General features: G+C 40.6%; 2 protein-coding genes across 6 annotated transcripts; one reads left to right on the forward strand and one right to left on the reverse strand.

The window, feature by feature from the left end:
- Positions 1–10,574: 10,574 nt before the first annotated feature.
- Positions 10,575–75,448, forward strand: TMEM266 (transmembrane protein 266). Of its 3 annotated transcripts, none has more exons than XM_086620208.1 (10): positions 10,575–10,591; positions 13,968–14,156; positions 26,696–26,850; positions 32,366–32,439; positions 42,214–42,270; positions 44,058–44,196; positions 45,738–45,853; positions 55,658–55,844; positions 67,692–67,742; positions 74,840–75,448. In XM_086620208.1, exons 1-10 carry the CDS (start codon positions 10,575–10,577, stop codon positions 75,430–75,432), a joined length of 1,578 nt encoding a protein of 525 aa, XP_086476334.1. In that variant the 3' UTR covers positions 75,433–75,448. The 3 variants fall into 3 exon arrangements, with proteins under 3 accessions (XP_086476334.1, XP_086476333.1, XP_086476332.1); XM_086620207.1 differs by lacking the exon at positions 10,575–10,591 and adding an exon at positions 11,683–11,713 and having other exon boundaries at positions 55,658–55,861; positions 67,694–67,742; XM_086620206.1 differs by lacking the exon at positions 10,575–10,591 and adding an exon at positions 11,683–11,713.
- A 492-nt stretch (positions 75,449–75,940) lies between these two features.
- ETFA (electron transfer flavoprotein subunit alpha) lies at positions 75,941–109,588 on the reverse strand. 3 transcript variants are annotated; one of them, XM_086620210.1, is made up of 12 exons: positions 109,550–109,588; positions 102,205–102,354; positions 100,247–100,328; positions 100,064–100,146; positions 98,448–98,547; positions 97,126–97,236; positions 95,800–95,901; positions 94,946–95,014; positions 93,803–93,885; positions 80,502–80,567; positions 76,934–77,014; positions 75,941–76,060 (listed from the first exon to the last, which is right to left on the reverse strand). In XM_086620210.1, the coding sequence occupies exons 1-12, from the start codon at positions 109,586–109,588 to the stop codon at positions 76,022–76,024; spliced, it is 1,005 nt and encodes a 334-aa protein (XP_086476336.1). In that variant the 3' UTR covers positions 75,941–76,021. The 3 variants fall into 3 exon arrangements, with proteins under 3 accessions (XP_086476336.1, XP_086476337.1, XP_086476335.1); XM_086620211.1 differs by lacking the exon at positions 102,205–102,354; XM_086620209.1 differs by lacking the exon at positions 75,941–76,060 and having other exon boundaries at positions 76,174–77,014.
- Positions 109,589–113,977: the final 4,389 nt, after the last annotated feature.

The raw sequence follows: 113,977 nt of genomic DNA on the forward strand, positions 1-113,977 counted from the left end.
AGAGTATCAGTCCTCTCTGTTCTTGTAGAGTTTGAGATGAGGGCTGGACAGAGATGGTGATGTTAATTATATTCATACAAAGTAACTAATGAATCATTGCCTCTAGTAAAAAAAAGTTCTGAAAACCTAATACTTAAAAAGTTCCACCTCCAAAAAAAAAGAAAAAAAAATCAATATAATGTCTTTTTTGGTGATTTTTTTTTTTTTAATAAGTAGAAAAACTAGAACTTCAAAGTTCCAAAGCATGTATTTAGGTACAGATAGTGCCTGAAATTATTATTTCAAAATTAACACACGGGTTTTTTAAGATCAAAAATACCTACTTTAAATGCACAATGTAAGGTGGAAGTACAAGTATAGTTGTTCATGAAGTTTGTAATTTGTAGTCATGTATTGAACCAGACCTTGAGGACGTTGGCTTTTTGCTGTATGAATTCTTCACAGGCCACATCCTGCGATTAGGCTGCAACAAGTATCAAACCAGATCCTGTCCCTTCTCTCTCCATGTGTTTTGTTGCTGTGATGCTTTTCATAGAATGATTTGGGTTGGAAGGGACCTTTAAAAGTCATATAGTCCAACCCTCCTGCAATGAGCAGGGTCATCTTCAGCTTGATGAACTTTTGCAGAGACCGTTAAAAGTTTCTGCTTTTCCTTTCCCCTTTATACTTCTGAAAAAAAATATACTACCCTTGGCACTGTAGTTACTTTTTGCTGCAGGACAAAGAGCAAGTACTTCCCATCCATTTTCCAGATCCAGTGAGAAGAATTGTTCTCTTACCTGTGCAGTCTAGGCAGACTCCAAACTGGCCCTGTGTGTCTCCTCTGTGATGTTGTCTTCCAGACCTCAGTTAGAAATGAGGGGAGAAGGTGCAGGCTTGGCTACTAAGAGTGGAAGTTACTGGCCAGCTGGCATGGCTGTATTGGGTGGGCTGCTTCCTCCAGATTGTAGGACTGTCAGGACTGGGCCTGCTTACTCACAGCTTGGACTGAGCCCCTCACCATCAGTATTTTGTGGCAGAAACCTGGCCTGTAATATGTGATAAGTGCATTCCATCACCTGCTGAGGGAGCCAGGGCTATACAGTTAAATGTACTTGCTGTATATTAAAATAATGACTGTCAGGATGCTGCATGCTATGATAAGGCAGTTAAATCTGGCATTTTAGGCTCCCAGTGGTCAGGAAAGATTTTCCCGGCTACGAACAGTGCAACTGTTGTGTTCAAATGCACTGTGTGAAATAACTTTCCTCTGAAGTACCAGACAGGACATAAATTCAAGAATTTTATTAGCTGTCCGCTCATGCAGTGAGGTTTACCCTGTATGCACCACCAGGATGAAATACTGCAACTATTTGTAAATTTGCAATCAAAACAGCTGGGCTGTTTGTTTCCAAAAGCTAAACTACAAAGCATAGCACTGTTTGGGAGAATAGCAATGCGTTTCACAGCAATGGGCTAATTATTATATACTTGCTTTTAAGATACACAATAAAGCCATAAATTCATATAAAGTTATTGCATTTTGTCTGGAAGGTTGCCCATAATACTTACCAGGAACGACACAACATAGATATTTCTCAAAACTGTATTTGTAGTATAGTTAGTTCTTAGAATGAAATCTTTACTTCCAGGTGCTGGTTTTGGCTTGTCTAATAGCTTGACTGGGTTTAGTACCAGTCTACATGGGTTCATTTTGATTCTGTACTGCTGATTGTGTGAGGCACAGAATTGGTCTAAAAGATCTAAGTCTAAGGAACCTTCTTCTCGGTCTCCTTCTTATATAGGAATATAATATTTATGAGCTTCACAGAGCCATGATTGGTGAGATGCAGAGAAATCCTCGGCTCCAAGAGATTAAAGAAATGCCAAGAATCTCTCATGAGGTTTCGTCTGTGCTTTCCCCCGTTCTTATTGTAGTGTTGTGAATATTTTGTATTTTGGTTGAGATTTGCTCCTTTAGAAAATTAGAGAATAATTTTAAATTTTCTAAAGGCGTTTCAATCCAGAATCTGTTTGGCCCAGGATTCTAAAGAACATAAAAATTAATAGCTTGAGGAAGAGTCTTAAGGCTGAAGCCTAAGGGCTGAAAGGCAATCTACAAGTTACGTTAAGGGTATGGGCAGATACTTAAGCTTCTGTTTATTAGAAAGTTAACCTCCAAGTACGATGAGCAGCAGATACTGTGAAAGGAAATTATTAAAATGTAGTGAGTTTTAACCATTTTCGTGGCAGACAGGGGATGCCCATAGTACTTTCACATGGCTAAGACAGCGTTCCCTAAGACGGATAGACAGTGTCACCCCCCTGAATTGAGACACGCGTTGTACTGAGAGGCATCTCAAAGCAGCTTGAGGCAAGTATTAGTGTTACTCTGTGGCTAGTGTTAAAAGCCTGAGTAAAATTCCAGCTCTGTTCAAATTAATTTTGCTGTTAGATTCAAATGGAATTGTATTTTTACCTCAAAAACCATTCACAGACTGCAAAAACTAAGTGTGTATGTGTGATCAACTCAAATCTAATCAGAGAAAACCTGCCAGGTATCTATATAGAACTAGAAATATTAATTCTAGCACATTGAAAAGTGTATGTCTTTTTTCTTTATTGTTCTGAAGGGTGGCTGGACCTATCTTGCTTGACTTGAGAACAAGAGACAACGCTGCAGGTCTCTAGTTAGTGGTTTTTCCAGGGAGTAAGACAAAGAACTGGAAGCAAAATCCAAGAATTGACTCTTGACATACACAAGCAAACCAAACTTCTTTGAAACTAAATTGGTACTTGATTTGCTTCCAATAGCAATAATTTGGCTTAATATGACTCAACTAGGTTAGTGTCATCCCCAAACATTTAAAATTTAGAAATGGAATTGTTGTTAGCCAAGCAAATATAAATCAAATTTTGCTGGGTTTCAAATTCCATATTTTACTATTTAATCCAAGGGAGTTTGGAGTTCTATTTTTTCCTTTTGAGAACCAGGATTTGTGGCACAAAAAGATCTCAGTTGGGTTAGGGGTGAGTGCCTGTGTTATGGAATTTGTCCAAAATATCTTCTAACCATGTGCTGGCTGAGCTGAAATTCGTTTAGTTTCCCAGACTGGAAAAAAACAGGTGGAGCTTGTTGATGCCAGACTTGTTTCTATCAACATGTGCAGTGGCACATTGCAAAAGCTAATACTGAGCTTTCCAACTGTGAGCCCAGGAGCAGTATCAACACAGCATCACGCCGGAGCTTTTTGTCCAAGCCCATGGTCCCTGCTGGTATCCTTGTGCTGGGCTGTAAAGAGAGATCATCTCACTAGGAGCCACATCTGGTCTAAGTGGTGCTGCTGCTTTGTATGTGTGGATATGACCTCGCTTTTTCCCGACTAAAAGTACCATCTCCAGCAGTTGGGGCCGTAAGCAGAGCAGGAGATGTCAAGACATGCAGTAAAACAGCGTGAGCTGGCAGCCTTGTTCCTAATGCTCATGTGAAACACCACGTGTGCTTTTGTGCTGTGCTTTCTTAAGCAGGCCCAGGCTTCAAAGACTAGACAAATCTGTAAAGGGAGCTTTTAAATATGTGATGGCTCTCCTTTGTTCATTCTCTGGACTGGAGAGCCTTATAGCATGGGTCTTTTTCTTTTGCTTTAACCACATGGGGAAGCTATAGATAACTGTTGGATCACCAATTCATTACAGCTAGATGGGGGCAGTTTGTAAAATGTTGAGGTAAATGGCGAGCTTGGAGAGTTAGTCTCAAGTAAGAGACTGAACAAGTAATCTTGCTGAATGAATGCGTGTTCTTTATTAAGGAGCTAAGAGCAAACTTTATGTTTGGGTAGCCTTGATAGTTACTCAGTTCTTCCAGATTCGAGGTGTCGTATTACTTCTGTTATTTGCTGTAGAGTATTAAAATTTGGCAAGCAGAAGGCCCTCAGTCCAGAGAAATACCTTTTCTTTACACTATGACATCTTCAGAATTAGTTACATTATGGATTACTGCAGTACTCTCTGGACATGTGTTTCTTCTGGAAAATGTCGGTGGTCTATCAGAACAACTGAATTTTAACAGTGCCAGTATGCACTGTGTAGCATGAACTGGAACGGGGGCCCAAAGGAGCTGTCAGGGCAGCACTGGTATGTGTTGAAAGCATATTCGTGCTGGAGGGTTTGTATGTCATAGAACCCTGTCTGTAGACCAGGTACATAGCCCCAGCCCTCTCTCCCCAGTTCTTAGGTGAAGAGATAGCAGAGGGAAGGGGTATGAGTGGAGTCTTTTCATAACGATCCCAAACAGAGGAACTCCTCCTGTTTCTTTCTGTGTGGAAGTACCATGTGCTGCATGTCTGCAAGCTCCTTGGAAGAGGGTGGGCTTGACTGGGCTCTCCTGGGAATTTGTATTGGTCTAGTCCTCCTCTAAAGGCTTCCTTCCAGCTGGAGTTTTGTCCTGTCATCCAAATTTGCAGTACTGAAAAGTTTGAGATTTGACCAAGGATTATGATGTGTTTACGAAGAGATTATTATGAAGATCATTTTTCTCTTTTTTGGCCCATCTAAACTTCTCTCTAAAAAGTATGCACTGTACTTATGAATCCGAGACAGTCTTCAGTTACATGGTAACATGCTCTTTTTTTCCTCAAACAGCATCCTGCTTAATTTCAGCATACAGGATGATCCCACAAGGGGATAGAATTTTGGCTGCATGAGCAAGTTCAAATCTGCCGTTTCCTAATTTCTGAATGCCTGATTTTTTCCAATCTAAATACCTCTCCTGTGATGGAGGGTTTTTCCCTTTTTTTTGATGTAATGTATTTAAAAACTTTACTGTAGATCCCTCTGCAAAAAAAAGATGCAAAATGCAATGCCCCTTCTTTTTGGAAATAAAAAGCTCTATCTCTTGCACCTCTTTGTTTTTCTGGATACTGCATGGGAATGTTAAAGCTGTGAATGGAATTGGGAATCTGCAGTGTTAAAATAATATGTGTCAAATGTACTCGACTTGTTAAGGAAGTTAATTTGCTGTTCGTTTTCTGTGTGGCATCTCAGCATTTATAATCTTGACAAATCTAATTCTTTTTTTTTTTTTAAACAAATAAAGTTAAGTATTCCTTATTCACCTATATAGAGCCCTATAAGCAAGTACTTTATCAAACTCCTGGCTTAAATAAAAATGGCATTAGGAAGGGTCAGTTTAATCAAAAGAAATGGTAATTTTCTTATCACAACGAACATGTTCACCCATTGTGGGGAAAAAAGAAAAACCAATATTGTTCAACCTGAAGTGAAACAAGGAAGTGCTGGGACCTCTCTTGCAGGAGATTTTCAGAGTTTCCCCTTCAGAATTGCAGGTTGCTGGATTTCTGAAGAAAACGGTTTTGACATACACGAATAAAATTTTCTAAATGCAGATGTGTGAAGCTGGTTAAAATTCTTACAGAGAGATTAAAGCAAAAACAGTTGTCAGAATTGTCAGACTGGGATCCCAGAGAGCCTAGTTTCAGTTCTTGAAGAACTGTGGCTTGCACAGTAGAGATGAATGATCACATCATGTTCATGCTGATCCTCAAGGTGATATCAATGGTGTTAATCACAAAAGAAATTTGGCTAGTCTAATTCACAAGAGCTAAATGTAGCTACCCCAAAACCACACTTCTCCTTTCTCTTTGAAAGCTTCTGAGGTAGTGTCTGGTTAGGTCTTTCCCCTACTCTTGTTTCAAATTTGTCCCTTTTTCCTTTTCTCTGTTTTTCTGAATTGCTCCATGGCCTTCTTAGAATTGCCCAATAGGAAACTTAATAGCCATTGTTTGTGTTTCATATTTAGACTGTATAAGAATTTAAATTTATAGACTGAAATAAGAACCTAACTTTTGCACAAAGAAAACAAAATTCTGTTTCCTGGTGTGTACTAGACTCAGAATAAAAAGCTTCAGTGTGACACAGAAAAAACCCAAACCATCCAGAAGCCCTTTGCATTTCTACTCCTTCCTCAATCTGTTAAGCATTTTCAGGTTGGGTGCAGAGTGGAATCAAACTTTAACGTCTGCAGCACGATGACCTTAATGAGAACTCTGAAGACATGAGAATTACAGGATCCACACGTACACGCATACACTCTAGATAATGACAAAAATTCCACAAGGCAAACACGCTTTTCCTAACCTGACCTACACGCTTTTTCAGTGACTACGGTGCCGAAACTTCGGCAAAACCAGGGAAGAGCAAGAGATCTTACTTGCTTATTTAAAGAAAAAACCTGGTAGGATTTTCTAGGCAAATGGGTTGCAACAGCGAACAGTGTTACTAGGTCTTAATTTATTAAACCCTCATGCCTCAAAGGTTTCCTTCAACACTTCAGTTATAAATGATTACAAAAATGCAAAACTATATCTTGGGGAAAAGTTGAGGACTAGTTTAAACATGCATTTATCCATGCACTAAAACAAACACAGAACCATCTCAAAGCTGACAAAAATCTAAGCTTGACTACTAGATCGTCATACCCCTTGCACAGGAGATACACACACTAGCTATGGACATACCCATGCCTTCATCCCTCTTGTAATTTGGGTGTTACATTAACAACTAGCAACCTGAATGCCATTAACACAGGCAAGAAGGGGAGCAGCTAGGTCCAGCGTGTAGATTCAGTAGCTGCTGCTGCATGTGTCTCTCCTTGCTCAAATCACAAGAATCCTTATAGTTTGGTCCTTTGGGGGTGAAAGAAAGAGAATACTTAGCGCCTGATATTATGCCAGTTGAGTGTTGCCAAGGGCGAGGGCTCAGCACATCGTCTTTGTTTTGAGTATTTCTGAGCTTAAGTATTTCTCCACGGTGCTGTTTGTGTCTGTGGCTGTCCCCACAGAGCACTGCCCTACCCTCTCAGTTTTGCTGACAAAACTGGTTTTGCAGCTGTACTGTGACCTGTATCAAGGAAGCCATTGTACTTTTTAAAAAAAAAAGAAAAGAAAAAAACCCACAGGAATAGAAAAAGAATGTGAAATCAGTTTCCTGGTCCAGCTCCCAGCAATGGCCTGTGTGCAGGTGCATGGCTATGGCACGGGCAGAGGAAGGAGCAGAAGCTGGGCAAGAACACCTAAAACCTGCATTGCACCCAACAACAGTGTTTCCTCTAAGTGTGACCAGTTGCATTTACTTTGAATGCAAACTGTGAGCCTGTCCACGTGTCTAAGCTGCTTTTTGGGGGCTCTGTGGAAGAACCTTTAGTTAGAAGAACATGTCAGAATTTGTTTTTGTAACTACCTGTAAGTATATAAAATCAGATGTTTCATTTAGTGTCTGTATTTTGTACAGGAGCTTACTGCTTCATGATAACACTCCTCAGAACATGAGCGAATACAACAGCTCTGAAGTGTGTGGTCTTGACTTCAGCTCAGCTACACAGGGTGCAAGTTTGTAGAGTCTTTGGTGCAAAAAGCTTAAATTAAATCATCTTCCTACTCCCAAGTGGGTTCTTGACATTGTGCATGTATTTTGTAAGGCTGCTTAAACCAATGCTAAAAGTCATGGTTTTCATGCACGAGTGGAGTATGGATTTGGTTTGTTTTTTTTTAAAGTTGCTCTTGGGATTTTGTTTTGTGTGTGTTTTTTTTTTTTTCTTTTGGCTTAGAGTGTGTGTACAAGCTACAAACACCATCTCACACATGCTACACTTCAACGTATGCTTTCCAAACTGTTCTATGCTTTGTGTTGTTTAAGCTGGATTTATCTCCGTATTCGCAAGCTACAGCCAAGGTGTGGCGACTGACAATAGATGGTTGATCTAAACATTAACAAATTGAACTCAGACAGGATGTGTGCTGGGCAAGGGAAGCATGAACCTTTGCTCAACTATAGCACATGACCCCACTTCTCAACCTGGGTGATTCTGAGTGTAACGCATGAGCTGTGAAGCAGTTGCTTGCCAGTGTCTCCACAGAGGAGGGGGTGAAAGAAATCACAGTCAGGCAAAGGGTGCCTTACAAAAGCTTTCAGGTGCACTGGCACGTGTAATACCTGTGCGAAGAATGGAGGAAAGATGAAGGGCTTGGAAAGCAAGTGCAGCACTACTTAAGCTGGGATCCCACACATTTTAAGATGGGCTACTAGTCTACAAACTTGACTCTATACAGAAAACCCGATGCAGAAATAAGCTTCCCATCACATTGCCCTGTCCTCTTGGTACATACAAGACAGTATGTCAGTCATTTAGCCGGTGAATTTTTGTTTGCTACATCACTTCAAAGCTTCCATTAGAAACTTGTAGGGACAATTCTTTCCTTTCTGTCGTATCTCCTTTTTAAACTAATTCTGTTTAACTTGGGAAACCGTGCTCCGTCTACAGCTGTCTCACCTTGAAAACACAACAGAACAAATAGGATTTCTGAACTCTCACAAAATGGGCATTGGTCATACTTACATGGCAACTCAGTGTGCACCGTGTGCTGTCTGGTCTCAGTTCCAAGAAGTGAAAAAAAAACAATCCTGGCATTGTTAACTAATTCCCTTGGATGAGACCATGAGAGATGAAGCTGTTTTGTCTACTGAGCACTGGGTGAGATAGGTGTGGAAAGGGCTGCATGGAAAAATTTCCTCTGGGGTGGTGGGTGGAATACCCAAAGGTTGCCCTCTGCCTGTCTGTTGGTAGGGAGGAAAGCCACATTGTTGCTCTTTGCCTGCTATATCCTATAGGAATGCAAGTGAGAGGTAAGCCAGAAGAATGAAATCTACCTGCTATTCTTGTTACCATTAAACACTGCTTAGTTGCATAGAAGTTTCCTGTGGAAGTTGGAAGTGTTGCATGCTGTTATAAAAGGTGTTTGATTTTTTTAAGGAAGTTTTGGATGTAACAGATAGATGAGATGGAGTGGATGGAAAGAATAAGTTTTCTGGAAAGTATCAGTATATGTTAGACATTTCTGTTGCTTGCATAAAGCCTAGAGAGAAGGATAAATCATCATAATCCCTTTAGGATATAGATATACACAACTATACACGTCCGTTTTGAAGGTTTCAGTTGTGTTGCCCTCTTACTGCACGTATTAACTACTCGTCTTTTTAATTCATTAAATCAGCTAGTACATTAGTCATCTGCATCAGAAATTACTCACTTTTTGTCACTTTTTCTCTCAGGAGGGATCCACAGAGTCCTTTGGAGACTTGACTCGCTCTATCTCCTTTCAGGTCTCTCTCCACATTACTTGGTCTGGTCTCACCTTTGTGAGCGCCTTATGTCATGGTAACGATCCCTTCGGCTAAGGCAGTTGGACTCTGCTCCCTGTGGAGCCATCGGAGCTATCAGAAGAGCTTGCTGCCCGTCTGCGAGCTGCTCCTTCGGTCCTCGTGGTGAGCAAACTTTGTAGAGCTGCCAGCTCCAGTAGGAGGGAGCAGATCTGGCTTATTGGTGTTGCCACTGGTCGGATCTGGTTGAGTTGTAAAACAGCATGATGTATGAATGTGAACGTGTTTGTGGCTTTTGAAAAACAAGAGACTGGGTCTATATTCTGGAGGAGCAAATATTTCATGTCGATGTCCTATATGAAAGAACTGCAGTGTTGCTGGCCCCACTGTTATGACTTAAGTTCCCTCAAAATCTTGAGATTAATCTAAAGAAATAAGAATTTTTTTAATTTATCTGTACGTTTTTTGTCGCTATTTTGTTTTTTAAACCCTCTTTGGGAGGGAGGTTATGAGTATTAGCACTGTGCTGTCTCCCAAATAAATGGTGAATTTTTTACTATGTTAAGAAATTCCTCTATCTACATCTGTCTGCCTATCCTCTGAGGCCAGTTTCCATCAGTTTTATTTGTGTATCCTAAATCAGCTACATCCCCATTTACCTTTTGTTCTCCAGGCCTGCAAATACAGGTGCAGCAGGATCCTGTTTCCTCAGTCTCACAAGACAGGTGCAGAGTGCCTCGTGCCTTCACTGTTTTCTCAGGCTGAGCACTCAGAGCAATTGGTTGAGGTAAAATTTTTTATTAGAAATTGTTTTTTTTTGAAAATGTTCTACAATGCCAACCCAAAACATGATGTTAGGGAGCTAACATTGCAAAACAAGGCTGATAGTTATGTTTTACTTTTGTTGTGCTGGTAGATGTAAGAATTGCTATTGTAAAGCTGTCATAGGTACAGATTCACCAAATCTCTTTACCGTTTGGTTTAAACGTGTAATTTTGGGCAAATGTTTTAGTGTTTTGCTGCCTTAGGGCTATAATAAATAAAATAATTCAAGGACTAGGAAGCCCAGGGAAGAGACTCCCATTGATATCAAATGGATGTTGAATTGAGTCTCTGCTCTGTCAGGGAAGGTTTACCTGAAAAAAGTTGGACTCTAACTTTAGAAGTATTGCAAGATTATAGATAAATGTGTGTGTTTTTCTAATATGTACATTTTTCTGTTTTAAAGTCAGTCATGTTTTTTTTTTCTTCTTCATATGAATAATTAAATTACTTTTGGCTGACTGACCTACCTGAGGAGGGTGATCACAGTGTAGGCCCTTTCTTTTTGCATACCCAGGCACATTAGCTGGAAAATCTGAGAATGCATTGACCGTTTTACGTTATTATGAGGTTACAAGACATGAAATAAAGCCTTGGAAATGGCTCTACAAAAGATGTAAGTTCAATTTTGTTATTTGGTATGAAGTGATTGTTAAGAGTCATGCTGTTGCTACCTTTATGTCTGTGGTATACTCGGCTGATACTAACAATTCAGCCTGTAAGTGACTCTAGTATAAAGTCATGATTTTTTTTTCGGTGTTATTGTCAGTACTACTCTAATTTGCCAATGACTGTTTAATTAAAATAAGAGTGTGTTTTTATTTTACTTTTTAAAATTATTTAGCATGAATCTTGACAGTAGCTTTACGAAGTCTCTCATGATACTTTTTTCTAAGAATTTTTGCTTCTTATATGGTATTCTCTAGTTTATATTTTTCCAGCTACCAAAACCTGTGTGTCAGTAGGTTTCATTCTCACAAGCTTGTCCTCTTGCATTCTGGTTGTCATACATTGCTCCAAGTCCAACACAAATGGAGCAAACGTCGTGCCTTTTCCAAATGTGTTAGTGGGTTTTGTTGATCAAAATACCGTCTTGATAACAGCCCATCTAGAATGTTTGACAACATGAATTAATTCTTGGAAGAGACTTTCTAAAGTAGTAAAGGGAGTCAGGAACACAGTTCAAATTAGAAAATGCAGAACAAACCCCCAAACTTTGTTGAAAAAGCTAATACTCATCTCTATAAAGTATATTAAATTGTTAAAAAAAATAATAATAAATCAGTTGGCTTCCAACAGAATTTGTGCTCCTGGAGCCAAGAGCTTTCTTTGGAAATCTGCTCCCCCCTCTGATCTTGGTTATCTTTGTCAACAATCTAGTGTTTTAAAACAAGACCTGTGTTCTTATGGAAGTTTATGTCTGCAGGTGTCCATGTGTATAAGTAAATGCACTGTACCTTTACAACTTCCATAATATGGAGGAATTAACCTTGAATAAAAGCACTTTGAAAAGGAATCATGGGGGAAATAAAATTGTTAGACAAAATCGTGACATGACAAGAAATGTCAAAGCAGCTCTTTGGAGTTCTTTCAACTATATTTTAGATAACTTTGTTTTGCTTCTCGCAGAGATCTGATCTTGGAAGGCTGGAACTTCTGTGCAGAGCAGCTGGAATTAGTTAAATACTAATTGAACCACTGCTGATTTGGTTGCATCCTCCAACATGACCAATCCTCAGTAAGTACCATGTGAGGGTAGTTATAACTTATTTTAAATAGAAGGGAACAGGTTGCTACCCGTAGAAGAATAATGCTGTGACATCAAGAGAGTTCTATCAGTGTTACTGGAAGGAAAAGTTTTTATTTTGAGAAGGAGTAGTGTGATTTGGTCAGTTGTCTGAAGAGTGGGAATTGACAGACAATACATGAATGCCATAAGTGTGTCTGATGTGTTACTAACAGCCAGTGGCTAAAAACTAGTATGTCCTATTATTTTCAGATCTGTTTGCCTTTTTTCTTTCCTGCCACCAAACCTGTCCTAAAGCTGTTTGCCAACAGTGGCCTGTTGGTTTGTTCGTTTTTCTTTTCAGTCAAATCAGACAATGTCTGTCATTTAGTCTATTGAAGAATACAGAAGGTAAATACTGTTGGGAGAGGGAAGGCTGCACCAACCCATTTCCTTTTTCCTTTATAATACTGGAAATTGGATCATTGTATGCTCTTTCATGCAAAACTGAACCAACTTGGACTTGTAAAGGTAAACGTCCACAGGATGGCACTAAAGGTGAAAATCAAAGACAGACATTTCTTGCTAAAATTAGCTTCTCCCTCTGGGCTTCTGATTTCAGATTGTGTACAGAGGAGAATACAGTTCTGTTGAAAATGAAAGAATCTCATTACTTTCTGTTATTAGTTAGACAATGAATAAAATAAAATAAGCCTTTAGGTTGTTCAGATAGTAGTGTCTTTCACCTCTACTTTCTGCCATAGTATGACACAGTAGCAGCCTTTCCCTGCCAAATATTTAAGATATAACAGCACTTTCTGATTTTAGAAATTACTTTCTTGTGTAATGCTGGCAGCCATTAGCTCATTTTAATTTAGGAATAATGTTTTCCATCCGAAAGGGTTAGTCTAATGGCAAGGCTCTGGCCAATACAATCTCTCTCCATCTCCTTCATGTAGAATTTTAGTTCCCTCACCCACATCCTTAGACTTACAAGATATATGACTTAAGAACTTTTTTAAATTATTCATTTTTTTTTCCTGGAAAAAAAATGAACTGTTATTCAGGTTGCTTGAATAGCTGGAAGATTCTAATGAGCTTCTTTAAAACAAAATCACCAATGCAACTTTTGCAGTCAAGTAACAGAGGGAAGTTGGGTCCTAAGCACTTTTTAACTATATCCCTAAGGAAAAAGAGTATCTTCACACCTGCTGTTGGAAACCTTTGACAAGTAATCTGAGATTTCTTCAGAAGTTAACAGGCTCTCCTGGATGAAAGCGAGAGAAGTTTATGCTTGCACCTACTCTGAAGCAAATGGAGCAAGCAGCTTCCACTGGGTACTGCAAGGGATCAATCCCTGCTGGGGCTTGACGTGCAAGCTCTCTCCTACAATGAAGTCATCCTTTACATGCGCTAGATAATATGCTAACTGACAAATTTTGAGTTTCTAGATAAGTGGTACTTTGTTATAAATGTGGAAGACATACATGTAGTCAGCCTCTGGTTTTACCAGCATGGAGTTCCCATTAATGTTAGTGGGGTGGTAGAAGAACACATATTCAGATTTAGAAGCTGTATATAAGGACAGTTGAGATAGTCTTTATAGAAGAGTCCATAATTCTTCTGAATCATTGTTCTCCTTTCAGAATTATTTTGAAATAACTTGTGACAGAATGACCCTTTCTAGTTGAATGAAACAAAGTCGCCACCCATCAAAACTATTTGAATATTGACCCACAGTGGAAGAGGGGTCAAACTGCATCCGTTAATTAACAGTTGACTTGTATATAATGATTAATGAGCTTAGCTATTCATTGCTCACTCATCTAACTTACAAAGCAGTGAGTTTTTAGTTGGCATAGGTAGACACCTCCTTTCTGTTTTGCACAAATATTTTGCTTTTGGGTTCATGCACTGTTTCCGTATTTATATGTTTGTTTGTAACATGTCCATTTGTATTTAGTGCTTTTGAAGCAGATTCAGCAGAGTGAAATGCTATTCTCCTTTGTCTCTGAGCTTTCTGTTGATTGTAGTGAGATCTACGAAAGACAAGTTTGGAGAGATTTGGTCTGTCCCCTCAATGAGGACATCTCCCTCAATGACCTTGCAAAGGCCTTTTAAGTTGCTGTCTTTTTAGGATTCTGTGAAGTTCTTGTCTCTAACTTATTGTTACTTGCTTGCTTGCTTATTTATTTATTTATTTATATTTGTTTATATGTGTGTGTAAGAGAGAGAGGGTTTCTTATTTTGCTTATTATATTTTCAGGCCTACAATAGAAGGCAGTGTTTCAGAAGTTGAGATAATTTCACAACAAGTGGAAGAAGAGACCAAAAGCATTGCTCCTGTACAGCTTGTTAATTTTGCTTATCGAGATCTACCTTTAGCTGCACTTGATCTGTCTGTGGCTGGGTCCCAGCTTTTGTCAAATTTGGATGAGGAGTACCAAAGAGAAGGGTAAGTACAAAGGGCAGAAATTTGTTTCTTAGTTTTAGGTTAAAAGAATTTCATGGCCTGTAAAAAAGAAAACCTTGAGCTGCAGAAGTTCAGCCAGTTGTCCTCAAACTCTTTTTAAAACCATTCTCACAGGATGGAAGTGACCTTCTCTAATATAACCAATCTGTGCTCGGTTGGGGCTCTTCATAGCTGCTATTTGACCACAGTCTGGAAGCCTTTTGTCAGGAAAAACTAGACCAAGCATCTAGCCTGTCAGACAAGCAGAATGACCTGGTGAAAGCTCTTTGTGAAAGCTGTCTCAGGAGGGTTTCAAGATAAGAGAGGTTTGGCTACTGTGATTCTTGTACACAGTTGTACATCTCCTGATACAGATAATGATGTAGTACTGCTGTTTCCTGGACAGACTGTGTACTTTTCACAGAATAATTTGGATTGTGTAGTTTGCTTATGTGGAAACGTTGTCTTTGATAATGTATAAGTGTATTGCTCCTGTTTTCATAGAACATCTATTCCGGTTTTATTGGAATGGAAGATCTTAATCAGTTCATGACGTTTTCCCAAATGTAAGCCAGTGTCAGATTATTTAGTATTGTCGTCCTACAGGACATTAGAAGGTGTCCTTATGCCTGGTTCAGTCTTGAGGTGGCTGTAGGTGGACTGCTATACTAAATTTTTTATGAAAGATTTGGGTGAACTGGAAAGAATCCAAAGAGAACGCAGTGAGAATGATTAGAAGCTCAGAAAACCTGCCATGGAGTACTGATTGAAATAACTGTTCGTGTTTCATGTGAAGAAGAAACTTTCAGGGGAGCTTATAAGAGACTTCACTGAGGAAGGGAGCAGGCTGTTATTGACCTCCATGATGTTTAGGACAAGAAGTAAAAAGCTTGAATTGCAGCAAAGAGGAGAATAATGAGGGTAGCAAAGTGCTGGGGCAAACTACTGGTGTGTATGGGGAGGAGGGGGAATAGAATTGCAATCACTCAATCTTTAAGAAGACGCATTTCTGAGGAATGGTACCACTATAGTTCAACATCCCTTGAGACAGGGATTAGGTGAGCGCTTGTGCCTAGCCCCTCTGATTCTGAGATTACTGTTCCACTGTGTGTTGCACTGAGCATATATACCTGGTGGTGTCAATAAGATCCATCTAAAAGCATTTCACAGTAAGTCGTATAGAGCTCTCATTGATGAAGATATCAGAAGGCTTCATATAAGCCTCCATTTATTAACAGCTGAATGTGTTTTAAACTGTGCTTAGGAATCAGCAGAGAGACCTGCTTGATCTCTGCTCAGCAGGTATTCTGTGTGGTAGTCAGGAAGCAATGCATGGGGAAGGCTCTTGCCTTTAATTTCTTTCCAAATTGGACTTTATGAGACATCTCCAGAAAGTTGTTACTCAAAACAAGGGGAAATACGTTTCAAGTAGGTTATGTAAGTATGGTACAACTGTGACATAAAATACCCTGCATAGCACAAGAGGCACTTGAAAATTAATTTGAGTATGCAGGTGTAACCCTCAGGCTATTTTGGTGCTGAGTAAATACCAGTTAAGTTCAAATAAGAATTTTCGTAGATTTTTATGATCTGAAACTCAATTCTTCACTGTGCCAAAGTGCACAGATCTCTCATTGTAACCATTTGAGCAGCTTTGCAGTCTTAAGCATGGAAATAGACTTGTCATTCTTTTCCTCAGCAGAGACCTCTTCCTTCACACAGACTTCTTTTGTGGCTTTATCAGTCTGAATGGAAATAAGCAGGTGCCATCCAGACCTCCCAGCTGTAGAGTGGATTCTCTGAAGAAAATTCAGAGCTTCAGTTTATTTGTCTCAATGCATTTTGTGTGAATGTGTTCAGCTGAGTCCCAGGACTGCATCTGCCTTGTGGGAATGGCAGCTTCTTCCTTTCAGAAGCACTGATCACAACTGATGCCCTGTGAAATTTAGGAGCAGAGCTGAGCTCAAGAAGCCCAGCAGAAAAAGTAAATACTGTCCCCATACTCCCTGATGGTCTGTTCTTATGATGTGGTGTAATTTCTTTCTCATGGCCTTGTTAGATGTGACTGGCTTCCACCTGAATAAGAAGGAGATAGGGTGGGTCTGATCAGTTTGGTACAGGAACTGATAAGCTGCGTCTCCCTTGTGTATGAAGAGGGTGATGTGGGAAGGGCAGCACAGGAGGTGGCAGAAAATGTCTAAGTCCCTGTAGTTTCTGCCAGCATCTATATTCGTAACTGTGAAGCTCTGTTACTCCAGTGCTTTCGTACAGGTTACAGGTGGAGATACCAGGCAAGTTGTAGTCCTAACTTCAAGGCTCTGCAGCAGGAAGGTCTGGCACATCTCTGTGCTTGGAAAATGCTGGGTTGTTGTTACAAGCTGCATCTGTCTGTGACCTTGTGGTTTTCAACATAATTGTCCACAATCCCTAGCTTCTGATGTGAGTTGTCACATTTTATCACTAATAAGTCTCTATCTCCTTGCACCAAGAGAGACATCAGACTACGGATGAATGAGTGAGCAATAAAGGAGTCTTCCTTTGGCTTGGTTGTGTGCACCCTGATGCTTTCTTGTAACTTTCCCATTTTAAGGCCAGAAGGTGCTCAGGTTCCAAGCACAAGAGCGAATTTAACCTTGTTGCTAACTAGGGGAGCTTGTTGTGACTAGGGGAGTTGAGAGAATGATTCTCTCAATCAACCTGATGTTAATAGGCATCCAGGAATAGGTGGGTCATAGCTCAGCATGGAAACTCTGAGATGTCATCAGACTAGCTACCCCTCCCACAAGAAATGAAAAAAAGAAAAGGAAAAGCAAAAAGAAAGGAAAATTATGATCTGTCTTTTGTTAGACAGACCTTATGTAAACTGGCATTCCCGTGGCTTTAAAGATATTGGAATAAAAAAATCTTACTGTGTTCAGTTTGGTGAGTCTTTGCTCTATCATATCAAATGCTCAGGGCAGTCAGTTCCCATCTGTCAGTCTTGTTGAAGGAATTTTGTGGACAGTTTGAGCTGGTTTTGTCAGAAATTTAGTTTATAGTGCTGATCCCTGCGCTAAGTAGCGAAGAAAGGACTGCAGATTAGATGTCGTGTTAAGCCTGTCCCTGAAGTACACCTGTAAGTGGTGGAAGGGTAATCAGGCAAGAAAAACCTTTCCCTTCTGCAAGAAACCCTCAAACAAAACACAGAATGCGTTGTTTTCTAATGCGGGTTGAGCAATACTTCTTTCCGCTCTGTAGACTTCTCAAATAGGGAAAGTACAAAGATTTACATGACGGAAGCTGGTTAAGTTGGATGGAATCTGTATTGCAAATATTCTCAGTCATTATAAATCATGTGGGTGGGCTGGCGTCACCTTCTTTGCCCTGAAGAAGAGTAACGTGCCTGTGGCCTCTGTGTGTGGGATAGGAAGGGATTCTTGCATCTGGCTTGCTTCCTAGCTGCAGTGAGTTTGACGTGCCTGGTGTTAATAGAGCTGTAGGTCTCACTCTTCAGAAAAGGGAAATTTTCTGATAAGCCAATCATATGTAACTGAAACATTTTGAGTTATGTGACTATAGTAATTCCTGTTTATAAAGGTATATCTCTTCCACCCTTTGTAGCACTGTGAAGAAATAGTATCTTGGCTCTCCGAACTAGTGTGTGATGTGCATTACTTACTAGTCCCACTGATCTGCCCTGCAGTTAACTTGTTAGTATCATCCTCAGATATCGCTGCTGTGCACTGAGCTCCATGTTTAAACATTGCAGAAATGATCAAGGCATAGTATAGAGACATGTATATGAGAAATAAAAAATGTACATTGAATGCTGAGGAAAACGTGGTTTACACTTCTAACATTTCTGTGACAGGTGATACTCGCGTGAAAAAGCAGCAGCAGCAAAGTTGCCCATTTTTGTGTCTGTGAATTTATTGGAGAGGCTGTGTCTGCACTGAACTCCATTTTCACGAAAAGAACATGTAAACATGTCCAAGGAGACTAATCACCTAGAAAGCTAAGGAGATTTTTAAATCATAGAATCATAGAATGGTTAGGGCTGGAAGGGACCTTCAAAGGTCATCTAGTCCAACCCCCCTGCAAGGAACAGGGACATCTCCAACTAGATCAGGTTGCTCAGGGCCTCGTCCAACCTGGCCTTGAACGTTTCCAGGGATGGAGCATCCACCACCTCTCTGGGCAACCTGTTCCAGTGTTCTACAACTCTCATGGTAAAAAAATTTTTCCTAATATCCAACCTGAATCTACCTCCCTCTATTTTAAAACCATTACCCCTTGTCCTATCACAACTGGCCCTCCTGAACAGCCTCTCCCCATCTTTCTTGTAGGCCCCCTTGAGGTACTGGAAGACCGCTATAAGGTCACCCTGGAGCCTCCTCTTCTCCAGGCTGAACAGCCCCAACTCTTTCAGCCTGTCCTCATAGGAAAGGTGCTCCAGCCCTCTTATCATCTTCGTGGCCCTCCTCTGGACCCTCTCCAACTGGTCCATGTCCTTCTTATGCTGGGGACTCCAGAACTGGACGCAATACTCCAAGTGAGGTCTCACGAGGGCAGAGTAGAGGGGGAGAATCACCTCCCTCGACCTGCTGGCCACGCTCCTCTTGATGCAGCCCAGGATGCGGTTGGCCTTCTGGGCCGCAAGAGCACATTGCCGGCTCATATTGAGCTTCTCGTCCACCAGTACTCCCAAGTCCTTCTCCTCAGGGCCGCTCTCAATCCATTCACCACCCAGTCTGTATTTGTGCCTGGGATTGCCACGACCCAGATGTAGGACCTTGCACTTGGCCTGGTTAAACTTCATAAGGTTGACACGGGCCCACCTCTCCAGCCTGTCGAGGTCCCTCTGGATGGCATCTCTCCCTTCCAGCGTGTTGACGGCACTACACAGCTTGGTGTTATTGGCGAACTTGCTGAGGGTGCACTCCATGCCACTGTCCACGTCACCGACAAAGATGATGAAGAGGGCCGGGCCCAACACGGACCCCTGAGGGACGCCACTCGTGACCGGTCTCCACTTGGACATCGAGCCATTGACCACTACTCTCTGAGTGCGGCCATTGAGCCAATTCCTTATCCACTGAGTGGTCCATCCATCAAACCCATGCCTCTCTAGTTTAGAGAGAAGAATGTCGTGCGGGACAGTGTCAAAAGCTTTGCACAAGTCCAGGTAGATGATATCCGTTGGTTGACCCTTGTCCACCGATGCTGTCACCCCATCATAAAAGGCCACCAAGTTGGTCAGGCACGATCTGCCTTTGGTGAAGCCATGTTGGCTGGCACCCACCACCTCCTTGCTCTCCATGTGCCTTAGCATGGTTCCCTGGAGAATCTGCTCCATGACCCTGCCAGGCACAGAGGTGAGGCTGACTGGCCTGTAGTTGCCCGGGTCCTCCTTGCTCCCCTTTTTAAAAATGGGGGTTATGTTCCCTCTCTTCCAGTCATCGGGGACCTCGCCAGACCACCACGACTTCTCAAATACAATGGCCAGTGGCTTGGCAACTTCATCCGCCAGTTCCTTCAGGACCCGCGGATGGATCTCATCAGGTTAACATTAGCTTTAAGTGCTACTCTTAATGTCTTTTCTTCCAATCAAGTATTCTGCTTTCCAGAAATTACTTTTTCTTTTCTATTTTTGCATCAATGACCAAGAAAAATGATGGGGAATAGTTGGAAAATTGACAACATGCAGAAAGGGATACATGTTTGCTAAAGACAAGCAGGGATAGGAAAAAGCTCTCCTTTCTGTATTTTCCTTAAGTTCCAATTAGGAGGTATCATTCCTAATAAATTATAAAAGAGTTGCACAACAGGCTGTATTTTGGTTTTGTGAGTATGCAGTTAGGCAGTGAGCCTGTCTTTCAAGAAAAGATTTGTGTTTAATGAGGATGGGAAGCAAGGGGAGAGAGATGCACCAGCTTCAAATTATTTGTGGTATTTGTTTTAGATTGCAGCTCTTAAATTTTTGTATGTTAAACAAATTTGAAACATGAAGGTGCTTTCATATACTGTGTTTTACATCAATAGCTGTAAAGTTTGGGAGTTTGTACAGTTAACGTGACTGACTTGACATTAGCTGTAAATAGTCATGCCATTGAAATTTAATAATTTATGATCATCTCTTCATAGCCTTAGGTTTGTTTGGTCTCAGCTAGAAAGTGCATGAAACTGTAGGAATATCTGAAAAAAAGAAAGCTGTAGGAAGGGATAGAGAGAGAGAAAAAAAAGGAAGGAAAACCAAAACTGAACAGGGAAGAGAGATGTACAGAGATTCAGAAGTTAAGACAGGAAAGAGTCTTGTGAGCTTTTAATTTTAAATTGATTGCAGACCTTCTCTCATGAGTGTATTCACCCACCCTGGGAGAAAAGGATGTCTGTTCCTTCAGTCTATCTTTTGTAATTGCACCAAGTGGATGCGGTTATTTCTGATTTTCATATTCATCTTTCATATTTTAATGTCTTTGAGGTATTTTACCTGTGTTTTCTACAAAGCTTAAAGGTGCTTTAACTAAAAGAACTCAAATGGACCAAGTTCTCATATTTCTCTTGTTTTCTGCTTTTCTTGTCTTTATCTGGCAGCATAATTAAAAACCACTTTCTTTTCTGAAGAGTTCTGGGCACCTCATGCAGATCCTGGAGCACATCGTATTGATACATGGTGAATAATGAGGTCCAAGCTTGAGATAAAGTGCAAAGGTTTTGGAGGACAGAACTATTTCATGTAGTGAGCAAGCTCCTTGTATTTACAAAAGTGACTTTATTTTTAGGTGCCAGCCACAGCCTGAATCCAGAAAGATGGTGCAAAATCTTAACAGCAAAATTCAGTGAATGAGACTGTAGTGCTGATTTGTTCTTTGTGCAGTACTATATCACTGCTACTCTCTGTGCTCTGGTCCAAAGCTAAGACCTGCACTGCAGCAGAAAATGAGCATTCAGCACAACAGAACTGGTGAGGTGACCAGCTCTTCAATAGAGAATACATGAAATTTTGGGCTACATCACAGGGATGTTCAGTGATTTAGAAACTTATTTTTCTGTACAGATCCTTTTAAGTGTTTATGTTTGTAAATGTTGTTTTCCGGAATAGCTCGTAACTGTTTATCATAGTACCTAAATCCTGTGTCCCTGTAATGTCTTTTATCAGTAGCACCAATTGGTAGAGGGAGTGCTACTATAAGTAAAAAAAGAATTCATTTTCTAGCTCAGTGATTTTCAGACTTCTTTGATTTGTAGATCTTTCTGTATTTTTCCAACAGAACTTGCTTTTCCTAGGTGCTTTTTGTGAGTACAAGTGTAGTAGATGTAGCCCACAGATCATTGTTTGCAAAGCTTGTTATTGGAGAGTGGAAGTGACATCAGTCTAATTTACCTGGCTTAACACTGGAACTAATTGTCTGTCCTGGAGACAATTGGAGAAGGTATGTCTTGGTGGAAAAATTGAAAATAGATCAGCAGTAGGACAAAGGAGAAACGTGGAAAAGAAGAATGTTGATCAGGAAGGAGAGCCCATGAAAAGGTCAGCTAAATGCTGAACAGCAGTCTAAAATCAAATCAGATGTTAGGATTCATTAGGAAAGAAGTAGAGAATAAAAGAGAGGCCATTGTTTTGCCTCTCTGCCTATGCAAGCTTTGCCCACGTCTTGAACACGGGTAGTTCTGGTCCCTGTCAACGATACGGTAGATACAAAAGAACTGGAAAAGATTCAAAGGAAAACAGTGGTTAAAGATGTGATGCGACTTCCATTGGGGATTATTGCGTAAACTGGGACTCTTCCAATCTGGAAAAGAGAAGGCTGATGGGAGCTTTGATTGAGATTACAAGATCCGTGCCAATACAGGCGCTGGGGTGTGTTAATAGATTAATGCCCAGTTCAAAACAAACAGGAAAAGGTTTCTCTCTGCATGGAGGGCAGTAGAGATGTGGAACTTCTTTCTAAAGAATGTGTGGCCACCAATAGCTTATCTAGCCTTAACGGGAGGTTGGGCAAGTTTGTAGAAGAGAAATACGTTGAAGGTTGCTAAGTAGAATCCGAGAAACCACATCTGTCTCAGGAAGTCACCAAGTTGAAAATCGTTAGATACTGTGAGAGTTTTAACGGGAAGTAGTAAATGTTTGCCATGCTCTTACTCATCTTGAGGCATCTGCTCATGGCCACAGTTGGAGACAGGACACCAAGCCTCTGTTCTGACCTAGTGTGGCTGTTCTCATGTTTTGTAAAGGCTGGTTTTGAGCATGATGTTAATATTTCGCTAAAGACCTTAGCATAGAAGGGAAAAGTCTAATAAGCAATTTTCTAATGAGAGGACTAATATACCAGGTAATCACAGGATGTCTGTGAGCGAACAGGGTGATATACACCTATAAAGAAGGCACAAATGATCCTAGAAAGCATAAAGTACTTCAGATAGAGCTGGGAAGCATTAATGTAATTAAACCTATTCCAAAATATTATGTACTGCTCTGGTTGTCTGTGTTCACATGCAGAAGAGACTACTAGGACAGTTATAGAAACGTGAGTGTCTGTTTTCCAAAAGGCATGGGCCTTAATTAAATTAAATGAGGGGATGCTGTTGCTGTGTATAAATGCATCATGGAAAAAAATGCCAGCACGGGAAAAGACCTAATCAAGCTAGAGAACAATACTGGCACAAGAGCAAATATGTATAAACTGGCCGTGTGTGAGTTTAGGCAGAAATCTGGGATTTTTCTTGCCATTTGAGCAACAGTTTTGCAGCCATCCTCCAAGAAATGTAATGGCGTTACAAACAGTGAAACTTTTAGGGAAAAAAGGAGTGAGGGTACTCTTAATAGTTAAACTTCTGTAGTTAAACTAAGCTTGTAGAAGCAGTCCTGCAAATGGGTGCAGAGCTCTGTGTGTTCTTCGGAGTTGCTCAAGGCCTCCAGCTGCTACCTGTAGCCTGCTGTGAGGCTCTGCTGTCTGTTTCATCTCAGCCAGATTTTTTGTTGTCACTTAGCCTTTTTGTGTTCCTGTCACTTCCTGACCATGGCCTTTCTGTTCCTTCAGATAGTGATTTGGATCTCATCCATCCTTCTGTTTTCTGATCATAGCCATCTTGTGAAATGCAAACACCTGCTGTTTAGTCAAACAAAACAAAAAAAAAAAAAGGCAAGGTAAGGTTTAATGCAGATTTTGGGGTATTTGTTTACAAGACCAGAAAATAGAAACAGTGACAGCTGTTAACAGCTTGAACAAATTGTTAGTAGTGGTTCCTGACCAAATAAATATGTTAAACCTTTCCCAGTTTTGCCTTATGTTCTTTTTTCCAGGCTGTTTATTAATAAAACTAGCAGTGATGATGACAGATTGGTTTTCCACAAAGCCATGTGTGGAAAATATCTTTTAAAAGGAGTATGCCTGGTAAAATTCCACTAAATATATTTAAGGAACCTGTTTGAAGTCACGCAGTAAAGTTGTATTCTAAGTCGTATTTTACTAGTAAACTATATAGTGCATGGCATCCACAGACAACACGGTCAGGACACCAAATGAAGTTATACTTCTTCTCTGAACAAAATAGGACACCTTTTTTTTTCCTCTTTTTTTTTTTTTGTCTGGAGTGAGGGATAAAGGTGTTTTACTCGCATGTGGTTAGTATGTAATCTCTTCCTAAATTTATGAGCTGTATAAGTTAACTTTTTTTTTTTGAAAGGTCTGTGTAGCTGAGTTTCTAATCTGAGCTTTAAACTTAGTGTAGCTTTGCAGTATTGCATGGGAATCTGGCCAGGATTTGGAAGGTAAGTTAAAACCCACGCTAATTCCGGTAGGGATTTGCTTTTCTCAAATACCAGATTTATCATCTGTTAAATGGACATCGCTGTCAGCAGGAAGAGAATACTACTCTACTAAGGCAGGTTACAGGGTTGAAGAAGATGAGATTTGTGTACTAGGAGCCAGTGTGGTTAGCATGTCAATAGTTTTATCTAAAATATATTTCTAGTTGGATTATAATTGCTTTTAGTATTTATGTCCATCCTTACAAGAGGTAATAAGTTAAAAAAACCAAACCTCAAAATCAAAAAACGACAACCCAAGGCAACATCAGGACTCTACTGTACAGGAGTGTGGAAGTAGCAGGGAAACAGCTGGCTAAGCAGCACCCAGGAAGGAAACCATCCAGTGCTCCTTTTAGAGCACCATGTGATTGTTAATGTCAGTGGATTCAGTGGACTTGGAAGAGGTCTGCTAGGCAGTGATGTGAAAACACCAATCACTGTTCATTCACAGAGCAAGTGTTGAACAAATGCACCTTGATGTAATAAGATATGAAGCTGGAGGTGTTTTTTCAGTGCTTAAATTTTAAACACTGTTATGTCTTTGAAATCAGTTTATATATTGTATGAGTGATGTATAGGTGTAAACATGCAGATGATCTGCACTTGACCTCTAAAGTCGATTGCTTTTCCAGTTGTAAACTGATAGTTTTGTTCAGAAGCTTTTTGGAATTAGTACTGCACAGACAGAGTAACTCCATGTTCTTTAGCATTCTGTAAGTAATGATTAGCTTGATTGATGGTTATCATGGCTATATGTAATGTGTGCTGAGTATCACGGTTAATTTATTCTTACTGGTACATTGGGTATAATTGAAATCTCAACTGCACAGAGGTTTTAAAGGAATGTACTTAGGCCCTCTACTGACTCTTCTGAGAATAGGAAAGAGGAAAAATTACCCTGCAGTATTAAAATGCTGGGAAAACGGGTCTTTTTGGGAAAAGGAAGATAAATGTGGGAAGAGAATAGAACTAACAACTGTTCTATTTAAACAGGGGCATTCCCTAGCATTATCTTTAGAAAGATCTAAAAAAATCCACTAAACCTCAAAATAACGGTTGCAGTAAAGACAAGTTATCCTGTTTTGAGATTGTATAAAATAAAATCTATTAAAAGATTAAGTTTGCAAAAGAGCTCTATTCCAATGCCTTTTTTTTTCCCTTACCTATTTAAAATCTAGTTCCTTCTGTATTCAGACTAGAACCATAACAACTTTAAACTAAGGGCACGTTCCTGATAGTAACACTTGTCAGATCTTTGAAGTTTTAAGAGTCAGGTGAGGAGGTATTTTTCAGTCAGGTAATCAGGCAATCTTGAGTACAAGTATTTAGTTGATACGCTGAATTCTGAGAAGCTGCTTCAAAGTGTCGTGTCTCTGAGCACTGCTTAGCATCACTTTCTCAAGTGTGGGTTTGTCAGGGAATGTTTTGCCATGTTTTTCCAAGTGTTTGATTATAACACAAGTTACTGAATTTAGAGCTATTTATTTGGAATTGATCAGTATCGTCATATCTTCTCGTATACCATTGATGTCTGTGTAGTGATATTTTGGTTCAGACAGTGTAGTTACTGCACCACACTTCTGTATGCTTGCAGCTTCTTAAACCCAAGTTAATAAATCATGTCAGCTCTTTATTAGCTAATGTGTATTTACAGTGGTTTGGATATGAAGTGTCAGGCAAACATTAGAACTTTCAGAGGTGGGCCAGTACAAGAACACTACAAAACACTGAGGAGAAATGAGGCAACAATGTCAAAGTGAAACTATGGGAAGGGGAGGTTAGGAGAAAAAAAAAATCAGGATGGGCTTTCTGCTTCTGAAGTCTGTGCTGCTGTTATTCCAAATATTTTCAAAAGAAAAAACAATATTTTTTTTTAAAACAACTCATTTGAAAACGTGTATCTGCATTAGCACAATACTAGTGCAACATTTACTGATTCATCAACTTCCTTCCAGAGTTCTGGTTCTTACAGCCTCCTCACAGCTTCCTTCATCATCTTGCCTAAACCTTCTTTTTCCTCCAAAACAAGATGAGCTTATCTAAACTAGATTTGGGAGCAGTTCCTGGTGTATGCTGTCTTCAAAACTGTGCTACCCCAAACTCTGGGAAAGTCCTTTTTGACCTGGTCCACAAACAGGTTGGTGATAGTTAGACAAAAAGAGTCAAGCTAGACAGCCTTGGCTAGCTGCTTGACACTTTGCCAGGCTGTGTGTACTTGCTAGTATAGGTGTAGCAGTGGAGTCACTGAGCTTATTCCTCAGTGTTTTCCAGATTCCTGTTGCTCTTTTGTCTCATACTAGAACAGAGATAAAGGTACATGAACATAAAATTCAACAGCAGAGAAAGTCTTAAAAAATGTCTTTAGCTTCTCACCTACTAGCAGAGTTCTGCTATTTGTACTCACAGATAAGTGAATGCAGCATCTATGTCAAAAAAAAATATTAAGACAGGAAGAAAGTAGAAAAGTATGTGGGATAATTCAGGTTCGCTACTCAGTGCATGGGAAGGCATGTGAACACCGGGACTCTCCAGAGGGTTAGAGACACACACGAGATGCCCAGGGTGAAGTTTTTTGTGAAGTGTTTTTCTTGCTAAAGAAACCAAAAGTTTTGTAAAGTCTTTGTACGTTATTGCTGAGTGTATCCGTAACAGCAGAACTTGTCATTTTGAGTTCACTACTCTTTAGCTCTCTTCGGTTTTCACTACTACTTCTTTTCTTTTCTTGTTTTTCCTCTTAATTTTATTTCCTTAGATCTAACTGGCTAAAACCATGCTGTGGGAGACGAGCAGCTGTGTGGCAGGTATTTTTGCTCAGTGCAAGTCTCAACAGTTTCCTGGTAGCCTGTGTAGTATTGGTGGTGATTCTTCTGACTCTGGAACTCCTAATAGATATAAAGCTTCTCCAGTGTGAGTAGGAGGATTATTATTTTTTTTTTTTCATTTTGATGAAATAAAGGCTTAACTTGCTGGGAGGTTTTTGAAGGGGGGAGGATGGTGGGGATTTTTTTTTTCCTACCATTTAAATGATTACTAGGCTAGGTAAGAAATGTGTTTTTGTGGAATCCTGGTATAGTGAAGTCAGTCTCTTCCTTTTTTTCCAACCAAATTCAGTATAGGATAAATTTTCGAAGGATACAAGCGGAGTGTACATGCAGAGATCCCCATGTATTGTCATTAGTGCTTGAAAAGGTCCGTCCTTTACAGACGCACTCTGTATATGCAGAAGAAAGATCATTTGTTCATCATTAATCTCTGATACTTTTCATATGTATATGGATAGACAGAAGTGATGAACTTGCGAGGGTATTTGGTTCAAACTTTATCATTGATTTACTTCTACTGAGGTGGATAGGAATTGAAATTATGGATTTCTATCTTGTAACGCACTGAAATGATAGAGATTTTCATTCTACTCTGCTACATCACTGGTAGTCAAACAATAGCTTAAACAGAATTTTGCTTGATCTGAATTCACTCTACGCAGGTTCCACAATGGAAATTTTAATGCTGCTGTTTTGCTTCCCAATTAATTTTTTTTTCTATTGCTCTTTTTCTCCATTTCCTTTTTGTTTTTGTTTTTTGCTTATATGATGCAAACCTGACATGAACACGTTTTTCCCTATGCTAAATGTTGAAGAACAGCCTCTAGCATCTCCATAGATTCTCAGATATGTTGAAATGTCAGTGATGGGTTCAGACAATCCCATAAATGCAAGAATGTATAGCATGAAAGAGTCATGGTCTGGAGTCTTCTATGGCAACTTAAAACTGAGCAAACAAACTTCTGTTCTGTTAAAGTCCTTTTACTTTAGTGATTTATCAATTGATACTAGTGGAGTTAGATTTCACTGTAAAGATTTAGGTATTGCAATTGTATTAAGATTACTTTAGGGGACTTTATTGATAATTGCAGCCATTTTATAAACCCTATAAGATGAATAAATGACTAATCTGTCTTTCCACACCGTTGCTTACCATTTATACCCCTCTTTGTCCATACTGCACACTCTGTTCTGAACACGGCCACTCTCTAGTCTCTGGTGATTTACCATTTTGGAAGAGGAAGCCCAGAATTTGGGCAAGTCTGCTGCCTTCAAAAAAAGTCAGGAATGCTAATTATGGGTGTAAGTCCTTTAAAATTGAATGAGGAAGAAGCTTTCAACAATATTTATTGAGGTGCCACATCTTTCTGTGTATGTAGAGAAATGTCACTTCCTGTAGAGCCAGAGAGTTTTAAAAACCATTTCCGTTTATTTCTCTTAGATTTTTAACAGTTTTGGAGGCTCTCCTCTTGAAGCACCTGCTTTCTTACCATTTATTTTCTGAAGAATCTTCTAAAAAAGACTTTGTTTTATCATTAGGTATCATTCTTTCTCTATGTGTCTAGTGCATGTGATACTCTTAAAAGCTCTGCAGCTTACACCTCGTGCGTGACCTATAGGTGCTTGATCAAGCCAGGTGATTTCACTGTTCAGAGGCTGCCCCTGCCTGTATGGATTGATTTTTCTCAGCACCTGAGAAAGGACCCGTTCTGCTCTGTGTTGCTACTTTGCATTTTAACTAATGCATCAACCCATCAGGCTTCCTGCCTTTATGTTGAATGCCTTCTATTTTGTTTTAAATCAGATAAAGGCTGTCTTGGTGAGGCTGATAGAAGTATTGCAGCTGTGTCAAATGAGGAACGTGTGTCACTTACCTTAAGGTTTTAAAAAGCCATTAGGCCATAATTATGTTTTTCAAAAATGTAATTACAGTTTTAAATTATTCCTTATTCTATATGAAATCAAGCAATGCGTTAGGAAGGATATGTTACGACACATCACTGCCAATTTTGTTCATAATAACAACTGTTAATCCACATTATAGATGGTAATTACTTAGGAAGCCTTCTTTTAAAAAAAAAAAACACCAACAACAAACTGATGTTTTCTTTGGCTCTGACATTTTGAGAGCATCGTTTTCCACTGATGCTTTTAGTGCAGTCTTTGGTTGCACTGTGCACTTCTCCCATATACAAAACTGTCAGTGCCAGTGATGGAGACCATGTTTGCAAATGTGTAGGTCACACACATGAAAAGGACAGAGACCTTTTAGGTTATTTTAGCACAAAGCGTATTCATGCCAGAATTAGAAACCCCAGAAAGCAGGGGGCATGTAATAGGTCTTTTATTATACGTCTCTGTCCTATAATCAGCTTTTTTTAGTCCTGTCATCAAAGCTCTTCACACATGCATTAACAAAATAACATCTCAATACCTTGTGATGTTTTGCAAATGCAGAAATAGATGTATATTAAATCACTTGCACCTCATTTCAAAAGAAGAGTCATGACAGGTTCCAGCCCCTGCTCCTCAGAAATATAGACCATGCTGTCCCTTCCTTATCTTCAATGGTTTTGAGGGAAAGCAACTCAGGAAATTGTATTGCCCTCCTTCTGCAATCAACTACAGCAGGTGTGTCTGCAAAAGGCATCAGACCTTCCTGAAAACTCTGAAGCTGAAAAGCTCCACTCCTGTCCATTTGGTAGCTGGATCAGGGCCCTGTCTGAGTACGTGCATAGCTGTGCAAAGAAAACGCACGTTGCGTGCAGCAATGCCTCAGTAAGGACGAGTTCAGGGCTTGCCCAAACCATGCAGTGAGCATCTGCTGTCTGCTCCTTGCGGAAGCAGTCATAGGTTGTGTCTGCCAGGACATCTTCATCAAGAACAACAGCCACTGAAAGGAAGCACTGGTAGTACAAGCTTCTATAATGGCCACTCAGGGTTTGTCAGGGTGTATTTATTCATCCCTCCCCTCCTGGATACACATTTTGAGGAGATGTGAAGGAGAGGGAAAGGGAGGAGGAGCTAGACTGAGGTTGGCTGTACTCCACGCTTCATACTGAACCATCTTCTTCATGACTAAAAAGCATCTGGATTCGTGTTCACTTCTTCCCCATAGCACCAGACAAACAAAACGTGCAATAAAGCAGAACGTTTTGACTTTTAGCTGTAATTTTGGGAAAAAAAAGCTTGTGCGCCCAACAGATGTGAAATTCTGTTCCGGATAAAAGTAGAAGCTGAACAGCTTAGGTGCTTTGCCTCAAACTGAATCCCAGTGATGTATCCGAACCACCACAGAGCAGGGATGTAGCTTTTCACTGCATTTTTGAAAGGGAGTGTTTTGGAAGAGGCAAATATCTAGATTCAGTGTATGGGCTAGGGATTCAGCTCTTGTGCAAAAGCTTCTTCCTTAGAAGGCTTTTTCAAATTTACTGTTTTACTGGCAGTTTAATTGCCTGCTGTCTGGCAGTGTGTCCAGCATTCTGCTACAGTTAATGCAGCATCAGAAATGTCTTTTCTTTCCAAATTCGTAGTTGCTATATCTTTTTTGTCCACTAAGGGGCAGCTGGAGACTTGTATGTCAATGGACAGCTCTTGGAAATATTTCTTGTTCTTTATGCCACCCTATAAAGACAATATCTTGGAAAAGTTATATAAGAAATTTTGCCCTTTTTTTTTTGTCTTTAAGTAGTTCCTTTGCTGCACTACAGCAAACCCTCTCTCATCAAGCCCCAGATGAGCCTCAGCTATGAGAGTTCCAGTGGCAGCTCATACTAACAGTTTTCTTTGTATTCTGATTTCTTCCTACATTCCTTCCCTCTCCTTCCCATTTTAATAAGTTTTAATTTTAAATTAAGATGCTTTATGTAGTGCATGCCCTATGTGTTCTTGGGACATAGTTGATTCTGCCACAGTTTTGCATCTCTATGCACACAGTCATTGATTGCCTTAAATTTTGCCGTTACACAGTAATTCTTTGAAACTGCAAGGCTGCACAGACTATTTTAATCCGTCTGCTATAGGGATGGTAGGCTCACAAATACCCTGAAGTACAGAGAGAATTTTTTCTCTTCATTCCCTTATTGCAAACTTGAGAGCATGTGACCAGAGTAGGAGTTGCCAGCAGTTCAGATACTGGACCCTTTCAGCTTTCTGCTTTGTTTTGTGAGCAGTGAAGGGAACTTTGATCACAAAATTTCAATTGAACTTACTTATTGAGGAATCCTCCATATTTCAAGAGACTCATTTAAGCCCATAGAGACAACCCATATCATAGAGGTGCTTATGTAGTCTTGCAGCAAACTCTTTTGCCCGAGTTTATTTCATTTTACTTACAAGCAAAACAAGTTGAATAAAATGAAAGCCTGATTTAGTGCCAGGGAGTGTCCATGCAAGGCTTTAGTACTCTCTAAAACCATACTTTTAATGAATTCCGGTAAGTGTTCCTGATAGTCATTTCCTGAAAGGACTTTTGTGCAAAGTCATTCCACTTTGAAAGTGGAGTAACTACCTCAACAATCTGCCTGCATAAAGAGTACCTATATGGGAAGTGAGTGTGTAGAATCTAGAGTTTCATAAATTACCATTTTAACTTACCCTTTACAGACTTCTTTTCATGGAGGAGTTTGAAATGAAGTGAACATGAGTGATTTTAATGATCACTGTCTTTCTGAAAAAGAGTGCTTACAAAGGAAATTGTGTGTCTTAACCAATTACTTAAACTGTAATTTTATTTCATTTACTGTAACTTTCTGGAGTGTTCGCATAGAAGCTTGCTTGAAGGCAAAGCTGTCCATATGGCAGCCACGTTTCCTGAAACAGACTGTACAAAAATAGTCACATTGTTTGCTGTACAAATTAGAATTGCTTGTATTTCACAGACTCCTTAAAATGAATGTATTAAGATTTGATCTTATTAACAATGGCGTTGGTTCTTCTGTTGCTTCTGTCACTATGGTTTCTCTAGAGTCAAACTTTACTGTGAGAGGAATAGGATCCTGAGCTGTCAAGGCTGTTCATGCCACATCCAGAGAGCTGTACAAAAGTCTACCTGCCTTGGTTATTTATTTAGATGTTAGAAATGTGTTTTGGAGCCCAGTTTGAGCATTAGTTTTTAAGCACTCATTCCAGACAATTACTGATCTTCTGAGCTGAATTGTCAAAGGCTGAATACAAGGAATAACGTGGGAATAGTAGAGCATTCTGTTTCCTTACAGAATTCTGACTCTGGATTTTTAGGTATACAGGATTTAGTCACAAATCTTGTACTAAAGCAGCGTGTGGAGTGAGAGCATGGAGCAATGACAGAGCATCAGAGACCTAAAATATGTATGTCATTGCTTACCAGCATTATTATCATCTATGAAAGCTGCAATGAACAGCTGCTGCAGCTGCTAACATGCTGGCCTGAATTAGGGCAAGCAACAGACAGGGCTGGAGTTCCATGTCCCATTACATCCCATCCTCTTTCTGGTACTTCCATTGCAAAATTTAAGAAAGCGAGCTTCACCCATATGTAAGTTGTAGCAGTACTAATTATATTAAATTTAAGTTTCATTCTGCTACTATAATGATGCTTCATTGTATTGTGTTAATTACAGTTTCAAGTGCTTCACAGTTTGCAGGAGTAATTCACTGGATCAGCCTAGTCATCCTGTCTGTTTTCTTTTCAGAGGTATGTATAATCAAAGTCTTTCACCACATCTAGAACTGCAAAGTATTTTTATGCTGTCACTGGAATTAGCAAGATTTTAACAGTAATTTGACTTGTGAATAAATGTAGCACAGTGTACTTTAAGAAAAAAAAAGAAAAAAAAATTTAGCAATTGCCACTTCTACTCTGCAAGCTAAAAAATTTTGTTTAGATTAGCGCTGTTTGTCAGTTGCCTAGAATTGGAAAGGAAACATGGAAGATTCTGTCTTACAAATTATGATTGGAAATAAGAATCTCTGAATCACTACAGGCACACGATAGGACTAGTTTCGTCCGTTTATTCTCATAGAAATCTTATCGGTATCACTGGGTATAAGATATAGGAATAAGATATTTCTTCAGGAATAAAGTCCCACGGGGTATTTTTACGAAAAGATCTGTTTGAATGGAATTATTTCCTCTCACAATTTATGTAGGTAGTTTAGATGTTCTAGGTTGCTGCATATAGACACAGGAAGAGAATGAAACAAATGGTGAATTTCTTTGCAAAACTTTGTATGAATATATGCATTGGAAAAGGCTGTAGTCGTGATATAACAAATGACCAAACTGAAATAATCTGTTGTAGTTTTCAACTTTATACCAAAAAGAAGTCATCGGTACTGAGACATTTAGACTGCTCCTGAAACATCCCCAAAAATTTTTAAGACTGTTTTTCCAGGTCATAATGTGTTACTTGTCACAAAAAAATGTTTTATATTTATGAAGCTGAAAGATAGCTTGGGCTTAAATATTTAAAAATATTTTTTCTAATTTCATAGGAGAAAACATTATCATCCAAGCAGATGTTAAAGTCTTTACTCTGCAGTAAATTTAGGTGAAGGTTACAAAAAAAAAAAAAATAATCAAAAAACGGGGAGCTTTGATATCTGAAAATGATTTGATTGGTCACTTGTGTTGAATTCATACTCACCATATTATGCCACTGCTATTTCCATGGTTCTATTAATGAAATACACTTATTTACACATACCACTTTGTATTTCTGCTTTGTATGTCTACTCATAACAAGAATGTCGTAACTGGTGTTGCCAGACTGTCAGCGAGTACTTTCTGAACGGATTCCTAGATAACAGGCAGGGGTCTCAAGACTGCTTTGCATCCTAGCCTTCTGGTGCTGCAGTTATGCAAACAGATACGATTACCTTCTCCCTCCTTTGACGGTGATTATGGGTTGTAGGACACATCTAAACTGACTGAAAAAAAAAATCTCTAAACAAAAAATTTTGCAGCGTCTTTCCTTTGTGAATTGCACGTCTTAATTCTCAGTGGCTCAGGTTTGCTAGATGGAGTCCATTCCCTGTAAAGAAATATTTTCCCCTCTCCCCTAGAATCTTTCTTCAGTGAGGATTAGCACCCTGGAGCTTCCCAACAGGATCAGCTTGTAACTCTGCTGCTAGCAGCATGGCTGCACATGCGCGCTCACCTGATCTTCATCGCTTTCTGGAGCTTGTTCCACAAAAAACTTCTGTGATCCTCAATGTCCTTCTTCTGGGGTGTAGTCTCAAGTTCTGTTTTTGTTCACTCATGCTGCCAGCCACTCTGCTCAAACCCAGATGCAGTGGCTTGCTCTTGTAGCCCTTCCATAGTTCAGTTCATACGCTGACAGGCTTTGGTTGGTTGGTTGGTTGTGTGCAGATAGATCCTCAAGGTCAGTACTCATCTTAAGAAAGAAAGAAATTAGTTGTGTCGATTCTGCTGAGACAGAGTGCCCTCAGAAGTGGATGAACTGGTTCGGAAGTGGTTTGCAGGAAAACAGTAAAGAAATACTTCACAGAGCCAAAACTGGTTGCCTGACTCACCATCCTCATTTTGGATCTGTGTTGGCTTTTTTCCTTCTCTCCGTATTAGATATGTGGAATTACTTTTCTTTGTCTACTTACAGTTCTCATTTTTTATAAACCTCTTGCTGCTCACTTTATTATCTGCCTTCAAAGCATCTTCCTTTACCTATTTGATTAGGGTTTGAATTTACACCAAAGGAAAATGAGACCACAAGGCAGCCATGTGAAGTGCACAGAGGAGGGTAGATTTTTGCGTATTGATTCATTTGGTAGCTCAGAGTGCTTGACTGGGTTAAAGCAACAGGCGCAGCTCCACAGAGCAACTGGATGTTCTTCAAGGACTAAGGTCTGGAAGAGAATGAAGGTGTACCTTTCCTACTGGATTTGCTGGGGATGGCCTTACACCAGGTTGATTTAATGAGCAACAGCACATCTGTTTATGTTGAAATGCATTTCATCAGAGGAAAAACAAAGACTTTAATTTTTTTCTCATCCAAATCAAACCCTTGATTTTTCAAGAGGTTACGAAATATTGCAAAAATTGCAGATCTCAGAAATTTTTTTTTTCTTCCATCTTAATTTTATTTACTCTTTTGGTGCCTTCAGAGGATTTTTTGCCCCCTGATTCCCAATACTATGAGTCAGCTGTCTGTCTTTGAAATTACTTCTTGAGAAGATTGTGTGTTATAGTGAGATTTTGCAGTCTGTGACTATTCATGCCAGGATGATTTTCCAGAGATGAGCAGATTTAATTAGTTTGCTTGGATATAACAGGCAACTGCTGAGCACTGATGAGTCCTTCAGCCAGTGCCTTTTTCCTCAAAGCAAGGATTCAGGGTTTCTGGTGTTCAGAAGGGGTTGTTTCCATAACAAGTACTATGTCCATAAGTTTAGGATGTTTATTGTTTATTCTGTAGTTTGGTTGCCATTAGTTCTGAGTGTGGATGGATAATTCTTCAGAAAGGTCTCAACTCAGAGAACAAATAATACAAAGTTGTAAAAGATTTGCTAAAACCCAGAAAACTTTCAGCATGAAATCTGAATGTTTTGGAAAAAAAAATATGACTAATTAAAAGCTGATGCTATAAAGGCATTACAAGTAATTACAATCCTATCATGTTGGAGTTAAACAGACACTGGCTTTCTGCTTGGTTAAAATGAAGGGGACAAACATGCCAGCAGCTGGCAAATGCCAGGAGAACAGCTGCCAACAAAATTAAGTAGCTACTCTCACAGCATATTCCTGCTCTCTCTATACTTGTGTTATAGCCACAAGCCTTAGAGGAATTTATTGCACTCTGTTAATGTTATAATCTCTGTCACTGTCTGTGACTTTCCAACATTAAAATACCCTTATTCAAGTGAAGTGCACATCAGCTCTTCTTGCTTTTTTCCAAGTGTTTGAACAGAATTTACTAGTGGTGATGATTGTGTATGTTTGTCTCTGTTTACATACATCACTGTGATTTGTCTGTGCACCAAATGTTACCCAGATGTTAAGACAGAAGAGAAGAGAGAAACACTGGGGGGGAAAAACCAGTACCAACAGCAAGGCAAGGCCGGGGTTACACCCTGTCAAGCAGGCAAATTGAGCCTTGGTAGTAGTTGGCTGAGAAAAGGAAGATGGGGGATGACACAGTGTTTTGGTAAGTGGATTGGAGTCTGCTTGTGTTTTAATAGTCTTATCCCATTGCTACGTATATTTGATTCTGTAGCTGTTGTTCAGTTCTGCTTTTCCACTGAGATTGATGAGACTGCGTGCAAGAATTGAGTTCTTTGATACTAGTTGTTTGCGTTGCTCTGTATGTGCTTCAGTCAGCCAAGCACTCAGGCATTCTGCTAGCTTTCAGCACTTGGGTGTTTCCCTGGGAGTAACCAAGTCTTCTGATGTGCTTGAAGTTAGGCAGTCACGGAATCGCAACTTTTTTTCCCGCATCTGTGTCCAAGAAACAAGTTCTCAAATTAAATAGAGTACATCTAGAGTCCTAGCTCATAAAGAATTTGTTTCATTAGCTGTGGCTCACAAGTGCATTTCAGATTTTCACTTTTAAGAGGAAAAGACTTTCCTCATCCTATACGTTAAAAGGTAGTGTTTGTAGTAGTCTGACACTTTACTCCTTGTTAATAGAAATCCTTGGAAGAAATAAAACCTCCTAGGGAAGACCTTACTATTAGGATTCTGTTAAAAACCAAAAACATCCCAAATGACAGAACTAAGAGAAGATAATGTCCTTCCCATATAGGTTTTTCGTAACAAATCCATAACTTTATGTTAGATAAATCAGTTATACTTTCGTTACGTTTTTTGTGAGCTTCAAACAGCTGAGCAGAAAGATAATAATCTTCTGTTAATTCTGTAATTTTTGCGTAAGCTGAGGGTTCTTTTCTGGATGTTTGCTTTCATTCCATGTAAACGCAACTTTTCTCGTGGTGCATGAATGCACTGCATTGCTGGCTGTGTATGTTTTGATTTTTAAGGGGGTTGATTAGGAGGGATCTAGGAACGAAGGTACCGATTTTATTTGCTAGTATCATTTATAAAGGTACACTTAAGCTTCCTTCTATGCTAGTATGTAAAAGATTAAGTATTTAACATACTGTGAAATTTCTTTTCTAACCACTTTTCTTGCTTCACAAAAAGTAGTTAACAAGGAAAACAGTTTTGTAGAGTCTAGGAATTTAGCTAGAAACCTTTCTGAAATGCCAGTCTACCCATTTCATTTCCAAGAATATACCTGGCTTATACGGTGTGCTCTATCAGTGCTTCACCTGTGCTTTCATCTCTCGATAATGACAGTCCAGCACCTTCTACACGATGCATTTCAAAGATGAGAATTAGCACTAGTGTGATCATGCCCAGAGGGAACTTCTGATACAGGGTTGCTTAAGACTGGTTTTCTATCCAATCTGCGTTTAACTTGTGGTAGTGTGCTGTGTCTGTAGTAAGCCATTTCTGTTCCTGAAAAGCTCTTTCAAATCTCTCCGGAGTTGTCAGTTTGAAATTCTTTATTTTTCTCCATATTCTAAGAAGAAATGTTATGGGAGAACACAAACGCAAATATAATAGCAGTGTTTATGCAAAGGTGCGTATGGATACTATATGATATCATAATAGTAGTAGTCAGTGAAAAAGAACATCTATATTTATGTCTGTTAGTGTCACCAAGCTTTTCCAGTTAGTTGTTTCTATGTGACCACATGTGCTAGTAGAGCCACAGCGGTTAAGGCGTGCAGTACACAGAGACTGTTTTGTACTGGGAAATGTGAGGTGAGGTCAGTAGTTACACGTTTCCTTGCAGAGCCTTGATTGAAGAGAAGCCATGTGAGGAGGATGCCTACACACTGGAAACAGAAGGACGTCTCAGTTTAGAGATGCCAACATGTTCCTCCACGCTCTGGTGGCCTGGGGATAGCGTACCCTAGAACAGCTAATGCTGTACGTATCTCAGGACAGGCAAACCAGAAGATGGCAAAAGAAGATTCTTTTCCGTAGTGAATGAGCTAAGGCCTCTGTGGAGTGGCCCAAACCAGAGAGGTTATAAATGACACAATGAGTGCGAGGTGTTCTTTCTGGGAAGGACTTCGATAAATATTTGGTCTTATGAGATATATCCAGAAGCCAGAAGCTTAATTAATCTTCAGACTTTCTGTGCAAGCCAGAGGCAAGATCCTCTGTAACAGACAGATCAGTTTTGTGACAGTGGAAAGAAGGAAGGACTCTTCTTAAAGACACTCTTTCCACCCCACTCCATCCTGTCTATCTGTTGTATAATCACTACCTCATCTCGAAATGCAGAGTTGCTCTCCTTTGCTGTTAGGTAAACCTGATGGGCCAGCTTCCTCTCCTGCGCTGCCTTCTTTTGATTTCTTTACACTATGGATGAATTTGGCTTAGTGAGTCACTGAGTAGTAAATTGTATATTAACTGTGCAAGCAAAAAAGTATTTAAAATTATCTAATATACGTTGCAGTCAACTGACAAATGTAGCTAGCTCATGCAGATTGTGGGAATTGACACGGCTGGCTCAGCAAAGGACTTGGCCAGATTTCCCTGCAAAATTAAAGAGAAAACCTACAGCATCACACAGTTCTTCATAAACTTCACTGCAGACAGTTAGTGCTATGCAAACAACTGTGTGTCACCAAGGGACACTATCAACTTCGAAATTACATTTCTGTCTGAAAAATGATTTAAAATTTTACTTTTATTTGAGTTTACTCCAACTTAAAGAAGTTAACAGGAGTGTTCAGTCATTTACCATTTGTTAGTGTACTGGACAGACCTTTATGTAATAATTTAGCTTTTCTCAGAAAACAAAAAAATTTATTTTGGATACAGCTAAAAAAATATATATGTTAAAGACTTTCTAATTAAAAGATTTCCAGTCAAGAAATGTTAAAGCATTTTTTTTTCAAGTACAAAAAAACAAGCTGGCAGTGGCCTTTAACAGAAGGGTACTCACACTGATATTTAATGTTTGCTATCAAATCTATGTGTCCAAAAATGCAGAATGCCTGTAGTGTAATGCAAAACTACATGTGTGCATTTGCTACAGTGCTGAAAAATGCCTGCACATCAGTAGGAAACAGCAGTGCTGCTTCATTTTTTCTCTATTTCTTGTAGTTTCTTGTGTCTACAAATAGTGGAGTCATGACTAACAGTTACGTTTTGTCTGTGATGAATGTGACAGTTGCAGTTATCTTTTAATTCATACGCATTTTTCAGTTTGGTCTGTGTACAGTGCATAGGAAGTTCCCTGGATTATTAATTTCTGTCTCTGTTTTTTTTCAAAATCTGCTACAGGTTCTCATTTTTTAAGAGAAAGTACACAATCGAATGCCGTATGTATTTGTTTGAAAGACATTTTTGATCATTTAGGAAAAATACTAAAGTGTTGTTTCTAAGTAACACCAATGCTTTCATTTCAGTCCAGGTATTTATTCTGTTGAACAGTCAGGGAGATTTGCCCCGTGAGGTCGAAATTTGCTTGGTTCAGACTCCTCTGAGTAAGAGTTAAGGCAGCAGAAGTGGTTGTGATCTTGTGCCTTGTACAAACAGAGGGAGAGTAGAGAAAGCTAAAGCTAAACCTAGTTTGGAGTTGCCACTAGTGAAGCCTTGCCAGCAGGCAGTAAGCATACTGTGTCTGCAGGTGCACGCTGTCTGTGACTCACTCACGGTACGTTCTTGGGGCGCCCAGTTCCCCCAGGGAAAAGCTGCCTTACGTGGCTTTTGTCACTTGAGTGGTGAAGGGGAGGGTTATTAAGAGTGACAATGCCCATACATAGCTTTATGACCTTCCGTACGGAATGAATATTTTAAAGCTTAACCCTCAGTGGTGCCCAGTCTGTTCTGGCGAGCCCGTCTCAGGTGGGGAGCTGGGTTCATTCCACCCTCATGCTCTCCCTTCCTATAGTGTATCTGTCAGCTCTAGCTGAGAGCAAAGGTGCTAATCACCACGGCACTTTTTGTGAGGAAACCTGTCTTCTAGAGGTAGCACCAACAACCATTACTGCATTCAATGTCTGCCGAGTAGACTTCCAGTCATTGCTGACTTGTGCTGATTCACAGGGCAGACTGAAAATGAAAACATTTGTGCTAGCTTCCAGCCCTTGGAACTGCTCAGATCCAGTAATATGACAGTAGCACAGTCTGATTTAAACACTGCAGTGAGGAATTGAAAAGGCAAAAGGAAAATCCTTTTTATGTTCCCTCAGCAGCCCTGTGTTAAATAATATTTACAGTTGTGAGATAGTGTTTCTATTTTCTTCTATGTTCAATGTTTCTATTTTTCTTCGTTTCTTTGCCTTATTATTTTGCTGAAAATACCTTTGTACACGCCTGTCCAAAGGAAGATAGATTTTCCCTGGCAGTTACTGTAAACGTGTTGAGTGTTCAGCCATCCTTTAGTTAGTTGCTCATTGAACTAGCGCTTCGTAAATGCTGCCTAAGGATAGAAGAAAATGAGCCAGATTTCTCTAGGCTCTCAATAGGGTTGCTGAAGGAAGGGTAGCATCCCAAGTTTTAAAGGCGGCACTGCTTTTCCTCATGCATTTCCTGATGGCTTCCTGCTGTGGAACTTGCTGTGGTGGACCTCGGTTAACATATATATATATAGCTGAACCTATGGGCTCATGAGTAACTTAAGTGTTTTGTGGAGCTTCTCAGTAAGGAGTGAGGGAGGTGCTTACAGAGGAGCTGGGATGCTTTTGTCTGAAAGTATTCTGCTCGGGGCCTGAGTTGAGGCTGCAGGAGTGCTTTGGTTGTACCAAAAAGATGCACACTGACACCTCGTGCCTACATCACATCACATCATGCTGGCAAATTCAGAGTCATTAAGGGATTTGAGGAGCTGCTGTTGTGCATCTCTTCCTCCACATATAAACCTCGAGCATACAGGTTCATGGGGAAATTGCTGTGAATAGCCTTATTTCTACGCTGCATTTGTAAAATGTTTTGGAAGTAAAATGTTCTTTTTAGGAGTACAGACAAGCAGCATTTAGCAGTGCTTAGTGTCTACGTGGAGCCTCATCATTTTTTGTAAAGGAAAGAGAGCACTGCATTCTCTCTTCTGGCTAGCAACTCTCTCAGCCAGACTTGGCCAGTGCTTCACATACCATTTCTGAGTAAGCGTTGGCAGCTTCACTTTCCCGTTCATTGACGGTATGAGGCTGGGCTCTGAAAGCACTGTATCTCCCACGGCAATGTCCCCCTCTACAAAACAGGATTAAGTGCTGTTATCCAGGTTTGAAGTGCCAAGATAGAGCTCAGCACAGTCATTCCAGGCCAAGTGAGGCAATCGGGCTCATGGGGTTTGGCAAAACCGTGCATAGGAACAGTGTCGTTCTGCAATTAGTTAGTGCTGCTATGGTTGGCATAAATTCAGAGTTGGTTGGGATTTAATATGTTTGTATTTGTAATGAAGAGGAGATACACGTATTCATCGCAGTCACTTACCTTTTTCTGCACAGATCTTGTCACGGTCACCCCTCACGCGTAGGCCTGCCCAGCTCTCTGTCGTTAGTACTGTTCTTTAATGAAGAAATTAGTGTTTTGATCTTCGCAAGGCACGCAGCTGCAGTTAGACTCTTCATGTCTGTAGCGTCTGTCAAAATCTGACCTTGATGTTGCTATTGGCAGAAAACATCCATACCAGTTATGCTTTTATGGGAATTTAATTTCAGTCATGAGTTGGTTGATTTACTTTTTTTTTTTTTTTAATTGCATCTTCTGAAAGCCGGCTAAAAAATTAGGAAAGATGCCATTGGATTTTTTAATGGGAATTCACCATTGGTTCATTCTGTGTTCTTTCTTTATTCCTCTTTCCTAGCTATTGATGCTATTTATAGCTGTTGTGCATAATAGAGGAGGATCACAGTGATATTTTTCTCCCGTATCCTATGACTTTCTGGGATTTTATAATAAGACAACTGCCCTGTACTCTAGAGGAGAAGAATAAGAGCCTCTGCTCTTCAGATTTGTGAAACGTCAGTATCTTTAGGCATCAAGAAGGGGCAGTGCTTCTTTTCTTTTCTTAGAAAATAGTAAGTACTGACATATCAAAGAAGGCAAGAAAAGAGAATCTTACCCCGTTCCAACTGAGGAGGCCGCACAGTGGATCTTATATAGACTTGGGGTGGGGTGGGGAGGGTTGGTAATCTAAATCTCAAAAGTCTAAAAGAGAAATTTTAGGAGAATGGAAAGTCTAGTGAACATTTGAACTTGGAACTTGTTTATGGAAGTTTCACTGAGTCAATATAGTGGTTGCAAAGCAATACCTGCTTTTATAATACAGAAGTGTAGCTATTTCTAGATCTTCATTATTATTCAGCAGAAATGTGTAATGCTTAAATAAGACAAAAAATGATCCCCCAAACAGATAAAGGACTAAATGTTAATCTACAATTATAATAACATTCATCATCATCTTTTCCCCCTAATCTATTTTACTAGACTATTTTGAGGATTGTGGTCCTTGGCATATGGGATTACATTGAAAACAAAATAGAGGTAAGCACTCTTACTCTTCATTCTGTTTTCCAGGCAGACACAGTAAGAATATTAAGAACTGCTTTGAGTGGCCATGTAATAGGCCTGATACAATACAATATCTTAACTCAGATAAACATGCACATTCTTCTCATTATATACGTGTGTACAAAGCTGTATGATACAGTCCCTTTTTCTGTGAGAGGCTCGGAAGAGTGCAGTGTTTGGAAATACTTTATAAAAGGGATTGTGGGGTTTTTGCTCTATGTGTCTATTTAGTTGTCAGTGCTAGTCTTAACTGATCATACTGCTACTCGGAAATAATGAGCAATATGAGTAAAAGTTGTCATGTGATTTATGTAACCCCATTCCTGTAATCAAGTTGAAATTAGAACTGATTGAAAAATTGTGTGCAGTTTTCTGATAGAAAATACTAGTTTGGCAAAGCCCAATTTTATTGCAAAATTATTTTTTCATTACATTGAATTGTGATAAACACTGTAATTTGTACCTCGAAATAAAAATGGGGTGGAATGCGTATACTGTTGCAGAGGCAGATAAGGAAATGCATGTTTTATAAGTAACACATAATCCCAATCTGAGCAGAAATCTGGACATCAGGGAAATTAAAAGCTCTTTCTTGATACTGTCTCATAAACTAATTCTGCATGGGATGCACCAGAAGAAAATCGGGGTTTTCTCAGTGCTTAAGTGAGTCTAGAGGCTTGCACATTTTTGTAATAAAATATGTAAACCTTTCAACTTGTTTTGCTAAAAAAATGAAGTGAAACAAATTTTTGATCCAGAGATTTTTATTATTCAGGTTAAATGCAGCAGTTTCTGATAATTTATTCTGGTAATTTGTAATGGAGTGATAGTGTTCACTGCCCATCAAACCATGGCAGTAACAAGTGTTTCTTTTCAATACACTGAATTGTTAGGCACAATTCTGAATGTGTCGTCCTTATAAAATCTATGTCCTGCCTCCTTATGCAAACCAGCCTCCTTATGCAAAGCATTAATCAGTGGTCTTTGGTAGCTGGGAAGGGTCTCAGTAGGAATTAGAATGTGGTATTCTGTTGTACCCTGCTAGGTGAGTGTAGGACAGGCGCCATGCTATTGGCAGTTTGCTCTGAAATGTATTTACTCATGCATTTCTGTCTAATACTTTGCACAATTGCCTTTTCTGATCTAATCTGCGATACAACCAATGTCACACAAACCATTCTGAATAGTCCCAGTTGTCAAAATCCTTGAAATCCTAGCTGCCCAATAAAGGTGAGAGCAGGGAGTTTTTCTGTCTTGCTGCACGGCTGTTCCCACACTTGTCGTGTAGTCAGGACGTGGCCAAGAGCCATCAAGCCTCTTTGCTCCATCTTTTTCTACTTCTCTTCTTGATCTCTTCATTTAGACAGTAAGATCTATGGGCAGGGACCTTTTTTGAGATGGCATTATGCCAAGTAACAGGTAATAAATACCCATGATAACAAAACTCTTTGGCTGTAATAGCATTTAGGATATCACTTCTGCTTGGGGATTTTGGCCTGCATTTCCAAATACCTTTCTCTTTCCCTGCCCTCCCACCGCAATTTATCTCTCCTCACCTCATAAAATGCAGTAAGGAATGCTGTTGTGCTACCTAAAAAGGATGCAGCCTTTCTGGGGCTTGGCCACCTCTCATATCCCTTTCAAAATATGCACCATAATTGCATTTCTTTTGGCCAAAGCAGGAGCCCTTCAAGACCCCAAGCAGGAATGGCAGGGTTACGATCTTTAGGAAGGGTTTGAAAAAACTGATTTCTCTCTAGGTGTTTGATGGTGCTGTCATAATCTTGTCCTTGGCACCAATGGTGGCCTCAACAGTGGCTAACGGCCCCAGCAGCCCATGGGATGCTATCAGCCTTATTATCACACTACGAATATGGAGAGTGAAGAGGATCATTGATGGTGAGTGGAGATTCAGTTTGTGACTCCAAGAATTACCTGGCAGGCTGGGAAAAAAAGAGATTTTAAAAATATTGAAAGATTGCTTACTACCACTGTTTCTGTTGTTCTCCTTCCTCTTAGTTTGTAAAAGCACTGAACAGGAGAGAGTTATGACTCCCATGGAGGAGAGTAGGTCTCAAGTTCATGGCTGTATCTCCTGTTCCCTATGAGCCTTTATAATTGGTTGGTTTGTTTTTCTGTTAGGCACCTTCACATCCCCTATTCTGTAAAGTAAATGCCCCGGCCTGCTTCCTGTCTCTTGCCACCAGATGTCATTCCTGATTCTGCAAAATAATTGCTTCCAATCTGCTTTTCTGATACTTACTGCACCCTCCCCATTTCCACACAGCTAGCTCTGTCTTGGGGCTTGCTTTTCCAGGTTCTTTTCCGTAACACTATTTTTATGTCAGATTCCAGGAGCATTTTCTTACCATGGGAGTTCCATGTTGAAGGTGCTCTCTGCAGTGCTGGTGTGCTGTACAGCATAACAGTGAAGCATGTATCAATACTGTTTTTCACAGACCTCTGTGGGAAAGCACCAGAGGAGATGAGAAACCCTCTGCAAGTCAAAGTTGCAGAGAGTGGAATCGGTGGCTGTGCCTGGAAGCAAGGATTTTAGCATAGGCTACTTTGTGTTCAGTGGTTTCAGGCATTTCAGGTTACAGGGAAAAAAGGTGGAAAAAGAATAAATGAAGATAATTTTGCTCATGTGTGTAAGGTCAGAGTCGAGTTATTATTTTGGCTTTAGATGCCCAGGAAACTCTGAATACAGAGTTGAGGAAAGGTCGTAGCCCTCTGACTGAAGCATACAAGAGAAGTTCAGGATCTTGTGTAGCTTCAGAAAACGTCAAGAATTGCAATATGCATTGACCAGCTTTGCTGGTCAGTCTGAGTTTGCTGTAGTGTTATGACAGGAGCAACATTTCCAGAGGCGTTCAGAAGACCTATTGAAAACTAGGCTGTAGCTGGAAAAGCAGTAGAAGATAAATTCCTTTTTGATTTTAAAAATATCCTACTTAGTCTGCTGTTTCCATTAAGGACTTATTTCTTACCACAAAGTCTACGAATTAAGTGCTTAGGCCCTAGCATAGTTCTTTTCCTAAGGGAGCCATGCTGGTCAGGTTTAGAGAGGATGGGCCTAACTCTAAGCAGAAAATCCTCCTACCCAGCAATTCAGGAAATCTGTGGTAAACACTGGAAAAGATCTGTATTAGTGGAGCAGAAGCTAGGAAGAGCATGCAAGATGCGTTTCAGCTCAGACAGTCAAATGGAGGTGTGACCAGACAAGATTTAGACCCTGCCGATGACCTGCATTTCACGTGTTAGAAATCCTTCCCCAGAAGAAATACTCTAGTGCTATTTCTGTAAGAAATGCTCTAGTTCTCTAGATGTAAGTGAAAGGGGTGACATGCTTTGGCCTGTAAAGGTCTGCAAAGGTTTTCCCTCTGATAAGAAAACAAATCACAGCTGGGTTACTTTAAGTGCTTGTTTGTGTTTTCCAGCCTATGTCCTTCCAGTGAAAGTGGAGATGGAGATGATGATTCAGCAATATGAGAAGGCAAAGGTTATTCAAGATGAGCAGCTGGAAAGACTAACCCAGATCTGCCAAGAACAAGGGGTAAAGTTCAGTTATGTCTTTATTTACGCATAGCTTGTCATGGCAAATCAAACAGATTGTACTTTGCTGCAAGCTAAGGTTTGAGAAGTATCACTAGGACTTCTGTTGTAAGGTGACAGGTCTCCTTGTTAAGGAAGTGTTAGCTGCAGCCAGGATATTATCAGCATGCTATTTGTCAAACAGCAGTTGTCTCTCTTTGCTGCTGTGCTTCTGGTTTTTAAGGTGAGGAAAACAAATGTAAAGAACAGAAAAAGAAAGCTTCCCATATGTAATTTATTGAACGAGTACAGATAGCTTGACATAATACTAAGAACATGGAAGAGTCGTTGCCGGTGTTGGAGACTGCAGCTATATTAAGGCTGTATTCCTAGGAAAAGCATATGCAGTTGAAAGCTAATGAATCTCCCTGCTTTAAATGCAGAAGGCAGCTTCCCTGTAGGTCAGTCAGAGACTCTTGGCAGACTCAAAATGTTGCAATAGAAGCTTCTAGTTGCTGGAAACAAGTCAAGATTTAAGAGTCTTCCCAGGCCGCTAAATGTTCAGTGTCTCAGTGAACTTCACTTCATCAAGTGAAGATGAAGCTTAAAATATCTCAAATCAATATATTTACACTAAAAATGTGTAAAACCGCTGTTTGGGCAATGAGCCAGGAATTTTCGCAGTTTGTCTTATGCAAATGAGTTCCTGAATAACCTGCTTTGAGGTAGAAACCAGGCATGTGTGTTGAGGCTCAGGCTAAGCGGGGCATTCAGGTGACCATCAAACCACAGCAGAATGATCCCTCAAGTGACTTCTCGTTTCAGTTGTAAGAGTAGCTAAGAGGTGCCCAAATAAACCTGGAGATTTCTAGCTTCCACTCCCACTGACCACTTGTGGGTAGGTGCTTTTCACATATAAAATGAGGAGACCTGTGAGTCTGAATGACTCAATCAGTCAAAAAGTTGAGGGACCTGAGCAGATAGGAGGAGAAGCAACTTGTCTCGGAACAGGCCAACTGCCCAAAAGGTGCATAATCTGAAGTAAAGATTTAGGTGCCCATCTTTTACTGAGAAACTGAAAATACTTGTGAAACCATCAGTATTTAGATCCCCAAATGACTTTTTAGATTTACTTCCAGGTGTCCTGGATCTCAGCCTAGGATTCTGCAATGAACTCTTGGTGGTGTTAGGTTGCCTTGTCTGTGTGATGAATTTAGAAGACCTGTCAACAGTGTGTGTCACTTCCTAACGGTTTCTGGCAGTCTCTCATGTTAATCATAACAAATTTCTAAACTTTAGGCTTGACTTTTGCCAAAAATTAGTTACTTTCAACTATGTAAGTATCTTCAGTGGCAAAACCGCGGTTCTCTTCATCTCAACTTTGCACAGTGATATTAAGTGGTGGATATTAAATGATTAATGCTTCTGTCATAGTTGTGAAATGAGCAGGGAAATGGTATATACCCCGTTTTACAGGGGGAAGATTATCCTTTGACCAAGTGCATTGGGCAAATCAGCGATTTTTGAGTCCCATTGCAGTATTTTGCCTGTCAGACCATGCTACTAGGCTAAAGTTCTTGACAGTCATAAATTTGAAAACATTCATTTTTAGGAAGTGTATTGCAGAGCCAGATAACACTCTCAATCTCTAAACAGTTTTTGATGGTACTATTTCGTGGGCTTGTTGTCCCAAGTGGGTTTCAGGAGCATCTTTTACTGCTCTCCATTCTGATCCACATACTCCTTACCGGAATGCCTGGCGTGCAGAATGTCTGAGCATAGTAGCCCTAAGCTGAGCTCTGACGGTTACAGTGTAGCCGTGCATCAAGAACAAAGAAATACTGCGTTGGAGATGAGTAAATCTGGGAAAACAGAGCAGGTTCTCTCCTAGCTTTCAAGTGTCATCAGCTCTGGAAAAATATGGACTATAGAAAAATGACAGCGTACTAATCCCTCTTATTTTACCATCCTGACTTCCTGCCAAACAAATGTCTAAGCTGTATAATATGAGGTAAATGTACTAATTTGCTACAGTTAGCAACATAAGACATTGATACAAGTACTGCATCCTTCCTTCGTAAATTAACAGCTTCATAATTCAGTCAAGAGCAAGTTGTCAGCATTATAATATTCACATTAACATTGTGTACAGTATCTGGTGGGAAAAATCTCTTCTAATGGTATTTAATATCTAAAATTCTGCCAGGTTTTTTACTTTTTCATTTGATCATCCTTCCTGACCTTTTTAAAAGATTGCTCATCGTGGAGTTTAAGCGTGCATGTCTGTGTTTTTGAGTGAAGAGTTGCCTCTAGTAGTCTAGCTGTTCTCAAATCTGGAGTGCCGGCAGGGAGGGATTCCAGTTTGCCTTCTCTGTGTGGTCCAGCCTCTGGCATGGGCAGGTGGGATAGCTGGGAGATGCCCATAGAGGTTAACCTGTTGCCTCAGATACATGCTGAGGCACACTATTGCCAGCCCAAGGAGAAAGAATGGGCAAGCCATCACGGTTGCCTGCATCCCAGCAGTGGATGTAGATACTGATTCATCCTGAGGCTGCATCTTTGTGACCACATTGATGATTTGCATTTATTTAATACTTATAGACAGGGCTGAAAACATCCTGTTAAAAAGATTTCCCAGCACTTCATTTTCTGAGATCCTGTGTTCAGTTTCTTACTGCTTTGTCACTTGTCAGGCAATTGAGATTGGAATTATCAATGTCTGGCATCTTCTGCTGATGAAATCGCTTTGAAAGTTTCATTATTTCTGAAGAGGAATTGGGAAAAAAAAGTGATTAGCCTGTTTTGTTCAGGATTTAAAACAAGAATAATTGGTGGCCAGTTCTCTGAGAAGTCCCATGTCCTCCTGTTTTGAAGCTGGTATTTAACACTTGACAGGCAAAAATGGAGTTCCTGCTTTAAAAAAAATAAAAGCAGGAAAGATGCAACCTCCCTTCATCTCACTTTTTGAATTCTGTTTCTTTTGTCAGTTGTATATTTTTTTGACCAGTGATAGTGTGTCACAACTATAAAGTACATTTCCATTCCTGAATGACATTGGAGACATACTTTTGCAAACATGAAAACTCTTTCCAGATGTTGATTTTTGGCTAGCCATACATCTGAAAACCAGAATATATTTTATAAATTATAGTTGCACCGACCACCACTTTGTTCTCTGTAGTACCCCACTGAAACTGTTTGAATAGTTTGCTCTTTTATTTATTCTCCATTGGCCAAGAAAGAAGTCATTAAAAAGGAGTGGAGCAGGAGGGCAATCAAGGCATCAAATACTGAAAGGGCTAAGATGGCTCTTCAGGACTTCACAAAACATGAAAAACACTAGCAATCACTGTAAGAGGGATTTCTAAAAATGGGTAAAGGTAAAAGGTAAAAAAGTCTTACTGCAATTGCTATCAAAAATATGAACAGAGTATATTGCCGACAGTGGTGTTGCGTCAGAATAACTTAAATTCCAGAACAAAGTTCCAAAGTTTCATTAACAATGCAAATTCCAGTCAGGGAAGATTCCTTTTTTCCCCTGGAATCACCTGTGAAGGAATTTCTGTTTCTGATAACACTAGATGATCTTTTCTGCTTAGCTTTCATAAGAGTCATTCATCTGAGTACAGTGCAGTCAAGACTATACATTCAGCCTTATCACGAGAGCTCCTTTTCTGTCAGCTCCTATAGAATTGAGGTTTTCATCATTCTCGAAGCTGCAACAACTATGGAAGCTATAATTTCTTTTTTATCTTGGAATGTAATTTGTACAACAGCTGCTAGTTTAATGACAGGGTTATTTAGCTGGTAAAATTACCTATCGGAGAAATAACTTATGTTATCCTTTTGCAATAATTTTAATTTATTTCTAACTACCAGTCATTTTCTTGGTGAATGGAAGGCAGCCAAGGTCATCCCGTGTTTCATTCTGCCCATAAATCATTAGTTTGCAACTGTCTTCTGATTTTTATTGTTACCAACAATGGCTAAACTAATGGAAATAAACATTGGATTGTATCCCAGTGGCAGATGAGTTTTAGGGCAGGGCATTCTGTACAAGACAGCACTAATAGAATTGAGCAAAGTTATTGCTCCTGCATTAGACGCGGGTAAGCTTCTGGCTAAAATGTTCATTGATCTCTCTGAAACTATGTCAATCATATCCTGTTGCCAGACCATTAAAGAGAAGTACTAGATGATTCACTGCTAAGCCCTTTTTTGAGTCTTACATGCATGTTGTAAAATACCAGATAGGATTGGTGGCTCGTTTTATAAAACCAGGCATGTCAACTGAGGTGTTATCTAGAGCTCTGGCTAGGTCTCTATGATTTTACCTGCTTATAAATAATCACCTAGTGCATTCTTTGAGTGAGGAAGTACACAGGTGTGCCCCATAGTTCTTTCTGGTTTGTTTCCTGCCAAAATATTGCTAAGTTTGTGCTGCAAGAGGCCATGTAACAAATTTTGAAAACATTAAATAAGTTTAAATTTACCGTCAATGAACTTTCTCTTCATGCCTGACAGTCTAGTTACTCCTTCTTATGTGAAACAGTCTATATCTCCCTTTTTCCTGATAGTAAGTGTATTTTCACATTTGCCATGTGTATTACGTCTTTATGGCTGTCTTCAGCTCCCTCATGGGAGGGTGTAGCCAGGCTCTTCTCAGAGGTGCACAGTGAGAGTAACACAAGCTCGGAACAGGAAAAAATCCTATTAAATACAAGAACAAACATTTTTGCTAGGAAACAGGCACTGGAGCAGATTGCCAGGGAGGCTGTGGTATATACAACCTTGGAGATACTAAAAACTTGACAGGACAGGCTTTTAGCAACCTGAGCTGAAAGGACTTGCTTTAAGCGGGGTGTTGGACTAGATGACCCTCACAGGTCCATTTCAGCCTAGATTATGCTGTGATTCCATGAAGTTTTCAAATATATTTTTTCCATTGCAAAGTATGTTAGGATCTTATTGATAAAGGAACCCACCGGAAGCTACCAAAGCATATGTAATTAGAGATAACGAGTGTCATAGGTGTCCTGGTAAATCATGTCAGTAGCAGTCTCAAGTGGACCAGTGCTTAGTTTGTAATCATCTAGAGTCAGGAGACGGTTTACCTTAGTCTCCTTGATTGCAATAAGTTATCTTCCACACACCAGTATTATTTGCCCACTGGCTTTCTGTGGGATTTACAAGGTTCTTAACACAGAGCTGATACCTATGAGTAAGTCTTAATTTAAACCAATCAAAGCATGTGTATAAGTTTGTATGCTTTTTTCCCTCATGATATCCATAATACGCATCCTTCCTTACAGGCTGAAGGAAGGATGGTGTACCTGGAAATAGGAGACCCGGTTTGCTCAGTGCGGCTCTCCTGCAGTGCTCTGTATTAGAGAGGCCCAGGCCTACATTCAGGCAGCTACATCAGCTCCTCATGCAAATAGAAATTTCATGTCTTTAACTTGGCCCAGAATTTTTACTTAAAAAGACTGTTATATTTTATATGTTTTAATGATTTATTTAACCTGCCCTGGACTGCGTGACATGCAGTCAGAGCAATCTCATTAGCTCTTTTACACATTAGAACTGCCTGAGGTCAGTGTTCAATATAATGTTCAATAGGTGTAAGCACATACAACATAATTTGCTCATGCAGTCTCTCATTGAATTATGCCTGTAAGGAACACTCACTTCTCTTAGGCTTAACCTTTGTTTTTAGTGGCCACAGTTGTATTCCAGCTTCTGCAGTATCTTGGGATAATTTTTAAGTAATAGTTGGAAAAAAATAATATTGACCAGATCTCCTGAGTAGATGCATGCCTTTTGTGAGCAAAAATCTGTTTTTCACTTTCCTAGATATTTTATTGAATGTCCTTTCATTTTCTTAAATCAATCCTTTCGATAAATGGTGATTTTCCATTCCACCCAGTCCCTTTTTGAACATGCTAGAGACTTAGAGAGTTTGAGTTTGCGTTGTATTGGGTTGAGTTTTGGCTCTGTCTTATGCTCTGTGTCTGTAAGAGTTAGGTTCTGCATCTCTGAGGAACATGTTGTATGGCTCACTTTGCATCAGTAACAGTGAATGTGGGAGTGAGACGAACACCGTTATTACAGTGAATGCCCTCTTCTCTGTCAACAGAAAAAGACTGTTACACATACAATAGTATTTAATTCCAGCTTTCCGCTGTTTTAATGACTACATAGACTTCATGGCAAACATGGCTGGAACCTGGAAGCTGACCATCTGAGGTAGTGGAAAAGCTGCAGCTGCATGGCTTTCTAGGCAGCATCAGTTTCTGCTGTTATCTTTCTGAACATCTCTTTGTGCTGTTATTCACCTTGCACATGATGTTGAAGTCCAGAACACTGCGCTGCTATACTGTGCCTAGGAATTCATCCTCATGTCTGCTCTTGAGAGTCTCGTATTGGTTTTTAGATTTTGGATCCCTAAACGTCCAGTGATTTCTCCCAAATCAAAGGTGCCAGGAGGGAAAATCTTGGCTTGTTCTCACTAGCCCTTTGCCCTCTAGTGAATGGACCAAGAGAACTGGGGCTCTGGCCCCTGCACTTTCCTTAGTCAGCTAAAGCACACTTCCCTTTCTCATTCCCGCAAAAACCCAGCTCCGAATTTCAGCTCAGTGTTAAGAGCTGAAAATTAGACAAACGTGGATTGTGTTCACAGCTAGCAATTAACGAAGGTTCACGTATCACTTAAAAAGTTGTGAGTCCTGCATACACTTCTCATCCTCAGACAGTGGATGAGAGAAGTCTTGCATGAGCCAAAACATCAGGTCTAGGTTTCAGTTTCTGCTAGAACGTGACATTTGTGCGCTCCTCACGGGCAGGTAGGTGCTCCCTCTGCTGCTGCAGGCACAAGCGTGTGTTTCTGCCTTTCAGACATACGATGGCAGCAAAGCCTCTTCTGTTCCCGATGTTGCCGGAGGTAGGAACTGACACCTGAATCACTGCGGTAGTCGTTTTCTCTGTGGATTCCAGTTTCTCATGCTGTCTGTGTGGTTGGGATGCAACCAAGGCAGTAATTTTTCCTATATAAATAGGTGATAAAGAACTTTTTGGACAGAATGTAGTTGTCCAGAATGGTGATCCTAGCAATGGTTGCAGACTGCTACTTGGTCCAGCATGCCAGGCTGAGTAGTTCATAGGTTGCTGGCAGAGCCATATTAAACACTGAAATTTATGAACTCATCTGTTAAAAACTGGATGGTAACTGGGCATGGAAATGTTAAAGATGGACAATAATCTGTGTATATTTGGAAACGTTTGCTTTATTGATTTGAACATGTAAGTGGATGTCAGAAGGTCTGGTCTCTTCCCCCATTTTTGCCATGGGTTTACTGTAGCAGGAAAGATCAGCTAATGTGCTTCTTTTTTCACATCTGTAAGGTGCAGTGATTCCCTTCAAGTTTTTGATTGTTACCAGATTCAGCCAATCTTTGTAAATGCTGAAGGTGGTTAAGTTGGGTATGATGCAGAAATATGATTGTTGAGCTGACTTTCAGGTAGTTTTATCTATTTATGTTATAAAATACCTACCATTTATTTTCTCTTCCATGAAAAAAAGAAATCATATCCTGCCTTTAGGCCAGAATTAAGCATTTTAGTGGCAATATTTCTTTTTCTGACATAGAAATGTTTTTGAAGGATGAAACGTGAAATGTAGAAAAACAGTAATGATGCCTAATTCTTATTGCCTTCTAGTTCAAGCTAGGCAAGTAGATAGGATTAGGCAATAATTTATTTTTAAAAACATCAGGTATATTTTTTGCCTATCATGTTTGAGTACATTTCTTCTTTTAAACCAAATGAGTGTCTGAAAGGCTATCTTTCTTCCTTTAAAGGGAGAAATATAAAGTGTTTTGGTATTTCTTTCGACTCAAGGATAAAACCTGAAATTCTCTGTGTTCAAAGTTGAACTCTAGACAGTCCTTTCATAGCTGAATGACACATTCATACTGACACTTCTGGTATGGCATGGGTGCCTTAAGCCTCGGGAAGCTTAGGGCTGGCTAGGGAAAGTTAGCACTCCCAGTTTGCTAATTCTTCCTAGCTGACAGATTAACACAAAAAAAACCCCAAACACCTGGGACTAGCCATGGAGGTTTCATTGCAGGAATCAAGGAGCAGGGCTGTATTTTGAGATTTGCTGGTACTACCTGATCTGTCTGACTGCCACTGCCAGAGGACCTTCGGTTAAGAGCAGCGAGAGTTTCATGCAGCCAGCTGTCTGCACCTGCCAGACCTCTGTCCACTGATTTCAAAAGAGAGGAGAAGCTGTGTGCTTTGTTAGATCTCTGTATTAGGTGGTTTAAATGTGATCTGGAAAGCTTAAACTGCCCTATTGCTCTCTAGATTTGAGTCTCACAGTGGGCCTTCCACTTACTCTAGTTCTCTCCCTTATAACTCTGGAAAGCAGATAGTCTCCAGATGCGGCAAACCGGAATCCCTTTTTCTTTCCTCTTTCTTTCTTTCTAAAATCTGCAGAAACGCTGTCGTGTTTCCCCTCCAGTCACGCATCTTGAATAAACTCCTGGCGGTCTGCAGCATGCCGGGGGTTTGCGCCATCTCCAGTGTGGACTGCAGTGGAACCAACTAGGTGTGCTGATGGATTCCAAAATCTGACAGCAAAATAGTTTTGAGTCAGCACCTGAGAAGCAAAAGCCAGAACCAGATTCATTTAGCCTACATGCTGTTACACTCCAGTTTTCAAGTATTGAGGTGCTAATTCCATCTCTCTTGTAAATGCGGAGTGACAGGTGCGGTGTGGCTCACCGTGGCGTCATTATTTCTGCTGGCTTTTCAGGCCTTGAACTATGGGAGGCCCAGCAATGCTAAATTTTAAATGCCTTAGCCTGTTACTCACCTCATTTGCTTTTCCCTCTCAGTCTCTGTAATGAGACATGACTTGGTCACTGCTGTACTACTGATCTTAAAAAGAGTTTAAAAAAGCGAAACTCTGCCACGCAGCCCCATAGCTGTGCTGGATGGCAGAGGAGAAGGACAGTGGAATCTTGTAATGCCTGTTTAAGGGTTTAAAGGGTCTCTGCAGCCTCTCCAGAATAATTATTTTCCTTCTTGCGTTGTGGGAGACCTGCGGCTGTCAAACACAAGAGATATATGCTGTGTCTGTCAATCAGATGGTACGTGGTAGTTTCTGTCTTTTGTCAGTGTCTGCTTTATAACACCAGTCACAAGGCACATACCCTCCCGACTGCAGAAGGTCATTAACTCCTGTGGCTCCTATATTTGAGGGGAGTGGCCAGAATAGTGGCACTGTTCCCCAGGGTTTTCTGCGCACTGTTGAGTACATAAGATTTCAAGATGGAAGAGGACTGTGGTGTCTCTCCCCCTTGCCCAGTTAGTGGAGGAGGACCATTCTGAATACTGCTTAAAGAACCTTCCTCCTCAGAAATCCTCGTTACAAATTCTAGCAGATTAGGGACATTCTTCATGAACCTAAATCCCTAGATGCCTGTTAAGAGTAGTCTTCTACAAACATTTTATTTGATTTGGCAGTTAGATCTGTTAAAAATTGTCCAAATCATATCTTCAGGATGCAGACATGCACAAAATAGAAGACCAGCATGAGGCAGTCATTATTCTTCAGTTACATGAACAATGGTCCAGCTCACATGGGTTCTGGGAGAGCATCAACAACTCGGACTTGCATCTTGGCTCAACCACATTGTATTTACTGTCACCAGTTAGTAGTGGTTTAGCGATGAAATGAGTAATAGGTCCCCAACTGTAGAATACAGACTTCTGGCCATGCTTATACGACATCAGAATGTGATGTTGTTTTTTCCTCTAGTTTGAAATCAGGCAGCTGAGGGCCCACCTTGCTCAGCAGGATTTGGATCTGGCTGCAGAGAGAGAGGCTGCGCTCCGGGTCCCACATGTACTAAACAAACAGAGCAGCAACAGGTACAAGGTGGTAGCAACGGAAGATTCAGACGATGAAGCCACCGAGAACATCACTGAGCTGCGACGTCCACGAGGTGAGTGCTACCTGTGTGTTGCTATCTGCTGGCACAGCTGGTCCCTTACATGGAGTTACTGAACTCACTACATACTTTCACTCTGCCATGGAATTGATTACTCTCCCTGGAGACTGCGTTTTCTCATTTTTGCAAAGAGGCTGCATCTGCTTCGAAGTGGCAGGAGCTGTGGTATTTGCGAACAGATTCCAAACAGGGCCGATAAAATGACTCGGGAAGAAAATGACTATGATGTACTTTCCCAGTGTCCTCAAACACTAAAGAAGCAGCAGCCAAATCAGAATTGGCAAAAGGATAATCACTTGGAGGTAAAAGCTGGGAAGTTGACAACAACACTGAAAAAGTGTTTCAGTCTTTGGCCACTTGCATTTCTGTGCTTAGGACAGGACGCATGCATCAGCTGTGAAGCTGGCCTTGCCTAAAGGCTATGCTCTCACCAGGTTGCTTAAAACTGCCAATGATGGACAGCCCAGCTGTGTTCGGACAGGACAGCTCTGGTGCCAGGAAAGGAGTGATGCCCTGTGTAGGCAGCTCCTGCTTGGATGTCTTAAGTGACACACGACTGTGGTGAAGAGCAATCCTGTGACTGGTCTGTGAGTTGTCTGTTGGGCAGGTGTGTGGTTCAGGGGAATATCAACAGTTGTGTTTACCTGGACCCATTTTTATCATACAAGTGCTAGACCAGTAAGTATTTTTGGAAAAGACATAGGTTTTTCACCTGTGATCCCCTCAACCCTTACAATGAAGTGCAGAACGTGTCCTGATCTCAGTAATGTTTAATGTAATGTTCCAGAGGAGACAACACTTTCTATCTTAGTGATATACTAGTCTTCCTTGGTTATTGTGATAGATAAGCAGTATGTGAATATATCTGAATTAGAGGTGGTATCTTTACTGTGGTCAGACTCCTTAGAATTCAAGGCACAGAAGTACTTCAGTCAAAAGATTTAAGAGAAAAAGCTCACCAGACGTTTTCAAATGATAATCATTTCCATTCTCTACATAGTAATGAAAGCATGTAGAAATAGGTTTTGTTTTTTCCTCTTTAATAATATCTAAGCAGTAACCACAATTCAGCCATTAATTATTCCTGATTTGAAATTGTATTTAAAAGCAGGCAGTTGAGCAGACTGCCCCCTAAAATGCATTTCCCCCTTTTTTGTAGTATTTCAGAGGTTTCCCCAGTGGATATATTATAATTTATGCATGTGTTCCTTGAGGGTTACATTTGAAACCGGAGAGCATTGTGCACATTATAAGGAGGCTTGCTGAAATTTTAGTACTGTGGAGATTCATCTAAAAATTCTTCCGTCCGAGGTATTCATTCCAACATTCAGGTTAACACAATTATTTGTGTGTCCCTGTAAAATGCTGGCCACACATGCAACAAAGTAGACACACAGTCTTCAGGATTGATTTCTACATTCAGTTAGGTTATGTGGTTGGAGAGTTTCATGCTTTTCACTGAAAAAAGACGTTCAGCAAATAAGAAAACATACATTACTTTATGTATCGGGTAAGGTGCAGTTATGTTATATTTAAACATTCATACTGAGTATACAGAATTAACTTCTGATTCTCAGAAGTCATCTAAAAGCACAGGAGGAAATATTTTTTGTGCATTGTGTCCTGTATTACATACAAAGCCTTTTTAGATGCGTTGAGTGCTTGTCTTCAGAAGCTAAATTCAGGTGACTCTATTTTAACAATTGTCCTTTATTTGAATGAGGCACGAGCTGGCCAGAAAAAAAAACACTTCCTGTGGTCTTATAGCAAGGGACACCGATCTGTGGTAGTCTGCCATCATGGTGGACTGCCTACAGGGGCCCAATTGAGACTCCTGAGAAACCACAAGCCCAGCAATAACGTTCAGTGCTTTAGGTTACAATCCAGGTAACAGTCATTCAGGCAGAGGACTTTTGCATGTAATTTCCTGAATTATTTTCCAAAGGGAAGAAGTAGTAAGCTACCAAGGCTTTGAATCCTGCACTAGCAATGCTGGCTTAGATGCTGCCTCTGTGTAAGCTACAGGACTTCAAAACCTCAACTAGCAGCTTGAGAAGATAGTTACCCCTGGGGAAGAAAGATCATGAGCCAGCCCTGCCTGGTTCTTCTCCTTCCCCACCTCAACTGCGTCTTTCTTCTCCAGCTGTCCCACCACCAACTTGCACTCTCAGCAATATGCTGGCTGTTGCTGCAGCAGCTTTCACCATTATCACTTTGGCATGCTGTCAGCATTTTCTTCATCTTCACGATGGCCCTTCTGACCAAAACATAAATCGGCAAAACCTGAATGTGGTGTGTCAAATGGAAGAAGAGCATGTCTTCAGCTGAAGGTGCCTCCATTTGCACAGCGTGGAGGGGGTATATCTCCCATCTCCCCACCTGCTCAGGCATGTGAAGTACTCCTGAGACATGGCTCTGCAGAGCACAGACGTTTGAAACATTTCCTGTAGGTCATTTCTGATCCTCCCACTTCTCACGTACTGCGGTTACCCTGACTGTGCTATCTTCAGGGCTTTCCACACCACAGGCTCTGCCTGGAACTGTAAGCCACCAGTGTTTTAACTCCTGACTTTTTGGTCAAGGGTTATTTATGTTTTGCAAGTTATCCTGTGTCAGACAACATTAGGAATTGCTTTGCATCTGTTTTCTCTAAGCTGTGTTTGTCTGTCTTAAAGATTCCAGAGTGATTACTGTACTTAATCATTTTGTTTGCCACATGGCATTTATTAGCTTTGAAAAATATCTGCAGTTGCCTATTACACTGACTAATTGGAGGAGAAATAACGGACCAGGTTGCTAATGCTGCTAAAAGAAAAGCTACAGTTCAAAGCCACAATTCAGCTGTTAGGCAAGACAGGCTCTCATGTGCTGTTCTCTTATGCTCTGGCAGAACGTTAGCCCTGCATGTAACACCTGAAGGTGGAGTATGGCATGGAATGCATGTGTTTGTGCCAAGCTTTGTCAGCCTTCAAAAAATTGCCATCTTCAGAGAGCCCTGAATTCTGCCAAACCAGCAAGCTTGAGTTGGCTAGAGAACATACTGCATGAGAAAATGGGATATTCCACGTTAAGCTAATCTTATTTCCTCTGTCTGTGTTGAACAATGGAAACATTCAGTGCGGAATGCCTTACCATGAAGGGGCTACGGAGTAAGAAAGCGTTCAGACTTTTTATTCATTTCCCTACCTGGGAGTTTTATGGGATAGTGCATAAGTTAAAGCTCCTCAGGGGCAGCTGTAGCTTGTACTCTGGTATTTACCTTGGATTTGGTGCAGCCATTTCCTACAGCGTTCAGTAAAGTAAGTCAGGTAACCCCAGCATCACATGGTACACGCAGCACCTCCGGGAGTTTGTGTAGAGACACACACTGTGGCCTGCACCAGGACAGTACTCTATGTGCTGGCTGAGGTGGTAGCTTTCAGCACGTGTTTTCACCCAGCTTTTCCCTCTGCAGATCTTTCTCTTTGTGTCTGAAGTGCCTTAATTGCTGGTACGAGACTGGGAGAGGCAAGAGCTCTAGTCAGATGGTCAGCAGATTCTGAAAGTGTCCCATAATTCCTCAGCTAATATTTATGCCTCCTCTTGAAGGACCACTTCTTGAGGCAGTAGAGCTGCAAGCTGGTCAGTCCTGTGCTAATTCTCTGACTAATGAGATAGTTTCTGCCTCACGTGCTTCTCCCCAGAGTAGTTCACCAAGAGACCTCCTGACACAGTAGGAATAACTCTGTGGAAAATGTATGGATATATGGTATTTTCTAATTAATTTTGCCAAGCTGCAGGAAATTTTTCACCTTTAACTTGCTTTGAATGGATGTTTTATTTGTCTTGCCAAAAAATTGATCTCCAGAGCAGACAAACATGCAGGCTAAAACACAGACTTGAGCATCCAAGTCAAAGGGTGCTATTATCAACACCAGGAAAGATGATGGACTCAGGAGAGGGGCAAGACTGTAGGAGCTATAAACCCGGGGTAAAGCCCTGACATTTGCTGAACTGTGAGCACTTCACTTAGCTTCTCTGCTCAGTTTGTAAAGAGCTTAGGGTGAAAGCTGTTGCATGTGAATGCACAGCAGCATCACTAATGGTTTTCAGGACCATTGTGGTCAGCCTTTCTCTAAGAGCAAGGGAAATATCCTGAGTGCTGTCATCTCCTTTCTTCTTCCCAGAGATGGTTACCATTTGACATAATGGCAAATATTATCCTATCTGTTCATCTCAATTATAAAGGAAGTGTTTTCTCTTGCAGAGTTCTTACCTCATGCAGTAACTGGTCATGGTCAGAATAACATCTAATGTTTTCTGCTCCTGCACAAATCATTTTTAGTGTTTGGTATACAAAGTTCCAGGCTTCGGGGAATGCCAGGTTCACAGTACCCCATATAGCCATTAATGCTTCCTTCCAAAATTTATTATTCTTTAATCTCTCCCATAATATATGAATTACAGTCCCTAGTGGAAATTCCTCATTTTCCTGCATATATCATTTCATTTTTTGAAATTCTACAGTACTGCTGTAGTTTAAGATTAATATGCCACCCTTCTATTCCTTTGAGCAAGAACCAGATCTAGTAGCTCTGTTCCTTCACATTGCAGAAAGCTTATTTTAGCTACCTTGAGTCAAATTTCGATTTTTATGGGGTTAGCAATAAGTCTTTTGCTTTGGGGGACTGCTACAATTTATGATTGTACTTGGAGAAAAGTAAAGCTTCCTCTCCCCGTAGATACCCACTGTTTCCTAAGTGAAGAAAGTAGGATATTGGGAGGGGAACGTGAAAAATTCTGGAGCTTCAGAGGGCTCCCCTTAAGATTATTCATAAGCTGTCTGGCTGAGAAGGCAAAGCAGGGCACTGGAAAGGGTTTTGTCAGTTGTTCCTTGCAACGCAGTCTGAGCTGGTTGAACGCTTTTAAACACTAAGTGATCATCTGTTAGTGCTCTGAGAGCGCCCTGTTACTGCAGAACAACAGATAAAACATAGTTTATGGTTATTTTCAAATGTTGAAATGTATCTGCTTTGAAGCTGCTCCTGGAAATGGTTATATCCTAAGTGCACTCCACTTCCTGGTTAAAGCCCATGTATCTGTGAAAGAGTGAGGATTTGGCTTCTCTGTAGGTGCCTCTTTCAGGCTTTGTGGTTCTCTGTGCACTGATCATCCAGGCAGGAATCAAAGGAATTAAACCTTAAGCAACACTTACGTAAATGTGTGTGTAGTTAGTGAAGTTAGCCTCTTAAATTTCATATTCACCAAATGGGTGAGGCAGAAACTTTTCATTTCCAGAAGTGGTGAGCGTACAGTCACGCGTGTGAGGTTGAAGTTGTCTCCCATCATTAATGTGGAGAGGTGTGAAGACATTGCTGACAGGTAAAGGAACACAGAACTGGAATGTTTTCCACTGTCCAAGCATGCAGCCCCTTTCATAATAACCCCTTTCATAAACAGATGGTGCTCCATGTGACAGCAGTGATGTATTGTGCCCTCTGCTGCCATTGTAACACTGTTCCAGCATCTCACTTTTCTAACTTACTAGAAATCTTTTCCTAATTCTCAGTCTACATTTATTCATTGCCAATTTATAACAATTAGGTCTTGAATCCTTGTGCTGAAATTATTCTTCTCTTTCCCTGATGTTTACCCAGCAAATGTTTATTTTGTTGGTAGCCATATTCTTTCTCAACCTTTGTTTTTCTGCACTCAACAAATGTGATATTTTGCAGAGACAGACCCAAGTTCTTCTGTGGGTGCTTCGGGCTGACTGTAACAAGCCAACGCAGATGTGGATCTGCTGATCCGTATTCATAGAGGACAAGGTTGGAAAGAGCATTGGGAGGTCCCCCAGGCCATCCTCTACCCAAAGCCACCAGCCATGCTAACGCACACATTTCTTGCATCTCAGCCATGCTCAACTCCGCCCAAAGTGCTCTTGCAGCATGGTCTGCTAAAGCGAGGGCCAAAGCCACCCAGTTTGTTGTCAGTTAAGGATTTTGGTTTTCTGTCCTCATTTTTCTGTCCCAGCAGTATCTGCGGATCATGGAGCCTATTCCATATCCCAGGATTTCCTTCTGCACAAGACTTCCATCTCAGGTTGATTTCTTGCTTAGAACCAGGCTGAATCTGTTGCTGTTTTCTATGCAAGCTAACTTTGACAGTTCCTCTCAAGGTGGATTATCCACATGCTCAGGCATCCATTAAACCTCTGCAGGGTCTGGATATCCGTGTGAATGGAACAGTCATGTGAGTACTGCAGCTTGCACTAATGTGGCAGTCTGCCTTCATGTGAAAAGCAGGGAAATCTGGAAAGCGCCAGCTGGCAGTTCATGTTTCCCATTAGTACAAACTTTCCATGTTGCTGGGGGAAAAGGGAGAGAGACCTTCTAGGGCCAGCAAAGCAGAGGTGAAACAACTCTGCTCAGGTCATCTTGCACAAGAGCAGGAAGGTGAACTAGACAGTACAGCACAGCCTAGGCAGCATGCATACGCCTTAATAAATGAATTTACAAGTGAGCAGTGAGCTGTGCTTGGACTGCCAAGGAGAAAAGGAGATTAGGTCTGGCCAAGAATTTGGTGGTGGTGAAGTTCAGATGGCCAAGGTCAGACAGATCTGGAATGCCAGAGATTGCATGGCAACCTGCAGGGGAAAGCTCCCTGGGAAGATTACAGCTTCACTGGGGAATTTTCCCCTGTGGATTGCCAGTCTGCTCTCAGAAACACCTATAGATGTCCTTTTCTGCTCTCAGAAACACCTATAGATGTCCTTTTTTATGTGCATTCTGACTTCCGTTCCTACTGTCTTACTAAAGCTGTGTTCTTTTGGTGAAAAGTCAGGTTGTGGCAGTGTCAGAGCAGCGTAGCTGTCGTCACTGTTATTATTTCTAGAAGTGTTTAGGGGGCAATAACTTGTCTTATAACTTGTGCCTTGAAAAAACTCCCTGCTCAGTTATCTTAGTGGGTTTTATTGCAAAGTGTATTTTATCCTACTTTTCTTTCCCAAATGCTTCTAAGTGGCAGTAGTGCTTCAAGGGGAAGACGCTGGTGTCAAATAGCAGTGATGGAGATGAAAGATCTGCTTCTTTAGAAACCTCCTAGTAAGGATTGCTTTCTGGAGGAAGATTGGGATAAGGCGTTACTCTGAGGACTCTCATCCTCAGTGGTAGGCTACGCAGCAGAAAAAATAACCCTCCAGTACAGAAAATTCAGCTTTGAGAGGCAGAAGGCAGTATGATCAATGGCGATAAATATATGAAGCGAAAGACTTCAATGATGAAGTATTTCAACAGAAATCCCTTTTTTAAGGCCTCTAATCTAAAAAACGTCCAAATGGTATTTATTGCATGCAGGGAGGTTGCAGACTTATTCACTAAAGTCATTGATTAAACAGTCAAAGGTGGTTGACAACAAAACAACAATCAACAGTAGTTGAGAGCTTATAGAACTAAAAGAGAGATCTGGTGGAATGTCATTTATGTGTTTCAGCAAATTTATTAGGTTTTTGTAGGGCCAGGAGAGAGAGATTACAGCGTTGTCCCTTGGGTCAAATGAGATTATATGGGACTGTACTCTAAATAGTTTATTACTCCCTGAACCATTTTAGCCTGTGTTCTGAGTCTTGCAGGAAAAGAACAGGCAGATAATTTGGAAACCTTCATCAGGCAAAATCCAGTAACTGTTAGACAGATCCTGACCAAGAACTGCATGTTTTTTTCAATTATGGAGATTTGGGCAGCAGACGAAGAGATGGACCTGATTTACCTTCTTCATTTGACTTTACTGCACTTAGGGTTCGCAGAAGTGTTGGTTACAGTGCCAGGGAAGGCCGGTTTGGTTTTCTGTGAGATAGGTAGGAGTCTGAGCAACCTTCCCGACCAGACATTCCCTTCCGTAGTGAAAAGCCTGGCTGTCGGTTTGCAGTCCCACGTTACTCTGGTGCCTCACCTCTGACAGTTGCAGAGTTGCCGTCTTCCACTAGTAGGTGAAGCAGTTCCAAGTGTCTCATTTTGCCATGCTCTTTTGTCAGTCATTCACACCCCAGGCTACTTGAGCAGAAAACGCGCCCAGGCCAGAGGGAACAGCCTGTTTCTGCTCGTTCCTTCTTCAGCAGGTCAGGATGGGGTTTCACATGGGGAAGAGCTGCCTCACTCTTCCCATTTTACCTTCTCAACTCATAGCTATTGGACCTTTGTCACCAGATTTCCTAGGGGTAAAGGCTTTCATTCCTCCTGGTGCATCTGGCAAGAAGATCCCAATCACCATCCATAGATGTTTTCCTAAGGTTGCCATTTCCAGGGGAAATAAGAGGGAAATGCTTTTTCTTCCTGCTTACTGCCAGTTCCTTAGTTGACTGTAAATACCATTCAGATTTTGTTATGGCTAAGGATTTTTAAATGAAAAGCTTCTTTTCTGGAAAAGTAAGTGCAGGTAGCATTACTGTGTATTTGAAGACACGGTTTATTTCTAGGAAATGAGAAAAATTAAATCTTCTGGATCCTGAAAATTCCAAGGTGGCAGAAATAAGAAAAAAAAATGTTTTTTTTTAAAAAAAAAACAAACAAACAAACAGGGAAACTATGAAGAATTAAGTATTTCTTAAGACAGCTCCCCTTCCGAAGCTGAAACTAAAATACACTGAGGGCAGAAAAAACTAGGTAGAATTTAAATAATATAAGCACTCTGTCCTCTCGTAAAAGCCGGTCTCCCCTGCTTACTCACATGAACTTCCCACATGCCACCAGCTGCAAACGCCGTTGTACTCCTGATCCCATTTGATGGCACATACTGGGCAGTGGGGACTTCATCTCGTCATAAATCACCACGAAGCACTTCAGCAGTGTTCCACACCAACGTGCAGTACTGTGCCTTTTACTTGTGTGTACGTTTTCTGTGCACAAGGAGTTGCTTTCGGTTACACGTTTGTGGCATTTTTTTAAACTCCTTGCTTTCAGCAATGTAGAGTATAACGAGAGATAACTGGAATTGTTGATAGCCTTTTATGCCCAAAGCATCTGAGACTCTCCTATGACTAAAATGAGTTTGTTAATTGTCAGTTTGCTTTAATGTAATGATTCAGAAACTTAATCTGTTGTTGCAATATTTATTTTACTGTTGTTGCTCATTACTCTTTATTGGTTTTAATTCATAAGAAAATATACATTCAAGGTAAAGATATGTATTTTATATTTTACAGGCACGTGTATATATACACATACATATTTTATTTGTAGATAAATAGATAAGCAATGTAAAACAATGGTGTTAATAAGGCCATCACATAATAACAAGAAAGTAAGCAGCGAGGCAGCTCTCCCAGTCCTGTGTGCAAGTGGTCACACGCACGGCCAGGACAGTCGGTGGTTTTCCTCACTGCTGGAAGGGATCTGAGTGAGTGCATGATGGGATTTCCTTTTCAGGGGTTTGGCCTTTGATACAAAGAGAAGTCTGTATCTCTCTGCTACATTGGTTTGAAAGCAACTGATGGTTTGAGCGTAGTGCCCTGGTACATTCTGTTAGCTGATGTACTATCAGTGTACGCAGTCCTAAAGAAGACTTGATTTGAGCCTTGCCCTAAGACAGAAAAAGCGGATGAATAACTGTTCCAAGTTGTTTTCTGTCTTCTGTGCAAAGCATCTTGGCATTTGGGGCAGACTTCAGTGAGAGCCAAAGGAAATGAGAGCACCCCAGCCCCTCACTCATTGCACGGAGTGTGGCCGCTTGCTTTTGCCAGGTGATGAGGAGTGGGAGCCACCCCCACATGCAGAACATGCCCTCATCCAGGCCAAACTGTAGTTCTGTTTTCCTCATTCCTCTGCTTAGAATTGGACTCCAGGGTAACTGAGATGAAAGGGCATTTCCAGAAGTACGGACACGCTGGTGTTTTCTGACTGTAGCTGAAGGTTCCATGCCTGAACAAGAACCTGTGTCTATATGGGCTGGCAGGTTTGGTGGCATTGAGAGTATAAATTATGCATGATTGAAATGAAGTGTATTTTAGTAGCAGATAGCTGAAAAGCCTCGCAATGTACTCCTAATTCAGCGGCATTGCCTTGAGCTACTCTCAGGCCTCTTTTCTAAACTCAGACATTAGCACAAAGCACACCTCTGACTGCAGGCATTTAAAGATCAACAAGGGCCAAAAAAGCTTTTAAGATCCAATGAAACCAGGAAAACAACCATGTTGCCTTTCAGTGTCAGGTTAGATTGCCTTCTTATGAGTGCAGCTATTTCAGGTACAGAGTGCTTAGTGGTTTGGGTCGTGTTGTGTGGAGAAAGTGTTCCCCAGAAAACATCTGTTTCTTTCACCTGCAAACCACAATGTGCTGTGAAGAGGCAGGACTGTAGCCACAGAGACCCAGGGGGATGAAGGAAATCGGGCTCAAAGGGATGAGCATGGTTTTCTGAAACATGGTATCAAAAAGAGCACTTAAAAGGAGAGAATGCTTTTAGAGCGCACCATACACCACAAGCTGGGCAGGTCAGGATGTTTGTAAGCTTTAAATTCTTCCTGGATTGCTGATACTTTTTTCTTAGCAGCAATACTTGCTTTCTGCTCTGAACTGCAACACGAGGAGTTTGTTATTTTCTTTTTCAGCGACTGTAAAATGTTTTGCTTTTCTGTAAGATAACAGGAAATCCCACTGTCACCTGCAGCATCTAAAATCTGTCTACGCAGAATAGCGGCTGCTTTCCCTTTTGTGGTCATGTCTTAATTTTTATCTTACCATTATTGACATTCATGTGCAGCTCCCACCTATGTTTTACAAGTGCAGTACTACACCCTTGACTTGTAAAAAATTTTCATAGTATATTTTAAGCCAATAGATAATGTAATATTAATATTGTGCTCTATATTATATACATATATGTGATACACCACAAAATATCTTTCTTCATTCCTTCTGAATGCAAAAAGAAGATATTCTTTTAGAAGTAGGGATTTACACATCAAAAGCACCAGGGATTTCTGCCGGCTAGAGAACTGGCTTGTCTGGCTCTGTTTTTTGTTTCCCACAGCAGCACTTGTCCTGAGCTGGAGTGGCATTTCCACTTGTTTTGGTAAACTCATTGTGTGGCTTCTGTTGGCCATGTCATCCAAGGTAGACCAGGATTCTTCTGGAAACATACTGGATGTCGTTTCCTCTTTAAGTCAACTGCGTTTCACAGGAGCACGTTAAAAACACCAAGAGAAGAGAGTGTGCAGAAACACGGGGAAGCTGCTCAGGAGCAGTGCTTATGTTGTTGCCGTTCAGCATGGCAACAGCGTGGGTCTCAGGAGGGGATTGCAAATGAAAATGAGCAGTGTTGGACCACATGACAAAAAATACTGAAAGAAAATAGAAGTATCCCAGTAGGAGAGATAAAACCTGCCCTCCTAGTGCCCCTGCCTGGAGAACTCTTTGGCAGAATAAGGGGATGGCTGCAGGCTGGTAGGGAGCAGGGTGCTCGGGCTCTCCCACGAGCACTGGGTCTCGCCAGGAAGAGGCTAACGTTAACGAAGGCGAGTGAGAACGCAGCTCAGGTCACAAGCCATGAGGAGATGGGCCTGGGGAACTGGTCAGCCCCGCCTCAGTCTCTGGAAAGATCACAGAGCACATTGGCTTTGGAACCCAGAATGCCTCGTTCCCAGCCTGGCCTCATAAAGATCTGCAAGAAATGACAGTCTCTATTTTGGCTGCAGCCAAGGGCTGGATGGGGAGTGCATCGTGTCTCCACATCGCAGCTGGTCTTCTGTCCTAAAAATACACAAAGGGTGGTGCTGTGGGCATACAGAGCAGAGGAGAGCCTTTCAGGGTGGAATTTCAACCATTTAATCAAATAAATGGTCTTCTAATGGCCGCCTTCTTGTTCTTTCAGAGGATGACATGAATAATTACATCAGTCGATACTACAATGAGCCTAGCAGTGGTAAGTTTCGTGTGAAAGTGTAAACTTCAGTTGCATTTTTGCATTGTACTGTGTGCTGTAAACCAGGTGAGACTGACCAATGATGTAGATCCGGCCCGGAAATGAAACCCACCCTGGCATCTCTTGGTTTGCTCCATGGCAGTTTGTATCAAAACAGCAATTCTCTAAAGGTCAAAGGGCCCCAAGTTTGCTCCTGCTGAAGGCACTCATGGTAGTTTGGAGATCGGGGAGAGGTTAATTCACCCTAGCTAGGCTGTCCAGTCTGCAGAGCGGCTCAAATGGACCTGAGAATGAGCAGCGTTGGGCAAACGAAGAGAAGTGAGGAGTCAGCTTTGCCCAGCACCATGCTGGGAGCCTTTCGGAAGGTGAAACTGCAGGGTAAGAAAGCTCCGCGGCAGGCACGGTCTGCGATCGCAGGTCAGGCTGCAAACGGAGCTCCCCTGGCAGGCGTCCCGCCGGCACGGCACGGAGGACCCCACCTGCGCACGGTGCCACGGCGGGGCAGCCCCGCGCCGCAGGTCGGCACGAGCCCGGGGCTCGGCTGGGCCGGGCTGCCTGGCACAGAGCTGCCCTTGCGGGCGGGAGGCTGAACAGGCTGGCCTGGGAACGTCGTGGTGAGCCCGGCTGGGCCGTGGGGGTGGGTGTACATACCCCCTTATGTATGGAAAAGTTCATATATATATTTTTAAAAAGTGTGTGCAGGTATAATGTGTTATATTTGTATATCCTCATATATACATCCCCATGGAGACATATATATATATTAAAAAAAGATTTGTGTCTGCATATACATATACTATATAGAAAATATATACTTATGTATAATATGTATATCTCCCACATATACATCCCTACATATAGTATGTATGCACATAATGAAATATAGACATATATAAAAAGATACATATCTCTATATAAGGATGTATCTGTGTATATACAAACATACTGTGTATCTAAGATGTGTGTATATACGTGTGTATGCATATATATAATGTATTATGTATGTATATCCACATAGGTATACAAACCCAGATACACATATGCATATATAAAAAGACATAAGTAAAAATATATACCTGTTTGTAAATATATGTGCATAATGTATCAGATATGTATCTCCAAACATACATACATCCCCATATATATTTATGAAAAGATTTATACATGTATAAAGGTATGTGTGTGACTGTATTTATATCCTCATACAGACACACACAGATACACATACATATATACATATATGTATATGTAACATAAGAATAAATAAAAGTTGTGTGTGAGTGTATGGTTGTAAAAATATTTATATGTGTGTAATGTATTATTTATATATCCCTGTAGATACATCCCTACGTTGACGTAGAGATGTGTCTGATACATATCTCCCCATGTATACATGGGGGGGGAGAGATTTGCTTATTAAAGATACCATCTGTTTTTTCAAATATATGTATAAAAAAGATACGTGTGTGTGACAGTGTCTATGTATATACATACAGATTTTTTGTGTTCTGTATTATATAAAATATGAATGTGTGTATATATAGATGTCTTATGTATATCCCCATATGTATACATGGATATTTATATTTTTATATATTGAGATGTATATGTGTACGTGCATATGAATATGTCTACGTATGTTTCTATAGATGTAAAGATCTATAAAGGTGTTTGTGCATGATTGTGTATATACATACATGTTTTGTATGTATTATAAAATATGAATGTGTGCATATGTAGATATAATGTATTATGTATCTGTATCTATATCCATATATGTATTTATATATAGTGTATATATATATTTTTATATAGTATATATGTATATAATATATCGTATGGGTGTGCACATATGTATATATAAATATATGCATATAAAAATGTATATGTTTTTATATAATTGTATATATGTGTTCCTAAAAATATATTTATATATAAATACATATACACATATATCTTATATATACACATATGTACATATCATTAATATACCTTATGTATTAATGTGTATAATCTGTATTATGTATTTTTAATCTGTATTATGTATATATAAGATATATAAACGTGTGTGCGTGTATATATATATGTGTACATGTTTTTTGATATATAAGTATATCCCCATTCATCCGCCTATATATATGCATGTACATATAAAGCTATTTACGTGTGTGCATGTGGATGCAGACAGATAAAAAACCAAAGATGTGTGTTTAGCTACATAGATATTTTTTATATGTATAAATACATGTAAAGATATATGTCTAAGTGGATGGGTATGTGAGAGCCTGTGTATATACCTGTAGAGTTTATATATTATATATTAGAAAATGCCTGAGAGTGTATATATACACACACACATATGTATTATATGTAACATCTATAAAATGTGTGTATGTACATAGGTATAATATAAATGGGGATACTTACATATATACACAGATAGACATTCTCTCTATAAATATAAATGTATATAGAGAGATACATATATGTGTATATAAAATGTGTATGTGTGAGAGACTGTATCTATACACACATTATATAGTTTTTTGAAAGTATGTGCATAAACATGTAGGTGTACAGTGTTACTTTTATTTGTGTACATCCCTATTATATACATGGCTATATATAAAGATGTATGAATCTATACGTAAGTGTATGTATGTTTAAAAAAGATGGATGAAAAGGAGGGGAGGTGTTAGTGACTGTGTATATACATATAATTTTGTGTGTGTGTTCATGTGTAGATATAATGTATTATACATGTATATCCCTATATATACAGTCCTCATGTAGCTACAGACAGAGTGAGATACATGTTTATATATAAAGGTTAGTATTATATAATGTATTATATATGGGGCAGATATAAAGACACACATGCATATATTCCTCATATGGATGAATCTATATATAAAGATTCTGTGTATATAAAAGGGGGGGAGAGAGAGAGAGAGACTGTGTATATAGACACGTATGTATTATATATACTCTGTGCGCATATGTATAGGTATATGGTATTATTTGTAGATCCCTCTAAATACGTCACTGTAATGTACCTTGAGATGTGTAAAAAAGATGTGTGTTTCTATGTGTGTTTCTGTATGTGTATATATAAACACACACACAAATAATTGTATATGTGTAATCTATATTACGTGTAACATCTTTGTGTCTCTGTGTTCACTATAGGTATAATCTGTTATATATTTATATACCCATATATACATTCCCTCTGTATGTATGCACACTGAGAAATATATATGTGTGCGTGGGAGCGCATGCGTATTCTATTTAAAGATAGATAATTACAGGTATTTCAAGGGTCTATGTATAATATGGTGTATTATATATGTCTTAGATATCTATACTATGTATAATATAGTATATATACTATATAGAGTATTTGATATATATCTATATATAGCTATAGATAGTGTATATATATACTATATCTATAATATATATACTGTATACATATATATGATATATATCAAATGTCTGTGTGTACATATGTCTGTATACTGTATTATATATGAGGCTCCTAACACATGCACTCTCTCCATATCTGTATATAAAATATGTCTGAGAGACTGTGTATAGACACACACACATATATACATTCTATAAAATACGTGTGTGCACATCTTTTAGACACACATCTGAGGGACTGTGTATAGACACACACATCATATCATTCTATAAAATATGTGTGCACATGTATATGGTATTATTTATAGATGTATATCCTTCTCTTATTTATCCTCATGATACACATGGTGATGTATATAAAGGTGTGTGTGTATGTATACAGCTCTATAAATAAACAGAGGTGTGTGTTCCTGTCTAGGTATAATGTATTTATATAGATCTCCCATAAAAATATATATATACACACACACAAAAAGGTAGGAAGGTTGTTTTCTGTTTATTTTATTATAATAATTTCTTATTATTTTATTATTCTGTTTACTGATACATAATTATCTGTATTTAAAGGGGGCACTATGTATACATGTGCTATGTCTCTATATACGTATACAGACATATGTATGTTTGTGTGTATACTTAACAATGGTTAGACCTGTGGCGCTCTCTGCGCCCCCCCCTCCCCACCGATTATGTCTATATAAAATAGTGGGGAGTGTGTGAGAGAGTCTGTGTACATATATAGCTATTATATAGAATATGAGTGTGTATGTGCGCACATATATGTAGGTATATGGTATTATATGTAGCTGTATAGCTATACATAGCTGTACATAGCTGTACATCCCCATTACATACTTGGAGATCTATTAAAAGGTGTGTATATATATAATTTAAAAGCTGTTTCAATACAGGGCGGTGTTCATGTACAGGTATAATGTATTATATATGTATATCCCTATATACAGTCCCCAGATACACACACACACAGAAACAATGTATATTTATATTTCAAGTTAAACATACGTATTTGTAAGAAAGCAAGTATGTATTCTATTTAAAGATAGATCATGAGATGTATTTACAGGCGAGTGACTATGTACTATATACGTGTGTGTATACACATATCTAAAAAATGTATATATGCATATTACAGTATATATGGGGCTCATATATACAGAGACATATATACTCCCTATATCTATGTGGAATAAAGATTAAGTGTATATTAAATGGAGGGGTGTGTCAGAGACAGACAGTGTGTATATACAGCTATGTTCTGTGTGTTTGTGTGCACACTATATAGGTATACAGTATTATACATGGATGTATATCCCTCTATATACATCCACATAATATACCTGGAGATCTATAAAAAGATGTGTGTATCTATACGTGTGTATATAATTTAAAAGGTGTATAAAGGTCTGTGTGCTTATGTATATTTATGATATGATATGTATGTGTAGCCTTGTATACATTCCCCAGCCATATACACACAGTGAGATATAGATATTTTTATCTATAAAAGTAAGTATGTGTGTGTAAGGGCACTGTGTGTTCTATTTAAAGACATTTAATTACATGTATTTAAACGGGGGGGGGGGGGGGGGGGTGTGGAACTATGTATCATATAGTATATGTATCAAATGGCTGAGCGCACCTATGTGTCTAATGTATTATATATGGGGCTCTTTATACACAAATATTGCCTATATGGATAAATCTATATATAAAGATTATGTGTCTATAAAAAGGGCAGGAGTGGGGAGAGTGTGTGTGTGTGTGCCTATGTAATATATATGTGTATATATTCACACACACAAGTTTATGCATATAATATGTATTACATTTAATATGGATATGTGTTCACATATAGGTATAATGTACTATATATGCATAGCCTTTTCTATACATTCCCTGTATATATTTATACGTAAAGGTAAGTGTATGTTGTGAGAGAGCACGTGTATTCTATTTAAAGACAGATAATGATATACATGGTGATATATATTTTAAAAAATTGCATATCTATGTATATGTTTGTATATAGAGAGCGTGAGCTATTTAAATAAAAGGGGGGGGGGGGTGGGTTCACATATAGATATATCTCTCTCCCCTAACTACATACACAAATATATATAAGGTCAGGGGGGTTGTGTGTGTTCTGTTTACTGATAGATAACACGTATTTAAAGGAGGACTATGTACTATATAGTGTGTGTATACACATACTAAAAAAATCTACAGATACAGGTATTGTATTCTATAGGGGGCTCACATGTACACACATTCTCCGTATCTATACGGCTAAAGCTATCTATAAAGAGTATGTATATAAAATTGGGGGGGGGGGTGTCAGACTGTATATACACCTATGTATTTTACATAAATATGAATGCGTGCATGTGCACATACATACATGATATCATTTACATTTGTATTTACATCCCCATTGTATACATATGGAGATCTACAAAAAGGCGTGCGTATCAATATGTGTGGGAGTATATAATTTAAAAACTGTATAAGGGGGGTGGTGTTCATATATAGGTGTGATCTGTTGAATATACACACACATAAAATAAATAGTAATTCTGTGTATATGTGCATTCTGTCTTAACAGTAGCCAATGACGTGTTTAAAAAGGGGCACTATGGCTGTGTGTACACATGGAGGTATAAGGTGTTATACGTGCGCTTTCTTACACATTTACACGCACACTCCTGCTCTCTGCGTGACTAAATCTCTCTATAACGAACCTATTTGTGTGTGAGCAACTGTGGGTATATGATTACTGTATAGTCTGTGTGCTTGTCCACATGCACACACAGATAGTACACAGTATTATTTATACCTCTATATACATTCCTATTATATATAAACATGATGTGTAACTAAAGAGGGAGTGTTCATGTGTAAGCATAACGTGTATATCCCTCCCTCTATATCCATGCCCTATATATACATACACACACAGATAGACAGATATGGGGGGGTGAGAGTATTTGTGTTAGTATTTCCAGTTGTTGACAGCTAAGTGTCTGTATTTAAAGGGGGGACACCATGTACTATAGTGTATATCTCTCTTAAATGTCTTTGTGTACATATATATATAGAGGTATAATATATACATATATATATAAAAGTGGCCCTCCGTATATATGTATAAACACACGTTTCCCCATATTATAGAGAGGGGTGTGTATATATATCTAAAAATATGTGTGTACAGATATATAAATAATTATCACATACATTTATATATAAATAGCCCTCTATGCACTCTCATTATATACATGGATATATTAAAAAGTGTATTTTAAAAATGATATATATATATAATATGTATATTTTATATGTATTTATATAATATGTACACACATCTGGAGGTATATGATATTATTTATACATGTATATGCCTATTTTATCTATATAGGGCGACATATATATCTCTTCATAAAGATGTATGTATCTATCTATACGTGTGTACATTAAAAAAGCTATCTAAAGAAAGGGGCATGTGTCACATTAGGTAGGAAACAGCTATAAAAAGTCACGTAAGGGGCATCACACACAATCCCAAGGGATTTGGGAACTGTGCCTCTTGCTCCCACTGCCCCGAGCTCCGCTGGGCTTTCAGCTGCCTCTCTGTGCTCTGTTCCCTGCAGACAGTGGTGTTCCCGAGGCAGCCATCTGCGTGGTCACCACCGCCGCCATCGATGTCCATCGCCCCAACATCTCTTCCGACCTCTTCACGGTGGAGGTGCCGATGCGGCTGGGCAGCACCGGGACGTCCGCAAGCATTACGTCGGGCAGCGCCTCGCGGTCGACGGTCAGCTCAGGCACCCAGGCCTGCAGCGAGAGCAGCCAGACGCTGGGCTCCTCCCCGGACTGCAGCACGGCCTGCGAGGATGCTGCGGAGGCTGGTGCCGGCCCGCGGGCTGACCTTGCGCCCACGCGGCAGCGGGTGGCCCGAGCCATGGTGCAGGAGCTGTTGTCATCCCTGTCGGAAGAGGCCTGCCTGGCACAGAAGGGGCTGGATCCTGTCAACCTGAAACTGCCAAGCCCAGCAGGCTCGGTGGGAGCCAGCCCTGATCTGGGCCACCGGCTCAGTGTCTACAACCGCAGGAACCAGGAGAGCCTTGACGTCTTCCAGCTCAAGCCACTCATCGACTGCCCACAGGGTGCCCCAATGATTGATGAGAAGTATGGGGCGCTGGGGCCACCAGAGCCACGGCTGGGCAGGGTTCCCGAGGCATAGAGACAGCCTAGGGGAACAGGGACAGCTGTGGGGACACACTCACTGCTCTGCGTCATGAGGCTGCCAGAAGCAAAGTGGCAGTGCTGGAAGCAACTCCTGGTGTCTCCTACAGTGGCCACATGCTCTTGGCCAAGTGGGACCTACAGTGTCCTCTGGGGCACAATGGACCTTCCAGCAGTCTTAGGCCAACATGGATCCACAGCTCCTGGAGGGACAGGCAGACTACAGACATGTCCTGCCACCCGGAACACCATGGACCTTCCACCAGTCCAGGGCCAGCACAGACCCATGGTGCCTAGGGGCAGGACAGAGCTGCTGGACAGCCTGGCCCGACCCCACCCAGGGTCTAAGCGCGGCTGGGAGGGGAGTAGGGATGGGAATAAATACTCACAAATACATGCTGCCTCCTGCTTTCTATCCTTGTCTTCCTTCTCCATCTTCCTTTCTGCCACCTCACAACTCTGCCATCCCATTGCCCACCAGAACAAACCACCACCACAGTGACCCCACCTCTTTCCAGTACAATCCTTTATTTGCTCTTAATCCCCACCCTGCACCCCGACTGCAGTGCAGGGTCCACCACCGTCACTCACTTCTTCTTCAGGAGCTCCGTCATCTCCGGCACCGCCTGCAAACACCAGCGCCAGGGTAGCGCCTGCTCTCCCTCTGACCCCCAAACTCTCCATGTGCAGCACCCAACCCCCAGTTACACTCCCCACCCTCCCACCCTCATGCCCGCACACCACTCCAGGGGCTGTGGGTCACCCCAGCTCACAGCACTCCCCAGTTCTCTCCCGCTGAATAAAGCCTCTTAATTATTTAAGAGGGTTACATTTCCATTAGGTGGAAATAATGCATTCGTACAAAATTTATTAAGGAAATTGTCTACATGATGTTTCTTCAGAATGTGACTTTGTCTCTGGCTTACGAAAAGGCCCGTGCTCACCGCTGAGCCAGCGGGCATTAGTTCAGGAATGGCATTAAGTGCTGGCAGAGTTTCTGCCCATGCCTCTCCACAGAGCCCCTGCAGGCTCCCGCCATCACACGCGTGGACGCGCACCCAGGCGGCTCGCACGTGCGAGCGGTGGCACTTGGACAGGGGTTAGCTCACGGCTGTTTTCCCAGAGAGAACTGCAAGTTCCTCACGGGCATCGATAAGGCAGCAAGCCCGGGCAAAACCAACAACTCCTGCTGCAGCCTAAATTCAATGCCAACTCTGTACTTTCAGACGTCGTGAATTTAAAAATACATGTGCAGTTATTTCTCAAAATGGTTCACATTCAGGCACCTAGAACAGGGGCAGGCTGGCTGTGACACCCCAACACACACAATGGCCTCTAGCTGCAGGGGTGCAATTTTCAGAATGAAAGTCATTAAGTCATAAAGCAAATTCTTTAGCAAAACAAAGGAAACACATCTTTAACACTTACTAGACTGTCTAGCTAAGCTATCACTAGATCCCCGAAACCGTTACCCCACGCATCTTCAAGTTCAGCCTCACCTGAAATAAGTCTGCCACCAGTCCATAGTCTGCCACTTGGAAGATTGGAGCTTCTGGATCCTTGTTAATAGCAACAATGGTCTGCAAGGAACAGTAAAGCACCATGTGTGAATATGTATATCGATGAATGTCCAGAGCCGGATCACAGAGACAGGCCTTATCTAGGGAACAGGCGAAATTCTCTCCCAGCCCCTAGAAGCACAAGGGTGAGTGAGTCACAGCATTTAACATTTTTCCCTTCCACCTCAAACACAAACAAGCAAACTCCCTCTCCCCCCTAAAAACAAACACCTCCCTTCCCTGCTCATGGCACACATCAGCTATCCTTCCTTGTTGAAAAGCCTAAGGAAAAAAATTACTACAAAGATTACCTGCAAGATCCAAGGCGTACCATTACAGAAATAACTCAGAGGCAGCACTTCAAACAAGTACCACAAAGCCGCACCTAAAGGCCTCTGTATTTACTACGAGACGTAACATTTAGTTTGTCACAAGGTAGAAAAACGCACAGGATTGAAATCACAACACAACGGTCCAGAAAAATGTCTGTCTTGGTTTAAACTCATACAGGTAAATCATTCTGGAAATGTCTGTGACAGCTTCCAGCAAAGTAAGCGTGAGTGTCCACATCAAAATCTACAACAGGATGGGGAGCACTCCGTAAAGGGAGGAGAGAGGGGAAAAAAAAGGCAACAAGACTCCTCAGGACAGCTCTCATCCAGCAGCTGACACTCACCTGCCGTTCCCAGGTAGCCACAGTTCACATCTCTCTGTTCCACTCCCTCCACGGAACGTACTTGTTGCGCACACAAAATTAATGGCTCAGTAGCTTACGCCCAGTAGCAGTAACTCAAAGATACAAGTTTGCAAATCCTGTGGGTTTAGGCCCCCATAAGTGCTTTTTTCTTCACGGGTCATTTGTGTCCTATAAGGTACATGTGTAGTGTATATGTACACTATAAAGAAGGACCACATTGTGCGTGCAAGCAGCAAGTACCTGCAGCAGAGCACTGCTGCTGCCCTCTTGCCAGCTCATCAGCAAAGACCTGCAAGTATTCAGTAATACTTGCCCCGAAATATTTTTCCCAAAGTTTTATTGGTTTTATTTCAGTTACCTCGTTTGCAAATGCAAGCCTCCACTGACAATTCTACAGTGCAGGACACAAAATCCAGGCTGTGGTACCTGAGGATACTGGCTCAAAGAACTGTGCTCTGAGGCCCTGCCGTGCTTTCCACAACAGTTCACGGGGCTAATGCCGAGGACTGGCGGAGGCTGGCAGCTGGTGACACTGGGGGGCTGCCAGCTCTGTCCCGATCACAAACACAATCAACACCAGTTGCTGGCAAAACTGCCTTAAGCTTCCGTTTGGCAGCCTAGTCCTTCCTCTGTCACCGTGAGCTGAAATAGCTTGTTTTCAAAGATCTGGTTCAAAAGCATCACCGTGCTTGCAAAAGAACTTTTCCAAGCTAAATCTCTTAGAAAGAAAAGATACTGCAACTACCTCATGACGAAATTAAAAATAAGGAAAGAAAGCAAGGATGATTCTCCAGGTCTCCTCAAAAGCTGCATTTTCTACCTTGCTGCAAAAGGACAAATAAATTATACATTTCACTTGGTAGAAAGCATCTGACTACTTTGGAACACCCATCCTGAAGTGTCCAAGTTCACAGTGCCAGATAATCCACAGTGCTGAGGGAAGATGGGGGACGCTCCAGAGAGTTCCCATGGCTGCATAATTCTATATGTTCGTAAAAAATGGGGTCTTTTCAGTTAACTCGACACCTGTATGCTTTGGCTAAAAGGAGAGCAGAACACATTTCAAACACAAATAAGTAAAACAGAATTTTACAATACACTCATTTGTTTACACTAGAAAAACTACAATATGTGGGAGAAATTAAACTGCTAAGTGTGCATTTCATATCGACAAATTTCATCTGTTCCGTAAAAGAACATTTCAAAATATCAAACATGGCATTGGAGAAGCCAAGAAAGCAGAGGTTTTGCTGTTACTGACAGGACACTATCGCTGCTCGATATTTTTATATCAAAGGAAATTCTGGCATTTGAAGTAAGAGGTTCCCAGTACTGCTGATAGTCTTAACTGAGATAAGGCAGGAGATCAGTACAAACAGGGTCAGATCCCGTTTTAAGCAGCTTTAAATACACAGTTCTCAGTCCATGGCTGATACTAATCTCCCCCACCCATCTCCTGCCCCACCCAAGAGCACAGCTGGAGACTAAACGCCTCAAAAGACAGACACTCCTGACACTGGGGCACATCAGCTACGAGCAGAGGCCAGAGGGAGCCAAGGACCACCATGGCAGCACTGCACCAGCGCTGCTCTTGCTGGCTGCTGTTGTCAGACTGTCCCGGTTGTCTCCCTGCTGCTGCACTGTGAGTAGAAGAGGCTACGGCGATGCTGTTCCACTAACACCAGTGAGAATACACTGCTACAGATACCATTATTCACACTTCTCAATAATGACCTTCATCTCTGCCCATCATGCATCCTTAATTTCTAATTTGGGTTCATTTTTCTCCACTATGTCATCTAATGCCCCATTAGACTAGCTTAAGCCCCCAATTTTAGAAGACTGAGGCCCCATTTTTGGGGTGCTGTATCCCAAATCCAGCTTACATGATTTTCAAAAAAATACATTTAAATAATACATGCAAAAAGAACTAAACTGTAAGAAAGCAGCGGTCATCCTACCACACAGGCTGGCTTGTGAGGACAATTACCAGTCACATAAACTCACTGGTCTATCATCGGTTAAACACAGACCAACTTAAGGATCTGCCTGTAAAGTTTTGCACACCTCTTCCTTGGTTTTATAAGCTATTCAAAGTTCTGGGATTGGTTTCTGCCAGAAAGTGTAAGTTCATTCCCTGGAAATAGAAGAAATACATAAATCCTTTTCCTAAAATTACTTGTGGGGAGTCAGGACAACCTACGCTTTTTGATGTTTGGCATTTGATAGTATGATTCAGCAGGTAATTCTGTTCCTCCTTCCAAACACTGCTCTTCCTTCCAAATACTGCACTTCCAAACTGGCAACTCCGATTTTGGGTTATTTGCTTTGGCAACTAATGAGTTAAACCTTTTAAAGTTTTACTGCCGTTTTATAATAGGTTTCCATTTGAATGGCTAAGCGCAGGAATGTCAGAGACATCTTTTACTTTATGGAATAGTAAGTTCGCAATTCAGCTTGCACATTGTTATGCATGAATTACTATGTCATACTGGGAAACAAACGCAGATGGAACTATTGTATAGAATTCAGGCATGCGTGGGGCTTCCTTTTGGTTTTTAAATAAACAAAGTCAATCAGCTGCTTCTACTTTACACTTCGGGTTGTAGCGCAATGTTTTTCCTACCGTGTTGGATGTTTTGCCACCATATCTTTTTTTGGCAAGGCTTAGCGTGTTTTGAAGCAGCAGGCAAACGGGCAATTTTGACATGAAAAAAATTGGAAAGCTGGCTAAAGTACTGATGTAAAAGCAAGGTAGTCAACTCATTTCCTTCCTCAAAAATCTTTTCTAGCACATTCATCTTTATATACCTTGCTGTCTTTCATCCCAGCCAAGTGTTGGATTGCTCCAGATATTCCCACGGCAATATAAAGTTCCTAGAAGAAAACAAAATGGAGACATTTTTGGTACCTGCAACAGTTTCGCAGGCTCTCACAAACCTTACCCAAAATCAGTTACATGCAGTAGGTTGTACATTACAGTAGTTTTCAATATGAAAGGCAGTTGATGATTGGTTCCCCTCCCCACCTGGGGATGCGATGTAACTGTAAAAGGAGAATCTCACAGGAGCATCTGGCAAAGACAGATAGGGGGAAAGGAAAGAAAGGGGGAAAGGAAAGAAAGGGGGAAAGGAAAGAAAGGGGGGAAAGGAAAGAAAGGGGGAAAGGAAAGAAAGGGGGAAAGGAAAGAAAGGGGGAAAGGAAAGAAAGGGGGAAAGCAAAGAAAGGGGGAAAGCAAAGAAAGGGGGAAAGCAAAGAAAGGGGGAAAGCAAAGAAAGGGGGAAAGGAAAGAAAGGGGGGAAAGCAAAGAAAGGGGGAAAGCAAAGAAAGGGGGAAAGGAAAGAAAGGGGGAAAGGAAAGAAAGGGGGAAGGAAAGAAGGGGGAAAGGAAAGAAAGGGGGGAAAGGAAAGAAAGGGGGAAAGGAAAGAAAGGGGGAAAGGAAAAGAAAGGGGGGAAAGGAAAGAAAGGGGGAAAGGAAAGAAAGGGGGAAAGGAAAGAAAGGGGGAAGGAAAGAAAGGGGGAAAGGAAAGAAAGGGGGAAAGGAAAGAAAGGGGGGAAAGGAAAGAAAGGGGGAAAGGAAAGAAAGGGGGAAAGGAAAGAAAGGGGGAAAGGAAAGAAAGGGGGAAAGGAAAGAAAGGGGGAAAGGAAAGAAAGGGGGAAAGGAAAGAAAGGGGGAAAGGAAAGAAAGGGGGGAAAGGAAAGAAAGGGGGAAAGGAAAGAAAGGGGGAAAGGAAAGAAAGGGGGAAAGGAAAGAAAGGGGGAAAGGAAAGAAAGGGGGAAAGCAAAGAAAGGGGGAAAGCAAAGAAAGGGGGAAAGGAAAGAAAGGGGGAAAGGAAAGAAAGGGGGAAAGCAAAGAAAGGGGGGAAAGAAAGAAAGGGGAAAGGAAAGAAAGGGGGAAAGGAAAGAAAGGGGGAAAGCAAAGAAAGGGGGAAAGCAAAGAAAGGGGGAAAGCAAAGAAAGGGGGAAAGCAAAGAAAGGGGGAAAGCAAAGAAAGGGGGAAAGCAAAGAAAGGGGGAAAGCAAAGAAAGGGGGAAAGGAAAGAAAGGGGGAAAGGAAAGAAAGGGGGAAAGGAAAGAAAGGGGGAAAGGAAAGAAAGGGGGAAAGGAAAGAAAGGGGGAAAGGAAAGAAAGGGGGAAAGGAAAGAAAGGGGGAAAGGAAAGAAAGGGGGAAAGGAAAGAAAGGGGGAAAGGAAAGAAAGGGGGAAAGGAAAGAAAGGGGAAAGGAAAGAAAGGGGAAGGAAAGAAAGGGGAAAGGAAAGAAAGGGGAAAGGAAAGAAAGGGGGAAAGGAAAGAAAGGGGGAAAGGAAAGAAAGGGGGAAAGGAAAGAAAGGGGGAAAGGAAAGAAAGGGGGAAAGGAAAGAAAGGGGGAAAAAAAAAAAAAAAAGATCTGCATCAAACATAAGACACTGCTCAGCTAGAGGACAAGGCAATCAGTGTTACCCACAACCCTGGAGATTCCCAACACAAATCCTAAGCAAGACAATCTACAAATAGATAACGCAGTTGCCTAAAGAGAAAGCCCAGGCTTTCTTGTTTGAAGCCTCCGGGACCCTTTAAATAAGACAGAATGCACAAAGCTCAAATTCAGGTGTTTAAACCTTTCAGAAGTTTCCTGTATGGCAGAATCGAACATTTCTGATGCCGCACTACACACCTGTAGCAATAGCTGCTACTATTTACCCCAGTGCTCACAGTCCATATGCCCCAAAGCTTTTCTCCTCCATTCACTGTCAACTCCTACACAGGACGAGTAAAGAAGCACTTCCCAGGCAGGCACCAACGTGCCGCAGATCTTTACGCTTTGGGGCTCCCAATCTAGCACCTCCAGAGAGACTTGCATTCAAAACAGATGAAAATTTACAGGCAAACAGATCTGTATTGACAGTTTTAATTCATAGCAGAAAAGCAGTTTTTTCCCTCAGGCTGATAGTCATCCAGGCTATAATCTATCCAAAACCAAGTATATTTTCAGCTCTGTGACAGTTTTCCCACCACAAGTCCACGCAGCAGTCAAACCTGTACTGTTTAGCTACCTAATTTTATAGAAGAAAGAAAAGCAAGTACTTTTCACCAACTCGTTGACTGCGACCACACTGTAACACACAAAACTACTTAGGGGATCCATCTGTCAAAACCAATTAAAAGGTGGTATTTATACACGCTTAGAGAAGACGCGACCTCAAATACTAACAGAATTGCTCTTTAAAAAATATCAATGTTAGTCCATGTTTAAGAACATACAAATCTAATTCAAGAAATTATTTTTGAGGCCAGAGAGGGTAAGAGGGTCAAAACCCCTTAGCCCTGTGCAAGTGAAGATGTGCATTACAGTGAAGTGGCTTTTTCCATGACAGAACAAAGCACAGCTGCGGAGCAGGCACAGACCTACAGAAGAGGCTGGCAAATGAAGAAGGTGTTCTAACACAGAGACCACGCAGGCTGCTTTTTCCATACAGGCCTGATAGTTATTATATCAATTAAAGGAAAAAAGATGATTGCTTTCTGATGTTTCTACAGCTACAGATTTCACCTATTACATTGGTTTTTAAAGAGGAATAGATAAATAAAATTTATGAAGCTTTTCTACAATCTCCTGTAAAAATTGAAGGGAAGGGAACACAGAGCAGGAACAAAGTATTTCCTATTAAATAGGCTTGCTTTGAAATTGAAACACAGAATCTAGTCTATGAATTTCCACAAAAACACACAGCTGTTGAAGACACTCAAAAATTTTAGTCTCAATAGCTTTTTACTGAGTAGACTACTACTGGAGGTCAATCCATTTTAACCACAGCTGCAGTGAAATATAATCTGTGCATGTAAGAACTCACAGTAAGAATGCAATATTTTAATTATACTAAATAAAAGAACAGATGTTGCAGGAGAAATTACTCTAACATCATATAGTCTTTAACACAAGCTCTTTTTAAAAACACATTAATGTAATCTGATTTTTTTTTTAGAGCAATTCATTAAATGCCCATCATCTGGGCTACCAGATACTCTTACCAGTCTGTTTAACATTGTGAAGTTCAGTCTTTGGAAGGAATCCAGCTAAGCAGGAGCCAGATGCCTATGCGTATATTGCATTAAAATATCTAGGAAAGACAAGGAAGTTTCATTCAAAGGACATTTGTAAATCACCAGGCTTGCCTGGAAAGCCTTTATTACGCGTGTAAGCCATGCCCTCCTCTGCAGGCTGTGACGCTTACGGCAGATCACCTCAGCAATGTTTTCCTATACAGAACACGTAGGACAGCATGTTTCTTATCAACAGTTCCATACTGTAAAAGAGATTTGATTGCTTAAATCTTCATTTAAATCTATTTCACAATTAAATAGGAGGGAAACAAAGGACCCACAAGGTCTAAACAATGAAGACTTCAGGACTGTTCAGTGCTCTCCAAGGAGAGAATTCAACTGGTCATCCAGAGAGGTCATAAAGGACTCAGAAATTCAGATCTGTAAGTTAGTTTCAGGGTAACACCCTTGTTTTGATGTTTTCCCTGAAATCATTAACTTCTGCCATGCCTTTTGCTGAGTTCTATCATTTTCACTGTGTCAGTGTTCAAAGTCCCAAGTCAGGACTGTAGACCCAAGCACTACACAGTAACAGAGGGAGGAAAACGCAAAGCAGACCAGTACCACCGAGCAGCGTCGCTTCCCGCTGCGCTGTGCGACATGCCGGCCGTCGCAGCACAGAGCACATTACGGTCTGGAAGGAGATCCCGGCTCTTCAGAGCTCGTCTACGCAGGAGACCCACGCCAAGGCACAAACCGGCATGAATCAGTCTGGATCGCACCTCTCAGGTGCCAACAAAGATGGCTTTACACCAACTTGCTTTCTGGACCCCTGGAAGCTGCTCTAATTACTGCTGTCAGGTGGCTGATCCACAGTCTACAATTACAGGCACTTAAGTCATAGTCCAAGACATGGAGTGGCATTTATAAACCCCCTGGAGCTCGTGCACAAGCAGGTTTTCAGCAAGGGGCTGCTGCCAGCACCGTGCCAGATGAGAATGGCGCAACAAAACAGCAGACAGATTCTGTACCAAGGGGCTCGCTGCACTCTTTGATACAAATGAAGTCCCAAAAGCAACTGAAGTCAAGGAAAGTGAAAGTTTTGGTGATATAAGGGCATGGCATCAGATTAGACAACGGTCTTGCCTCACAGTAACTTAATTTCACATAGGAAATAATTACTGTACGTATGTCACAGCCATGCCACAAATCTTTATTTTTTATGAAGTGGACAGTGGACATCAGCACAGGGGAAGGGACACCAGAGAAGAGAGCCAATGGTAAGGAAGAGCGCAACGGAGGAACCACGCAGCACGGGAAGCTGAACGGACCAAAAGGCCTAAGAGCATACAGGGCAGAGGGCAGGGAGCCACAATCAGGAGGTACCTGAAGATGTGCTACTGCAGAAAGGGCTGGTCTGTCAGTCATGGGAATGTGTGAAGGTGGCAGCATAGGCACGTAAATACCCACTAGGCTTCCCACAAGGGCTACTGCAGCAGCCAAAGCTGATTCTGCCAGCAAACTGGCACCTAGGCCGAGAGTGTTTGAACTTGTTCTGCCACTTGATATCCCACAAGACTCCAGTGGGAGCCTGGACTCTGACACAGACCTCAAAGTTTGTAAGTATAGGTTTGCATGACAATAACCCTAAAAAGAAACGAAACTCCAGGTCCCAAAGTTATCCCATTCAAAGGCAAGATTCCAAATCAAGAATTCAACTTCTCATTTGCTATGTGAAGTATTAATCTAGCCTTGTATTGTTTTTTCAACAACTACGACTGTGGTACGTCTTGTAATGAGAGTCACTGTATGCCAATAATTAAAATGAAAAAAATCCCCTAAACTCCTATTTCTGCTGTAAATGTGCCCAACTTATATATTAGCATCTACAGCAAGTCCATGAGCCTTCATGCGCACAAATCTGCACAACTGGCTCCAGAATCCACATAGCCAGTTGCACGCTGTTTGGATAAATGTCACAAGAGTACTATATGTGGATGATTATAATTACCAATACACTGATGCAGTTATTTTCCTGTGCATACCGACCCTTTCAATTATTTATAGAATAATTTGTGGCATATAACATTACTCCACTTTGACTTAGGAGAACATTTCACAATGCCTTAGGCTGCCTCAGGACAGTTAAGGTATGTTTGCTTAAGAGAATCACATGGACAGTTTTCAGTTGCAACTTACGGTGACTTTGAATGCTGCTGTAAGAGACAACTGTGCACCCACAGGTGTAACACAAGATGAGGTAGTTCCTTTGCAAACATGCTGTCAGCTACTATTGATTTTTATGCCAATTTTTGAATTACGCTGAAAACCTTCGGTGTACATCCATTTATCATCCTACCAGTGGCATGCTTTTAAACAGGCTAGTTTAATAAACCCCTTTGGCACATGGACTCTTTTTAAAGGCAGCTCAGATATTTTATTTTCTTTTCAAGAGTGAAAGGACAATGAAATTAGAAAGAGATCTTTGTAATGAAAATTGCTTCATACAAGATATTCCTTCCAATTACAAGCTATTAACGCAATAAAATATTTCCTGGCTTGACACTAGTTCCTACGTATTACACTGTATATCAAACACTTATCCAGTACGTACTCTTTGATGCAGCTGAACGTGTTCCATTCCAGAGGCACGCATCACTACACTACATCCCAACTACAGTTTCTTTTTCACTTTAAGAACCTTTGATCAGCCAAGCTATGTAATTACTCTTAAGCGTGGTTAGGGTGTCTGCTGCAGTGCAGGGCCATACAGCAGTTTTTTTTCTCTCTCTCTCTAGGGAAAAGCACATCAATTGCTTTCAGCTAAATGCACTCACATATGAATATTTTAGTACAATTTAATGTTTCTGCACCAACCCCAAAGGAGCAGAGCATCAATTTGTGAACATAGTTTTCTTGGAGTTAAAAGCTACACTGGATAATGCAGGATGAAAGGGGTTGTCAATCCTTAGCTTTTTAGCATGTCAGAGAAAGGCAGTCTGTAAATTCAGTCCCAGCTGCATACAAACAGCTCTCTAAAGTTTGCCACTATAAAGCTACTTTTCAACAATAGTGAATTATCAGAGAGATCTTCCAAAAACAATTTCCCAAGCATGGTCACTTTTCCCAACGCTGTTCCCACCTGCTAGCTACCTAACAGCCTCGGCCATTTATGCAATGAAAAGTGCACCTGCTGGTCTGTTAACAAACCCCGCAAACGTAATGTACAGGTAACACATTCCTACAAAGAAGCTAGCTGAAGGTAGGAGAAATTAAGGAAAGTACCATGTGTCTGAATACAGAAGCTTCAGTATCTCAATATTCTCTTGTACGTGTAACAAATTAGGAAGTAATGAAGATCTTACCATTGATAAGCAAGGAGTAGAACATTTGCAAAGGGAGTACAATCAAGATGACAGGAGAGACACTTCTCATGAAGCTAAGGGAATTAATTAGCTCGTTCTGTTGTTAGTAATTTTAGGTAAGAGCCAGAGAACAAAAAGGAACAGAAATACACCTTGTTTCGCTTTCCCTACACTGCCCCACAAGAGAGTGAAGGGAAACAAAAGTTAACAGACACGCTAACCTGGGCAAAGGATCCCTAAGAAAACCATGGGAAGTAACACTGCAGAAGAGTGAGTATCCACTTACTACACAATGAAACCATGAGTCACTCATGCATTTTAGAGAGAACAGAAGCAGGCTAGGTGAAGTATTTGTTTGCCTTGCCACCAAATAGAAAGAAATACGAAATACAGGAACAATGCAAATAACATGATACTGTCCTTCTCCCTTCCTGCTACTCCCAAAGCAAGACGACCACTACTAAGTGCAAAAACACCACTCACTGCAGAGAAAGGGACGGCCTAGTAAAAGACAAGCTCAGAAAGCATCCTATCCTCTTGTGTAAGAAGTGGAGCAACAGGAATTCCACCGCTGTAGAAGACCATTCTGCACCTTCATGTACCTCTCTACCAGGGAATGCTTCCTTGCTGTTCAGCCTTCCTTTTCCTGCTTTTAATTTCATCCCACTCCTGTATTTTTTACCTAATATAACACCTCAAGTTGTTCCTGTTCTTCCACGGTTTTGGTGCACTTCAACTGAACCAACATCTCACTCGGTCTCAAATGAAGCTGCACCTCTTTAACGTGCCTCTTTTTTCCTTGTTATTACTGTCAATTCCTGATAGCTGTACATCTGCCTCCCTTTTGAAGTTCCTGCAATCCATTACATCCAGAGAGGCCCTCTGGTATGAAATCGAAGCTTAAGCACTGAAGCTAAGCAGGTCAGCAAATTTACTCCTGGTGAGCATATCAGAACTACACTGAATTCCCACCTGCCTTCCCCACCCGAGGTTTTTCAGCACATGCAATAACCAAATGCACCTGCCTTCTGTGCAACCATATCACATTTCTTGCACAATCACCTAATCCAGTGTAAATTATTACTGTATCATAGATTTCCTAACTCCTGTCTTCCTGAGTTTTCCATCTCAGTTTCTTGCTGCCCGTTGGAACGGTATTTTGTGCCCAATGTCGAAAGTAACAAGACAGCAGCAACTGGATACCCCAAAAAAAGGAGTTCTGCCTGGCTGCACTTTCCCTGCTGGATCCACCCTCTGTACTGTACCCTTCTCAAGAAGAAAACGTCACAATAGAGTCTGAGATAGTCCTACAATTGTGAAATACTGTTCTGGCCACGTCTTCCCTATTGCCAGCTAGGAAACTCTATAAAGAAAGCTAAAGCAGTCATAGAACTGGACCCTGAAAGAACACAGACTTCAACGGAGGAAAATAAAATAAATTTTAAAAGAGTGAAGTGAAGCGAACATTTAAAACTCTGAACAGATGAAACTAGAAGAATGTCTTTCAGGTGGCAGCAGATCCTTCACAAGGTCAGAGGATAACAAAATAAATAGTCTAAAATGACACATACTTTCCGAAAAACAGCAACTCACAGTGCCACTGAGGTTTTGCTTGTTCTCTGGAGGGGGAAAAGCTAAGAGCAAGATAATCCCAGTACAACCCCTTCTTCCTTCAAAAGCTAACGGGAGACTATGATTAGAATAGGACTCAAGGGAAAACTTGGGAGACCATGGGGACAACCTGTGTGTCCAAATGCAGGTGCCTAGCAGCACTGTAGACAGTGCAGGATTTCCCACCCGAAACACAGAGGCTCCTCCAGAACGAAGCCGCCAGGTCCCACGCAGTAACTACCAGCCCTGTGAATGTACTTGTTATACCCCGGATGGCTAAAATGACATTAGACACCTATTTGTAGGCATTCAATCATCCCCTATATGCCCCTTCGTCACAAATCTGTACTGGAAAAGGTCACAGTTCAGAAACTAACAGAGGCCACTTAAGGCTGATAGCAGTTGCATTCCTTTTCTCACAACAGTCGGAACATTTTTTGTTTAAATGTTAGACAATTGCACAAGTTCACGAGAAAGATTACATACTTCTTTGTATGTTAGACATGTTGCTGATTATACCTTGGGTAAGGAAGGCTAATACTGAACTAATAAATGAAGCGTTCATGTCCTAGTTACAAAAGTTTTAAACAACTGAAAAACATTATTTACCTTCTTTATTTTCCCTCCTTTTGTTCTTGTTTCTTTCTTTTTTTTTTGTGAACAAGAGAGAATTGGGAAGATTTTCACTGTGAAAACTAGTGCCCTTGACTATTTGAAATTTCTTATCTAAAAATAGCCGTTACTCTGGGGTGGTGGTGGTAAGCTTGTTTTGTGCAGGGAATTTAGTTTTTCTAACTGGATATACTTAACTAATACTTAATAGTAGGCACTCATAGGAAGGACTTTTTTATCCAAAACTAACTAATCTGAACATCCTTACAAGGGCTTTTTTCTTAAACAGAAACTACATACAGTGCTTGATGTAAGAACTGTTTCGTTTGTTTGCAGAACACCTGCATATAAGAAAGAGTGGAAAACAACTGGCTTCTCATTTTAAAAAATACACTCCTAAAATGGTTGTCACTGATTAAAGACTTTGAATATACTAAATTACTTTTTTAATTGGGAAGGTAACATTTTATATTTTAACATATCCACTTATTGCCTAAAAATTTCCTTCCTTCCATCTCATCAAATAATACACATCAGCCTTCTCTTTCGTAAGACAGAATGTTCAAACAGGAGCTGCAATTACCTGAAATCAACATGTAAAAAAGCTACTAACCGAAACAAAAATAATACACCAAACATTTTAAGAACTGGAATAAAATTACACTGAAGTAAAATTACCAAAGATCCAGTCAAAAAAACAACGAACTGTTTAAATTCCAACATGAACAATAAAGCTTGAAGGTGAGCAATCCAAGGCTATTTTGGAAGTGTAGATGTACTGTGTAGAACTAATTCTCAAACAGAAAGGTGGCAAAAATTGTACTCCTTAATTAACTGCAGTCTTTTATGATTTAAGAAAACGAAGTACAAATGTTTCTTGACTAGCAGTTTGTTCATGTATTAATACATCAGCGTTTCAGGAAAGCTGCGGTGGCTGTGAGGTTCTCCTGTCCTGTGATGGACTTTTAAAAACGGAAGTTAGTCACAGAATTACTGAAGAACTAACCATCAAAATCACCCTTCCTTCACCAAATCCACAATCAAAGGCATAAGGGAAGAAATAAACAGATCTTTTAGATTATTACCTTCTTACCCAATGATCACCACAGAGACACTCCCCAGCATTCATACACAAAAAGCAGCAGTAGAAGTACCTCCCCTCTTCCTGCGCTTGTTACTGACTCTGCTCCCTCTGTATTCTCAAAACTGACCCCATTCCAGAGTTCTTTAAAAACAACGCATTCCAATCCTCCACCAAGACTGGGCAAGAGACTATTAATAGAAGAGTAAGAGCACACGCTAAGACACTTTCCCATCAGAAACTAACAGCTGCACAGGAAAGCAGGCATGTCTCAAACTCCAGCGGTATCTCGTACCCGGGATTCTTCCCCTGCTCAACACCCGCACGCCCAGGAAGGCACACACTGTGTCAATCGGAGTTCAAAACTAAACACAACCTCCGGTCTCAGCTCATATAACTAACCCACGTACAACGCTGCTTTGCAGTTTTCCAGATAAAACGTCATGAGCTCTCCCTGAACTAGTGATATCCAGCATACTTCAAAGGAACATAGTCATCTTCTAGAGGACTGTTAAATAGCCGCTATAATCTCCATCTGATCAAGAACATTCAGTTCTACTCCTTTAAGTGAACTCTATCTCCCACGGCACAGAACAATTTTCTAGTTGAAGTACCAAAAAGATGGTGAAGTAGAATTTGGAATGTGAAGTTAAGAATTTGCAGCTTTAAACTGTCTCATATTTAAGATGCCCATCCGGCACATTGAAAAATTAATTCCTCTAGTCAACAACTCTCAGAGCTTAGTATCAATTCAACTTGCACTTTCACTACAATTATCATAAAATATTTTCTACACTTCTAAGCCACTGTATGCTGTTCTTGCATGTATTTTAAGACCCAGAAGAAATATTTGAACAATTTTGAAGAAGGGGCATATAATTTCAGTACTCTGCATAAGTCACTACTTAATAAATATTTGTTAAGAAGGGAGACAAGAGAGAAATGCATCAACCTGCTGACAAAAAGACGTAGCACCAGGCAGTAATGCCACTTCAGACCATCTATTGACACAACAGTTAAACATTCATTAGTCAGTCCGGCCTGACTAATGGCTATTTTAACAATCCTCTAGAAGATGACAATGATGACACTGATGTGATCCTATGATGTGGCTGTATGTTCTTATGACTTCCACATGTTGCTATGAGCCATCTGCGGCAAGTAACAGCACTACATCTTCATCAAAAACTACCCTTTTTTGTTTCAACAACATTGTTCGTATGCCCTCGACTCTGGAAAGAATGTTCATTGTTGAGTCTCAAGACAGACAAACCAGAGCTGAGCATTTTCCACTTCATTAATGGATATTCGGGTAGTGAGGAACTAAGGACGGTCAGTCTCATCTCATGCCCTTTCAAAGTACTCATTTAAACGACACTCAGCTTATTCCCTGGTTTTCAAAGGTCTGGGTAAATGAGAACCTACTTAAGACTGTCTCCTTACGACAACCAGCTCTGCCTTCTTTGGAATGTGCAATTTCCATATACGTTGCTGTTGCACTTACTGCATTAGTGTCGATGAGCTTGCTGAGACCTACAGAATCACAGAACGGTTTGGGTTGGAAGAGACCTTAAAGATCATCTAGTTCCAACCCCCTGCCACACACCTGCAATACATTCGACCTTATGCCTACTGTGTGATCAAAAGAAAGTGCATCCTATTTAAATACAAATGTTCCCTTAGCAAAGAGGAAGTATTGCGCTGGGGGCTACAGCTGTCCTGTGCTATGTCCAAAAAAATAACAATTACATGGTGTGCACAAAAGAAAGACATAATCAGAAAAAAGAATTACAGTTGCATTTATAACCTGCAAAGCCTCACAATTTCCTTGCATAGCAGAGGTTAACGACACTGCTGTCAAGGTTTTGGAAGGACACAATATGCAACCAGATGGACTTTCAGTCTTATCAATAGGTCTATTTCTCAGAAGCTGTTTTTTGTAGCAGTTGGTTATCATATACATTTACAGGTTAAACATTAGTGTGCCTAGGAATAGCTCCACTTATCCCTACAGGGCTATCATCAGAAGAACTCTAATGAGGACTTAAAAAAAAGCAGTAAACATCCCTATCCACATTTCAAGCCAGAAGAACTCAGAAGCACAAAGTATCTTGTTCAAGAAGACCCGACTGACAACAGACTCCAGGAATCACAAATTCCTGTCTCGTATCTTCAAGTACTGCTCTATCCTGCTGGATATATTACTGGAAAAATAATGGTCATGGTTTGAAGTTCTCAAATCTGCAGCAGCTCTTAATGGTACAAAGGTAAAACATTTCAGATCCTATCAAGGCTTTGGACATGCACAGCTTTTTAGTATTATTTAAATTATTGCTATTTGGTAAATGCAGCAGTTGAAACACGGTAAGTTTCTCACTAAGTTCCAGCTCTTACTCCCTTTCTGGTCTCATTAAACCATTAACAAGCGAAAAGCTGCTCTTTGGTGCCTTTTGTTACCATACAAGCTCAAGGAGAACTGCTTACTGAAAGGCTAAACGTTTACTTGGTTATGTAGCTCAAAGCGCACATCCAACAGATTTCCATACCTGCCGAAAGTCACAATTCCCTACTCGTGTTCACGATCATCGCGTCTCAGTATGTGGTAGCGCACATTCCACCCCGAATTCAGATGAGCTACGTTTGTACCTTCTTATTTACAAATGCTCATGCGTGCTTTATGTATACCACTTTCCCTACATTTCCCCAGGTCATAAGGAACAATGGAAGTACTCTGACTTCTACATGACAGCAAGGATCCCCCTAGATCCAAAAAGACACAAGGATAGAAATCAGTCTCCTGTGATACCAGGATGCGTAGCAGAGAAGACGTGCAGCAGGTTATTTCCCAGCATTAAGCCACACACTAAAGTATGTCCTTCTTGGCATTTCACTCTACAGCAGCCAACCTGTAGATTATTTCTCTCTGAAGCTTCTTGCACTTTCATCTCTTGCAAAAATTTTGCTTAGAATGTAATGCAATAATCCTGTTACAGTTAACAAAACTTCAAAAAAAAAAATCATCACCTGTAAAGAAAAAAAACACTTCCCAGAGATCAAGCCACATATCAATACAATTTCAAGTGTACGTTGGCAATGACACCTTTAAGCACATCAATGATGGCTGTTACAATCTAACTAAAAAAGGTTCAGTACAGGCAACTATGAAAAAACCCAGCATGCAAAACCTCTGACAAAACTGTCTGCAGAACACTTCTGATGAACCCCAAGTAGAGATTTACATCACAGCTTGCTGCTGCAGTTTTGCACATGCACGGTCAAGTGACAGTACTGCACTGGGCACACTAACACTATTCCTGTTCGGCTCAGTAATAAGACTTAGCTCATTTCCAACCGTTTGGTTTGAAGAAAGATGCATGCTGGAAAACATCACAACTCTTTCATGGAAGCTATTTCCATACTTACTGGTGCTACTATTTTGCCCGTCTGTCCAACTTGCATGTCATTAGGAACAAAGCCAGCATCAACAGCTGCACGGGAAGCTCCAACTAGTTGAAAGAAAATATTTCCAGTGTTTTCTTTTAAAATATTAGCGAGCCAAATTTATATCACCATAAAAGCACATGTATTTTACTGAAGAGTCCCACACTCTAAGGCCACGTATTTAGAAACTTCTCTCTTAAGAGCTCTTATAGTAATCCCTCTCTATACCACTGGCTGAAACTTCCAAATACCAAGTGCTAATGCACTTCATAAGCAACAGGAAATCCTTACTCCCAGCACCAAAGGGTCATATATTTAAAACCGAGGATTTCAGTCTGGCATATTTCCATTATTTTCTCTTGTTGTTTTGTCAAAAGAGGATTTTCCCATAAATGCCTTCCCATAATGTTCCTCCAAGTTCGAACAGAACACATGTGCCATCTTATATTGCTAAGGAGCTCAAAAGTTAGGCAGAGCAAAGAAAAATAACAAAGTAAACTTGAAAATGGCACATGGGCATTTAGTTAGTGAAGCCACCAATTTAAAAACAAAGCCATTCATGTAAAATCACAAATTTTTTATTACATGTGAAATCTAAACCTAAGGTACATAAAATGTTAATGCAAATAGTTCCTCCTCCTCGCTCAACCTTTAATTAAAATATTTTTGCTTAAAATATTTTGTTGAAACACCATACATGGTCAGTTTCCTCCTGTTAATACAAAAGCATAGCAAAAAGACAGAGCGACTCAAACTACAGAACTGTGAGAGGGATTCTGTAGAGGAGCAGTACATAAAGATGTATGAAGAACATATCAGCTCTTCAAAGTGAGCTAAGGATGTTTTTTAACTTCCACAACTTCACTTTTTGTTTGTAAGCTTGTGTTCTGGAGATGTGAGAAGGACAGGGAATATTACAGGTTAGTATTTTGTTTCATATGCAGGCATTTAAACACACAGCTGACCACAAGGACAAGACAAACCTTTTTCTACAACTAAACTAACAGGATTTTAAGAATTTAATTGACAGAGATATGAAAATAAAAACTTAAGATGAACATTGTTTTTAATGTGACCTTTTTAAATATAACCAGGATTAAAAAAAAAGAAGGAAAACAAGTTTACCTGCGGCATGCAATTGATCCGCAAGATCATATAACAACTTAAAATTTTCACCGCTCTTCAAGCCTCTCCCTTAAAGTTAAGAACAAAAAAAATGAAGAAAGAAGAACACAACATGCTGTAAGATTTTTTTATTGCCTACGTAAACTTTCTGTATGAGTATTTGCATTTGAAAAGGCACAAATATACACTTGTATAGGTTATCTTTTTATATGTTAATAAATAGTGTTTAATATTCGGAGATTTAGCTTTTGTCTTTGTGATTAATATTATTATTTCATATGTATAAGCCAACAGCACTCTGTCTAGTTTACTTCCCGCCTACAGCACCCTCAAGATTACCCAATGAAATCAGGGAAACAGGATTTTTTTACTAATTTGTGCTCCCTCTGCTGGCTTTAAGTACAAAATTCCGTAGTGGGATAACTAAGGAATAATTTTTTAGCCATAGCCACACAGTAAAAATCAGAGTCCATCACTTTATACCTGAAGAGTAGAATACAAACATAATGATTTTTAAAACCATTCAAGCCATTACATAACAACATTTAGACTTCCTGTTTAAACATGACACATTTGGATCTAAAGCCACTTCATATTCCTATATTTTTAAGGGGACTTACCAAACAGGACAATGTTCTTACAAAGCCTACTAGCATATGTTAAACTCGTGTTTTGCCTCTTCACGAAACACACGTTGGGTGGATTCCCACTGTCCTCTATGCCGTATTTCACAATTACATCATAACATTTTTTTTTAATATATCACATTACAGTGTTCTGCTACAGAAATTATTCAATCGAGATGCACCATTACTTAAATGCAACATGACATAGTTTTAAAATTATCTACTTACCACCCGATACAACCACTTTTGCACTAGTAAGCTCTGGTCGATCGCTTTTTGTCAACTTCTGCTCAATCCATTCAGACAGACCAACAGGTGGTGGAGGGGTTACTGCATTCATCAGATGAAGAAAAACATCCGTAAGAAAGAGGATAATGCATGTATTTTCAACCTTTACAATTTGAGTTTAAGCTTAATGCAAAAGTTCACTCTGTAACCAACTCTACCACAAGCTTTTAACTACGAGCAGTAATCACTCCATGGCTCCGAGTTACCAGCCTTTCTCATTAGTTGTGTTTAAATAACCTTTAGTACAAGCTGCACTAAAATGAAGGTCTGTTGTACAAGTAATAGATTGATACCAACCCAGCATAAGCGTGGTTCTTATTAAGACAGACAATCAAGCCAACTAAGTAGTGCAATGACAACGCAATACACTGATCTTGAGTATCAAGTGGCATTTGAATACAGGATGGTTCAGGGGCAGGTATTAAGGCACTCAGAAAAATATGAGGACTGGGGGACACACACACGCAGCACGTTACTAATGATTGCCTCTGGATTTACAGCACAGTCATAAAAAAGGCCCACAGCAAACAACAGAAGAGATAATCAAACACTGGAACAGGTTGCCCAGAGTGGTTGTGAAGTCTCCGTCTGTGGAGATACTGAAAGCCTGACTGGGCACAGTCCTGGGCAACCTGCTCCAGCTGATCCTGCTTGAGCAGGGGGGTTGGACTAGATCATCTCAAGCGGTTCCCTCCAACCTCAACTACTTCGTGATTCTGTGACTAGACTTCTCTCTTATCAAAGCTACACTGGCTTCATTAAAATAATTTCAACTGATTTAGTTAAAACTGATATAAAACAATGATTTGGTGTTCACAAACCAATTTAAACTGCTGCTAATTTAGCTAGACACTGTAATGACCTATCTCAATTAAAATACAACCAATTAAACCAAAACCGTGGATAGCCAGCTGCTTTTATTTTTGCCCAATCTTGCTTTACAAACCAATCTGGCTATTCAAACAGCTGGAATTTCAAATAAGAAAAAGGGTCGAGATTGTGGAGGCAGAGGTTTAAGCAGCAAGTGAAACAGGCACAAATAATCTCTATCTCTGGTCGAAGAGAAAATAGCAAGTGATCAGACAACCCATATTTTCCCTTATCAGACGTCACTAAAAAGTTCAAGCACCCATATCAAAAGCATAAAGCTAAGACTGTGACAATCAGTTTGCTTTGACAAATACTTCTGCAAAACATCACCATGTAGTGAGCAAAACTAAGTCTATTACATGAAAGAACAAAAAAAAAAACAGAAAAAATACTCACGTTTTTCTAAACTGGCACTACCACCACTTGTTGGTGCAGCCTCAAAAGAAGTTCCCCGTACAGTAAATACTTTAATCGCTTCATCACATTGCACAGTGCAAAGAATATTTCCTACAAATAAGGGTCACGTTACATTTTTACAGAAGACAGTATCAGACACAGTATGCTTTTTAAAAACAAATAAAATTAATACGACAAACATATTAGCAGTTCTACTAGAATAGGCAAGATTCAGAAAGTTACTTCCCAAAACTGCAGTTTTAGATGACCAAAACTTGAAAGCTAGGCACTTAATAAATGTAAATTGTAAATATTTTGGTTTTTAGTTCCATGCTTCTGAAGTATGACAAATCTTTTTTTTAAAAAAGAATACAGAGCATTCAAATCATCCCTCATGAATGAGCTTTTAAATTTCACAAGAGAAAAAAAAAAGAACCTTTGACAGTGTCATTCAAACATAAACAGTGTCTATAATTCAAAGTAATCTTTTATCCTGTTGCATGACTTCATCAGAACAGAATACAATGAGATCTGCTCCAAGTATCTGCAGGATTGTGTTTCTTCTCAATAATATATAATATGAGGTATTTACTTCACCCTGGAGGCTGCAGGGAACACTTAAAAGAGAAAAAATCCTGCAACACCATCTATTCACAAAAAAAGTCACCTTGAAATTGTGAATTACTGGGAAGCGACTTAAAAGTGCAACACAAAAACGACATTCTGGTAATGTAACTTGAAATGTAATATCACATTGGTACACGTAGTCCAATGTTCTACGGCAAAATTAAGAACCAAAAGCTAATGAGCTAGTATCTGAATTAAAACACAGGGTCAGACAAGCATTAGAGAAACAAGACTGAAAAAAAGAAATTTAAATTAAGACAATTAAATATTATAAATAATTAGCTCAATGTCTTCATAACCAGGAAAAATAACCCTGTGGTATCTTAAATCTGAACTAATGCTAGTCATATTAAATAAAGCTGGACAATTGACTTAATGTCTTACACTGTGCAAAATCTGATCAGAAGTACATTAACAAAGAAATGCAGTAAAGGAGATTACCAAACTCTATTAACTGAAGCGACAGACCTGGTTTCTAACTGACAGGACCAAAATTGTCGGGATTACTTGCTTTTGCACACACATGGAGCATCATATGTCCACTCCCAGGTTTCATCTTCATGAAACACAGCAATTCAGATTGTAAAGTGAAAATTCGTATCATATTCCTGTTGCTAGAACAGGATTATGTACAAAAGTTCACAGTATTGGGTTCTTTATTGCACAAACATCACATATCTTTTGTGATTACTCACCTGCATAGATAGTTCTCACAAAAATGTCTGGTGCCTGGATTTCAGTAATGTCAGAAACAGGGGCAACATCGAGTTTGCCAGCTACTCTGGGAATAAGATTCTAGAAGTTAAAGATGAAAAGTAAGCAAAGTAAATGCTAAGTGAAACACACATGGTCAGTAAACCAATGTCTGCTGTCCTGATTTTAACTTCATATAATGTTGTCTGTAAGTAAAAAGGCACATACAACTGCAAGATTTTTTTAGGGCTACTAATGTAGCTTTAGCAGCTAAATAAAATCCCATTATTGTAATAACATTAGAAATTTTATGAGACTTACAGTAAGGAAACCCTTAATTCAATATCTTATATTAGGAAGCTTATTTGCTTCAATAGTTTAAAACTGAATATAGATGCGATTTACTCAGAAATTGGACAATTATGGATTTCTGAGCTCTTAGCACTTCCAAGGAAAAAAAAAAAAAAAGCATTTTTGGAAGCTAGTTACTGGAGACAATAGGAAAAAAAAACCCTGCACTCTCCCCTCAAAAGCCAAAAAATTATTTTAAAAAATAATATTAAAACATATACTCTCCTGCTCTGCAATCGACTCTAGAAAATAATCTAGCAGCTTTAGGAATGGGAAGAAAAATAAAAAGGGCAACAAAAATCATGAAGAAATTAATGACAGCAAGAGCTTTGCTCGCTTTTTGTCCTGTCCCTGTGCGTGTCCCCCCCCCACCAACCTGGTACAACACAAAGGGCCTAGTTCTGAAATTTTTACTCACATTAAGCATTCAAATATGGAAGCTTAAGCTTTAAAGCAAAAGCCATTAACCTTTACTAAGACACAGCAGATCAAAAATTAAAAGAAAAACTAAAATAAAAAAACCCGTAGGAGTTACGGTACGTAAAGATTTCTCTTAGCCAAATCACAAGTATGCAGATCGATACTGACTGGAAGTGAAAGCAGTCAGATGGAAGGCTGATGTCATTATTCATCCCACTTCAGCAACACTTCTGAAGTGTCCTTTTTCTCTAATTTAGCCACACCACCACAACCATTGACCAGATCGTTAGTGCTGAGGCTCTCTGCATACTTAAAACCACACACTTTAAAAAATAAGTTTTGAAAAACTGTATTTTCATTAAAAAATATCTTGGCTAGGACATGGATCTGTGTTGTTTATTCACAGACATTTAAATTTACATGACTTACATCATAGGTGCAATTCCCCTACTCCAAATAAAATTTGCTTCCAATAGATCTGCACACTCTAATTTTGACCTTTTTCATCTCAATTTACGGTACTTTTGCTTACAATTTTCATAATGCTTTCAGACCACTTAATCTGTTTTGTGCTATTGTACATTTTGTCTTGTGTACGTAGAACTAGCTGGCTACCACCAAACATTTCTTCTACACTGTTCCTTTTTCCAAATCAGCCCACTACAAAACTCAGACATGGGTCCCTGTTTCTAACTAATGACTTCTTAAGTGAACTACTGTAATATTTCTTTAAAACTCCAAACTGTCCATGCTGACCTCTCTCAGGCATTTGATTCACACTCTTACATACAATAGTGTCTCTGCCTCTTTTCTACAAGAAATTTTTGATGCACTTTGATCTACTTACCTTCCCAAAGGCAGACGCTCCAGCACAAATGTGGGTATAATTAAATTTTTTATGAGTTTCCAAAATCAAGGGAGTCAGCTCCTCTGAGGATAAAAATATATTGCTCAAAATTTACAACCATTTTATTTTCAATCACAAATATAAATGTCATTTCTTTTGTCAATAGAAGAGAACAACTCTCACCTGCTAGAAATCCCTTGTATACATCGTGCTGAGCCACCAGAACTTTTGCAACACCCTGCACTTTGCTGAGTTCTTGTGCTACCTATAATTACAAATGAATTATTATTAGTTTGTATTATAACAGCACATGGAGGCTCCAATTAAATCTAGAGCCCCACAGTGGCAGGCACCATAAACAAATAACAAGAGAGAGTCTCTGTTGCAAAGAGCTTACAGCCTATAGATTCATTCAAACTGGAACACAAAAGTACGCGTACTTCAACATCAGAACGGACCTGATGGATCAAAACGCCGATCTTCTGACTCACAGCATAGTGCCTTACAGGATAACAAAAATTAATTTTGTGAATAAGAAAACTACAAAGCAAACCAGAGGAACGCCTGCCTCCTGTATGCAGGACGACACAACGATCTCGTGATTTATTACAACAGCCGATAACAATCACACTTGAGGATTACTGCTCAGAATTCTGATACGATCATCAAGAAACCAATCCTACTTTCTTTTAAATCAGTCGCTAACTACCGCACAAGCATACAACACAAATGCAAATGTACGGCGATGTTGTGATCTTTGTCCAAATTTTCAGAGTAATCCTTTGTTTGCAGCTGACTCGTTGCCTACTGATGTGATGTATATTTTCAATTTTATATTTATGCATTTTTTCCTTTAAATGTGTAGAAGTCAAGTTTAAATGATAAAAGGGTTGTTGCAGATCAGAGAGAAGAGGACTGACAGCGGTGTCTGGAGACCACATGCATCGTCCCAAAACTAGCATAGTTTTGCTGGGTATCAGTTTACCCTCAAAAATTAACAAGAGGAAATAAACAAAAATTCGGTAATAGTTGCTACAGAATATCTGAGTAACTAGCTCTTTTGTCCTATCAACACAGATTCTTAGACATAAGCTTAAAAAAACCCCAAGCTTTCATCTTCTGTAAAGTGCTTTTCCCCACCTTTACATGCATTGCCAAACAGACACCATATACTTAGCATTAAAAAACCAAGCAAAACTTTCCCAATCATTTTTCTACTATGCAAGTGACAAAGCATTAAGAAACGCAAAGATGGAGAGATCAGGCAAAATTAACTGTTTTTTTTTTCACGTTCTTGATGTAGATAAATATGTGCTTCCAGGTCTTCACCTTGAACGCCTGGGTCTCAGTTAGAACCAGTCTTTAACAGCCAGTGAGGTTTCTCCACCCATTTGTGAATTAGCTGCCAGAAGTATGCCTCCTGCACGAGACACTACATATTGCTTTCAGAAACACAATTCATAAACAATAGCCTGACTGAAAAACATCAGGCATAATTACTTGTATTTTACAGTTCACACAAGATTACATCCTGCTGGAGCAGGAGTGTCACTAACGTACCTACTATATGGTCTCTAGATTTTGCACATAAAAATTAGACTAACAATAAACACAACAGCTAAACATGTAAGAAACTTTATTTAAACGTGAGCTAAATGCTAAAGTCAAGAAGCATTAATCACAGAATTTTACGTTGCAAACACACTCTCGCTATGCTACTAGTAGTTGACTAGTAAAAGCGAGATGCTCTGAAGCCCTATTTGTCACCGTGCTGTTTCATTCCTGCTGGCTGCCATTTGAACAGGCAAGCTTCTTTCCAAGTTCTTAGCACTGCAATATTTGTCTTTCAAACTTCATGAGAAAATACTGGTTTAAAAGTTAATTGGCCTTCAGTCCTATAAAAAGTTGCTTGCTTAAGCTTATAACAACTGACATTGATATTCTCCCTTGTGAAATTAAATCTATACCCATATTTTCACTTCAGAAGAGCAGCAGTTCAAGTGCAGGACGTTTCCGGCAGATTAGCAATTCCTGGCACCATTCCCCTTCAATACAGATTATTTTTCAGGCTGACCAAGATGCTACCAAGTATTGTTTCACTGCATTCCTCGTTTCATTCACATGAAAACAGCATTTCCTACCTTGTCACAGCTGGTACCAGCTACTAAACAAGAAACTTCACCTCCAAGACGTTTTGCTGCAGAGATGGTATTTAGTGTGATGGGTGTGAGAGTCTCATTGTTGTGTTCTGCTATGACTAATGTACTCTGAAACCTCTGGAGCAGCGATGCCTTTAAAGAAAGAGAGAGAGAGAGAGAGAGAGAAGAGTTTGATACTTAGCATTTATGTAAAAAACTGTTCCTAAGAGCATCCAATGCTTTACAGAAAGTTATCAATTATACAAACTGTAAACCACTGCTGTCAAACAACACAGGCTAAATCTAGGTAATTTTTATTAAGTAGGCAGAATACATAAGATGGAAAAAAAAAAAAAGGTACAGACTTGCTTGACTTCAGCATATCTATAACAGGCTGTGTTTAAACTAAAACCTCCACAGGAAAATACTGAACAATATGACGATAAACATTTTAATATGAATGTAATTAATCTGAATGTAATTCAAGCCCAGCTCATCAACTTAAGTACCTTAAAGAGTGAAGACTAGACCAGCAAGACTAGACACAGGAAATCAAGGGTAGCAAATAAATATTTACTCATCATTTTTTTGGTGGTGGTGTTTTGGTTTTTTTTTACTATAGGTTTTAGCCAAAGTCCAGCTACCAAACTCACTTTTTTTGAATCAGTTATGTATAAAGGCAAATTGTACGCAGTGGCAGGACGACAACTAAACAGTAAGGGCTCACAACCTGAAAACACACTAATAGAACTGCTGAACAGCATAAGGTTCATTTTTTTCAACTTTCCTTTAAAACATTTGACACTCAACCACTTAGTCTACCACCACAACTTCATGGCCCTTAAATAATAATTTTGACCAATTCGCCATCCACACACAGACTTTAACTTCTAAAGCAAAAACGAAAGGAAAAAAAAAAGCAAAGAATTGCCATGAAACCAAATCAAAATATTCTAATCTATCAGACTCTCCTCTCTAATTTTCAGGTGAATCTGGAGAAAGCATTACTCCTCCAAGACTAATACTAGGGTAGGCAAAGGGTTTGGGGTAGGAACAGGAATATTATTCTTCAAGTCTTTGTTTATCCTACATAAAGCCTAAATCAAGACTTGAGTTATGATCAATGTAATATGGAACACATGGAATACCAAACATATTCACTATTATGACCAAGGCACGAATACTAACACAATGCTAGAGACTGTGCAGTCAAATGCTACTTTTTAAAACATATATCCTGACCCCATCTCCTCCCACGCCAAATAGGCACTTACTACTTAAACTAGAAAAAAAAAAAAACATCGGAAAATCTGAGAGGCTAAAATTTGGATATGGACTTCAACATGCTAAACTTCACACAGCGAAAGCAAATCCCAAGGACTTCCCTGAAGCTAATCACAGTGTAAAAATGTAAATACAAAGTTAAGTTTTTGCAGAATCAGGACCATAATTTGTCATTTTGATTAAAACAGTAAGGATTCTTGTAAAAGTGTTCTGCATTTCATCTTTTATGCTTAAGGTTACTTGTTATGATTAAAGATTCTAAGATCATTTGAAGCCTATTGCCAGTAACAAAATATTTATTGCCAATATAGATCAGACACCATATTTTTGATTATGTTTCATACATCATTTGCAATAAAAGTTATGATATTTTAGTCACCGTTTGAAGAATAAATCCATGCTTTTGTGGCAAAAAGCCCACTTTTCCAATGATTTACAGTCATGTCACAGGGTAAAGTGGACCATGCTCCTGAAAGATTCTGAAGTCTTCTAATTTCCAAAGGGAGCCACAGACTCTTTAAAGATTTCTTTAATGCAAGCCTGGCTTGGCTCTAAGAAGCATGCATTTTAAACACACACTTAATTCTGACTATATTATGATCTTTTCCCTAAATAAGAACTGCACCACCAGAAGAGCTCTATATCATTCTGTCAAACGATTCGAGAATAAACTGAGAAATATATTTTTTAGCCAAGAAGAATAGGAGCAAGGGATGTTGCTTGAGCAGACTCAATATTACGGCACTAACTACGTATTATTTCTAAACTGATAACCCCGCATTTTGGATTTGTGGGAAAACTGCACACTGGAAGGTCACTTTATCTCTACATGCATGACATTTCTGAATACAAAGACAAGACCAAGCCACGTTCTAGATCTTGGGTAAAAATCCTGGATGACAAATAAGATTCCTACATGAATCTGCAGTAAAACCAGAAGGTAATTCATCCAGTCGCATACAATGCTGAAAACTGAGAATCTGTAATGAGTCAATGAAGAGGACAGGTAGTTATTTTGATGAAGTAACTTGTCTAGCTGCATGTGTGCAAGAACAGCCCACTGACATAACTTCTCCACCTGTACTTGGGTGGTACGTCTAGTTTCAAGCCTAGATAAAATAGGAAGGTTGAGTATATACCTAACCAGCTGGCAGCAAGGATAAAAAGCATAAGAAATAAGACACAAAGAACAACCAAACTATTGAAAACAATGCCTTGAGAGAGAACAGCACTTGGCACTTGTGTCACAGAAGGCTCCTGGTGAAAACCCAGCTCTCAATTACAGTTAAACATCCTGTAAACTTGGGAAATGGAGTGGCTTCTCAAGCATGCCAGTATATTACGAACACATCTCCCAGCAACCAGTAGAACTGGAAATTTATCTCACCCAGGTTGAGATACAAATCGAAGCTAGGCACCTATGTTCCCTCTACAGCAGAAACATCTACATTTCCTCTCTGGTGGAAACTCCAGACAGTGATTCAGTTTATACTAAAATAAACATCTATGAAGGAAAACCGTCTGGAGTTTCCAACTCCCCTCCTCTCCTCCCCTCCCTCCCCAGCATTTACTGTAGAGAAAACCTGGCCTCTCACTTCCAGATGTCTAAAAGCTGGTTAAGATTAACCTAGACATGCCAGATATATCAATTAAGCCACTCACAAAGTACCAACGGATTCGCTGAAGCTATCTTCTAAAGTTTCCCCATAGCATCTTTTTGTTCCCCACTTGAGAAACTCAGCAATGTTTTCCAAGCAGCGTGTGAAAAATTTAAGCATAGTATCAGAATTTCTAGACTTTAGACTAAACAACTCAGACTACTCACTGCTACCGTTCCATTCAAACGTTACAAAATCTAGACATGCGCTGTACACGTGCACAGATGTACCACACACGAAGCCAGCATCCCATACATCCAAAATAATCATTCCGTTTGTGCAGATGATCTGCTCTTCACAGCAACGCTGATGCAAACTCAACGTGTGTTGGTCTTTCAGCACATAGACAGGTCACCTGAACAGTACACAAGCAAGCCCAGCACCTCTTAAACATGGATTTGCTGCTTATATGCTACAAAACATATAGATCAACAGACAAAAGTGTTGCAAATCTTTGCTTGGTGAGACTGGTGAGCAGACAGGTGTCAATGGCCTCCGCGGTTGACAGCTAACGGCCTGCAGTCTGCTCTACGGGTGCCCACTGTAAAGCAGCAACTATGAGATTAGCTCTAGAAGTAACACACGTGGCAGACATAGGAACAAAAGATGGGACAGCCAAAAAGTCTTTCCAGAAATGCAGAAGGTCCAGCAGAAGTGTATTGTACATGGCCCCACACTCCAAATATGTAAGAATATAAAACAGGCTGTTGGAAACTCCACCCAGGAAACTGAAGTCTGCCTCCCAACCCCTTCAGAGGAACCACTGGATGTTTTGGGAACTAAACCAAAATAGAAATTCACAAGGCAAAAGCACCTAACAACTGGATCCACAAAGGTTTTCTTAGCTGCAAAAGCAAACTGGCCAGATTTTTAAGACTGCTTAACAGGAATTATGTATCTCATGGAAACCCATTACCACTGGGAAAAATTCCCAAGAAATTACTCCAGAAACTACGAATCGGGGTATTACTAAAGATAATGGCTACATTCTTATACAACCAAACAATGCCTAATTCTGTTAATAGACAGTCTTGTAGCTGCAAAGCTTAGGAAAAAAAAAGTACCCGAGAAGCTCAGGGAGAGGAGGGAGCTCTAGCAATAAAGCTTATACTTCTCCTAGAACCTCTGTAGAGATCTGGCTACAGAAGAGGTCTAAGTAACAGCTATTTAACTCCAGGAAACGCTAGCTAGAAAAACAACACTAAAGGCACCTGAACTGAAAAGCAGCTATAACTGCAGCAAAGAACAAAATAAATAAGAAAACACAAAAATATTTATGAATCACAATAAAGACTAAAGACTTAAAATTAAAAAGGAATTGAAGCAGCAACAGAAAGATGTAATACAGAAGAAACTTTTCCAGATATATCCCATGCAAATCATTAACAAAAATCAAAGCAACAAAGCTGTTTTGAGATAGACAACACTACTGAAATTGAACTCAAGACAAATGAATACATTTTAAAAGTTAGTAATCTGAGCTTATCGATGACAATTGAAGGATATATACAAAGTATTCCCTAAGACTAGAAACGGAGCCCAGTACCTTCTGAGTAAGGTGTGTTTCAGGCTATTAAACCTATTTATCTGAAGCATCTCAGGCTAAAAAAAAAAAAAACAAAAAAGAAACCCTCACATGCATCATGAGATATATATGACTGAAATAAAATCCACCATTGTCAGAAACACCAGGAAATTGAAGCTCTGAACAAATCAACAGGAATGCAAAGACTCGACAGCTGTGAAAGCTGGGTCCCTCCAAAAGACTGTAAAGATAAAATAAGAGTGCCTGCTCAATATCACTAAAAATTAAGCAAATTACATTTCATTTTATTCAAAACCTGCTATATGGCAAAATACTATACTGCAAAGTGAGAAAGAAAACCTGAGATTTAAGACTGCTTTCACCTGAGGACCCCAACAGCTTCATGAGAACATGCCTATTATTTTGTTTAAGCCTACTCCAAAGCACCTCTTGCCTCCAAAAAAAACACACTGTAGAGGCAAATGCAACTTTTACTCTATTTGGACCTTTAAAAGAACAGCAGAACCCTGAAATACGATACAAAGCAAAACAGTTTTCTTAAGAAAAGAAACAATGTCTTTCATTCTTTCACTCTACTGCTGGAGTTTTTTCAAGGGAGTGTGGAGGTAGAAGTGAGGGAGACCAAGAGACTTGTTTATGACTCGAAACAGTCAAGACTAGCACTATACTTCATGACTATCCTTAGGATAAATTCTAACTTCAATACAGGTTGAATGACAACCGGATACAAAATTAAAGGCATCAGTATTATATTCACCTACAATCCACCTGAGGCCGAACTGCTGTGTAACGTCATATAGGAAAAAAAAAAAGACAAAACCCAACATTGCGAAGAGGCAAAAAGGCAGACATTTGCTTATCTCATAAAAACAATAAAGAACGGAGAACATTAAGGGAATACATTATCTGTATGTTGTTTTATAAAGGTAGGAATGTGTGACCTCAACATGCGCCTTAACTAAAAGTCTGCAGGACAATCCTGATGATCACAATTTCATATCATTACAGGTTTGGAAGGGACCTCAAGAGCTCATACAAAGCTATCCTCCACCAGATCCTAAGCAATCGTATCTATGCTATTTCCAACGTATTTGTATATTTTATTGTTAGTGTGTTCCAATGATCAATGTACTTTTTGTTCCTAGGCAACCTATCCCAAAAACTTGCTATCCTTTCAACTAGAAAGGACTTCTTAATGTCTATCTTAACTCTCTGTAGCTATCTTATATAGCTCTCTTGCAATGTAAGCCAACTGTTATTATTTTATCATCCATGGACCAGTGAAATGGCTTATTCCCCTCTCTGCACCAATTTTCTGTGTACTTGCGGTCTCATATTCCTCCTCAGTCCTCCTATCTTTAAGTTATACAACTCTAACTTTCCTTTGTTGCTCACACTTTACGGTCTCTCGCATGCTGTTTTTCTCTAGACTCTATTCACTCCTGAACTGCACAAGCGTTAGCAGCACTGAACTGGAGTTTGCTTTGCTTCTCTTGCAGACTATACCGTTACCCACATCCTGAAGGCGCACACAATGTTTTATTGGCTTCATTTCATAAATGTATGACTTTAGATGCATATGGTTGAAAAACAACGAGCTGACCTGATGTTTTCAAGACATGAAACTGAACTGTGCATTCATCATCAGAGTAAAGTATTATTTACACAGCAGTTATCGTATGTTCTAGGGGCTCTGGAGATCACCGAGACCTTTGCTCTGGAAAGCCTACAGCCTAACAATAACTGAGAGATGTTCATTATTACAACAGTGATAATTTTGAGATTAACTAAATCCTGTATGTCCTGGTCTACCTTTGCTCTTCTTTTAAGCCATTCTTAGTACTTGACACCAAGTAATATATGCCTAATTATTATTTTAGAGCTGTAGAAAACTGTAACACTTGTAAAAGCCTTGGAGAGCTCAAAAAGAAACTTGTGAGATTTAAAGCTCTTTTAGAAGGGTTATTTACACACAGTTCTAGTGGAGGCAGTGTCTCCTAGTGCAAGCTACGAGACCGAGCAGATATTCAGGGACGTTTCATGAATCATCTACTCCAACTAACCTTGAGTTCACCTAGTCATTAAATTTGGTAACATAGCTACCGTGACACATCAAGCAGCAAATGGCCTCCAAAAGCTCAGCACTCCTCCCAGCTGAACATTATGAAGGTCACAGAAAAGCAACAAGTGTTTCACATTAGCTCCATCCACAGATTGCACGGGTTAAAGCAATCACACTTCTGCACAGCTGAGTTCATGTGACTGAGAAACGCTGTATTAATTAACCTCTCGACACCCTGGAAAGCCTCTCCTTGAGCCACAAATTTCTTTACAACGCTGTCAGAGTTTGCAACAACAACCTCCAAGAGTCTTTTCCAGCTGTAAGGAAAGTACTCCTGTTCCTCGACTAGTCCTGTATGAGGGCGGACAAGAGCGAGCACTCCGAGAAATTTCAGGCTTCCCTTATTACCACGTTAGCCCTTCACACATTATAACAATCCTCAACTCTTGCCTGCCGGGAGCACTGGAAACGGCCTCTTAAACACCCGGCAGCCGCTCAGAAACTTTACGTTTAGCAGCCACTGTGTGGAAGAGAAGCGGGGTCCGGCAGAGGGGGTCGGGTCCGGCGCCGCCCGTTGCCCGCCCTCCGGACGCCCCCTCGGCCACGGCCGCCGGGCGGGCCCACGGCGGAGCTCGGCCCCGCGCTCCGCCCCGCCACCTCTGCCCCACTGGGCAGGGGCCCAGCCGGCCGGGGCGGACAGAAGACAACCAGCCCCTCACAGCACCCCGCGGGGGAGCGGGCCGCCCCGGGGCTGAAGGGGCGCGCGCGCTTCCCGCCCTGCCCGCCGCCCGCACTCACCGCCCGCCTCAGGCGCTGCGCCGCGACCGCCCGCAACATGGCTCCACCGGCGCGGCCCGCGCGACTCTCGCGAGAGCCGCGAGCCGCCCCGCCCCGCCGCCTCATTGGCCGGAGCGGCGGCCCAATCAATGCGCGGCGGCGGGAGCGGGGCGCGCGGGACCGGCGGCGGGGCGCGCCCGTGGCGCGGAGCGATCGCAAAGCGGCGGGGCGCGGAGCGGACGGTTCGTTGTTGCGAGCGGCGGGGAGCTGGGATGCGTCGGCACCGCGACCCGCCGCCGCGGGGACCGCGCGGAGGGCTCTGCAGCCTCGGCGCGCGCCTGGCGTACCCGCTGCTCGGGCCGTACCGGAGGGCAGAGTGAAACGGTTGCGGTTGTTAAGGGTGCGCGTCCGGCGCCAGCGGAGCACCTCGAGGGACAACGGGCACCAGTCCATCTCGCAGCATGCGTCCCTTCCCGCCCAAACTGACTTGTCACCAACACCCGCCTTTTCCAGTGTGCTTTTTCCCTTTACCCCGCGTTGTTCCCGCAAAGAGTTAAAGCCCTTTGAAGAGAAGAAAACAATAGGAAGTGGAGTTATGCGTGCAGCTGCCTATGCTCCAGACCAAATCCTATCCCAAGCCAATAAAAACGTGCCTCGTGAAGAAAAAGAAGGGGAAAAGTCTTCATTTGCAGCTGTGGAGCCAGCAGAAATCTGGGAGACCACAGCTGCCCCGACGCTGGGGGCATGCCCAGGCCTAGGGCTGCCTATGCATTGCCAGACCCCACCAGCCACACTCCCCATGGCATGAGATGCACAGCGAGAGCAAAGGAGATAACGTGGGGACAGAGCGTGGGGTGCACCAGAGAGGCCAGATGTCACAGCACTTTCCAAACATCGTGACCCACCAGTTGTCCAAGTGGTCTGACAGCTCCCAAGACCAGACAGGTGATGCCAGCCCCGGACCGCATCCCCTCACCAGGGCAGATTTACAGCTGCCTCACCCACAGCCCTGCGCTCAGCCCTGCCACGGCACTGGAGAACAGCTCATTTGTTCTGAATAATTTATACTTTTTTTTTATTATTTATTATTCCAATTTCTCAGAACCAAGGCAAGATGTTTTGTGCCGGGCTGGGACTTGCTATTTTTGTTTTTTCCATACCTCCAGATTTTTTTCCAGGTGACAAGGAGAAGGATTTACAAATCAATGAAGCAAAATGTTCCAGGCCAGATTCGCTGCTAAAGTACGTGCTGTGGCTCTCTAAAAACCTCGTGTCCTGGAGAAGCTGGCAGGAGCTGCCATGCTGGAGTGACCAGCAGCCCCAAGCACACGTGAATTTGGGACATTCCCGAGCAACTTCCTGTCCCAGAAATCACTAGTGAGCCACGAATGCAGTTTCTTTCTTCTCATCCTGAAGTGGTTTAGAGAAAAAACAAAAGCAACACACCAACCACCATGAACCCTGAACAATTATGGCCATTGAGCCGTTCTTCCAAGAATAAGCGGTGATCTGCAGCATGTCAGCGATTCGTTCTGCATTTCTGAGGCACTCCGTGGAAAACCAAAAGGCAAATTGATCAAAAAGGCTCTTCGGCTTTGCCACAGGCTTGGCACAGGATCACCTTTTAAATTTATTCTGCCACATGATTTTCCTAGCAGATGCCAAGTAGTACTACTGCTTTACAGCAAAGCTAACCAGGTCCAGCAATGCAAGTGTCTGAACGGACAATTTACTCTGTCTCAAATCTCAAATGCCTCTGTAATAGAGGAAAAGCAGCTGTACTGCATATGCCAGCTTCCTGGCCCTGGAGCACTACCTAAACTCCCCAAGTCCTGAGGGAGGGCTGCGGAGGGAAGAGCTGAAGGAGGTGGCAAACCTCCTTCAGGGCCTGTGCCTGATTATGTGTGTTAAAGTAGCTCCAGGGCTGCTCTAACTTCTGCCTGGGTCTGGCTCCACCCTGCAGCCAGTCCCCAAAAAATGAAGAAAATGGTGTTTGAGGCTCCTGTGCATCTCCTGGATTGAGCAAACGACTGAGTAAAAAAAAAAATTTTCGTGAAGGTGAGGGGAAGGAGAATTTTGCTGAAGTCACAGGACCCTGAGATGGGTTTGAGAAGAGGATAAAGAGGTGAAGCAGCTCTTAACCACCCGTCAAAGTGTCAGTAAAGGTGCGGTGTAACTCTTTAGAGGTGTGAAGTTTTAAACAGTATAGAAATCCCTGTCTGCACCCTAGGTAATCCAACAAAAGCAAAATAAGGACACAAAAAAAAGAACATCCTGGGCATACTTAATTTAGCCATTATGTCTTTCTAATTAAAGTGCTACTCATTAAAATCGTGGCACGCAATTTCATAATCCTATTTTAAGCTCCAAAACTGAGCTTCTGACATGGACATCTCACGGGGACAAAATCTTTAATAAAAGAGAAACAACATGTGTGCACCTAAAAACCCAAAAGCACAAAAATAAACAAACTCATCTCATCCGAGTTTGTTTTTTAAAACCTCAGACTGAAACAAAAGTGAGCCACTATCAAAACTGACCTAATTGCATCATAGCTCTGAATAAATGGATCCTTTCTCTATGTATCTGGCTTAATAGCATGTATCATATTTTCATGAGCAGAGTGACACTGCCGCCCTTCGGATCAGATTTCAAGGTGTAGTGTCACCAGCCCAGAGACGTGACAGGCTCTTGTTATGTTTTCTGTTTATAATTTTGACTCAAAACCTCAGCAACACTTCAGATGCACCTAATCCTTATTGAAACTGGCCTGATGCGGATTACACTCTGAAGCACAAAGGAAGTCTTTATCACTTATGGTCAGTGTTTTAGGAGCTTATAACTGTAATCAGGTAGGGATTATATCAGCATGATCCATATTAGCCAAACTGTGGCAAAAAACTTTTTTCTATTTGACCTACCTAGAGCACGACTACAATAAAAATGGTATAACATGCAACGAACAGGTGCTGCTGGAGGTGGAGGCACCATCCACTGAAGGCAGAGGATAGTACTTTGTCTTTGAATGAAAAATTAGTCATTAATTAGTGGAAGCAGACCCTTGTATGGTGCATCGTTATCCAGGATTATTTCATTAGGATCTGCTGACCCAATTTCTGCATTGGAAAGGGAATTACATTTTTTCACACTATAGGGAAGGCAAAAAAGAAAAAAAAAATCAATAACACAGATTACTCAAACTTTTAAAAATACAGTTGCAAACAAGAGCAGGTATCTGTACTGGTATTTCTACAAAAGCTAAATGAAATGAGAGCCATTACAAATATGTAATCATGTCTCCACTAGAATCGGATTTCGATTCCCTTAAAATACATAATTCCTAATTAAAACATATGGAATCCAGCTAATACAGCCTCATGACTAAGGGATTTAGTGAAGGGCAGGAATTTTTTTATTACTCCTATGATGGTTCCCTCTGTTACGGGTCATCCTTAGCTTACTCCTCCTGCAATTGCCCTGCGGAGAGCTGACTCAGATAAATTAAAAGAGCTTCATTTGGGAAGCTTCCCCAACACACGAAAGGATTCACCTCCTAATCTGTCAAAATCCAATAAACGTTAAAGCAACTGCAACCTGCTTATGGCTCAGCGGGGCTCTCTGAGCTGACAGGCAGGACCCACAGCCCAGCACCAGCCAGACAGCAGTGAGGAGGAACAGGACAAAAACCCACCTCAGAAGTGGCAGCAGGAGAGATCTCTGCCACTCAAACATTTCACACCCAAGCACTGCAAGCTCACACAACCAAATTAGTTCAGCCACCCCAGGACATTGCCCATCCCCCTGCACTCACTCACCCCTTCCACACAGCCACAGATATAGGACCCTCTGCATGATGTGGGACACGTCTCCCTGGAGTCTTGCTCTCTGCTTCTCATCTTCACTGGCACCAAGATACATCTCAACATGTCTGACATTTGAGTTCCTTTATAATAAAACACCACACAGGTGTGCTTAATGCTCTGCCCAGATCATCTTACAAGCACTCACCTGTGTGTCTCAGATCAGCAGATGGACTTTCATGAGGCCTTACAGCAGCCCTCTGAAAGGAGACAACACCATGAACCCTATTTCCAAAGTGGGGAACAGAAGAGCTCCCCCAAAAACACCCCATAGCAGGGACAACCCTTCTGCTGAGCCTACAAAACCACCACAGGCAGGTGTTTTCTCTTTCTTATAAACTCCTCTCACTTTCCATGTGCCAATCAAGTAATGAGGGAGTCAGGGAGCAACCTCACATCACATGTGCTGCATATTCCTAACGAAGGAGATCACCAGAGGAGTTAAACAAGCCCCTTCTGCCAAGGTCATGGGCAAAAAGGGACCCTCATAACTTCCTGTAAGCAAAGGCTCAGATTACCTTGGAAGGCAGCTTCTTCCTGGGAGTGGCAATGGTTTGTGCAGAGGATGAGGGAAGCGACGCCGGTGGGA

The sequence above is a fragment of the Tauraco erythrolophus genome, chromosome 14, assembly GCF_009769465.1.
Source record: "Tauraco erythrolophus isolate bTauEry1 chromosome 14, bTauEry1.pri, whole genome shotgun sequence".
In the NCBI taxonomy this organism is placed as follows: Eukaryota; Metazoa; Chordata; class Aves; order Musophagiformes; family Musophagidae; genus Tauraco; species Tauraco erythrolophus.

Bases quoted from the DNA above. Each gene is read 5' to 3' on its own strand.
- TMEM266 (XM_086620207.1), top strand. The intron at 32,440-42,213 runs GTATGTATAATC...CTATTTTACTAG, and splicing joins TGTCTGTTTTCTTTTCAGAG to ACTATTTTGAGGATTGTGGT. The intron at 55,862-67,693 runs GTTGCTATCTGC...GTTCTTTCAGAG, and splicing joins GAGGTGAGTGCTACCTGTGT to GATGACATGAATAATTACAT.
- ETFA (XM_086620209.1), bottom strand. From the start codon at position 109,588: ATGTTGCGGGCGGTCGCGGCGCAGCGCCTGAGGCGGGCG. The intron at 102,355-109,549 runs GTGAGTGCGGGC...CTTTCTTTAAAG, and splicing joins CGCAGCGCCTGAGGCGGGCG to GCATCGCTGCTCCAGAGGTT. The intron at 77,015-80,501 runs GTATATAAAGAT...TGTTCCTTGCAG, and splicing joins CTGGGATGAAAGACAGCAAG to ACCATTGTTGCTATTAACAA.